We start from the raw sequence: 140086 nt of genomic DNA, 5'->3' as shown, positions 1-140086 counted from the left end.
CCCCAGAGGTGATGCAGAGGATGAAGCACTGAACTCTCAGTGTGCTCTCAAGTTCAGCCACCAGCGTGATATGTGCCAGAATGATACTCTGGTTCTTATTCTATCTCCCTCCCTCCCCTTCTCTCTCTCTCTCTCTTTTATATTTTATTATTATTTTTTAATTACCAGACCTTGCAGAAAACAAGATCTTTAAAAATTATTTTATTATATTTATTTATTTATTTATTTATTGGATAGAGACAGCCAGAAGTTGAGAGCAAAGGGGGAGGTAGAGAGGGGGAGAGACAGAGAGACACCTGCAGCCCTGCTTCACCACTCATAAAGCTTCCCCCCTGCAGGTGGGGACCAAGAGCTCGAGCCTGGGTCCTTGTGTGCTGTAATATGTGCGCTCAACCAGGTGCACCACCACCTACCCCCCTTTCTCTTTTTCATAAATAAATAGATCTTTAGGCAGATAGATAGATAGATAGATAGGTAGGTAGGTAGATAGATAGATAGATAGATAGATAGCGATAAAGAATGAAAAGCTTGGGCCAGAGAGGATGCTCAGTGGAGGTGTCACACATGTATGTGGTCCTGGGTTCATTACATTAGAAAAGAAAAAGAGCTCAGGAGGTGGTGTAGTGGATAAAGCATTAGACTTTCAAGCGCTAGGTCATTAGTTCAGTCTCTGACTGCGCATGAGCCAGAATGATGGTCTCTCTCTCTCTCTCTTTCTCATTAACAAAGAACAAAACCTTTTAAAAATAAATAAGCATGGGGGAGTCGGGCGGTAGCGCAGCGGGTTAAGCACACATGGTGCAAAGTGCAAAGACCAGCGTAAGGATCCGGGTTCAAGCCTCCGGCTCCCCACCTGCAGGGAAGTCGCTTCACAAGCCATGAAACAGGTCCTATCTAACAAAGATGACATCAATAACAATAGCAATAATAAGTACAACAACAATAAAAAATGACAAGGGCAACAAAAGGAAAAAATAAATAAATAAATAAGCATGGGGCCAGGTGGTCATGCAGTGGGTTAAGCACACATGGCACAAAGTGCAAGGACTAACGTAAGGATCCCAGTTTAAGCCCTTGGCACCCCATCTGCAGTGGGGGGTCATTTCATAAGCACTTACGTAGGTCTGCAGGTGTCTATCTTTTTCTCTCCTTCTATGTATTCCTCTCTCAATTTCTCTCTGTCCTATCCAACAACAGACAATAATAACAAAGGCAACAAAATGGGAAAATGGCTTCCAGGAGCAGTGGATTCGTAGTGCAGGCACAGAGCCCCAGAGATAACCCTGGAGACATTTAAATAAATAAATAAATAAATAAATAAATAAGCACATGGTAAATAAATAGAGCTTTGACTGCAAATTATCAAGTAGGCAACCCATGCAGACACAGAATAAAGACACCATCTGGCCACTAGAGCAATGGGCAGGATATTTGGGCCAATGTGGTGGCCCCCCGCTCCTATAAAAGAGAATATGGCTTTGAGCTGGTCCGGTGGGGCTGTAGTCTGTGTGTCCAGGTCTTAGTCTCTGGCAGTGACAGTAACTTTGGAAAGGAAGACAAAGCCATGGCTCCACAGTGACTATCAGGGTAACGAGATGAAGGGAGACACGAGAGGAGATTCCAGGCTTTGAACCAGGATGGGAAACTGAGGAGAGCAGGTTGGAAAGAAAGAAAGAACTCAGTTTGGATTTGATGAGTTTGAGAGCAACACATAGGAAGGGAAAGGCGTGTCCAGGAGATGGTTTAGAAATGGGGACCTTGACTCTGGGAGCCAGCTACAGGGGCAAGAGTTAGAAGCCACAGATTGTCACTCATTGACCTGCCCCTGTCTCCAACGAGTCAGCCTCATGGGCCCAGAACACAATCCCTGTGCCAGGGAAAATTATTGGCACAGACCTGACAGTGAAAAGTGCTGGAACCAACAGAAATGAGAATTTGTGGCTGCTCTTGGAGGTCTGGGGGTTGGCACATGGAGACCTGGCAAGGCACCACCCACCCACAGGAGAACCTGGCTCAGTGTGGCTGCCAGGGGAAGGTCCTGTTCAAGGTGCTGGCCCTGCCCTGGCAGTAAGCCAGCGGAGCTCCCTCCAGACTGCCTTGCGTGTTGCTTCTGGCTTCTTGCTCTGCACCCCCCTTCTCCCTTAAGGGGGCCTCTGGCAACCTGCAATGTAATCCCAGCCATTTTATCACTGCCCAGTTGTCACCATTCCTTCACCTTCCCTCTCACCTTCCTGCCCATTTCAAAATCTATGGGACATTTTAAGTCTGTCAAATCAAAAATGTTGGCTTTGAAATATAATGGTAGTCAGCTGCATTTTGCTGAGTTTGTAATGAGAAGCCAAGACGTGAACATTTGTAAGATCTCAGATCAGTCAGTGCCTTGAGCTTCTGGGGCAAGCAGAGTGGAAATGTATGTGTGTGGGGGGTGGGGGGTGGTAGGTATGCCATCGGTGACACCAAAGTTAGAAAGAAAGCAGAAAGCAGTGGGCCAGTGCTGGCACTGGTATTGGTGGTACTGGTAGGCAGTCACTGATATCCAAAGCACTGGCAAGAGAATGCCCATGACCAAAAAAAAAAAAAAAGGCTAAGTCCCCAGGGTGTTCAGATAAGATCTATTTTTAAAAATAATTTTTCTCTGTGGAGAACAGTCTGGAGAACTCTCAGAAGGCTAGAAATGGACATACCATATGACCCTGCAATTCCCCTCCTGGGGATATATCCTAAGGAACCCAACACATCCATCCAAAAAGATCTGTGTACACATATGTTCTTAGCAGCACAATTTGTAATAGCCAAAACCTGGAAGCAACCCAGGTGTCCAACAACAGATGAGTGGCTGAGCAAGTTGTGGTATATATATACAATGGAATACTACTCAGCTGTAAAAAATGGTGACTTCACCGTTTTCAGCCGATCTTGGATGGACCTTGAAAAAATCATGTTGAGTGAAATAAGTCAGAAACAGAAGGATGAATATGGGATGATCTCACTCTCAGGCCGAAGTTGAAAAACAAGATTAGAAAAGAAAACACAAGTTGAACCTGAAATGGAATTGGAGTATTACACCAAAGTAAAAGACTCTGGGGTGGGTGGGTGGGTGGGGAGAATACAGGTCCATGAAAGATGATGAATGACATAGTGGGGGTTGTATTGTTAAATGGGAATCTGGGGAATGTTATGCATGTACAAACTATTGTATTTACTGTTGAATGTAAAGCATTAATTCCCCAATAAAGAAATAAATTATTTAAAAAAAAAAGTAGAATGCCACATGCTCCCTTTCAAAGGAAATGTTTAGATGCACTGACAGTTTGGGGCAGAGCAAACAAACAAAGATTCACTGAAAAAGAAAGGGGAGAGAGAAGCCCGGTCAGCAGAGAGTAGAGAGAGAGCATATGAGAACTTCTAGAACATCTACAGAGCCTGAGAACACTGCAGGTCCAGGAGACAGTAAAAAAAAAAAAAAAATTATATTTATTTATTTATTTTCCCTTTTGTTGCCCTTGTTTTTTTATTGTTGTTGTGGTTATTATTGTTGTTATTGATGTCGTTTGTTGTTTGATAGGACAGACAGAAGTGGAGAGAGGAGGGGAAGACAGAGAGGGAGAGAGAAAGACAGACTCCTGCAGACCTGCTTCACCACCTATGAAGCGACTCCTGCAGGTGGGGAGCCGGGGCTCGAACCGGGATCCTTAGCCTGGTTCTTGTGCTTTTTGCCACATGTGCTTAACCTGCTGCGCTACTGCCCAGCTCCGAAGATCTATTTTTTAAACACCATGAGACATAACCTCCGTGTACCTGAGGGAGGTCTTGGCAACGCTAAGCAATCAACTCACTTATACCCACACCGCTGACTGCAACGAGCTTGTCCACCTAGGCCGGGCGGTCAGAACACCTGCTGTCATGCCAGATACCTCTGTCTGAGGGTTGGGTAGCTGGGGAGGAAAATTGGAGCAGCAGGAATGAGACTTGGGTCCTGAAACCTGAGTGGCAAGTGAGGTTTCTGCGGACTCTTGAGCAAAACCTGCTCCTGCTCGATGCACACACCTTCCTTTTCCATTGTTAACAACAAAACGACAGGTCCCAAAGGCAGCCAGTGCTGTTAGATTCCCTGACACCAAACTGAGCTTCCCATCATGCTTTTGGCTACTCCCAGAAATGCCTAGTAAAGATTTCTTTTTATTTTTTTAATATTTACTTATTTTCCCTTTTGTTGCCCTTGTTTTTATTGTTGGTGTAGTTATTGTTGTTGTTATTGATGTCATCATTGTTAGGACAGAGAGAAATGGAGAGAGGAGGGGAAGACAGAGAGGGGGAGAGACCTGCAGACCTGCTTCACCGCCTGTGAAGTGACTCCCCTGCAGGTGGGGAGCTGGGGGCTCGAACCAGGATCCTTATACCGGTCCTTGTGCTTTGCACCACGTGAGATTTATTTATTTATTTATTTAGTTAGTTAGTTAGTTAGTTAACCAGAGCACTGTTCAGCTCTGCCTGATGGTGGTGTGGGGGATTGAAGCTGGAACCTCTCAGAACCTTAGGCATGTTTGCATCAGTCTGTTTGCATCACCATTATGTTATTTCCCCCCACCCTTATTTTTAGAAATATTTTTATTTATGTGCTACTTAAGGTGTGTGTGTGAGGGAGAATCAATCAAAGCATTACTCTGGCAGATGTGATAATGGGTATCTAACTCAGGATCTCATACTCAACTCCATCCATTGAATCGCCTCCTGGGCTACAGACTCTCCCACTCCCCCCTTTTAAAATTAATTTGATTTACTTCATATGATCCCCATTTAGGAACCAGTGAGACCTTCGAATACAATGCAGTTGAAATTTTTTTTTTTCATTTTTACTTTATTTTGCCTCCAGGGCTATTGTTGAGGCTCTGTGCCAGCACTATGAATCCACTGCTCCTGGTGGCCACTTTTTCCATTTTTATTGGATAGGGCAGAGAAAAATTGAGAGAGGAGGGGGAGATGGAGAGGAAAATAGACAAACACCTGCAGGCCTGCTTCACTGCCTCTGAAGTGACCCCTGCCAGTGCAGAGCTGGGCATTGGAACTGGGATCCTCGTGTGGTCCTTGCGCTTCCCACTGTGTGTGTTTTTTTTTTTCTCTTTCTTTTCTTTTCTTTTTTCTCTTTTTACCTCTAGGGTTATTGCTGGGGTTCGGTGCCTGCACTATGAATCCACTGCTCCCGGAGGCCACTTTTTCCCACTTTGTTGCCCTTATTATTGCCATTGATGTTGTTGTTGTTGGATAGGACAGAGAGAAAGTGATAGAGAAGGGGAAGACAGAGAGAGGGAGAGAGAGACAGACACCTGCAGACCAGACAGACACCTGCAGACCAGTTTCACGGCTTGTGAAGCGACTCTTCTGAAGGTGGGGAGGCTCGAACTGGGATCCTTACGTCCATCTTAGCACTTTGCTCCATGTGTGCTTAACCTGCTGCACTACCGCCAGACCCCTGTACTATGTGCTCTTAACCTGATGTGCCACCGTCCGCCCCCTCATTTAAATTTTGTTTACAGTTTTTTTGAAAAAATCTTTATTGGGGGATCTAATGGTCTATAGTCAACAGTAGCCCTGCAAGCATCAACCCGGCTTTGACCTAGCACGTTATGATTGGGCCCTCCTCAATCGCTATCGAACAGGCCATGGCCGGCGCGCAGCTATGTTCCATCGCTGGGGAGCCAGAGACGACCTGAACTGCCCCTGCGGCTCCAGACAGACTATGACCCACATAGTCAACGACTGCCACCTCTCCAGATTCAGAGGAGGTCTCGAAACTTTGCATCAGGCTCAACCTGATGCTGTTGACTGGCTACGGAAGAAGGGCAAACGCTAGAAGAAGAAGTCAACAGTAAAATATAATAGTTTGTACATGCATAACATTTCCACATAAGAATACAACCCCCGGGAGTCGGGCGGTAGCACAGCAGGTTAAGCGCATGTGGCACAAAGCACAAGGACCAGGCTAAGGATCCTGGTTCGAGCCCCAGCTCCCCACCTGCAGGGGAGTCACTTCATAGGCAGTGAAGCAGGTCTGCAGGTGTCTTTCTCTCCCCGTCTCTGTCTTCCCCTCCTCTCACCTTTTCTCTCTGTCCTATCCAGCAACAACGGCATCAATAATAGCTACAACAATAAAAAAAAAAACAAGGGCAACAAACGGAATAAATAAATATTTAAAATAGAATACAACCCCCCACTAGGTCCACCTCTGCCATCATGTTTCAGGACCTGAACCCTCCGTCCCACCTGAGTCTTTGACTTTGGTGCAATACACCAACTCCAGTCCAAGTTCTGTTTTCAGTTTTCCCTTCTGGTCTTGTTTTTCAACTTCTGTCTATGAGTGAGATCATCCCATATTCATCCTTTTGTTTCTGACTTTTCTCACTTACATGATTATCTTTAAGCTCTATCCAAGATGGGGTAAAAAAGGTGAATTCAGGAGTTGGGCGGGTAGCACAGTGGGTTAAGCGCAGGTGGCTCAAAGCGCAAGGACCCGTGTAAGAATCCCGGTTCGAGCCCCTGGCTCCCCACCTGCAGGGGAGTCACTTCACAAGCAGATGAAGCAGGTCTGCAGGTGTCTTTATCTCCCCCCTCTCTGTCTTCCCCTCCTCTCTCCAGTTCTCTCTATTGTCCTATCTAACAACAACAATAAAACAAGGGCAACAAAAGGGAATAAATTAATTTTTTTAAAAAAAAAAAGGTGACTTTACCATGAATCTGAGACTTTGGAGCCTCAGCAATAAAAGTCTCTTTGCATAACCATTATGCCATCTACCGTTGTTCACATTTCTCAGTTTTCCACATAATAGTTAAACTCCCCTCTAGATCCTCCTTTGCCATCATGTTCCAGGACCTGAACCCTTCCCCGTACCCCAGAGTCCTCTACTTTGATGCAAGACAACAGACCCAATCCAAGTTCTGCTTTATGTTTATTGTTTAACTTTTTAAAATTTTTGTAATTGGATTCATTTCATTGAAGACGCCTTGAAAAAAAAAAAAAAAGGTCTGCCAATATTCCTCTAAGTATTTGATAGTTTCTGGTCTAACATCCAGGGGGTGTTGAAATCCCCTATTACTGTGTTGTTAATATATTGTTGTAGCCCTTTTAGTAGATGTTTGATGTATTTAGATGGCCTCTCCTTGGGTGCATAGATGTTAATAATCGTTAAGTCCTCTTGATTGACTGATCCTCTGAGCATTAAGTAATGTCCATCCCTATCTTTTTAAATTTTATTTATTTTAAGGTCTATCGTGTCAGACTGAGAATAGCTGCTCCTGCCAAATTTTGTTAATAATTTCTAACCCCTTCCATATGTCTGCTCCTTGAAGACATGAGTGCATCACACTTGTCACAGAGATTATGCTCCAAACTTGTGCTCCCTTCACCAACCTCCATTCCCTGGCTCCCCCAGGAAGAGGTCTGCCTGTCTCATTTCCCACATACTTTCCATCCAGCCTTTTCTCATAAGTTGTTAGCCTTTAGCTAAGTCAAGTTCAGTCCTGGGGACTATTTCTCATTTCAGTTCCTTTCAGGCAATTGGCCAAATGAGCCACCAAGCCTGATAAAGACCCGCTGACCTAGGCACAGGAAGTTCTGGGAGGTGAAAGACATTTCTGGATGGTTCTCGAATGAACTTCTTTCCCTCTCCTCCCTGACCTTAGAACAACCTATGGAGTCTGAAGTCTGACATGAAGCACAGACTTAAAGAACCCCTTGTAGAACTTTGGTCAAATCAATGCCCTTCAGAGCTTGTTTTCCTCTTTATAAGGCAATGTTGGTGGTGGTGGTGGTGGGGAGACCAGCTTGGAGATCAGCTCAGCAAACAGGGCGGGCGAGTGCCTTGTCTGAGCCCAGGTTTGTGCCTCAGCATCACACGGCAATGTCATGACACCAGGGCGATCTTTGGGCTGTGGTGCCCCTCACTCTGAATGAGAAACCGACTCTGGCTCCACACACACCCCAAAGTGACCCCCACAGGTCCCCTTTAGCCCTGAGCGCTTTATAGACAGCCCCAGAACCCTGTGGCACAAGGCCTTCCCTCGTGTTCTCTAGAAGGCCTCCTCTCCAGGGTCTGGTCCTGCTTCAGCTGTAGACCTTTATGTCTGGCTGGACTTGGACCTGCTTCAAATTTCCAGAAGACATGAAGCATAATATAATCCTTTAAGACCTAGACACAGGACACACGAGGGAATACACGTCTGGGTTTCACTGCTGTGTGGAGGAACTTGGGCTCAGGACTCGAAATCGGAAACTTCTGGGAAATGCTGAGTGGGGACTGGGGTTGTCAGTGTGGGGGCGGAGGGGCAGAGACAGGGGAATTACAGGCTGCTGGAGGCGGAGAGTCCCAGGCCGATTCCCCGGCCAGGGTGGCTCTGGGGCGCCGCGGAGCACAGGCAGCCGGTGGTGCCCTGACCCAGCTGTTGCAGGCCCAGAGCAGCTCCTGGAGTTTTCCTTGGCTCTGGGCAGAGGCGTCCCCTGAGCCCTGGCCCCCTCGACCGCAAAGCAACTGGCCCTCATTACCCCTGACAGCTCCAGAGCAACAGCCCAGCCCCCAGCCTAGCTAAGGGCTGTGCCCTTTTATGGTGAAGCAGAGGGACGAGAGGGGGACCGCGGCCGGAGGAGCAGGGCGGCCCCGGGGCGCCTCTCCCTCACCTGAGACTCGGGCCCACAGCGGCCTTCCTCTATCCCCTAGGCGACCCCCGCCTCTGGTCCCAGCCCTTCCTCCCTCCCCCCTCGCATCCGGGGGGTGATTTCTCACTTGGCCCAAAGCCCACGCTCCGGGTTCTGATTCCGGGAGGGTCCGCCCTGTTTCCGACGCCCACCTCCGGGGCGGGGTGGAGGAGGGGAGCATCGGGAGGGGCGGCACTGGAGGGGTCGCGGGCGGGGCGGGCTGGCGCCCAGGAGGGGGCCCCCCAGGGGTCCGCCCAGTCCCGTCCGGGTTCTGCACCGCCTGCCTCCTCGCGGCGGGCCGGGGAAGGGATCCCCCAGGGCAGGGCCCAAAGGAAGCACCTGGCTGGGCCTGACCGGGAAGCGAAGGGTGGACAGCAGCGCGGGGGGCCGAGGCAGGAAGGGGGGTCGGAGTGGAGGGGTCAGGTCGAGTCTCTCACGCCGCGCCCTCGCCCGCTTCTCGGCTCCAGGGAGGCGGACAAAGCGCAGCTAACTGCGTCCTAGGCCGCGCCAGCTGCGGCCAGCTGCGGTGCGCTGGGGTTGGGGGCGTACCCCGCCCCGCCCACGCGAGGACACGCCCCCGAAGCCTCCCGTAGACCACGCCCCCTCGCGGGCACAGTGGGGAGCAGGCGAGACGCCGGGCTAGAGGAGTCGTTGTGGGCCGAGCCGCGGGGCCGGAAGTGACTCGTTTGGGACTGAGCGGACGCACCAGGTTTCCGGCCCCGGCTGTCTCCCTCGAGCTGGTGCTGTGTCGGCGACTGAGCCGAAGCCCTGAGCAGGTGAGGGGCAGGCTGCAGCTGTCCGGCGACGGCGGCTGACCCCGGCTGGGAGAAGGTGCGCGGCCGCGGCTCAGCCCCTGCTCTCCCCGCAGGATGATCACGGATGTGCAGCTCGCCATCTTCGCCAACATGCTGGGCGTGTCGCTCTTCCTGCTCGTCGTGCTCTATCACTACGTGGCGGTCAACAACCCCAAGAAGCAGGAGTGAGAGCGGCGCTTCCCCGCCCCAGGTAACGGGCCGGGCCGGAGAGCCGAGTGGCCAGGCCGCCGAGGCCTCCCGGCCCGGGACCTCCAGTCTGAAGCGGCCAGACCGTCCCCCGGCCCCGCTCGCCCCGAAGCCGGCACGTGAAGCCGCTCCCTGCTGGGGCGGGGGCAGGGGCGGGGGCAGGGGCAGGGGCGGGGGCGGGGGGCGACCCTTCGGCCCCAGATGCCCGGGCCGAGGAGGCTGTCACCGGGGTACAGCCTCTCGAACGTGCGTGTTCTGGGGCCGGCGGGCACAGGCTCAGGGCTCGAGTACCGTGAACACAAGTCTCAGGAGAAAGGTGGGTGGCGGCGGGCCGGGGCCGGGAACCCGTCTCAAGTGGGGATCAGAGCGAGGGAGGCAGGCCGCATGCAGCTGAGCCCCGCAGGGTTTCCTAGGGAGAAAGCCGCAGCCTCTTCCTTACCGCAGCTCTCTCCCCCTCTTTTCTAGGGTTCCAGGACATAGTCTGAGGCAAGATGGAGGGTGTGAGGGGCCCTCACACTTCACTTCATCTCTTCTACCAATCACAGCAAACAAAGCAACTACACCTGGATTTTTCCAAACAACTTTTATTTCCTCAATGTCTTCCTTAAACCTATGGAACAAGAAGCTGCCACTGAGTAGGGCCCACGATAGGGGCTGCTTTCTTTTCTACTCCCCCCAATATAAAAATATAGATATATATTTTTGTGGTCCCAAAGTCTTGTGCTGTGGAGGGAGGGGAGGGGTGGCAGGCCCCAGCTTTGTCCTTTCCCAGGGCGACGCTCTGCGATGCCTCAGAATGGCGTGGCTGGCAGTCCAGGGCGCTCTTGCTGCCACATGGAGTCGCAGGGCGGCTGGGGAGACTAGCACCCTGCTGGCTGTGTTCCCCGGCTTGGGGCTGTTTCTCAGGCATGAAGGTGAAGGTCTCAGACCCGGGGAGAAACAGTAAGTGGAGGAGACAGAGGCACAAAACCAACCTCAGACTGGCCCAGGGGCCCCCCGCTGTAACAAGTCCGAGACTGGGAGTCAGAGAGACTATGGGAGAGAGGAGAGAGGGCAGGGGCAGAACGGGGCCGAGGGGGCCTGGCCTGAGGCAGCCTGCAACAAAGAAGAAAGGGACGAGGTTGGTGAGAGCTGCCCCTCTTCAGGTCTGTTAGCCAGTGGCTGGCAGGTGAGAGGCAAGGAGGGCGAAGTGAGTAGTGCAGGCTGAGTAGTGCGTGTCTGACGCTGGACCCAGCAGCTCTAGGAGTTAGGCCCTAAGTGGAAGCTGTTCTGATGTCTGTTGAAGTGATGACTGAGCCAGGATGGGGGAAAAATGAGTCTCGATTCTCACTGAAAGTACCTTTAGTCTCAAAAGGAGTAGGGAAGGAAGATGATCCTGAATGGCAGAAGTGGGGGTGAAAGGATAGAAATGGGGGGGCTGAGCCCCATGCTCACCCTGCTGCACAGCGGGGTCCCGGCTCCAGCCCACGGCTCTCCTTGATCCTGGGGGCAGGGGATGTGGGGCCTGAAGAGCCTCTCATCCCTCTGCGAGGCGGCGGTGAGCCCCGGCCCAACCTGGGCCTAGCCTGCGGACAGGGAAGGGGCTAAGAGACTGGACTTTTGCTTCTCTAGTGCTTGTGTGCACGAGTATAATAAAGGACTCAACGTGGCTGTGGGGGCCATGAGACTCTGCCTTCCCCTAGCTGGGAGGGGAAGGCGGGACAGGAGCCGGAGAGCCACACTCTCCAGGTCTTGTTAGCAAGGATCCACCTAGTTAAGGCCAAGGCTCCAGCATTCAACCTCCTTGGCCGTATCGGGGCCAAGCTGTGGCTGAGTAGAGTGCCTCCGTGTGGAAGACAGGGTGGCAGACCTCTCAGCCTGTGCCTTGGCCCCTGCCAGAGCAGCTTAGGCCCCCCCGGCCAGCTTCTGCCTATACCCAGCCTCAGCCAGCCTAGCACAGGAGTCTGGACCGAACTGGAGTTGGTGGCGTGGCTGTTCCTAGGAGCAGCAACCAGATTTGTTACCTGGGGAATCCGGGACCCCTCCTGGCGGGAACTCTCCTCGGGCAGGTCTGGGCAGAAAGAGAGGAGACGCTAAGGGTGGGGGGCAGGCAAAGCCAAAGCTAGCAGCTGCGGTTGGGGTATATCTGGCAGGGACATGGGTTAGAAGCAAGCGAGAGGCCTGGCGAAGGGATGGGGGGCACAGGAGATGGCGCTCAGGCAGCAGGGAAGCTCTCTGATGTGGCTGGGGAGCAGTGTGAAGCAGTGTTTGGCATTTTCCCTTCAGTGCCTTGATGGGCTCTGCCCAGCTGTTAGGCTGGTACCAGGGAAGAGCCGAAAAGCTTACCTGCAGTCGGGTCCGGATGCAGGGGATCCGAGGTCCTGTCCCCAGTAGACCTTTCCCAATCACCATGACAGCCTCTGGCTTGTCCCCCGAGGACAGGAATGAGCAGCTGTTCCCTGGAGAAGAAAGGGGACTGGTGGTTATAAGGAGGAGTCTTGGAGAGGAGGCCAGAAGTTCTTTAGTCCAGGGTGTCTCTGGCTTGGCACTACTGTTCTTTGAGCTGGCTGACTTCTGGTTGTGGTCCTGTGCATTGTAGGAAGTTTCTGAGTTAGAACCCTGATTCAGAACCTTGAAGTGTCAAGCTGGAACCGCTCTACAGACAGACAGATCTCAGCTCATCCCAGTTACATGTGTGAGCACTGAAGCAAGGCCAGTGCTGAACCCCAGACTGGACTGGACTGGACTAGACTGAGGGCCAGCCACTGAGAAACCGTCCTTCCAGTCCTTCACATGGTGGGTCTCTTTAACAGGAGAACAGTCAGCCCCAGTCCACATCTTTGGCAGGTGGAGGGCCTGCGCTGCTTTCCACGCTCTGTTATTCTAAGGCCGGCCAGCTCCTGGAGTCAGAGTCGAAGCCAGAACAAGCAGCAGGCAGGGAAGGTCCTCAGGTCCCTCAACTATCAAAGCGAGGCTTAAGCGAGACAGCATGCTCAGCAGTGAGCGCATAGTGCATAGGAAACGCTCAATAAAGGGTAACTGATTTTATTATCCAGAGATGTTCGTTAAATGCCAGCTTCCTATACAGGGTGGGGGTAGGGCTCGGGACAGTCCAGAAGGCTATCTGGTGCCCCTGGTCTGGAGTGGCCTGCGGCATGTCAAGCTAACGAAGAAGTCCAGCTCGGGCAGCACGGTAGCGGCAGGGGTTTCTTCCAACATAGTGGGTGCGCGGTCTAAGGCTCTGGGTGGAAGGGGAGGAAGGAGGCTGGCCAAGCCAGGCACACGCGGCCGTGGGTACAGACCTGATATGTTGAGTGAGCTGGGCAGCAGGCAGGAGCCCACATTGCGTGAGGAAGCTGCACCAGAGTTAGCAGGAGCTGGGGGCGGGGCCAGGCTGCTGGACGTGGGTCGCTGGGTCAGTGGCTGCTGCCGCCTTCTCCGGTCCTGGCTTCGGGGCTCTAAGTGGATGGGACACAAACAGAAACAGGCAAATAAGTGGGACCCGGGCACTCTGCGGGCGCTCCTGGGTCAGAAGACAGACGGTGCCCGTTTGCTAGGACATCATCACATCACGATTCCTCTGCTCAAGAGACTCTAAGATGGTAGGAAGGCTTCAGACTCCGTTTTCTTGATCTAGTTCCCAGCAGCCCTCAGGCCTCACCTGTTGCCAGCCAGCCAGCCCCCCAGGTTTGTTCTAGCAGAGATTACCTGCGCTGAGACAACTTTCCTGAGCTCTCCTGTTTCTCTTCCACTATCCCCTCCCCCTAGTGTCAGTATTCCCCCCTCCCAACTCTATCCTCTGTGCTGTCCTGCTCGACATATTCAACTCCCAAAGTTTCTCCTGTCTGTTTTTCTCTGCTGAACTACTGGACATGTCTACCTGGAAGCCCCCATGGCCCAAACAAAAGTCACTTTTTCTCACTCTTTATTTTCCCAGTCTTGGTGAAGGCCTATCTGCTAGAAGCCTTTGGCTTTGTTGCATTCTATTAGTATTTTTAAAAGTACCGAGAGGAAGGTCAGCCCACCATTCTGGTGCACACAGTGCCGGGGCCTGAGCCAGGGCCCACACGTGCCAAGTGCGCCCTCCACTGATACACCTTCCTAGACCTGAGACGGGTTTAGCCAAGTCTGACAAGTCTGCCGCTGCCTTCACTCGCACCTCTCTTTCATTCTCCCAGGCCACAGCTGGGTGACAGGTTAGCTTTCACCTGGGCCTTTGAAAAACTTGCTCACCGGTCTCTCTAGATTGGATCTCTCCCCCTTCACGAGGTGGCAGGAACTCTAAACCTTAGACCAAAAATTCTCAGCTTAGGCACAGGGCTAATGCTAAGGACCTTCTCAAGGCACGGCCCAAGCTACCTCTGGCTGTGAAATTCCTGTGCGCTGAGGTGGTGGTCCACTGCCTGACCCTGCCTCCTGCCGTTACCTTGTGGCTCCTCTTCCAGTGAAACCCCAGACATCTTACATGACCCTCTCATACGTCACCACCTCACACAGCAAGTTTGGCGTTGCAAACCCTCCCTGGTCCTCTGTTCACTTAGTGGTGTGTATGGTAACAGTACCTGCCAAGTGGGAAATACTCGAGAAATGTTAGTGAGTTTGCAGTTGGCACTTGAGTCTCTTGAGGACAGGGACCTTTCCCTCAATAGTACATATCCCAGTACATATCCAATGCTGCTGGGAAAACCAGTGGCAGTCATCATTCACTGTCCTGACTGGCAGGCACCCACTACAAACTGACCAAGAGCTGGCTCAGTGCCCTCTCTTGGCCTAAGGGTCTCTGGTCAGGGCCCTTCCCTGTGGCTGGAGCTTTTCTGCTCCATGTCCTGAAGATGGGGTTCAGGTGGGGCTGATAGTGAGACTACATGGGGTAGGGAGGCTTTCGGGTGTCAGGTCCTGGTCATAGCAGGTGTTGACTGCTCAGACCAGTGAGCTGCTGTTGGCCTTCAGGGACCTGCATTCCATGGAGCCTCTAGGTGACAGTGTATCTTGTCTGGCTACACAGAGCAGTAGCCAGGGGTAAGAGCAAGGCTACTTTCAGGAGGTCTCTAGCCAGATTTTAAGAACATGATAGTGTTATGAATAAGGATTATCAGGACAGAAATTATGCTAGTTTATAGGAGTTTACTGAGATGCCGGGTACCAACTGCAACCCAGAAAACAGGACAGTGATGGCCCCAAGACAGGAAATGAGAGTTTCATAGCTGCAGTCAAATGACCTGAAACATTACCCATCAATGGTGCAGAGACTGGGGAGCCCAGCTGACAGTCGGGGCAGGCAGAAAGACAATGAGAAGGGAAGCACGGGTTTCCAGACCTGAAACCACGCTCAGAGATGGAGCTTCACCCCACCCCGGGAAAGGCTAAGAGCAAGCAAGAAAACGTATGAGGGCCTGTCTGGTGAGAGCTGACACTTGAAAGGGTGTGAGCACAGTGATCAAATCGTGCAGAAAGGTCAGTGGGAAATGTACAGCTCACAGGAGACACACTGAGGACAGCAAGGAGACGTGGTCTGGTTTAAGAGTCCTGATCTGGAAAATGTGAGGCAGTTAAAGACAGTGTTTCAATCATCACTTAAAGACTGCCCAGGTCTGCCAGTAAACTTGGCATTGTGAACACACACGTTTCTTCTTTACCAGAGCATTGCTCAGCTCTGGTTCATGGCGGTGTAGGGATTGAACCTGGGACTTCAGAGTCTCAGGCTTGAGACTCTGCATAACCCTTATGTTGTCTTCCCCCTGCCCCAGTCTAGTTTCTTGTGTCCTGGCAAACTCCTGGTATTTCTGTCCCTTTTTAGACAAGCAGTAAAGGGAGGAGCCCAACGACTCTCTTGTAGAGGCAGTGGCTAGGGCTAGCAGAAGCACTCATCTGGTGAGGTCCTGCTTTGTGGTGCACAGGAGCCACGTTCGAGCCTGGCCCTGACCATGTGGTGGTAATAGGGGGGCCTTTACTCCTTTGTCGCTAACAAAAGTCAACTCAAAGCAGTGAAGCCCTAGTGATGGCAAAAGAAAGAAGGAAGGGAGACTAAGCTGAATCTAAAAGTGACAGGTGTGGGCAGCACTGCCTCCAGAGGTTGCTTCTCCCCAGAGCACTACTCGGCTCTGGCCTACGGTAGTGTGGGAATTCGGCCTGGGACCCCAGAGACTCAGCGTGGAAAACTCTTCGCATAACCACATGCCCTCTCCCCAGCTCCCACAGAGGTTTTGAGATGACATTTCAGGGGACTGCTGTATGTAGATGTCGTTTTTGTACTGAGAACACTGCTTAGTTCTGGCCTTTGGTGGTGCTGGGGACTGAACCTGGTGCCTCAGGCAGGGAAGTCCTTTTGTATACCCACTGTGCTGTCTCTCCAGCCCCTTGTGTTTTATATCAGTCTTCTGGAGGGCCCAGGATGGGTGAGACTTGACTAGCCCGTGTGGTAGGGTGCAGGTCTGCCTGATGCTGCCAGCACTTCTAGCTGCATGACCCGGGAGTCCCTGTCCTTGCTTAGCTTTCACTGACACACAGCTGACGGAGGGGGCTTCAGAGCTGGCCCTCCTGTGAGTTCTGTATCTTGACTGTCCTCACTCCCTCCTTTGACTACTGTCCCTCTAGAACCCCAGGACCAGACCTCACAAAGATTCTGGGTCTGCAAAGACGTTCTCAGGGCTGATCTACAGCAGCGGGCAAGTAGATGTAGAAGGTCCTGGGTCTTAGGGTGCTGCGATGGTGGCTTCTCAGCTCTCTTAGCCCCGTGTCCCAGGAACATTCCTGGTCATCCAGCATTCGCCACCCTCCTAAAATGCCACTCCAATCACTGAGGACAGAGCCTGTCAGACCAGTTCCCGGAACCACTGCTTAAACTTCTGGTTGGGCTGCTTACATCTTTCCTGAAGCTTTCTGGGGAGCCCCATCTCATCTTTCATTCTGTCCAGCCAGGACAGTCAGTAATTAAATATGCAGTTAGATATGATAGGACTTTACATCTTGGTAGAAGTTTTCTAATAAGTTCGTTAAGTTAAAAAAACAAACTGTCAAATCACAATCCTAGTTCTGGGCTTGGGAAGCACAGCTGTTTTACAGTTAAGATCTATGAGTTCTTCCTCTTAGAAAACAGAATGTAGGGGGCTGGGCGGTAGCACACTGGGTTAAGCGCACATAGTGCAAAGCACAAGGACCAGCTCAAGGATCCCGGTCCAAGCCCCTTTCTCCCCAATTCCAGGGGGGTTGCTTTGCAAGCAGTGAAGCAGGTCTGCAGGTGTCTATCTTTCTCTCCCCCCCCCTCAATATCTCTCTCTCAATTTCTCCTCTCAATTTCTCTCTGTCTTATCCAACAATAGCAGCAGCAACAACAACAGGGAAAAGAAAAAAAAAAAAAAGATGGCTTCCAGGAATAGTGGATTTGTAGTGTTGGCACCAAGCCCTAGCGGTAGCCCTGCAGGCCAAAAAAGAAAATAGAGTGCTCCGGGAGGTGGCACAGTGGTAAAGTTTTGGACTCTCAAGCATGAGGTCCTGAGTTCGATCCCTGGCAGCACATGTAACAGAGTGATGTCTGGCTCTTTCTCTCTCCTCCTTTCTCATTAATAAATAAAATCTTTAAAAGAAGAAAAAGAAAAAGAAAAGAAAAGAGAGTGTACCTAGATCTGGCAGAGACCAAGGACTAGATATGTGGAAACTGGGAAACATTACAAAGCTAAAGCACAGAGAGAAAAAATCAAGGTGGACACAGACATTTTTCCAAGGGTTGGTAGAAGACAGATGCCAAGTCCAAACACCGCAGTCTACATCACCAGCCCATCTCCTGCTCTGAGCCCTAGCAGGGTCTTTAAGAGACACAACAGCACAAGTCAGCACCAACAGACGCCCAGGAAAACAAAGGGGGTCTGGACTCACTTGAGAGTATCCCTGTTTGGTATCTGGCCTCTTGCCTGTAGAGATACTGCTTGTCAGTCCTAGAAGTGTTTGTGCAAGTCCTATTCAAGCCAGTACACTCTTGTATGCTTTTACTTGAGCTCATTCATCTGGGGAACAGAGCTTGTCACTTGGCTCTCACTTCAGCCTGAATGTGGATGACGCCCAGATCACTCCAGTGTCACCTTTTCTACAGTTTGCCCCTTTTCTGCCTGCAGGATGTCTCCATAGAGATAGACCATATCAGGCATGGCCAGACAGAGCAAGCACTTAGCGCCTTCTCTTCCAACAGTGTCTCGATGTCACCATGGACTTTCCTTTAACTTCAACCTCCTAGTCTGTCCCTTCCATCACGGACTCCTGCCACGTCTAATGCTTCTCTCCATCTCTCCTTTGCACATGTCAGTACAGGCACTAGTCATCTCACGAATGATTACTGTCAGGGAGCCTCTTCACCCTTCCCGGCCTGGTAGACACAGCACAGACGGCACTCACACATAAATACTGTGTTCCCGGGACCGGGTGGTGGCGCACCTGGTTGAGCGCACATGTTACAGTGCACAAGGACCCAGGTTTGAGCCCCCGGTCCCCACCCGCAGGGGGAAAGCTTTGCAAGTGGTGAAGCAGGGCTGCAGGTGTCTCTCTGTCTCTCTCCCTCTCCATCCTCCCTCTCGATTTCTGGCTGTCTATCCAGTAAATAAAGATAATAAAAATTTTAAAAATACAATAAATACTGTGTTCCCATCATCACAAAGCTCACAGCTGTTGCCAGGTATATAACCCTAAGAATCCCCCGAGACACTGGTCCTGGGACTCTGGATACCAAAGCGCACAAATGGCTCAAACCCCTTGTTTACATGTACTCTGCTCACGGTCCTACAGATTGCAGCACCGAACACTCTGCTCACGCTCCTACAGATTGCAGCACCGAACACCCACACTAGGCACAGAATGTCTGGACTGGACTGTTAGGGACACCGGCGGGGACTGGTGGTTGTACAGGGGCGACCATAGTACGGGTTTCCCATCCGCAGTTGGTTGAATCTGCAGAGACAGAACCCACAGCTACAGAAGGCTGACTTCAGCACAGCACATCTCTGTTAACTCACTGTATTCTAAACATCCTGGTTTCTAGGGTGAGGGGCTTAGTCCTTTGAGTCTGCATGCTTTCCTCTCTGGCCAGCAGCTCTGATCATGGCTGTCGTTTCACCTCTGAGATCTGTGTGTTGAGCCACAGACCACCAGCCATTCTTCAAAACTACTACTGAAGAGAACCTTCCCCCCCAGTGTGTCTGCTGTGTCTGCTGTCCTGTGTTCCCTGTTAAGTTTCAAGTCATTCAACCAGGAATTACTTAGTACTGAATGTTAGTTATTCCAGGACAACAAAGAAACAGACACGCCCTCACCCATGGAGCTTATACAGCACTCAGCATGGGGGTGGCTTACTCATCAAATGGGGGTTGAAAACTAACTGCCCTGGTCCTCCTGTGAGGAACCAGAAAAGACTATTATAATGTTTTCCTTTTATAGTCAGGCAAGAATTTATGGTGTTTCTTCCTAAGGACCCTGATTTAAGAGAGATGAGTGGTTGGGACCTGGGGGAGGGGGTGTTAGAAAGTAAGTTTAGTAAATTTGAATGACTGTCACTTAATAGCTCAAACTAATCTCAAACCAGTCACCCTTTTTTAAGACAGAGGGAGTCGGGCAGTAGCGCAGTGGGTTAAGTGCAGGTGGTGCAAAGCGCAAGGACCGGCATAAGGATCCCAGTTCGAGCCTCCGGCTCCCCACCTGCAGGGGAGTCATTTCACAAGCAGGCTTGCAGGTGTCTGTCTTTCCCTCTCCCTCTCTGTCTTCCCCTCCTTTCTCCATTTCTCTCTGTCCTATCCAACGACGACGTCAATAACAATAATGACTACAACAATAAAACAAGGGCAACGAAAGGGAATAAATAAATTAAAAAAAAAAAGACAGAGAGTGAAAGGCAGTTCTGTACATGGCAAAGCAGCACACTATTTTGTCAGTCTTCAGTCATCAGAACACTGCAAATACCATCTGCCCACAGGCTCCTCGTTAGGATTACGTGGTCTATATGTGATACTGCTCCCAATTTAAAGGTTACGGCATCAGGATTTTAATGTTCTCAGTCACCACAGTGTGCAAATGTGTTCTCAACTCAAAACCGTGAGGAGAAGCAGAGGTAACAGCAGGGCCAGCCAAGGAGAGGACATCTAGCTGGTCACAGCTGGTGTGAGTGAGCGCTGCCTCTCCCTGAGGCTGCTCCAGCTGGAGCCACGGACTGGGGCAGGCCTGGACCAGGGCTGTGTGGGAAGGTGGGTAGCAGGCAGCACTGACCAGCACAAGTGCAGCTCGCTCAGGACCCAGCACAGCTCCAGCTCAGGAACCTCCCACTCTGGCACGGCAGCATCATCCAGAAGCCACACATGGGCTGCTCTGTGTCTTCCAGCTGCGGCACTGCAGTCACCTGCCACAGGCTGGTTACGCCCGAGAAGCAGCCCGGCAGCCCCTTCCTTGTCTGCTCCCAGCAGACACTTTGGCCCAGAACAGGCATCTGAGCAGGCAGGCTCTCACTGGGCAGAGTCTTAGGGACATGGATGCACAGGTGGACAGTCGTGGTCACTGTGGGTGGGGCTGGACTGTGGCTCTGTAAGCATCCCACAGAGGCTGTCTGCCTTCTTTTGGAAGGGTTAGACTCTTTCTCACACCGCTTTCGGAATAGGCACTGAAGCCAGGACAATCTCAGCCTGCAGAAATCTCGGAGGGAATCCCCCTCACTCTACAGTGCTGTAATGTGGACTGTGGGGACATTCCTTTATACTGTCCCCAACAGTAAGACAGCAGTCCTGTCTTTGATGCCACCACGGAGGAGACTCCCTGCCTGTGCCGCACGCTGGCACTCGAGCACATGCGCAGGGAACACCAAGCTCGCAGGAGAGGCTGCAGGTTCTGCTACAGACTAGTTTTATTGAGCCCCCCTCGGTCCCAGATCAGGTGTTTTGTCTTCAGGCTCTCACTTCCCCCAGCAATGGCCCAGACAACTGAACACCTGCTGCAGGGGCTCCCAGACCAGCTTACCTCTGACAGGGCCCAGCACCCGGTGGCTGACCTTTTGGGTGCTAGAGCCCAGGCCTGGCAGCCCTGTAGGCCGACTGCTGTGAAAAGGGAAGCTGGGGGAGTTCTTCATCTGTGGAGAGTTCTGTTGGCTGCTGCTGCTACCGCCAGTGCTTGTGCCAGTGCTTGTGCCAGTGCTTGTGCCAGTGCTGAAACTTCGCATGCGGCTCAGGGTATTTTCAGAGCAGGAAACGGGCAACCCACTGCAAAGAAGCAGATGCCAGTCAGTGTGGGGCCTGGGAGGATACACCCCAAGGCTGGCTGTTCATGACAGCTTGAGCAATGGGGTGAAAGGGCCTAGGAGCTCCTAAGGGGGAAGGGAGGAGTTCTGGCCATGGGTGAAAGCTCTGACTTGAGGTGCAACCTACTGATCCCAGAATGCCTAGAGGTCCTCATTCACACAGCCAAGCTCCCACAGGAAGTGACTTAAGAGCCCGGGGGCCAGCTCTAAGCAGTCCCCCCCCACACACACACACACACACACACAACCCTGCCCCCGGAGGCACTGGAAATACTTGCTCCAGCCTCACCACAGGACCCGGTTTTGTGCAGAGCTCCGGAGAAGGCAGTCCCATGCCTGGCTTTCCAATCTTGGGAGTATGGAGCTCCAGGCAAAGGAGAAGCGGAGCCCACTTTCCCAGAAGGAACTGCTCTTACACATCTCAGTGTTCCCTGAGAATCCACCTTGTGGTACTTAAAGGTGGGCGTGGAGCGCCCCGTCGCCCTTCCTGCCCACTCCCTTCTCCCTTCTGCTGGCCTTACTTGTTGCTTTTGGGTGGCGTCCGAGAGCCCCTCTTCTTGCAGACACCCACGTTCACAGTGCTGCTCAGGCCTCGGCTGTTGCGCACGTGTCTCAGCATCCAGGCCCGGAGGTTCGTGAGGCTGCTGTGCTCCGACAACACAATTCGGGGCCACGGGTTGCATTCGGCCATGTCCAAGGCTGCAATGGCCATCGCCCGGCCCACCTGCGGGAAGGCCAGCTTGCCTTGGCATCTCGGTCATTCAAGCCAGGCTGCCCAGCAGAGGGATGGGCAGAGACGCACATGTCCATGGGTGCCCGATTCTGTGCCTGGGCTGTTTCTCACAAGTGGGTTTAGATCTCTCCCCTGATCTGTGGCCATCTGGGGGGCCTCGTCTGCTGAGCAGAGGCAGGCTGGCCTTTCGGATGGCACCAGGAGGGAATTCCAGGAGAAGGTGCTCAGAGCCCTTCTACAACCCACAGATCGACCTTTCTTTTCCTCAGAGCATTGCTCAGCTCTGGATACCGATGGTGCTAGGGGTTGAACTTGGGTGCTCTCATGCAAGTCCTGTGTGCTACTCCTGCACAACCCCCCTCAACACTGCAGCTCTTTTTACCCCTCCTGGGCCCCAGGACTCAAATGTGGTCAAGACCAGTGCTGAGGGGGCGCTTTTGAGCTCAAAAGTAAACAAGCTCCCAGGGGGAGGAAGATGAGGTCAGAAGCCGAGAATCTGACTCAGATCAGATGTGCCTGGGGGTCCTAGAGGTGGTCTCAGCAACCCTGGCTGCTCACTTCTCAGCACCTTCACAAGAAGCCTGTGTTTCTTCACTGGGGCAACTGAGCTGGGGAGAAGACTGAGCAGCCTCTTCAGATACCCAAAATCATCTATTTTATTAACACAAACAGAGAGAACTAAAGCATTACTCTGACACATGCAGTGCAGGGGATAGAATTCAGAACCTCACGGTCTCAAATCCAATGCTCTAACCACTGTGCCACCTCTGAGCCGCTCTCCCTCATATTGGTACCTGCTCAAACAGCTCCACTGTGCCACCTCTGAGCCGCTCTCCCTCATATTGGTACCTGCTCAAACAGCTCCACGGTGTATCTGGAGGGGAAGGCAGGTGGAGGCGGAGGGCTGGCACGCCCGTTGTCATGGCAGGCAGCAGGGATGCTGTTCACTGAGCGCCCGGTGTTGTAGTTGCATTCAAGTGTGTAGCTGTGACAGAGACCTTTGTCAGTGTCCTGCCTGGACAGACTTGGGGGCAGCCCCGGCCAGAAAAGTGGACACAAAGTGCTAATCCCTAGCAACTAGCACCTGACTTGCCTTAAATTCCCAAAGGGCAGAGTCCTAGGTGAAGGCCACAAAGCTAACTGCAGAACACCTGGGCTAACCCCCGCTTCTCAAACACCCTTTTTCACCCACCGAATCCCAGCTCCCACCCAACCTGTGGATTATCCCTGAGGCTTTGTGGATTGCAACCCGGCCGCTGCCCTCCTTAGACTGGCCGTCTCGGCGGTCTCGGGCATACATGTTCTTCTCTGAGAAATTGCAGCCCTGGAAGTCGAAGTGGGCTGAGTTTAAGGAGATGAGCTTTGGATACAGCATATTCTCCACCTGTTAGGAGGAGAAAAAGGCAGCTCAGGAGGGACAGAAGGCACAGGCGGGAATGGAGAGCAAGGGTCATGGACTTAGCTTGTGGTAGCTGCCTCCGGCCACCAAGGGCCATAGGCACTTCTTGGAGTCTCACTGCATAGTTAACAATGTTTTTAAGCACTGGGAGGTATAATTCCTTTTGCTTTGCATTATTTTTTTCCCCAACTTCGTTCCACCTTTTTTTTTAAAGCTCTCCAACAGTACAGAATTTTTCTTTCTTTTTTTTTTAATGGCTTTATTGAGGGGTTAATGGCTTACAGTACAGCTGTTGGTATACGGTACAGTTTTTCATCTCCCTGTGATAGGTGTCTGCAGAAAACTCCCAGCACCAACTTAGATCCTTTCCACCATCGTGCATCAGACTCCAACCTCCCTCCTCCTTCCCCATTCCCCAGTCTTTGCTTTGGTATGCAATACAATACAATATGGTTTGGTGGTGTTTTTTTTTACCCATTCCTCAAACTTTATTTGCTTATTTTTACCACAGCACTGCTCGGCTCTAGCTCACAGTGGTGTAGTGGACTGAAGCAGGGACATCAGAGCCTCAGGCAGGAGTCTTTTGCATCTACTATGCCGGCTCCCCAACCCCCCCAAACTCAGAGGAGACTGACGATGACAGTTTGACCCTCTGACCACTGGGCTGAGACATAAAGGGTCACATGCTCTCTCTTCCCAGCCCCTCAGGCTGCTTCAGGGGCCCTGCAGCCACAGGCCTTGCTGCCAGAGGCTCCTTCCACAGGTGGCCTTCATGGCCTGACCTGTACCCCGCCCACCCTCATGCCGTCCTTGGCTTCCTACCTGGGTGCTCTCGTCACTAAAGCTATTTCCGTACATGAAGCAGCCCCGCTTGGAAGCATGTCCATGCAGGTCCACGTAGTAAGCGACGCCGCTCTCTTTGGGGGGGATGGCGTCGGGGGTCGGCTGCTCCGCCTCGGCAGGCTGCTGAGGCATCATCCACACGCTGGCGGCCTTCTGCTCCCCGGGCTCACTCTGGAGCCAAGCGTTGGGGTTGTCCCCTTCAGATGAGTGCTCAAGGTCGGCCTCATTCTGGAGATGGCTGCCTTTCTCAGGGTCCACAGGGGGGGCCTCAGGAGGGAGCTGGGGGCTGTGCCGGTGCTCAGAGGCACTCTGGGAGTTGAGGCGGGAGTGCACGTGGTGGTAGAGTAGCACCGCCTTGGCCCCGTAGATGGCGGGGTGCAGTGCCACGTCGGGCTTCAGGTACTGCCGGTTCAGGTTCACTCCGCGGGAGTCTGTGCTGTGAGAGAAGCAGGGCTGAAGCGGGCTGGAGGGGCTGGCCGGAGGGCTGGGGCAGAGACCGAGGAAACTGGAGGCTGTGTGTATACTGGGGGAGAAGCGGGACGGGCCCTCCCCGAGCTGCTGGCATGGCCTCCACTGGCGCCTCTGCTCAGATGGACCTGCACTTTCAGCCGCTCCTTCCTGGGAGAACCACTAGACGGGGCCATCCTGCTTAGGGTGCAAGAGGACCGGGGACAGGAGTTGGGCAAGAGTGGGCACGAGTGGCAGCTGGGCAAGAATGCCAGGCTTCTTACCGGTAGTGGCCCCGGACCACACCGTCAGGGTTCAACATGGGAATCAGCTTAAACACAAAGAGGCGACGCAGGGTTTGGGCCCGGGGGTCATCAGGTCGAAGGATGAAGTTCAGAAAGCCATTGAAGACAAAGCTTGATGGCGTCTCTCCAGGGTGCACCCTACTGCTTAGGAAGAATATCTGAGGGGAGAAGAGAGTGGTCAGCAGGTCAGTCAGTATGCAGTCCAGTTCACACATGGAGCTAAGCAGGCACCCTCCCCTGTGAGCTATCTTGGCAGTCCTAATAGCATTTGTTGGGGGGTGCATTTAGATGTGTGGGGAGCGGGGCATGGGGGTGACAAGGCAGAAACAGCCACTGAGTTTCTAGGGGGCTGAGTCTATAAATGAGAGCTGTTGCCTGTAGTGGGAGGGGGAGGGGCTGGGGTGCCGGCAGAGAGCAGCCTCACACTCAGCAGTGGCCGGAGCTAAGGAAGGTGACATTCTACCTTTAGGCTGGCTCCACTCACCCTCTTGCCTGTGAAACAGAACGGGCGCGGGGTGCCTATGTCAGGAAACAGCTGCTCTAGCCGGGGCTCTCGGTCTTCCTGAAGCCCATGGCAGGAACTGATGGTCAGCAGATCCACACGAAGTCCATCCAGAGAGTAGCACAGGATCTCCCGGTGGTAATAGATGGCATCCTGGGAGCTGGAGAGAAGATAGCTGTCGGGCCAGAGAAGTCCCTGAGGTCCTAACAAGAGCCCCTCATTTGTAGGACCTGTAGGATCCTGTCCTTCGCCTTAACCTTGGGGCCTCACAGCTTCTCACTATAAATAGAGTTAGGGATGTGGGCAGGTTTGTACTGCCAGAATGCAGGGTACAGGGCAGGATCTGCGCCACACACACACCCCCCCCCCCCCAGTTGCTGGCTCTCTGAAATGGCTGACTTGGTGAGGAGAAGTTGCCATCCACTGGGACAAGAAAGAAAGGTGTGTGAGCAGCAGCTGGCTTGGTTCTGGGTGCTGATAAGAGTTGGGGTATTAAGGGCTTGAGAGGGGCAGGCAGTGTGTGTGGGAGGGTGCTGAGATCAAGGTCACAGAGACATCTGCCAAAAAGGCCCCACTTCCTGACAGGAAAGACCCGGTGAGGCTTTGCTTCAAGGCTGTGAGCTGGCCCCCCAAAGGGCAGAGGTGTTCAGCCCAGGGCAGGGGGGCAGGATGATGGGCTGGCACCTGCTGTGGATAGGGTGGTTCTCCAGAAAGCGCTGGTCTAGCTGGCTTAGCAAATCCTGGCAGTCACTGTAGGAGAAGGGGTAGCAGAAGGCGAAGAAGGTGGTGGCCCCTCGGCCCTCCACGAAACGGTGAACAAAGGACAACACAAACTGTGTCTCTGTCATCTGAGGAGCAGAGGGAAGAGAGCGATTCTACTGGGACCACCAGGGACTGGCCACACCCCTCCTCACATCCACTGTCGCCCCTCACCCCCCAGGGCTCTGCACAAGCCAGCCTACTCCTCCGGCAGGGCTGGGCTGGGCTCCACGCAAGGAAAAGCTGATACCCCGGCCTGCTGTCCTGGCTGCCTGGGACTTGGGACGGAACACACTAAGGTGTGGGTGTGCTACGTAAACACTTCCTTCCCCTCACTTCTCGCACCTTTCCTTCTGCCTCAAGGAGCACTGACCTCAAAGGTGGGCCGGTCTCGAACACGCTCCCAGCGTGGCCGTGTGGGCAGCGTGCGCACGAAAGGGGCCATGCCCTGGGAGTACAGCTTGCTCTGCTTGTTCATGTTCATGATGTTGATCTTGATGAGCTTCCCAGGGATTCCTCCCCGGACACTGAAGTAGAACCATGACCTGAGAACAAAAGTCAGGGAGAAAGGTCAGAACCAGAGCCAGACCATGGAGCTTGCTCAGCAGGTGAGGCCAGCAGCAGATGTAAAATAATGAGTCATTAAAAATAACATAGAGACGTGGTCTGGGAGGTGGCACAGTGGTAAAGTTTTGGACTCCCAAGCATGAGGTCCTGAGTTCAATCCCCGGCAGCACATGTGCCAGAGTGATGTCTGGTTCTTTCTCTCTCCTCCTATCTTTCTTATAAATAAATAAAATCTTTAAAAAAAAAAAGCAATCTTCATTTCTTTAAAAAAAAAATAACACAGAGATACAGATATAGGGCTGGGGAGACTGATAGCATCATGGTTATACAAAAAGACTTTTATGTCAGAGGCACCATAAGTCCCAGGTTCAATCCCCAGCACCACCATAAACCAGAGCTAAGCAGTGCTCTGAAATAAGTAAGCAAAATAAAAATACTTTTTTAGGGAGTTGGGCGGTAGCGTAGCGGGTTAAGCACAGGTGGCGCGAAGAGCAAGGACCGGTGTATGGATCCCGGTTCAAACCCCCGGACTCCCCACCTGCAGGGGAGTCACTTCACAGGCGGTGAAGCAGGTCTGCAGGTGTCTGTCTTTCTCTCCCCCTCTCTGTCTTCCCCTCCTCTCTCCATTTCTCCCTGCCCTATCCAACAATGATGACATCAATAACAACAATAATAACTATAACAATAAAACAATAAGGGCAACAAAAGGGAATAAATATTTTTTTTAAAAAAAAAGGCATCTGGGGCTGGATGGTGGTACACCTGGTTGAGTGCATACTTCTACCATGTGCAAAGACCCAGGTTCAAGCCCCCAGTTGCCACCTTCGGAGTGGGGGCGGGTTCATTAAGGGTGAAGCAGTGCTGCAAATCTCTCTCTCTCCCCCTGTCTCCCCCTTCTCTTTTAATTTGTTTCTACTCAAAATAAAGTATTTTTTTTTTAAATAAGACATGCAGACATACATGTAGGTGTACCAGAGATGGGGGTGGGTGCGTGGGTGGAAGTTAGATGAGGAAAAGGGCTTGTAGGATGGAGGAAGTGCAAATATGGATGGTCAGCCACGAGGGGCAACTGAGGCCTGGACCTGGGGTCGGGTCAGGACACCCTCTCCTTGCTCCCTCCTCCATGGCTTCCCTCTTACCTGTTCCCGTTCTCAAACTCCGTTTCAGCACAATCTGGCCGGGTCCACACGTTGAACTCATAGTCAGGGGAAGAAGCAAGGCTGCTGGAGGGGGCTGCCAACCCTTCCCCATCACTAGCCCCAGATTCCACCTTCTCCACGTGGGCTAGGTTCCCCGAATCAAAGCGAGAACTGAACAGCAATCCCCCACAGCGCAGCTCCATGCTGGGGCTGGGAAAGCATCCTCCTGGCCCGCTCTGGCCCTGAGAGCTGGGGAAGAGGGGCGGGGACACGTGAAAGCAAGCTGGGGGGGTACGGAGTTTAGGGTCCGCCTGGCCTAACAAGCAAAGGGCCTCAAGCTCCGAGGAAAAGGGGGGAGTGGCCTTGCAGCAAGGGCCGGGACAGAGCTGTTCGCCGTGCCCACAGAGGCTCAGAACCGGTCCCCGGGCCCCCCCGACAAACCACAGCTTGGCTATTCCGCAAGCAAAATACTCCAAGGCTTAGCCTGGTTGCGAAACATCAGACCCCAAGCAAAGACCAGAGAACCAGAGGTCAGGTTTCCACGCCTCGCTCGCTCACACGTGGCTGGCCATCCCGGGTGTGTGGCACCTGCTCCCCAGCTGGGAGGCGGGGCACCGCCGAGCCCACCGCGGGGGACAACCGGCACCGGGCGGCCGCCGTCAGGCCCCGGGCAGCGGGCAGAAGCCAGCAGCTCGCCTCAGAGCTGCAGCCCCGCGGTAGCAGGACAAGGATCCATCTTCACGCCCTCCTGCCCTCCTGCGAGCCCTGGAGCTCCTGACCCCGCTACCTGATAACAGTTACTGGCGGGAAATGGGAGTCCTAGGCACCAATGAAAAAGTGGCCGGTTGAGACCCGCCGGGGTGCCGGGCGTGGCTGGCGGACCCCAAGTCTGCAGGGGACCCCGGCCCGCCGAGCTGGGGGGGGGGGGGGAGGTGCGGACACCCCGTGGAGCGCAGGAGGCGGGGCCCGGGGCCGGCGGGGGGGGGGCCGGGGTCCGGAGCCCGCAGGGGGCGGGGTGGGGCGCCGGGCCGGGGTCGGGGCCGGGGCCCGCGGGGCGCGCAGAGCCCCTCACCTCTCTCCGGGCCGCTGGTCCCGCGCCCTCTCCCGGTAGCGAGGCGCCCCCTCGGGCCCCGGCACCCGGGCCCTCCAGCCAGGACCCAAACAAAACCCGAGCGCCGCGGTGCCGGGACCCCGCTCTGCCAGGAGACAAGAAGCCCCTCGCCGATTGGTCGCGGCGGCCACACGCCACCCGTCCAGTAAGGCGCGCCGCCACTGGCCCGCTCGGCGGGGTCCCTCGCGTGTTAGCGGGGACTCGGCCTGCGCCGCCTGGGGGGCTCTGCGCGCCCGCCGCCCCCGGGGTTCCACCCGTGGATCCCGAGGAGACGGTTAACGGCCTGCCCCGCCCTCCCGGGAAGGGAAGTGACAAAAGTGGCCGAAGGGGGACCTGGAAAAGCCTCGCCTGCAGAATAAGCGCGGAGCCAGTGAGAAGAGGGATCCCCGCGGAGCCCCCGTGCGCTCGTCGGCTCCCCTGCACCCGCGGGGGTAGCCCGCCGCGGAGGCAAAAAGCCGAGTGGAGGATGCGGGCATCGATCCCGCTACCTCTCGCATGCTAAGCGAGCGCTCTACCATTTGAGCTAATCCCCCGACTGGGCTGCCTCCCTTCCCTCCGCCTTACAGGCTGCAGCGCCCGGCCGGCGACGCTGGGTGCGGGGAGCGGCGCAGGCGCGGGGCGCGGCCCGGCGGAATTCTGCGCAGGCCGACCGTCCCTGCCCGGAGTGATAGTGACACACCCGGTCCCGAAGCCAGAGCCGGTTTCTGCCCCGCAGCTTTGTCCCCCCACCCCACCCACAAGCCAGCTGCACCCATATCGGGGCCCGGGAAAACCCACCCCATCGGGCGGGTGGTCGCAGAGGAGCGGGAGAAAAAAAAAAAAAAATCGTACGAAGTCCTTCGAGCCGGAATCGAACCAGCGACCTAAGGATTGCCACGGCTGCCCCACTACAGTCCTCCGCTCTACCAACTGAGCTATCGAAGGCCTCGCTGCCACTCGCCGCTGCTGGCAGCCTCCTAAGCCGCGCCCGCGCCGACGCCGCCCGGCCCCATGGTCCCGAGCTGATCGAATGGCTCCCGGACTCGGGAAAGTCGAACCCCGAGCGCTGGGGACTGCAAGGCGCGCCGAGGTGCTGCGGCAGCCCTGCTGGCTCCTGCACCCCCGTCCTGTGAACCCCGCCCGGGGGCGTCTGCAGGATCGAGCGCTCGGTCCGGGGCTGCCTTTGGCTTTTCCTGCTCCCTCTTCCCGAGGCCGAGGTCCCGCGTCGGGCGCCCACACACCCCGGCCCGCCCGTCCGCGCCGCCGGCTTTCTCCGCGGGCTCCCGGGCTATTAAAACAGACACAGCCGAAGCCCCGACTCCTCCGGGGCGTGCGGATGGGGTGAGGGGCTGACCGCCCCCTGGCCGCGCCCCCCGCGAGCGGGCCGCATCCCCGCGCCCACCCACAACGAGCTGCCTCGCTCACGCAGGAGGGTTTCCTGCCTCTTCCCGGGACGGGGTCAAAGAGTGTTACATAGGTGGACTTTTTGGGGGTATATATATATTTGTTAAGGCACAATTCACATAACGTGCAGTTAACCATCTTCAAGCGTGAACACACAAGCCAGTGGCACTGTAATAAAATACATTTACAGTGCCGTGGAAGTATCCCTTCTCTCTTGTTTCAAACTCAAGAAAGATCACCCCAGAAATACCCCATATCCTTTTAAGTCACCACACCTCCGCCCCTGCTCCCCTCACCCCACCACCAATCTATCACTGACCGGCTTCTCTATGGCTTGCTCAGCCACTCATCTGTTGTTGGACACCTGGGTTGCCTCCAGGTTTTAGCTGTTACAAATTGTGCTGCTTTGAACATAGGTATCCGCAAATCTTTCTGGTTGGGTGTGTTTGATTCTTCTACCCATTTTTCAATTGGATTAATTTTCTTTGATATAGAGTTGTATGACTCCTATTAACCTTTTATCAGGCACATAATTAGTAAACACTCCCATACCCATAATTTTCTTGTTATGTCTAATGTCTTTATTGATTCTTAGTTCTTTGACATTTAATGGTGTATTTATGACAGACTTGGTGTAATATTTTTCTATAAGTTTTTGGTTTTTTTTTTAATTATATTTTCCATTTTGTTGCCCTTGTTTTTTATTATTATTGTTACTGATGTCGTCATCGTTAAGACAGAGAGAAATGGAAAGAGGAGGGGAAGACAGAGAAGAGGAGAGAAAGACAGACACCTGCAGACCTGCTTCACCGCTTGTGAAGCGACTCCCCTGCAGGTGGGGAAAGTTTTTGGTTTTTTATTTGATATATATATATATATATATATATATATATATATATATATATATATATATATATTTGTCCCTATTGGTCAACACTGGGATTCACCATAGGGGGACAGCACCACAGCTTCCCTTAGTGAGGTAGGTGGGGGCAGGCTCAAACCTGGGTCATGCATATGATAAAGTAAGTACACTATCCAAGTGAGCCATCTTGCTGGCCATGTATAAACTTTTTCATCTGTTGTAATATCAGGGCACTGCTTAGCTCTGACTTATGGTGGTGCTAGGGAGTGAACCCTGGACCTTTGCTACCTCACGGATGAAAGTCTTTTTGCTTTTTTTTTTGCATAACCATTAGGTTATTGCCCCAGCCCAACATCTTAAAACTTAAATGTATTGACTTTTGTCCCATTTAAAATATATATTTTAATCAGAGAACTACAGAGATAGAGACACCAAAGCACACTGCTCAATGGCCTGTGGTGGTGTAGGGGATTGAAACTGGAGCCTCAGAGCCTTAAGCATGGAAGTCTTTTTTTTTTTTGAATTTATTTATTTATTAATGAGAAAGATAGGAGAGAGAAAGAACCAGACAACACTGGTACATGTGCTACCGGGGATTGAACTTGGGACCTCGTGCTTGAGAATCCATTGGTTTACCACTGCACCGCCTCCCGGACCCCTCGCCTGGAAGTCTTTTGCAGAACCATTCTGCTGTTCTGTTTGCCCAAGCCCCTTTCATTTTATTTAAGGCCTACTCTAAAGTTTAGAAGAATTGAGCTCACAACAGGGAGGCGGCACAGTGGGTAGCTGCTCCAGGATAGCATATGCCAGAGTGATGCTCTGGTTCTGTCTCTCTCTTGCTCATGGGAAAAAGAGAGGAAGGAAGGAAGGGAGGGAGGGAGAAGGGAAAGAAGGAAGGAAGAAAAAAGTAGGGGGAAGATGATACCTAGTCTACCTGCATGATGAATCCACTTCCCCAGTGGCCATTTTGTTTCTCCTTCCTTCCTCCCACCCCGCCCCCACCCACTCCTTTCTTTCATTAAAGACAGAGAAATTGAAAGGGGAGGGGAAGAGAAGGGGGAGACGAGGGAGAGAGAGAGGGAGGGAGAGATCAAGATCTGCAGTAATCCTTCACTACTCATGCAGCTTCACCCTTGTGGATGAGCACCGGGAGCTTGAGCCTGTGTTCTTGCACATGGTAAATGTGCTCTGTTCCTGGCACACCACTGCCCAGCCCCAAATTAAAATTTCTTTCCTTAAACAATTTAATTAATTAATTAATTAATTTGTTTTGTTGCCCTTGTTGTTTTGTTGTTGTAGTTATTACTGATGTCATTGTTGTTGGATAGGACAGAGAGAAATGGAGAGAGGAGGGGAAGACAGAGAGAGGAGAGAAAGATAGACACCTGCAGACCTGCTTCACCCCCTGTGAAGTGACTCCCCTGCAGGTGGGGAGCCGGGGGCTCGAACTGGGATCCTTCCACTGGTCCTTGTGCTTAGCGCCACCTGCGCTTAACCCGCTGCGCTACTGCCCGACTCCCTAAACAATTTTTTAATTATCTTTGTTTATTGGATACAGACAGCCAGAAATCAAGAGGGAAGGGGGCGATAGACAGGAAGAGAGACAGACACCTGCAGCACTGCTTAAGCACTTGTGAAGCTTTCCCCCTGCAGGTGGGGACCAGAGACTCGAACCTGGGTCTTTGCACATTTTAACATGTGCGCTCAACCAGGTGTGCCACCACCTGGCCCCTAACATTTTTATTTTTACTTAAAAAAATAATTGTTTTCATGGTCCAGGAGGTGGCGCAGTGATAAAGCTTTGGGCTCTCAAGCCTGAGGTCCCGAGTTCAATCCCCGGCAGCACATGTACCACAGTGATGTCTGGTTCTTTCTCTCTCCTCCCATCTTTCTCAAAAATAAATAAAATCTTTAAAAAAAAAAAAAAATATATATACAGTTTTCAGGCAGGGGTACATAGCATAACGTTTGTGCAAGGAGAATGTCATGCCTAAGGCTCCAAAGTCTCAGGTTCAATCTCCTGCACCACCATAAACCAGAGCTGAGCAGTGCTCTGGTTAAAAAAAAAATATATATATATATATATCATATTATATTTCCAGATAGAGACATGCAGAGAGAAAGAGATCACAGCACTAAAGTTTCCTTCAATGAGGTAAGGGTAGGGATAAAACTTGGGTCTCACATATGGCAAAAAAAAAGTGCACTATTTCACCTATCATAATTTTTTTTTTTTGGCCTGGCCAAATAGTTCACCTCGATAGTGCGCCTGCATTGCTCTGTACGGGCCCCAGGTTTGAGCCCTGTCCACACTACGTGGGGGGAGCTTTGTGCTTGTGCTCTTTCCCTCTCCCTCTCTTTGAAAAAGTCAGCCCCAAGTAGTGAAACTTTGGTGATGATAAGACAGAAAAAGAAAAAGAAGGAAAAAAAAAAATCTCCATAAGATTAACCCAACCAAAGAAAACTACTGTTTCACAAAACATTTTCCCAATACATTTTTTTTTTTTTTTGCCTCTAGGGTTATTGCTGGAGCTGTGCCTGCACTACGAGTCCACTGTTCCTGGAGCCATTTATTTTCCATTGTTGCTGCTATTGTTGGATAGGACAGAAAGAAATTGAGAGGAGGGGAAGACAGAGAGGTAGAGAGAAAGACAGACACTTGCACACCTGCTTCACCGCTTGTGAAACGCCCCCCTGCAGGTGGGGAGCCGGGGCTCGAACCAGGATCCTTGTGCTTTGTGTGCTTAACCTGGTGTGCCACCACCAGGTCCCCAACACATTCTTTTATAGTTTTATTTATTCATTCCCTTTTGTTGCCCTTGTTGTTTTATTGTTGTAGTTATTATTGTTGTCATCGTTGTTGGACAGGACAGAAATGGAGAGAGGAGGGGAAGACAGAGAGCGGGGGAGAAAGAGAGACACCTGCAGACCTGCTTCACCGCCTGTGAAGAGACTCCCCTGCAGGTGGGGAGCCGGGGGCTCAAACCGGGCGGGATCCTTACGCCGGTTTTTGCGCTTTGTGCCACCTGTGCTTAACCCGCTGCGCTACCGCCCGACTCCCAATACATTTCTTTTTAAGATTAGGTACTTTGGGGCAGGGGAGATAGCATAATGGTTATGCAAAAAAAAAAAAAAAGTCTTTCATGCCTGAGGCCCCAAAGGCCCCAGGTTCAATCCCCAGCTGAGCAGTGTTATGGTAACATACACAGACACCCCAAAACATATACAAACACAGAGTAGGCATTTTAGTCAATTTTTAAAAAAATACATATTTTTTATTTACTCATAAAGAATATAGGCAGAGAGAAAGAACCAGACATCACTCTGGTATATGTATTCCCAGGGATTTAACTCAGGACCTCATGCTTGAGAGTCCAGTGCTTTATCCATTGTGCCACTGTGCCAAGAGGATGGTACTTTTAAGTCTCTTTATCTTAAAAGTGTGTTTATAGTAGAGGAGCAAGAACTAGAGCACCACTCTGCTATATGAAATCCTAGGAATTGAACTCAGGCTTTCATCGTTTACAGGTTCATTGCTCTAACCACTGTACCACCTCCAAGGTGGCTACTCTCCTCTGTCTTCTCCTTTTACCAGAGCACTACTCAGCTCTGGCTTATGATGGTGCAGGGGATTGAACCTATTCTCTTAGTCAGTTTTCTATTCAACGCTAAGCCATTTGAGTTTTTAGTATTTGGTATATGGTGTGAACTAAAGATCAAAATGACTTTTTCCAACATGGCTGCTCACTAGAGTTGCTTGGAATCTCGAACGCTGTTTGCGTTCCAACCCAAGACTTTGATTAAATATTTAAAAATTCAGGAACAGCTTAGTGCACTGCCCAGTAACAGTGGAAAAGGAAGGAAGCAAGAGCCTGCGCTGCCCCCTCACCAAAGGGGAGCTGGGCATAGTTGGCTGAAAACGGATGTCTCATTTTAAATATCCACTGGCCTCTAGGAAGTAAGACAATGAAATCCTTAGCGGTCACCCAACATTTCTGTGTAGCTGACAAACTAGGTCACTCTGGAACGGTACAGGGCAGGCGTGCGTCTCTGTGGGAAGCATTCCACTCAAGGGGGGTGGCACTGCAGAGGCCCGGCAGTGCTGTGGGTCGGCGGGGGCCACCATGTTGCCATGTTTGCCTGGCAAGGCTGAGAGATGTCAAGCTCCTTACCAAACTGTCCTGCTGTGAAGCTGATGCGTGTTCTGAGGACAATGAAGTGCAACAAGAGGCTGCATGAAGGCCTAAGTGTCATAGGACACAACCCGAAGGGCAGGGACCGTGGTTAGAGGGGGCTAGGCTCAAGGTGCCCTTCAGCTGTGCGCTGTTGTCTGTGGTACACCTGCCCTGTGCAAAGGTGGTTACTATATTCAGATGGGAAGATGAGATGTGAGTTGATTTCTGATAACATCAAGCCAGTGATTCCCACTCTCAGTTCTAGAGGGCTTTAGACTGGTCCACACCATTTCAGCTTGGAGTGGGTTCCTGTGCTGAGTTAGGTAAAGGTGGACGGTCTAGATGCCTGCTGTAGCTTTAGCAGACAGCAGGTGCAGTCCTGGACGTCCCTCTGACAGATGACAAAGGCTGGGTAGTTCCAATATGAGGTCCAAGCCACATAGTGTCAACAGCCCCTGTGAGAGGCTGTAGGGACTTTTTACATAATGCTCAGCTCTGGTTTATACTGATGCCAAATCAGGGCCCTCCAAACCTCAGGTGTGAGTCTGCCGTGGGCTTGGGGAAACTGCATGGTGCTTTGCACAATAGTTTCCTTTCCTTTGAACTTATTAAAGAGGGAAAGGAAAAAACAAATAAACAAACCAGAGTATCACCCTGGCACAAGTGATGCTGGAGGCTGAACTCAGGACCTCATGCCCATGAGTCCAACCACTTGCCCACTGTGCCACCTTCCAAGCCACTTAAAAAATTGCCACCAGTATTATAGCTGTGTACCTGCATGAACCTACCACAGGCCCCTCCCCCTTCTATCTTATAGGATATGACAGAAAAATTCAGAGGGGAAAGGGAGATAGAGATGTAGACACCTGCAGACCTGCTTCAATACTCATGAAGCATCCCCCCCAAGGTGAGGAGGGCTCGAACCCAGGTTCTTGCACATGACATGACGTGTGCACCACCACCTAGCAATGCACATGGATTATTTATTTTATTTACTTATTTATGAGAAAGATAGGAGAACCAGACATCACTCTGGTACATGTGCTGCTGAGGATTCTCAGGGCCTCATGCCTGAGAGTCCAGTGCCCTACTACGCCACCTCTCAAACCAATACAAATGGATTTTTAAAATACTTATTTTCCCTTTTGTTGCCCTTGTTTTTCTTTTATTGTTATAGTTGTTGATGACAATGTCGTTAGACAGGACAAGAGAGAAATGGAGAGAGACAGATAGACACCTGCAGACCTGCTTTACTGCCTGTGAAGTGACTCCCCTGCAGGTGGGGAGCCAGGGGCTTGAACCGGGATCCTTATTCTGGTCCTTGTGCTTTGCACCATGTGCGCTTAACCCACTGCGCTACCGCCCGACTCCCCACACATGGATTTTTATGCCTAAAACTAGGAGGGTTCAGGTTTAATCCCTAGCACCAACACAGGCCAGAGTTGAGCATGGCTCTGTCTTAAAATTAAATAAATGAAAAACCTTTGCTCAACAATTTGTTTGGCTTCATATGTTAACTCTCTTTTCAATCATCAGGTTCCAGATGCCACCAGGATGCTGGCCAGGCTTTCCTGGATTGAAGACCCCACAAATGTGTCCTGGAGCTCAGCTTCCCCAGAGACACACCCTACTAGGGAAAGAGAGAGGCAGACTGGGAGTATGGACCGACCAGTCAACGCCCATGTTCAGCAGGGAAGCAATTACAGAAGCCAGACCTTCTATCTTCTGCAACCCTCAATGACCCTGGGTCCATACTCCCAGAGGGATAGAGAATGGGAAAGCTATCAGGGGAGGGGGTGGGTTATGGAGATTGGGTGGTGGGAATTGTATGGAGTTGTACCCCTCCTACCTTATGGTTTTGGGCGGGGGTGGGGGGAGGGACTGTCAACATACCCAGTTGGGCTCATGTTACAATGTGCAAAGACCTGGGTTCAAATCTCTGGCCCCCAGCTACATGGGGAAAGCTCAAACAGTGAAGCTGCAGGTATAGTTCTATCTTTCCCTCCACCTCAATTTCTCTGTATTTAATAAATACGCAAACTAAAAGAAAAAGAGAGTAATCCTGCTGTGCAAACAGCCATGCTATTTCTGTTTCTTTTGGTGCCAGGGATCGGGAACTCACTGGGGCTTTGTGCCTCCATTATTATATACTGGTCCTCATCTCCTCTCTTCCCCGTCCCACTGCTGACAGGTGAGAGGAGACGCCACAAGGCTGTGCCGCTACTCATAAAGTTCCTGCTTTGCGCAGTGCTCCTACGTGGTGGCTGGGGGGTTGAGCAGGGTCCTTGTGCAAGGCAGCTTATGTGTTCTGGGTGAACCGTCTCCTGGCTGCAAAATCACATAGTTGTTAAAGGATCCTGGCGAGGTGAGGACATCCCAGACCAGTGACCAAGAATTCCCCTAGAAAATTCTTGACTGCTTTTCTGAACATAAAATACCCAAAGCTCTCAGTGATTCTTGGGAGTGAGACAATTAGGGGACAAAGAAGAATGCGCAAAGCACCCCCCCCCCCCCCAACGCTGAGCATGATGGTGTGTGACTTCCTGCTCAAAGCTCAGCCAGTCATTGACTGGTCCGGGCTCCAGGAGGCAGGTGCCAATATTTTGTTCTCCTGTTCCATCACTGTGGGAATTGCTCTATGAGGAGGCAGACAGGGAAGCTAGAAATAAAATGTGTCCTTTATTCCACATCGTAGGCATACCCTCCTGCCTCAACAGGCTGCTGGCAGGCCCCTGAGCTGAGATGCACAGTCTCCAGGGCGCTGCTCTCCAGACAGAAGGTGGCAGTGGCAGGAAGCTGAATCCCTAGCACTGCCAGGAGTGGTGGCCAAGGATGATCACAGGTGAAGGGGGCAGGGGGGGCCTGAAAAGGCCTAGCCGGGCATTTTGCTTGTCTAGCCAGACCTTGTATTCACTGTCTTCCCACACCCTGGGAGGCAGTCAGGACACTGCTGTTATCCATGTGGTGTGGTGTGTTGTTCTGGATTTTTCTGGTGTGCTGATGATCTGCTGGGGTGTTGGGGTGGGGAGGGCAGGAGTCAGTCCTCAGAAGAATGCAGAGGCCAGTGGCTGGAGCCCCACGGTTTTGGAGGTGAGCTGTTAGGGGCTTGAGGAATGAGCTGGAAGGAAGTGGAGAGCAGGAGACGAGAGGAAGAGAAAGGGGCTTCCAGTCAAGGACAGAGACTGGGAGCCATGTCTGAGAAGAGTCCAGTGGAGTCGTGGGCAGGAGGTGAGGCACCTCTGGATTGATCCTCACCCAAGATGGAGGAGCCAGGGCAGAGGCAGCCACCCACCTGCCCTGGCTCCTCCATCAGAATTCAGGCACCACGTAGAAAGTGCCCACCGTAGGACGAGGCCTACTGCTGGGAGATGGCGGCCAGCGCCCAGTCCAGGATGGCCACTGTAATGTCCTGCAGGCGGAGCCAGGTCCAGAGTGCAGCCTCGCCCAGTTGTGTCTTCATGCAGTCCCAGGTCACCTCCCCTCTAGGAGGAAAGCAGGGGCTTTGTGGAGGCCGGGGCTGCATGTATGGAGTCCCAGGGCTGCAGCCCAACCCATTCCCCCCCCCCCCCGCCCCACAGTGGCCATGGCCTAAGTAAAGAGCCGAGGGTCTCACCTGCACACCTCGCGGCAGTGCTCCTGGGCAAGGGCCAGGCTGTCCTGCAGGAGGCGCCACAGGGGCAGCAGCACGTTATGGCAGAGAAGCAGGAGCAGCTCCCGCAGAGAATGGAGGAGCTGGCTCAGGGACTCAGGGAGCTGCATCTGTAGCTGGGCCGTGGACAGGGTGGCATCAATGCCAAGGACCTAGTCCACACAGGGTGGCCCCTTCCCAAGCACCCTCTTCTCATCCCTCCATCTGGCTCACCCTCTGGGAGAGGCTGCTGAGGCTGTCACCCACGCTGGCCAAGTGGGAGGCACAGTGGGCAGAGAGGAAGCTGACGGTGGCACTGGTGTGGTTCCAGGCCAACTGCAAGCCGGGTCTCGCCACGGTCAGCAGGTAGGAGCCCCAGGCTGGCAACGTTTCCTCTAACCAGCTGCGGGAGCAGATGGGGGAGGGGAGGGCTCTGTTTGTGGGGGCAGCTCGGCCTGGGCAAGTCTCTACCCACCAGTCCTCTCCCGCCTCAAATGCTCACCTGTAGCCTTGCAGGCTGTACGAGTAGAGTTTGGAGCAGACTTGTTGACCAGCGGGTAAGAAACCCGATGAGTGAAGCAGCCGGCTGGAAAGGGAGGCTGGGTGAAGAGGGCCTGTGGTGAGTGCAGCGGCAGGCAGGGACGGGCGGACAGGACTCACACGCAGGCTGTCGAGCAGGCCCTGCACCTAGTGCCCTGGGTGGACCCTGAATTAGTCTGGAAGCCTTGGGCTTGAGTGTCTGGTCTGCCTTCCTGCTTACTGGCTGTGATCTTAAGCCAATGGCTACATCTCTGACTCTTAAGTTTCCTCAGAAGTTAAAAGGGAGCAGCTGGCTGAAGTCTGTGGGGTGGCACAGCGGGTCAAGGGCCGGGTCCTCCAGCATGAGGTTTGGAGCTCATGCCTGGCAACACACGGGCCAGAGCGATGAGCTGCTTCTTTCTCTCCCAAATAAACCAGTAAATCTAAACAAAGCAGCTCTACCCTGCAACGTCCTAGTCTGACCTACTGCGGCTCTGGCCCCACCTGTGTGTCTGCCAAGCTGTCTTACCCTGGAAAGAGCCATGAGCCCGGAAGTCATGGCACAGGAAACCTATGGCGAAGACCAGTACCAGCAGGAGCAGCCGCGTCCAGGACAGCCGGAGGCACTGAGCCTGCTCTAACAGACCCTGAGGGAGACGGAGAGGGAGAGGGGCAGGATGAGAAGGCAGGCCTCCAGGTGGAGGGAGTGGGGGTCCCAGGACAGGTAGGGCTGGGGAGGGACACAGGCCCAGCCCAGGGTGTGGGCACTGTCACCTTGCAGGCCAGGTCGCAGGTGAGGACATCCCGGCTGTTGCAGCTGTTCTTCCTCAGCAGCTCCTGGTTGGCGAGCTTGAAGGACTGGATGGTTTCTTGCAAACACTTGTGTGTCTACAGGCCGAGGCAGTGCGGGGTGAGCACCTCAAGCCTCTGCCCTGCTCCGTTTCCCAGTCGCACCAGTAGAGCCCAGAGGGCGCTACACCTGCCATGGCCCCCAGAGCCTCACCTTCTTGGGGATCTGTTCCCAGGACCCGAGCAAGTGCTCCAGCAGCAGGCTGTGGGGAGAGCACAGTTCCTTCCACCAGCCCTCCAGTCTCCTAGCCCACTTCTTTAGGAGGAAAGAGCCCCCCATCCCTAGCAATGGGGCACGAGGCTGACAGCGACCCCCCCACCCCACCTGCCTCGACTGTGACAGGTGCTTGGGGTACAGCTGCCTCCAGACGCCGGCACTGAGGGGGTCCACCATCAGGCATTCAGTCAAGCTGCTGAGGAGCTGCGGGGGGGGAGAGGAGGGAAGAGGGATGAGGGGTGAGGGAGAGGCTGCTGGGCTAGAGCAGGGTGAGAAGTGCCCCACCCCCTAGGGCACTTCTCTAAAGGGGAGGAGGAACTGTGCCAGGACCCCAGAAATCCAGATGTGCTAGAGGAGGAGCCTGGGGCTTGAAGCTGGACCCAGCATGGCAAAGGGCATGACGCTGGAGCCCATCCAGACCTGGCCACAGCCTTCCAGCTCAATGCTGGGGGGGGGGGGGAGCTCGGAGGACAGGGGGCTCTGGGGGTGCCCAGATGGGCTGGAAGTCTCCACTGCTCCCTTACCTCTTTTTTCATCTCAGGGGGGCAGCTAGGAGTGGCTCTGGACAGGAAGGAGGGGAAGTAGGTGTGTAGGGTGGACTCAGGCTTCGCCCCAAACGCCAGCACCTTCAGTCGTGGGTAGAGCTGACACAGCCGCTCCTGCAGGCTGGGGCAGGGTGTGTGTGTGGGGAACCAGGCGCGGTGGTGTGCCTTTCACCGCCTCATGCCACACTGCCCCCAAGGCCCTGCACTGGCTCCGAAGGAAGCTTTATTCTCAGAGGCTCCTTTTGTGCATTTGCTGCAAGTCTCACACTTCCCAGGAGAACACAACATGCCAATTACACTCAAGGGTCCATATAGTCTTAGGGGGGTTCACAGTTCATGAATCCCCCCCGAATTCGCTGGCTGAGAAGCTCAGATCTAGGGAGAGGAGCACAGTGCCCACTCCTGACCACCTGTGGGGGGCTGCGCACAGCACAGGTGCCCCCAGAGCCCCACCTGGCTGTCAGGGCGTTGTTGGGCATGTAGGCAAAGTCCAGGAGTGGGAATAGGTCCTTGGGACCGATCATGCCAAAGCCCTTGGTGAGGTTGGGGTGCATCCTGTGGGAGAAGGAGAAACAGGCTTGTTGGAGACTACCCAGGCCGTGGTCCCGGCTAAGAGGCAGTGTGTGTCCTTCCAGCCCTGGGAAGCCCCCTCAGAACCCCCAGCTGAGTGAGGAGCAGCTGATCCCAATTTTCCAGTCTATGGAGACCAGCTTCCCACCTCCCAGAGCCTGGGGCCCCACGCCACTCACAGAAGCAGCCGGTCCAGGTAGGCGATGGCGAAGGGTGACAGAGACTTGATGCCCAGCACGGGGAGCATGACCCCCAGCCACACTGCAGAAATGGGCAGGGAGTAGGCCTCAGGCCAGGCACTGAGGCTGCAGACAGGGACAAGGCCCCCACACCACCCCTCCTGCTTCCATCACCTTTTAGGCCCTCGGGGAGGCTGCTGAAGCCTGCTTGGCCCATGGCCCACATGATGGTCAGGCACTTTGCTGGCCGGCTCTGGTGGGACCGCAGCAGCTCAAGGAACTGAGGAGAACGGTGGGGGGAGACAGGTTGGCAGGTATGGGACAGAGTGGCAGGGGCTGAAGCCAGGCAGGAGATGAGGTGTTAACCAGGTGAGGAGGGGCAGGCCGGGGACAGTGGGGCTCTGACTCTGGCACCAGACAGTGGCCTCCAGCCATACTTGCCACCTGGCTCTAAGTTACTGAGCGCCCCTAGGACTTGTTTCCTGTCTATAAAACGGGACAACAGTGGTGTCTGCCCGCGTACACGCCAAGCAGGTGTGTACACAGCACTCACTGTTGCCTCCTGACATTGAACTCGTGGGGTCTCCTTAACTGTGCCCAAGAGTTCTGTGGGTTCCCCGTGGTGTCCCCACCCCCCTGAACTCACCTTGCCCAGGTTTGAGGTGACAATCTTGGGCTTGTCCTGCAGGATGGCCTGGATACAGATGCGATAGCCGTGGAGGGACTCCCCTGGGTGGAGACTACTGCTCAGACTCACGTGCTGTTTGGCGGCCAGAGCCGCAGTCGCCTCCCTCGGGCAGCTACGTGCCCGCCCAGAAGCTCCCCCTCCTTTCCCAGAAGTGTGGGGTTAGCACATTTCTTGAGCGCTTGTTTGGAGGGTCTAGCAGGGGAGCGCAGCTACTCGTATATACCCTCGACCGAGAACCGGTCCGTCTATTCGGGGAAGGCCGTCCTCTTCGACCGAGTGAACAGCTTCAGGAGGGACGCACATGGATCGGTGAGGGAGGAAGGGGGCACCCGCCTAGCCAGCCAGATCAATGAGGTGATGGATGTCACAGCCAGATTGCCCTCACACCCAGCACATTTCTTTGCTGGAAACAGAACCCCGGCCCCTCTGGAGGCAGGAGGAGGGGAGCAGGCCCTCGAGCTGAGGCAGGGCGGTCGAACCCAGCCCCCTCACCTGGTGTTTTATCCAGCTCTTGCAGCATGGTAAATAGACAGTGGTCAAAAAAGAGCTCCAGAGACCCCGCTGCCTTCGTCAACAGTCCTCGGATGATCCCTCGAGCTCCCGGCTCACCAGGCTGTAGGGATAATCTGGGGCCGAGAGGCCTCCACCTGAGTGCCAAAGCCTCTGCCAGCCCCCCACCCCCCCAATACACACACACACCCCGAAGCCCGGGAACTTTCAGTCCCGCCCCAAGACCAGCTCATGGGTGTCACAACAGTGGAAGGTAGGGTGAGGGGGGAGTCTGTGACTCCTACAGTTGCACACACAGTCCTTTCAGAATTGTCGTGAGCTTCCCCGAGCTTGGGGGCGCCGCCGGAGGGTCTCACCGTGAGTGTGCTGGCTCAGCGTGGGCTCACTCGGAGGCGCCTGGAGCTTGTAGTTGAGATAGCTGGCCAGGTCCTTCAGCCACACGGACGGGTTCCCAGTGAACACACTCTGGCTCTTGTCCAGCTCCCTCTGCAGAGCGGCCACATCCAGCTGCCGGGGACACAGGTGCCCAGTGAGTCGGGAGGGTAGGAAATGGGACAGAGGCAGGGGAGAGGGTGAACTTGGTAGAGAGCGGGAGGGAGAATGGGGGGTGGGATCCCGTTCAAACAGAACTCCGGAATGCCACACTTACTTTTTCTGCATTCAGATTTTTAGAACCTAGAGGACAGCTGAAACTGCTGATCTCAGGACCCCAAAATCTCGGGCCTTTCATTTCCTCAAGTGTGTGTGTGTGTGTGTGGGGGGGGGGGGGGACAGGACAGAGAACGTGATGGAGCCAGGCGAGCTTTCCCTCACTCCCGGATTCCTGGGCCCTGCTCCAGGCTCTCCTCTCGCGAACCTGCGTCGCCCTCTAAACCCCCCACTTTACTTCTCACCCTCGGGGCACACGGCCCAGCATTCTAGGCCTTGGCGCGTCCGTCCATCCTTCCTAAGACGCAGCCTCTCAACCAACAGTGTCCCGACCGCACAGGCCCCGCGGCTGCCCGGCCCGGCCCCTGCTCGCCCACCCCGACTTCGCCTTCTTCCCCCTCGGAGGCCTGGGCACACTCACAGCTTTCATGGCCTCCTCCAGGCTGCGGAAGCGGCCTTGCTTCGGGCTCGGCGGGGCGCCGGCGGCGGCGGCCTTCTTGGGCGGCTTCTTGTTCCCGGGCTTCCTGGGCTCCGCCGCGGCCGGGGGCGGCACCTGCTCCTTGCTCTGCCGCTTCCTGATCCTCTCGAAGCCCTGCTCATAAAGGCTGCTGGTCGTCCGGATGGGCGCTGCGGTGCGGTGTGACGGGGAGGGCGGGGGGTCATCCGGAGCCGCAGGGTCCCGCGGCAACAGCAGCCGCCCCGCCGCGGCCCGGCTCCTCCCCGGGGAGAGGCCGCCTCAAAGCCCCCGGGCTTCCTGGGCCCCCATCTGAAGCGGCGGGGCGGGAGACCCTCGCGGCAGCCGGTCGGTCGCGGTCGCGGTCGCGGGGGCGGCGCAGGCGCACAGGAGCCGCGGCGGCTGGGGGCCGCTCGCCCGGGAGGTGCGCACCGCGGCGCGCAGCTGGCCCCACTCCTCCCCGCCGCTGACCGGACCGGAACCCGGCCCTCGCCGACGCGTGGCCCCGGGCCTCAGGTGAGCGCCGTCTTCACGCCGCTTCCCCCGGGGAGGCTCGCGCGGCCCGCGGGGTGTGTGGACCCTCCGGGCTCGGGGCGCCCCGGCGCGGGGTACTCACGCGTCAGCTCGTACTTCCACGCGCCGTTCGCCTCCCCGAGCGCTTTGCGGTCCCCTCCGCCGCCTTTGCCGCCTCCGGCCCCCGGCCGCCGGCCCTTCTTCACCACCTCCCAGCGCCCCGTCGCCGCCGTCTTGGCCGCCATGCTCAGACCCTCCGCCGCGCCGCCTCTGCCACGTCAGCTCGCGGGCCCCGGGGCGGGTGCCGTGGGCCGCGGGGCAGGCTGGGATTTGTAGTCTCCGCTCGCGCCGGGGCCTCGCCGCGCCGGCGACGGAGCGGGGCCTTGCGGGCAGACCTCTAGCTTCTGGCCCGGCGGGCGGCGGGCGGCGGGCGGCGGGCGAGGAGGGTGGGTGGCAGGCTGTTAAGATCGGCGAACGTTTGTTGAGCACCTACTGTGTGAGGGTCACTGCATCGGATGACTTGGCTGTCATACTGTTTCTCTCCCCTCCCCTCTTCTCTTTCTCATTTAATAATAAAAAAAAAATCTGGGAGTAGCAGCAGGTTAAGCGCAGGCGGTGCAAAGCCAAGGACAGGCATAAGGATCCTGGTTGGAGCCCCCGGCTCCCCACCTGCAGGGGAGTCGCTTCGCTGGAGGTGAAGCAGGTCTGCAGGTGTCTATCTTTCTCTCCCCCTCTCTGTCTTCCCCTCCTCTCTCCATTTCTCTCTGTCCTATCTAACAATGACATCAATAACAACGACAACAATAACTACAACAATAAAGCAACAAGGGCAACAAAAGGGAATAAATAAATATTAAAAAAAGATCTTCATTTACTGTTGGATAGAAATTGAGAGGGGAGAGGGATATATATATATATATATATATATATAGGGAGAGAGAGAGAGAGAGAGAGAGAGAGAGGGAGGAAGAGAGGGAGAGAGACACTTGTAGGCCTGCTTCACCTCTTGTGATCGTGAAGTCTTCCCCTTGCAGTTGGGGACCAGGGGCTTGAGCAAGGGTCCTTGTGCACTGTAATTTGTGCACTTAGCCAGATGGTTATCAGTTTCTAGCAGATGGGATGGGAAGATCTCTTTCTGTGCTTCCTTCCTTCTTAGAAAATGACAGTTTGGGAATCGGCCGGTAGCTCAGCGGGTTAAGCACAGGTGGCACAAAGTTCAAGGACCAGAGTAAGGATCCCGGTTCCCCGGCTCCCCACCTGCGGGGGAGTCACTTTACAAGTGGTGAAGCAGGTCTGCAGGTGTCTATCTTTCTCTCCCCCTGTCTTTCCCTCCACTATTTTTCTCTGTCCTATACAACAACAATAACTACAACAATAAAACAAGGGCAACAAAAGGGAATAAATAAATATTAAACAGAATCTTTAGAGAGTGCTAGCTCACTTTTCTGTCACTGGTGACTACACGCTGGATTTAATAAACTAGAAACATCTATTGTCAGAGAACCAGGAGCTGGGAGAGCTAGTGGGAAGAGAAGTGCTTGGAAGAGCAGTATGCATAGTCCTTGTGACAGGAGGCAGAGAGAAGTCTGGCACAGCCTGAGCTGGGCTTCCCCTTCTTGGATCGGGGAGCCTCCCTCTTGCTTGCTCACACAAAAGTCAGACCCAGTCCCAGAGGTGGCAGGAAAATGATTGAGAGGAACCTCTCCAGTGGGGAACGGCTCTTTCACTGTCCCTGGAGGACCTGTGGGTCAGAGCAAACCTGCAGCATCTTGAATGGGAAGAAGGAAGTTGAAATGAAGGGGCCTCTGTCACAGTTACACTTGCATTGCAGAGTGAGCACCCATTCATTCCTGCCACACTGAGGGACACGGCAGGCTCCCCTTATAACCATAACCCTGTGGAGCCCAAATTCTCATGGAATGAACAGCGGTGGGAGGTGGGGGGAGGGGAGGGGAGAATGATGAATTTCTCAGGATGGAGACAGGAGAAGGCATCTTGGAGCAGGTGGTATTTGAGGTGGGTCCTGATCAAGGGGAGAGCTGTCATTGCTGGAGACTAGAGTGGCATAGAGAACAGGTCAGGCATATGGAGAACATAAGCAGAGAATGAGAGGTAGGGCGGGCCCGGCCCGGCCAGGAAAACTGGAAAACATTCCCTTGACTGGTGCTTAATGGGATTTGGGGCTGATGAGGTTGGACAGGGATATGAAGCCATTGGCACAAGGCCTCCCATTGTCAAAACCAGGCCTTAGCCTCTAAACCTCGGGCAGTGAGTGGGCAAGTGGCATGGTTCACTGCACTGGGGAGACAAAAGGGGCTGTGTGAAGAGTGAGATGGGGGGCCAGAGGTGGACAGGTGCCTTTCCCAAATGCCTGACACCCCCTGCAGACCTCCCAGGGACTGTGTCGGGCAGCGCTGGGCTGGAATGCTTCTGCCAAGGACTGCATCTGAGTTGAGCCCTAGCCAGTTCAGCATCATGTCACTGGCGGAGCTCTCTTCATATGGCTCAGACCCTTCTGGGTCATGTGTGTGCTTCCCTGGTCTGGGAAGAGCAGCAGATTGGGGCTTTTCTGTTGCTCTGTGGTAGAGACACAGAGAAGTTCGGCAAGGGGCCTATATTTCTCTTTGTTTGGACTAGTCTGCCAGGTCACCCTTTGTGACATGACATCTGGGGATAGCAGCATTAAAAATACTTTACTTATTTTAATGAGAGATAATGGATAGACTGACAGACGCCAGAGCACTGCTCAGCTCTGGTTTGTGGTGGTGCTAGGGATTGAACCTGGGACCTTGGAGCTTCAGGAATGCAAGTCTTTTGCAGAACCATGATGCTGTCTCCCCAGCTCAAGAGCAGCATTTGTGAAGCACCTGTTCTCTCTGGGAAACTAGCATTGTGCTAGGCGGAACTGGAGGAGACACACTTGGCTTACCTGTGAGGAAGCCTGTGTGGGAGACAGCTGTGTGAGGAGCACATTCGATTTGGTCATCCCCTAGTACTCCAGAGGAAAGACACCTGTAGGATCTCCCAGGACAGGTCGGGAGGAAGAAGCCGTGGCTTTACACCCTGAGTTCTAGAGCTGGAAGAACAGTGTCAGATGCCAGCTAGGGGGGTGAGTTTGGCCAGATACCCACAGGAGCTTGGAGGTAAGAAGAGGTTGGCTGCAGGAGATTCTAATGTTAGAGCACAGGACTGAGGACTGAACGCCTGAGGCCCCAGAGACCCTAGTCCTCAGCATTGCCACATGCGAGAACTGAGCAGTTGTCTGTCTCATAGAAATAAGTAAATAAAAGATGTTGGCTCAAGGAGCACAGGTGAGTTCCTGGCACTGTGGGTAAGAGGAGTGGTGAGCTCACTAAAGCAAGGTTTGACTCTTAGTTTTCATTTGCCTCTATAGCAAATAATCACAAATATAATGGTTTAAAACAACATAAACTTGGGAGTTGGGCAGTAGTGTAGCAGGTTAAGTACAGGTGGCACGAAGCACAAGGATCGGTGTAAGGATCCTGGTTCGAGCCCCCGGCTCCCCACCTGCAGGGGTAGTTGCTTCACAAGCGGTAAAGCAGGTCTGCAGGTGTCTATTTTTTCTCCCCTACTGTCTTCCCCATCTCTCTCCATTTCTCTCTGTCCTATTCAACAATTGTTGGTATGCTTCTAATTCTGCTCCTAAGACCCCCTTCTGTTTCATTGGTTTAACCCCCCCTGCTTGACACTGTGTTCTATTTACATAACCACTGTTAACGAAGCACTGCCCTGCCTACAGGGCATTGGTTTAATCCCCACTGGCTCACGATGTCTTTTTGCTCCACCCCCTCTCCTAGTACACCCTGATTTGCACCAGTCACTTTTTGCTCCACCCTCTCTACATCACATCCTGTTTCCACCCTACTTGGCAAGTGTATATATATAAGGACAGGATTGTGATTATAGTTTAGTTTAGTTTTAGTTTAGCTTAGCTTGGCTTAGATTGTGCTGTGTTCCGCATGAATAAAGACTGATCTGCATATCACTCAGCCATGAGTCCCTGGTCGTCTGTCTCCCGCCCGCGAAGCTAGCCCGGCAAACAGTGATGACATCAATAACAACAATAGTAGTAGCCACAACAAGGTAACAAAAAGGGAATAAGTAAATAAGTATTTAAAAAAATTAAAAAAAACTTGCAGCTGGGGAAACAGGTCAACTAATAGAGCCCTGGACATGCATGCTTGAGCCCCCGGTTCGATCCCTGGCACATGTGCCACAGTGGTGCTTTGGATGTACTACCCCCCACCTCTTTCTTCTGAAATTCTCTCTACCTCATAAAATAAATTCTATTAAAAAACCCACAAACTTATTGAGGGCTGTGTAAGGTGGGAGTCTGGTGGGGGTCTTACCGGGCTGATATACACTGTCTGCAGGGGACACTGCTCTCTGGATCTCTGAGAGCTGTCATCTTGCCTCTCCTGGCATCCAGAGGACACGCCCTACCCCCCCCCCCCCATCTCATGGCCCTTTCCACCTTCAAAGCCAGGCGGTCAGGTCCCCCTCACACTGCAGCACTGTGGCTTCCTCTTAGTGTGACCCTCAGATGACCTCGGATGCGCCTGCCTATGGGGACCAGCAAATGAGCAGCTGAGTTCCCTCCATAGCCTAATTTCCCTGCTGTCTTGCTGTCTTGCTGCTGTGTGCCTACAGGTCCCAAGGTTGATGCTGTGGACTTCTGTGGGGGACATGGCATTCTATTCACAGCACCCTCCCCTCAGCAGGGTGGATCCCTGGCTGAAGAAGAATTTGGGGTGATGGAGCTAGCTCCCTCCTTATGTAGCTTCCTCCCTGCCTGGCATGATGGTGCAAATGCCTTCCAGAGCTAGGCTTGGGGCTGGGAGAGGGGTCAGCCCTGGCCCCAGGCAGGAGCACCACGGTTGGTGCCGGGTGGGCAGGCATGGCAGGGGTGTGTTTTTGGTAGGTGCCAACAATGAGGGGCTGGTGGTGATGCAACCCTAACCTCTGTGAACTGGGGGTACTGGGGGCAGCACTGAGACCCTGGACATAAACTTTTACCACACACGTTTATTTAAATAAAAGTGACCACGTATGCAGGCTGGGGGCCCGGGGACAGGGCTGGGGTGGATCTACAGGAGGATCAGGCAGAGTCTGTGTGGCATGAACACAGCCGCAGGAGGGTGTGCTGGGGGCCTGGGGTGCTGCGGGAGCGGTGGTCCTTCCCATCCCTCCCTCGAATGCTCCCTTCCCAGTCCCTGACCACCGGGGCCCCGGCACCTCCTGCTCTGCCCCCGTCCCTCTCCTGAATTCAGCGTCCCCCTCCACTGCTGGGAAGTCCGCGGACAAAATAAATAAGATTGGGTATGAGTCCTGTTGAGCCCCAGCCTGGCAGCCCACCGTCAGCCCCAGGGAAGGACAGGTAAAGTGCAAGGAGAACCCAGTAAGTAAAAATATACCAATGACTTTGTCAAATATACAGCTGCTGGCTGTCGGGAGCAGGCTGGGGGTGGTGGCAGCACCCCAGGGTGGGGTGGGGGCGATGGCCCGCACAGCAGAGACAACGGAAATAAATAGGGGTGGGGGGGAGTGGGCAGGGGTCCCGCTCCACCGGGCCTCCACCTGCTCGCCTCCTCTGTGGCCCCCAGTGCTGCGGCACCCACACAAAGCACCCGCCGACCCGACGGCTGTGAGGAAAGGACTGTAATGGGGGTGGGGAGGGCAGGCAGCCCGGTGCCCTCAGTACTCGTCCTGGTCTTCTTGCTGGCGCTCCTCAATCTCGTCATCCTCAGGGGGTGCAAATCCTTCCTGGGGGGGGGGGGACAGGGAGGGCAGGCCTGAGCCGGGCAGGTGGTGTGGGGGGTGCTGGGCTCCCAGCCCTGCCTCCCCCCGCCAGTATCCTGGGGACTCCTTGGCACCCACCTCCGTGGCGTAGAGGATGCCGATGATGCCCGCAATCACTGGGCTGTTTTCACTCTCGTGCTCCTGGCAGATGAGCTCGATGTCGCGCAGTTTGCTGAAGTAGAAGTCTCGCTCCTTCTCCAGCCCATCCACCGTCAGCTTCAAGTCCAACAGCTGTGGGGGGACAGGGGATATTGCAGCCTGGGCCTCCCTTCTGCCTGACACCCCACAGGGGCCCAGGAGCAAGAGGCATTCCAGCCTGGACTCCCCTTCTTGCCGACTCTCCAAGGCCAAGCTGGGGGTGTTCCAGCCTGGCCCCCGCTCACCTGCTGGTTGAGCTCCAGGATCTGGGCATCTGCCTCATGGCCCCCATTCCGGGCAGAGGGGGGGTTCTTCCGGAGGGCTAAGGGCGGCGCCACATTGCTCAGCCGGCCTGGGGCCTGCATGTTTTTCGGGCCCGTGGGGGATGTCCTCTGTGGGACTACCCAGAGAAGAGAGGTCAGCTTGGGGGGAGTCGGTGGTGGGCAGGCCCTTAAGGTGGCTGGCACCCCCCCTCCTGTCCCCCTCCGCAGGGCAGACTGCTAGGCCTCAAGCCATGGCCAGGTGGACACCACAGCAGCTGGCCAAGCCTGGGAGAGCAGGAAGGATGGCAGGGAGAGAGGGGCTTGGAGGAGGGCTTGGGAGGCGCTGGGGGTCCTATTGTACTGACAGCTGGACCCTGAGTCCAATGCCACCCTCCCTGGAGGTGACAGGGGGCTGGGTACTCAAGGAGCCTACCATGCTCTCCCAGGCTCCTACCTTAGGAAGGGCCTGTGACCCCATGGACCTGAAGCAGGGTCCTGGACCCCCTGCCCTTTCACCCCCCGCATGCTAGGCCAGCTCCTGGGACAGAACCAGCTGCTCTAAAGCAAAGCAAGCAGGAGAGTGGGGGCAGGCCTCGGCCGGGCAGCAGTGCAGACGGAGCAGGGGCTCTGCTATGACGGGTTCAGATGCAGGACTGCTCGCCTCCCTTCTTCCCCAGGGGCCCTGCTGCCTCTTCCCTTCTCTCCAGAACCCAGAGCAAGCCTGGTTTCCAAAGTTTCTCTTGAGGACTCAGGCTTATGGAAGGTGGGAGTATGGGCAAGCCTGGCGGACTCCTGCCCCTGGAGGCCAGTGGGCTGAGGGCTGGAATTGGGCACCAGGAGGGGCCTGCATGGAGGTGCATGCCCTGCCCCCTGGGTGCTGCAGAGGGCAGAGTGTCCTGGGCCACCTGTGGCCAGCTGTTCCCAGGGCTGGTGCTGGCTCTCCCTTTATAACACTCAGTGGCTCCCTCTCCTCCCCACCGGGAGCCCTGAGCAGCGGGCAGCGAACGGTGTCATCTGAACTCCGTGATAACAGTCTCCTCTAGGTTGGCGGGCCGGGCCGGGCTGGGTGGCCCAGGGGGCACTCCTGGCTGGAGCCCTCACCGGCCCGGCCCCCCACCTCCCTCCCCTGGCTCGGGCACGTTACCTGCTGTGCCAATGAGTTTCTTGGATTTGTTGAAGATCTGATCACCTGGGTTAGGAGGTGGCGCTGCGTCCTGGCCCTGCCTCGCCAACAGAGGGTTGTAATCCTTTCCGTCATAGTTTGCGTCAAAGAATTTCTTAAACCACTGAATAAACTCAAAATTATCTTGAAATTTTCCTTTCACTAACTTCTCTACGGGAATAATCTGAAACAGACCACAGAAGCAGAGAGCTTTAGCGGGCCACTACCGTGGTGGGCTGCCATTCTCTGAGAGGGGCCGGCCCCCAGCTGTAGCGCCTGCCTTCCCCACTGGACCCCTCCTGGGCACCAGAGTGGGTAGACGGATGGGGTGGATGGGGAGGCTGCAGGGCTTCCATCCGGAGACAACCCTTTCCTCTTGGCTCAGGGTCCTGCGGTGGCTGCCTGTGTGTGGGAGGGGCTGTGGGAACCTGGGTGAGGTGGACATGGGGGGAGGGGAGGGTTGAATGATGTGGGGTGACAGGCATGGGGTGTGTGGGGTCTGCGCCTTGAGCTGAGGGACAGTCCCCCTGGAGAGTCAGAGGAGGACGGGGTGCAGACAACGGTTTGGGAGCAGGAGCGAGCCCGGTGGCGCTGCTGCCCGGTGGTCACATGGAGCTTGAGCAGCCCCGGGCAGGCACCTACTTTGTCAACACCCATCTTCTTGAAGGCTGCTTGCAGCACCTTGAAGTTGTGGATGTACTCGTGCTCCAGCTTCGCCTGGAACTTCACCTTCCTCAAGTGCACGCAGCCGGGGAAGAGCATGTCCATGAACTGGCAGTAAGCTGCGCCTGGTGGTGGGGGAGATGGTCGAGACTCAGGGCCTCCCAAAGTACCCCAGGGGTCAGGACCAGGGCTGGGCCAACTTTCAGGACAGGCAGGGCCTGAGTCCCCCTGAATTTCCAGGAATGAGAGGATATGCTATTTTTGATGAGTTTGTGCCAGCATCGCACCCAGCCCAGCGTAGGGAACTCACTCCCAACAGCAGCCCGTTCGTTAGAAGGCGGGCCTCTGGGGAGTCAGGCAGATGTGCAGCAGGTTAAGCACACGTGGTGCAAAGCACAAGGACCGGAGTGAGGATCCCAGTTGGAGCATCCGTCTCCCCACCTGCAGGGGAGTTGCTTCACAGACGAAGCAGGTCTGTAGATGTCTTTCTTTCTCTCCCCCTCTGTCTTCCCTTCCTCTCTCCATTTCTCTCTGTCCTATCCAATGATGACTACATCAATAATAACTACAATAATAACAACAATAATAACTACAACAATAAAACAACAAGGGCAACAAAAGGGAATAAATAAATACAAATATATATATAGAAGGCGGGGCTCTCTCCAGCTCTGGGATGGGCAACAGAGACAGTGAGGACTCTCGCCCAGGATTGCACTGCAAGAAGCACTGAGATCTGGACCCAGGGTGGCTAGACTGGACCTCTGTCCGCCTGCTTCTCCCTTTCTGTTCTCTGGAGACCCCGTGCCCTTACTTCAATTCCAAGCCCTATAAGCAGGCTGGGACTCCGTAGGACTCTCCTCCTTAGTCTGGAAACTTAGTCTAACCCCAACCCTTTAGGACTGGGACTACATGGGCACTGAAGCCCATGTACACCCTACAGTGTCACAGTGCACACACCCGTGACAGTGTTTACTCAGGCACGAGAGATCAATGAAATAGTCACATCAACATTCCATAATGAAAGTGCTGTGAATGTGGGCTCTCTTTCAAAATACTTTTTGTTGGGAGTCGGGCGGTAGCGCAGTGGGTTAAACGCACGTGGTGCGAAGCGCAGGGACCAGCATAAGGATCCTGGTTTGAGTCCCCGGCTCCCCACCTGCGTGTGGGGGGGTCACTTCACAGGTAGTGAAGCAGGTCTGCAGGTGTCTATCTTTCTCCCCCACTCTCTGTCTTCCCCTCCTCTTTGTCCTAACGACAATATCAATAACAATAACTACAACAACAATAAAAACAAGGGCTACAAAAGGGAAAATAAATAAATTAAAAAAAACCTTTTTGTTGTTTGCTTTCACCAGAGCACTGCTTGACTTTGGCTTCTGGTGGTGCTGGGGATTGAACCTGGGATTTTTGGTGCTTCAGGCATGAAAATCCTTTTGCAGAACCATTATACCATCTCTTCAGTCTACCTTCTTATGTTTTTTTTTTTTTTTTTTTTACCAGAGCACTGCTCAGCTCTGGTTTATGGTGGTGCAGGGGATTGAACCTGGGACTTGGGTGCCTCAGGCATGAGAGTCTCTTTGCATAACCATTATGCTAGTTACCCCTGCTCCTTTACTGTGGCACTAGGGATTGAACCTGGGGACTTTGTGCATGTGCCACATTGCTGTGTGGTCTCCCTGGGCCTACTTTTTAAATTATATATTTTTAGCTTTTTTTTTTTAATCTTTATTTATTTATTGGATAGAGACAGCCAGAAATCGAGAGGGAAGGGGGATGACAGAGAGGGAAGGAGACACAGAAACACCTGAAACACTGCCTCACCACTTGCTAAGCTGTCCCCCTGCAGGTGAAGACCAGGGGCTCAAACTGAGGCCCCTTGTGCCCACGTGCGCTCAACCAGGTGTGCCACCACCCGGCCCTTATCCTTCTTTATATTTGGTGTTGACAACACAATACCACAACATCTATGGAACCCCCCGGTGCTGCTCAAAGCGCCCCACGTGGTGTGAGGGTTTGAACTCATTGGGCATGCTTTCTTCTGGGTGAGCTATTTCTCAGCTCTTCACAATACCTCAGTGCTTCTGTGAGAGCCAGACCATGGCTGACCACAGGTGAGGAGGGACCCGCCCAGCTGGGCTCATCCCCAGGCAGCCCCTCAGCCTGCCCCACTCCGCCCCACCCACCCCTACCTGAGCAGAGCTGCTCTATCTTGGTGTAGTTGAGGTGCAGGGAGTCGTTGACCCATGCAAGCATGTCATGGCGACTCAGGTTCTCACTGGTCACGGATGTGGAGTACACATTCACGGCCATACCCCAGCTGTCGGGAGCAAGGAGGGGAGCAGTCAGTGTCAGGGGGCCCACTGTCACCTCTCAGCTTCCCCCAAGTGTCCACTCTATGCTGGCCGGACACTAAGAACTGGTGATACAAAGCGACGTGACAGGGGTCTCTGCCGTCCAGAAGTGCCGAGACAGAGAGGGCCCTAGGGAGGGAGAGGCCTTGGGCTCTGTTCTCGTTCAGGGCATCAGCTACTCTCAATGGGTCAGTGGAGCTAAGCCCTGAGGGGCATGAACTCCCCCGGCACAGAGAGCACCATGGCCCGGGGCCAGTCAGCAGGAACAAAGGCCTGGCCTGGCCTGGCGGGCAGGTTCCACACTGGGTGTGGCACCGCGGGGCTGGCAAGGACGCACAAAGGGCTTTGCCACTGTGAGGCAGCGGCCTTTCTCTGTAGACAACAGCACCATCAGGGCTCCAGCTGGCCGTTGGTCAACAGATTTGATTCAGGACCTGGGTTCCAGAACCTCCCCAAAATACACCTCTGCTCCAGTCTGATCACCCCAGTGAATGTCACCACCCACCCAAGTTAAAACCCATGGTGTCCTGGACAGCCCCCCCCCCCCCCAGCCTGCTAAGATCTTGACCTTTGGGGCTATGTACACATTCCCTCTGGCCTCAGCCAGCAGAAGCCTCCAGTCCTTCTCCCCTACCACCAGGCCACCTCAACCCGGCCACACTGCTCCCTGCGACAGCTGTGGGCCCAGGGAGCCGAGTGCTCTTAGTGCTAGGATTTGGCACTGTACAGTTGGGATGTTACACACACACACACACACACACACTCACTCATCTGGGATCTCTAGTTTCTTTCTGGAACCCTGAGTTTCTGCTCCTGCATAGCAACTCTTGCTGGCAGTGAGCAGAAACGCCGCCTCCTGGACAGAAGGTCTGCGCGTTCCCCCTCTTTCCCTCCAAGTGGCAGCTGCTGGTCACTCCTGTGATGATGCCTTTATCAGAAATGAACACAGGGCAACCAGGGTGGGGGTGATGACCCTGGTATAACACACACCAAACAGTGCCTAAGGACCTGGGTCTAAGCCCCGCCCCCACCTGCAGGGGAGTGTCCCACAACTGGTGAAGCCCTGCTGCAGGTGTCTCCCTCTTTTTCTACCCCTGCCCCCTCAGTTTCTGTCTCTAACTAAAATGAAATTGAGGGGGGAAGAAGTGGAGAAAGGAGGGGAGGAAGGAAGGGACAAAGACTGGCTCCCTCTTGCCCTCGATCCCAGGGTTCAGCTGGGGCATCACGTCCTCCAGGGAACTCTCCCATGACCAGCACAGGGAGACACGACAGAGCTGTGGTAGTGCGTGGAGCACACGGTCATGGCTTTATCACACTGACTCAAAATCATCTGTGTGTCTGTCCCTCCCACCTCATAGCCAGAGCCCCAATGATTGGCTTTGCTTCCTTTACTTTGAGGCTCCAGATCCATGCTCGGGAAACATATGACAGACGAGGAGAGAGCCCTCAGTATACATGTGTTTCACTTTGATGAGAATTTGTATAGGCTGCCAGGGAGTGGTGCATTGGATAGAGAACACATATTCTCACAAGGACCTGGGTTCAAGTGTCCAGTCCCCACCTGCAGGAGTGGGAGTTTCAAGGGCAGTGAAACAGTGCTGCAGGTGTTTCCTCCCTCTCCCTCTCCCTTTCCCTCTCTCTCTCTCCCATTGCCTCCAGGGTTACAGCTCCTGGAGGTCATTTTTTCCCTTTTGTTGCCCTTATTGTTTATCGTTGTTATTGTTGTTATTGCTGTCATCATTGTTGGATAGGACAGAGAGAAATGGAGAGAGGAGGGGAAGACAGAGAGGAGGAGAGAAAGACAGACACCTGCAGACCTGCTTGTGAAGTGATCCCCCTGCAGGTGGGGAGCCGGGGGCTTGAACCAGGATCCTTATGCCAGTCCTTGTGCTTTGCACCATGTGTGCTTAACTCAATGTGCTACCACCCCACCCCCCAGGTGTTTCCTCTCTTTCCCTCTCTATCTCCCCCTCTCAGTTTCTATCAGTTGTATCCAAAACATAAGTGGGAAAAAAAAGAAGGAAAAATGGCTGCTAGGAGTAATGGAGTCCTCATGCAGGCTTGAGCCGGTAACCCCGATAACCAGCCCTGGTGGCAGAACACTGGGACAGTGATGAGTGGGAAAGAGCTGCCAGCCCCCAGGGAGTTTACGGGAGTCACACAGCAGTGAGCAGATGCTCCCAATTATGTGAATGTAGGAAGTGCCCTAGGAAGTCAGGAGGGAGGGGCAGTTAGTTCAGCGTGAGGGAGAAGGATGTGAGGGCTGAGAGCAGAGGCCTGTGGGGGCCAGGCGCCTGGGGGCTGGCTGCTCTGAGGCTGCCTGGGGCTGTAGGTCTTGGGGCTGGGGGTTCAGGCACACTGTGCTCTGGCTCAGTCTTCTAGGCCCCAGAGCGCCTAGGCTGCTCGAGGTTTGATTTCATAGACACTCAGGGTTTCTATCTTATTTCCAGCGTACAGTGTATGGATTTCAAGGACTGCTTGCTGAAGAAAAGCAGAGGCTTGGGCCCAGTCTGTAGCAGTGATTTAGCTGAAATCCTTTGAGCTCCAGGGCCTCCCAGCCTAAGTCGGCCTTCCTGGGTGGGATGGGGTTGGCAGGCTGGTGGCTCAGGCGTGGCCCGTGCGCTCCAGTGGGGCTTGACCAGGACAGGATGTCAGAGCCTCCTGTAGATGTCTCAGGGTGTTGCAGTGTGTATGTGTCTAGCTATTGTACAAAATGATTTTATGTGTGGTGTTGTACATAGGCATAACTATGTAAACTACTACTGGACACTGACATTTAGTCGTAACTTGTAACACACACACACACACACACACACACACACACACACACACACACACATTTTATGTACATGCACTTGGGAAAAACACTGCCAGGCTGGGGAGATAACACAGTGATTATTCAAAAAGCCTTTCATGCTGGAGGCACCAAGTTTAATCCCCAGCACCACCAGAAGCTGTGAGGGGCTTTGATTTAAAAAAAAATTGTTGGGGGTCGGGCGGTGGAGCAGCGGGTTAAGCGCATGTGGCGCATAGCGCAAGGACTGGCGTAAGGATCCTGGTTTGAGCCCCCGGCTCCCCACCTGCAGGAGAGTCGCTTCACAAGCGGTGAAGCAGGTCTGCAGGTGTCTATCTTTCTCCCCATCTCTGTCTTCCCCTCCTCTCTCCATTTCTCTCTGTCCTATCCAACGACAACGATGACAATAATAACAACTACAACAATGAAACAACAAGGGCAACAAAAGGGAATAAATAAATGTTTAAAAATTAAGAGAAATTACTGCAGGTGGCTGCAGTGCACAAGCAGACACCGAGCTTGGCTGGACTGACAGGCTGGGAGCCTGAAGTGTGTGGCCACTCTGTAGGGGACAGTATGAGCTATATTCCCCCTTAGTATGAAGGCAAACTCTAGTTTCCTTGACAGAAAACACAGAGACTCTGATGCCAGGGGCCACCAAGAACAGCACAGGCCTTGGCAAATGCCTTCCTTCTTATGAGCCACCAGCTCTGTCCAGCTAGGTGATGGAAAGGCATGGCCCTCAGCTCTGCCTGGCCTGGTGAAGGGAGGCACAGCCCCACTGTTCATCAGCCTGAATGAACCTGGGTCCCCAAGTGCAGTGAGAAAGAAGCTGGATTAGGAAGGTGGAGCAGGCCTAAGTGGGCCCTGTCTGCACTGGGGACCAGCACAGGCTCCAGATGATTCATTCATGGTGCCCAGCAGCCTCTGCAGGGTTCTCTGTTCCTGCGCCCTCGCCCTCACCTGTGGGCAGAGCAGGACCCTCTCCAGATTCTCTCAGCCCTGTAACTACAGCTCAGTTATGGCCAGCAGGTGGCACCCAGGTCCTGAGAAGAGGCACCTTTCAATGTTTCCCCATCCCTGAGTCCCCTTCTTTAGCTCAGCTTAAAAAAGGGAGGGCCCCGACTTTGATCTCTGCCCTAGTCCCATCGGTTCAGCCAAAGCCCTGTGGTGCCAGGGCAGAGGCTATGGAGAGCATTTCCTGACCCAGATGTCCTCTGAGTGTTTTTCCTTCCCTGGATGTCATGGAGTCCTGGGCCTGCGCCAAGACTCTGGATGGAACCAAACCAGCTTCCCTGTTCCTGATGCCACCAATCAGACCCCTCGAAGAATCAACTACTGATGGAGTTTTGCAACAGGGCCTGCCTCGGGCCTCCACTCAGTGCAGCCCAGCAACTGGGACGGTGGGACCTGGGAAGCTTCTGCCTGAACATCCGGCCCCAAGTGCACCTGTTGCCTCCCTTCATAGCGGAGACACGGCCCAGGAAACTCTTCCAGAACACTACTGCTACCCGGGGGTGCCTGCTATGGGTACGGGAGCAGGGCTGTGGCCACTGTCAGCTTGGGCATGTGGTGACTTGGGAGCAGGCCCTGGCTGGGTGGTGACTTGTGCCATCTTCCTGGCTGGCAGGATAAGGCTGAACACGTGCCCAGGGAGAAGCATATCCAGTGGGGCCCTGACCTGGGGAGGAGAGTCGAGGAGGGTTAACCTGGTGATCATGCTGGTGCCATTTTGCTGGGACAAGTGGCCACAGCTCAGGGAGGTAGAGCTGCCGGGTGTCCTGTGACCATGATAATGACCATGCTGCCACACCCCAGGAGGAGGAGAGCTCCCAGAGACCCCTGGGCCGACACTTAGACCCTATCTAGAAATAAACCTGCATGGATACTGAACCTTGTCACAGTCTACACCAAATTTTGGCCTTTAGTTTTCAAGTTTTCAGTGGAAATCTGTCTGCCAGATATATCTTAAAGATTAACAGCTGTCCCCAGCCTTCTCTAAGTCTCTGGCTCCCAGTAGCTGGCAGTGACCAGGCATCTGCATTCACCCAGCACAGCTACAGAAGGCACCCCGGTCTCCCAGCCCCCAGCAAGCTCCCCAGAGCTCCCGCGTTAAGAATATAGGATGATGGGAGTCGGGTGGTAGCGTAGCTGGTTAAGTGCACGTGGTGCAAAGCGCAAGGACTGGCCTAAGGGTCGTGATTCAAGTCCCCAGCTCCCCACCTTCAGGGGAATCGCTTCACAGGTCGTGAAGCAGGTCTGCAGGTGTCTATCTTTCTCTCCCCCCTTCTCTGTCTTCCTCTCCTCTCTCCATTTCTCTCTGTCCTATCTAACAATGGCATAAGTAACAACAACAATAATAACTACAACAACAACAAAAAACAACAAAGGCAACAAAAGGGAAAATAAATAAATATAAAAAAGAATATGGGATGATATCCACTCAGAACTCATGGGTTCCAGCTTGAAGCTATTGCTATCCAGCTGACAGACTCTGAGCAGCAGTCTCCTTGTCTGTAAAATGGGGACAACTCTGGTGGTGGGTGAGTTGTGCGAGTACATACTTTCTGGGGGGATGTGAAGTTGTATTCCTGAAACAACTGTCTTGTAGGACGCACAAACAGTAGAGCACACACGTTCCCATGCGAGAGGGCCTGTGTTTAAGACCCCAGTCCCCACTTGCAGGGGGGAACTGCATGAGTGGTGAAGCACTCTCTTTCCTCCTGCCCTGTCTCTATCAGAAAAGGCAGGGGGGAAAGGGAAGGGGGCTGGGCAGTGGCGCACAGGTGAAGAGCACATGGCACAAAGCGCAAGGACCAGTGTAAGGATCCCAGTTCGAGTCCCTGGCTTCCCACCTGTAGGGGAGTCGCTTCACAAGTGGTGAAGCAGGTCTGCAGGTGTCTATTTTTCTCTCCCCCTGTGTTTTCCCCTCCTCACTTTCTCTCTGTCCTGTCCAACAACAACAGTAACAACAATGACAGCAATGACAAAAGAAAGAAAGAAAGAAAGAAAGAAAGAAAGAAAGAAAGAAAAAAAATGGCTGCCAGGAGCAGTGGATTCATATCATAGTACAGTCACTGAGCCACAGTGATAACCCTGGAGGCAAAAAAAAAAAAAGAAAAGAAAGAAAGAAAGAAAGAAAGAAAGAAATGCCCACTGGGAATTGTAGAGCTCTTGTGCAGGCACTGAGTCCCTGTGGAAAAAACAAAACTGAGACTGAATTCCCAGGTTCAGCCCCCAGCACCACCATAAGCCAGAGCTAAGCAAAGTTATAGTATAAAATATAAAATAAATAGGATGCTGGCCAGTGGCACACCTGGCTAAGCACACATAGTACTAAATGTAAGGACCTGCGTGAGGATCCAGGTTCGAGACCCCAATTCCCCACCTGCAGTGGGGGGATGCTTCCCAAGTGGTGAAGCAGGTCTGCAGGTGTCTATCATTCTCTCTCCATCTCTCTCTCTCTCTCTTTTTAAAAAAATATTTTTATTTATATTTATTTATTATTGGATAGAGACAGAGAGAAACTGAGAGGGGAGGGGGAGACAGGGAGAGAGACAGAGAGACACTTGCAGCCCTGCTTCAACACTTCTGAAGTTTTCCCCTTGCAGGTGGGGACCAGGGACTTGACCTGGGTCCTCGCACTCTGTGATGTAAGCACTAACTAGGTGTGCCACTGCCTGGCTCGTCTTTCTCTCTCCTTCTCTGTCTCCCCCATCTCAATTTCCGTCTTATAAAAAATAAACATGAAACAAGCACCATTTCTGCCAGGTACTACTCTCAGCAGACTTTCCCCCTTTTAATCTCAGAGACGAAACAAGAAAGGAGAGACACCACAGCATGGCCCCCTTCACAGAGCTTCCCCTTGACGCCATAAATAGTGTTACCAGGTTCTGTGAGGGTCCGAACCAGGTCCCTGCACATTGGTGAAGTCTGTGCTCTACCTCCTCCCTCACAACAAAAGTCACTGAAAAAGCAAGATGGGGGGGGGGTTTAGGAGAGGCAGGTATGCAGCCACCTCAGGAAATGGTTATGCCCAGCGGATCTGGGGCAGTGAGAACACAAGGGCGCTGGCTGGAGCAACAGGCTCCCAACCGACACCCCTCCGTGGCTCAGAGACCATGGGACGCCAGGCAGGGAGGAAGCCAGCTATAGTCAGTGCGTCTCCCTACCCTCTGCTGGCGGCCAGCCCTCTGGACTTCTGGGCCTCCCAGCCCAACCCCTCCCCAATTTCAGACCCCCAGGTATGGCCTACTCTGTGAGTGCCAACCTACCGGCCTGGAGAACTGGAACAGGTGCTCTGGGATGGGAGAGGGAACTCTTTGGTACCTGCCAAAATGTTTTTGCTCCCAGTGTGGGGCTATGCCCATTGTCACTGGGCCAACCCTTCCTGCCCAGGACCCAGGAGGCTGAAGTCACCTGCTGGGAAAATCTGCAAAGTCTCTACCCCTCGCCACCTTGGGTCGCACATGCAGGTTATCCTGGGGTGCGGGGAGGTGCAGTGTGAGGGCAGGGTGAGCGGTCTGAGGCCTAGAGGAGCTGGCTGTTGGGTCACAAAGGCCCGGCTGAGCTAGCCAATCCTGCTCCTCAGCTGAGCAAGCCTGCTCCCCAGAGCTGCACTGAGGCGGCCCACCCAGAGGCGGGCGAAGGAGGGACTCTGCGACCAGAGTGGGGGAGTAGATCTGGGATGGGGTGTGGATGCAGGGGAGAGGGGGGGTTCTGCTCACACAGCATTGCTCAGTCCTGCCTCTCAGAACGTTAGCTCTGCCGAATCCCTGATACTGTTGCTTGGATGTGTCCAGCTGAACAGGGGAGGATCTCAACTCCTCCCAGACCTACCCTGATCTTTGTGGGTCCAGGGCAGACAGGCAGACAGACAGAGTGGAGCTCTGGGAGTTATGCTATTGGTTTCTTTCTTCAAACAGCACCAGCCCAGGCCCTAGGTGCAACATCGGTTCAAATACACATTTGCAGAATGAATGTATGAATGAATGAATGAATGAAATGAATGAGAGAGGTTAAACCAGAGTGGGGGGTTGAGGCCACATGGGCTGGCGGTCTCAACAAGGATGGATTTCTGGCCTTATGTTTGCTTTATTTGCACTGAGGAGCAGGGAGGTAAGGAGCACGCTAGCAGACCCTCTGGCTCCACAGGAGACGAAGCTCTCTGGGGGCGGCTTTAGAAGGGTGATACCCCTGGTGGGCCTGTTGCCTCTTCACCGGCCCTTCATATTTAGGGTATGGCTGTGCCTGGGCACACAAGTCATGTCACTTTATTGTCCTTTAAAAGGCCACTTCTGGGGCAGTGGTGCACCTGGCTGAGTGCGCATGTTATAATGCACAAGGACCCGAGTTCAAGCCCCCAGCCCCCACTTGCAGAGGGGAAGCTTCATAATTGAAGTGGTGCTGCAGCTCTCTCTCTCTCTCTCTCTCTCCCTCCCCTATACTCTATCTCCCCCTTTCTGTCTCAGTTGAAATTAATTTAAAATTTTAAAAAGTATATTTAAAAAAACATGCTCCTCTCTTTGACTCTGACTGACAGCTGGCAGGGCTGAGTGTAGTTCTCCCCTCTTTCACTGGTCTCAGCTTGGCTTGCTCTGTGCTCACAGCTCCCCCACCCAGCCCAGATCTCTCAGAGCCCTCTGCTTTTATCTTATTGCCATTTTGGCAGGAGGGAAGCTGGTCAGATTAATTTGTTTTATGAGAAGAGAGAGAAAGAGAGAAGCCAGAACACATTCAGGCAAGGGTGGTGCTGGGGATTGAACCTCCGATCTCCCATGAGTGAGCCTCACATGAGGAATGCTTCCTGGCCTCTTACACAGATCCTTTAAAAAAATTCTTTATTGGGGGATTAATGCTTTACATTCGACAGTAAATACAATAATCTTTACACGTATAACAGTCCTCAGTTTCCCATATAACAATACAACCCCTACTAGGTCCTCTGTCATCCTTCTTGGACCTGTATTCTTCCACCCACCCACCCCAGAATCTTTACTTTGGTGCAATACGCCAATTCCTGTTTAGGTTCTACTTGTGTTTTCTCTTCTGATCTTGTTTTTCAACCTCTGCCTGAGAGTGAGATCATCCCATATTCATCCTTCCGTTTCTGACTTACTTTACTTAACATTAATTTTTCAAGGTCCATCCAAGATCGGCTGAAAATGGCGAAGTCACTGTTTTTAATAGCTGAGTAGTATTCCAGTGTGTATAATATATCACAACTTGCTCAGCCACTCATCTGTTGTTGGGACACCTGGGTTGCTTCCAGGTTTTGGCTATTACAAATTGTGCTGCCAAGAACATATGTGTACACAGATCTTTTTGGATGGATGTGTTGGGTTCCTTAGGATATATCCCCAGGAGAGGAATTGCAGGATCATAGGGTAGGTCCACTTCTAGCCTTCTGAGAGTTCTTCAGACTGTTCTCCACAGAGGTTGGACCAATTGACATTCCCACCAGCAGTGCAGGAGGGTTCCTTTGACCTCAGACCCTCTCCAGCATTTGTCATTGCTACCTTTTCTGATGTATGACATTCTCACAGGAGTGAAGTGGTGTCGTTAAAGTTCAGGGCCGCCAGCTGGCCAGGCTAGCTTCGCAGCGGTAGAGACAGAGACTCGAGGACACACGGCTGGGCCGAGAAGCTGCAGTTTAATCTTTATTCAGGAGCAGGCAAATCACCACACCATGTGCTTCCCCATCATTCTCCCTCAGCAGCTGTTGCTGGGACCCTGGCCCTCCTTAGCATAGGGGGCGGGTAGAAAGAGGGGCGCGAAACTAGCAGGGGCCAAACCAAATCTCTCAGAGGTAGGGGGGAGGGGACCAAACTAACACGAAGAATACCAACAAATTGGTATCTCCTTGTTGTCTTTATTTGCATTTCTCTGACAATCAGAGACTTGGAACATTTTTTCATGTGTTTTCAGCCTTTTGGATCTCTTCTGTGGTGAATATTCTGTCCATGTCCTTCTCCCATTTTTGGATGGGGTTATTTGTTGTCTTGTTAAGATTTGCAAGTTCTTTATATATTTTGGTTATTAGCCTCTTGTCTGATGTATAGCATGTAAAGATCTTCTCCCATTCTGTGAGGGGTTTCTTGGTTTGTGTATTGGTTTCTTTTGCTATGCAGAAGCTTTTTAATTTGATCTAGTCCTATAGCTTTATGCTTTGCTTGCCTTAGTTTTCTTTGTAATTGGATTCGTTTCATTGAAGATGCCTTTAAAATTTATGCGGAAAAGAGTTCTGCCAATATTTTCCTCTAAGTATCTGAGTTTCTGGTCTAACATCCAAGTCCTTGATCCACTTGGAATTTACTTTTGTATTTGGTGAAATATAGTGGTTCAGTTTCATTCTTCTGCATGTTTCAATCCATTTTTTCTGACACATTTGTTGAAGAGACTCTCCTGTCCCCATTTAATAGTCTGGGCACCTTTGTCAAAGATTAGATGTCCATAGGTGTGGGGGGCTTACTTCTGGGCTCTCAATTCTATTCCACTGGTCAGTGTGTCTATTCATGTTCCAGTACCAAGCAGTTTTGATGACAACGGCCCTGTGATATAATTTGAGATCTGGGAGTATGATGCCTCCAGTTCTGTTCTTTTTTTTTTCAAGATTGTTTTGGCAATTCTAGGTCTTTTCTGGTTCCAGATACACATTTGAAGCATTTGTTCTATTCTCCTAAAAATGTGGTTGGTATCTTGATGGGGATAGCATTAAATTTGTATATGGCTCTGTGTAGTATATTCATTTTGATGATGTTAGTTCTTCCAACCCATGAAATGAACATGGAATATCTTTCCACTTTTTTGTGTCTTTTTCAAGTCTCTCACTTCTTTGGTTAGGTTTATTACTAGATATTTTATTGTTTTTGTTGCTATAGTAAAAGGAATTGATTTCTGGATTTCATCTTCTTCTAACTTAGTGTTTGCACAGAGGAATGCCACTGACTTTTGAATGTTAATTTTGTAGCCTGACACCTTACTGTATTACCTGATGATTTCCAAAAGCTTCTTGTTGGATTCCTTAGGTTTTTCTATGTATACTATCATGTCATCTGCAAATAGGGAGAGTTTGACTTCTTCTCTTCCAATCTGTATCCCTTGAATTCCTTGCTCCTACCTGATTGCTATGGCAAGAACTTCCAACACTATGTTGCATAATAATGGTGATAGTGGGCAACCCTGTCTAGTACCTGATCTGAGTGGAAATGCTTCCAGTTTTTCACCATTGAGTATGATGTTGGCTGTAGGTTTGCTATATATAGACTCCACTATCTTCAGCAATTTCCTATCTATTCCATTTTTTTGTAGTGTTTTGATCATAAAGGGATGTTGTATTTTGTCAAAGGCTTTCTCTGCATCTATTGATATGACCATGTGGTTTTTGGTCTTGCTTTTATTGATGTGGTGGATGACATTGATTGATTTATGTATATTAAACCAACCTTGCATCCCTGGGATAAACCCCACTTGGTCATAATGAACAACCTTTTAAATATACTGCTGTATCTGGTTGGCTAGAGTTTTGTTCAATATTTTCGCATCTATGTTCATCAGAGATATTGGTCTATAGTTTTCTTTTTTGGTTGTGTCCCTGTCTGCTTTTGGTATCAAGTGACGCTGGCTTCATGGAAGCTGGCAGGGAGTGTTCCCACGTCTCCAGTCTCACACAGACCCTCTGCTAGTCCTCTGTGCTTCTACCAGACGCTCTGTAGCAGTCCTTCATAGTTCTGAGTTGGCAGCTCAGAACACACCTGACCAGATGCAGGGACTGTCCTCACTGCTGTGCACAGGCCTGTCACCCTTCACAGAGTCTCTCCAGGGCCACTCTTGGGACTGGTGAGGAATCACAGGGCTCATTCTGAGCATGTGGTTTTGAGCATGAGGAAGTCTCTGGGTTCAAATGACTTGTTCAAGTTCAAGATCAACCACTGACAGTTTGGGATGTGGACCCAGGTTGTCTGAAGCCAAGCCCCAAGCTCTATCCACACTGTCCAACTGAGTGGCCACACAACGTGTCTTGCTCATACAGGCTCCCGTGAACACAGAAGAGGTGCAGAATGGTGCTGGCTTTGTGGGGAGGTGGGGCCCAGCTTAGGCCTTCAGATGACTGGATCTCAGACTATGGGACATCAGGATGTGCCTATATTTTTCTTTTAATTTTTTTATATCTATTTATTTTCCCTTTTATTGCCCTTGTTTTTCTTTATTGTTGTGGTAGTTATTGTTGTTGTTAATGTCATCATTGTTGGATAGGACAGAGAGAAATGGAGAGAGGAGGGGAAGACAGAGGGGGAGAGAAAGACAGACACCTGCAGACCTGCTTCACTACTTGTGAAGCGACTCCCCTGCAGGTGGGAGCCCGGGGCTCGAACCGGATCCTTTCGCTAGTCCTTGCGCTTTGCACTATGTGTGCTTAACCTGCTGCACTACCGCCCGACTCCCTATCATTTCCTTCCTTCCTTCCTTCCTTCCTTCCTTCCTTCCTTCCTTCCCTCCTTCCTTCCTTTTCTTTCTTCTTCTTCTTCTTTTTTTTTTGTGTGCCTCCAGGGTTATTGCTGGGGCTTGGTGCCTGAACTACGAATCCACTGCTCCTGGAAGCCATTTTTCTCCCCTTTTGTTGCCCTTGTTTTATCTTTGTTATTATTATTGTGGTATTGATGTTGTAGTTGTTAGAGAGGACAGAGAGAAAATGGAGAGAGGAGGGGAAGACAGAGGGGGCAGAGAAAGAAAGACACCTGCAGACCTGCTCTGCCGCCCAAGAAGCGACCCCCTTGCAGGTGGGGAGCCAGGGCTGGAACAGTGATCCTTACACTGGTCCCTGTGCTTTGGGCCATGTAAGCCTAACCCACTATGCTACTGCCCATGTCTAACCCACTGAGCTACCGCCCGACTCCCTCATTTTCTTTTAAAAGAGCAATGAACTTGGGAGTTGGGCGGTAGCACAGCGGGTTAAGCGCATGTGGCACAAAGCACAAGGACTGGCGGAAGGATCCCAGTTCGAGCCCCCGGCTCCCCACGTGCAGGGGAGTCGCTTCACAAGCGGTGAAGCAGGTCTGCAGGTGTCTATCTTTCTCTCCCCCTCGCTGTCTTCCCCTCCTCTCTCCATTTCTCTCTGTCCTATCCAACAACGACGATATCAATAACAACAATAACTACAACAATAAAAAAGGGCAACAAAAGGAAATAAATATAAAAAAATTAAGAAAAAAAAGGGCAATAAACTTTTTGAGGGGCCTTAGGTGGTGTGATGAAGAGGGGGGTGGAGCTTGGGGCTCAGAGATTAGCTGCTTGTCTGGTGAAGCTTCCAGACCTGAAGTGGGGAGATGGTCATTAGCTTGTGAGAGAAAAAACTGACTAAGCTCTGAGTCATCTCATTGGAGTGTGGGGACAGAGCCAGACATGCAGACAATTACGGAGTCCTCTGCTCACGAGGCTGCCGAGACAGGGAGGGCTGGCAGTCTCTGTGCAGATGGACACTGGGCAGATGGTGACTGTGGGTCCAGAACAGAGCACCCTGATTTTTTAATGCTTTGCCAAGAAATGAACCCAGTGTCTCAAGCATGTCTGATATCACTGAACCACCTTCCTGGCCCAAGTTTATTCTACATTAAAAAAATTATTTATTTTTGCCTCCAGGGTTACAGTTGGGGGTTGGTGCCTGCACTATGAATCCACTGCTCTTGGAGGCCATCATTTTTCCATTGTTGTTGCTGTTATTGCTGTCGTTGTTGTTGGATAGGACAGAGAGAAATTGAGAGAGGAGGGGAAGACAAGGGGAGAGAAAGACACCTGCAGATCTGCTTTACCGCTTGTGAAGGGGACTCCAACCGGGATCTTTATACCAGTCATTTCACTTTGCACTGTGTGCGTTTAACACAGTGCACTACCACCCCAGCCCTTATTCTACATTTTTAAGAGAAGTGGAAGAGCAGGGGGAGGTGGCATAATAGTTTTGCAAAGAGACTCTCATGCCTGAGGCTTCAAGGTGCCAGGTTCAATCCCCACACCACCATAAGGCAGAGGTGAGCTGCGCTTTGGTTTAAAAAAAAAAACAACAAAAAAGAGCACAGACAGCTCATGGAGCTCTTGTATGGGGTAGGAATTGAACCCAGGGCTTCACATGTAATAAGGTACGTGCTCTACTGAGCCATCATCTCCGAGCCCTGCACCTTGCTTGTTTAGTAAAACATTGGAACAAAATTCAGAGTCAACATAGGCCTCTCTGTGTAGCCATCCTGCCCATTCTTGGGCAGAATCCTGTCAGCTCTTATCTGCTCAGGGAGGCTCTGCATGCCACCTCTCGGTCTTTCTAATGCTTCTTAGAGCCCCGTGTCATAGGGAGAAAGCTGGGAAAACACTGAAACCTAATAAATCTTAGCGAAGTTGAAGCTTGCAAAGTGCTTTGGGCATTCATTTCCTGGTCTGTTTCACTGTAGTTTTCAGTTTTGGTAAAAAAATTTGGAAAAAAAATTTTTTTTGGTTGAAAATGCCCCTGTGGGAACAGGCTGAGTGAGGGAAGTCGATGGCTAAGGCCTCAGTGACCATGGCGGACAGAATGTGCGTTCCAGGCCCTGAGCTGGGCTCGAGGCCTTTGGGAAGGAGGGGGGTGGGCCCTGGAGTTGCGGGGGTGGCAGATGACAGAAGCAGGGCAGCACATGCAGGAGCAGCAGGCAGCTGGGCAACTCTGCTCCAGGCTGGGTGTGCGTGTGGTTCACCGAGGAGGCTCAGTGAGTTCAGAGGGACGCTTGTAGAGTAAGAGTCAGGCAGACTCAAGAGGGGACTGGGAGGGTCACAACAGGCCGAGCAAGGAGGAGCGAAGGCTAAAGGCAGCCAGGAAGCTCCAGAAGCTCTGGTTAAAGAAAGCTTCCCTCAGGGGAAACTTACCAAGGCCTTTATTTATTTATTTATTTCTTAAACCCATGTCCTTGCACACGGGAGCATGTGTGCCCAATCAAGTGCGCCCCCACCCAGCCCCTACGTTATATTTGTAGTGACCTAAAGTGTTAGTGGTTGTGACCACACTACAGTTAAAGTGGTGACTGGGCACCCTTTCCAGGTGGAAATGACAGCAAAGGAAACTGCAGTGCTTTGGAGCTGTGCCTCGCTGACACTTCTTTCGAGGCTCACTCTACTTTCTCTCCTCTCGTCAAGACTGGAGAGTCCCAAGTGCCACTGGTGGAAACCAGTGCCCCTCCAGGGTTTGGTAAAGTTCTTATTGTGGGATAATTTTAGAATTGCAATGGTGAAGTGGGACAAAGGATTTCCAAGTAGCTGTATCCAACTTTCTTCCAAACATCTTACATCACACTTGCTAAAGTCAGGAACTTGACATTGGCGAAGATTGACCAAGGTTCAGACTTCATTTGGACTCATTTTCAACTACGACTTTTATTTATTTATTTTACCACCATGGTTATCGCTGGCACTTGGTGCCCACTTGACAACTGCTCCCAACAGCCATTTGCTTTTCCTTTTTTTATTCCTTTTTGGAGAGTGACAGAGAGAAGTAGAACGGGGCAGAGAGATAGAGAGAGATAGAGAGGGGGAGAGAGAGAGAGAACAGGAGTGAAAGAGAGCCCCTGCAGCACTGCTTCACTGTTTGCCAAGCCTCCCTTCTGCAGGGGGGGAATGGGGGTTCGAACCCAGGTCCTTGTGCATGGCTGCACCACCACCAGGCCTCTCTGACTCTATGTAAGTCTTCACATTCCACCCTCTCTTTTTAAGTTTCTCTTAAAGAATTTATAAGAAATATGGGAGGAAAGAACCAGACATGAATCTGACATATGTGCTGCTGGGGATTGAACTCGGGACCTCATGTTTGAGAGCCCAATGCTTTATCTACTGCTCCACCTCCCAGACCACTCTCCCCTTTCTTATACAGAGGTTCGTGTAATCACCACCCTGCTAGGACACAGGACTGCTCCGTAGCCTCAAGGAAGCCACCTTGTACCATCCGTAAAAGCCAGGCCCTCCCGCCTCTCACCTCCTACCCCCGGCGGCTACAGATGTATTTTCCATCACTATAATTGTGCAGTTTGAAGACTATTATATAATGGAATTATACAGTCAGTAATCTTTTGAGATTGCCCCCCCAGCACAATGCCTTTAAGTTCCATCCAAATTGTTGTCTGGGTTGAGCTTTTTTGGTGCTGAATAATATTCCAAACAATGGCACAATTATAGTGTACATATAAGTCAGTTTATCTATTCTGTCCTTTAAGGTCATTTTTTTTTAACATTTATTATTTTAAAATACTTATTTATTTAACTTATTTGAGAGAAGGAAGGAGATAAAGAACCAAAGCATCACTCCAGCACATGCAGTTTGGGTGGGTTTGAACTTGGGACCTAGGCTAGGGGCTCAACACTGTATCCATTGTGCACCCCCCCCCCTCCCCGGGCCACTGCTCTTGGCTTTTCCTTGAGAGTTGGCTCTGGAAAAGCTCCTACTTTCCTGTCCTCTGGGGACACAAACCTGGTTGGGGTCTGTGGCCGTAAGACCCAGGTACCAGGCTAGTACAGAGGAGCAAGCACCACTCTGACCAACTGTTCCCAGAGCTGTGGGTGTGTCTCAGTGTAAAGTGTCCGCAGCCTAGACTTCTGCTCCTTACACCCATCTCTACTCCCCCCGAATGTGTGGACTACTGGATGGCACGCCTCCCCCATGCCTGATCTAGAATCACGGCGGTCAGAGCAGGGAAGCTGCCACTAGGACAGAGTGCAAGGCACTTTAGCAAAAAGAGTGAGTAAAGTGTTGGCCCTCCAACCGTCTGCAGATTACTGGAGCTAAATCCATGTGCTTCAGAACGGCCTGTTTTCATTTCTACCTAAGCTTGCACAGCATTATTGAAAAAGAGAAAGTAAAAGGAGAGTTAGAGTCATCGAAAGAGTAGTAGGGAAAGAACTCCGGCCTTCGGCAAGTCCTTGCAATGCCTTGTGTTCCCCGTAAAAACCTCAGTGAGGTAGGGGAGACAGCATCATGGTTCTGCAAAAGCCTCTCATGCTCTGAGACTCTCAAGGCTCTGAGGTCCCAGGTTCAATCCTCAGCACTCTCACAGTCAGAGCTGAGTAGTGCTCTGGTCTCTCTCTTTCTCTCTCCCTATCTCTACTCCCCTCTTGATTTCTCTGTCTCTATAAAATAAATGAATTAGAAATAAACATAAATATATAAATAAATAAAATGAACAAAGAAGTTAGTGGCCTGGGCTGTGGTGCAGTGGCTAGAGTGATAGACTTAAAAGCTTGAGGTCCAGGGGGCTGGGCGCAGCAGGTTAAGCGCACATGGCACAAAGCACAAGGACCGGCGTAAGGATCCCAGTTTGAGCCCCCGGCTCCCCACCTGCAGGGGGTCACTTCGCAAGCGGTGAAGCAGGTCTGCAGGTGTCTATCTTCCTCTCCTCCTCTCTGTATTTCCCCTTCTCTCTTGATTTCTCCCCTTCTCTCTTGATTTCTCTCTGTCCTATCCAACAACAACGACATCTATGACAACAATAACAATAATAACTACAACAAGGGCAACAAAAATGGGGAAAATGGCCTCCAGGAGCAGTGGATTCGTAGTGCAGGCACCGAGCCCCAGCAATAACCCTGAAGGCAAAAAAAAAAAACAACAAAAAACCATGAGGTCCTAAATTCAATCCATGACATCTCACATGCCAGAGTAGTGCTCTGGTTCTCTATTTCTCTCTTGTTAATTAAATAAATCTTTAAAGAAAGAAAGAAAAACCTTCTCTCTGGTAACCCCAGAGGTTGCAAATTTTTGTTTTCTCTTTTCCTTTCTTCCTCCTCTCTCTGGCTCTCTTTTTCTTTTAAAGATTTTATTCACTAATGAGAAAGATAGGAGAGAGAGAGAGAGGGAGAGAGAGAGAGAGAGGGAGAGAGAGAGAGAGAGGGAGAGAGAACGAGAACCTGACACTGCTCTGGTATAAGTAATACTGGGGACTGAACTCAGGACCTCATATTTGAGAGTAGTCCAGTGCTTTATCCACTGTGCCACCTCTCAGACCACTCTCTTTTTTGGAGCTGGGGCCTTGTGTATTTTTGACTTCACTGCTCCAAGGCCACTTTTTTATTCAGATAGAAAGATGGGAAGGTTGCGCCTGGCTAAGTGTACATGTTACCACATGCAAGGACCAAAGTTTAAGTCCTTGGGCCATACCAGCAAGGGAGAAGTTTCACAAATGGTGGAACAGTGCTGCAGGTCTCTCTCTCGTCCTCTCCCTTCTCTCTCAGTTTCTCTATTTCTATCCAAAATAAATAAATAAATAAATAAAATTTATAAAAGAGAGGAAGGGAGATGCACCACAACACCAGAGCCTCCTCCAGTGCCCGACATCACCTGGGATGCCAGGGCTTGAACCTGGCCGTGCACAGGGCGCGCTCCCTGGTGAGCTCTCTCTCTGGCCCTGTCTATTTTTCAGCTGCAGAGCTAACAGTTGCTGTTTGCCTTCTCCTAGGAAAATCAGCCTGATGCCTGAACTGTCAGAGATTCACTGCTGCCCCTCCTACTTGTCACAGATCCTCCACTGTCCCCTCAAGGGCCTCGCCTCTCCCTCCACAGCTTTCACCCACCTGGGTCCTCACACATAACATATGCACTCTACTGGGTAAGCCACCTGCTGGCTCCAAATTAACATCTCTGAACATTCAATTTTTGTCTAGAGAGGACACTCTAAGTACTCTGTCAAAGGGTAGGGCATGCTTTTGAAAGCCTAACAAATTCCAGATTTTATTTTTCTCTCCCAAGTTGGACAGCTTATTTCAATACCCTCTCAACACTATGTCCCCCTCTCCTTTTGTTTGTATTCCAGCCAGCACTGTGACCTTACACAAGGCTATTTCACCACTTGTGGGCTGACTTATTCCTCTTTTTTTCTTTCAGAGACAGAGAAAAAGGGAGAGACAACACAGTGATGAAGCTTCCCCAGCTGCTAGGGCACACCTGCCTGGTGCTGGGGTTTGAACCCAAGCCACCCATGGCAAAGCACACACTCGGCTCCTGGGTGGGGTATCTCCTGACCCTGAGGTAACACTACTATGATCATGACTATGCTACCAGAGCACTGCTCAGCTCTGTTGTGCTGGGGATTGAACCTGGGACCTCTGAGCCCAGGCATGGAAGTCTGTTGCACAAGCCACTGTGCTGTTTTTCTTGGTCTGTGGTTGTGATTATTTTTCTGACGTACAGCCTGAGAGGTGGGCTCTCAAATACGAGGCCCCGAGCTCTATGCCCAACACCACATGTGCCGGACTGATGCTCAGCCTGGCTTTCCTCCCTTTTGCTCCTGTTAATACACAGAGATTTAAAAATATATTTATTCCCTTCTGTTGCCCTTGTTGTTTTATTGTAGTTATTGATGGATAGGACAGAGAGGAATGGAGAGAGGAGACAGACACCTGCTGACCTGCTTCACCGCCTGTGAAGCGACTCCCCTACAGGTGGGGAGCCGGGGGCTCAAACTGGGATCCTTACGCCGGTCCTTGTGCTTTGCACCACTTGCGCTTAACCTGCTGCGCTACCGCCCGACTCCCTATGTAATTTATTATTTTTTTGTATTTTATTTATTTTCCCTTTTGTTGCCCTTGTTTTTTATTGTTGTTAAAGTTATTATTGTTGTTGTTATAGATGTCATTGTTGGATAGGACAGAGAGAAATGGAGAGAGGAGGGGATAACAGAGGGGGAGAGAAAGACAGACACCTGCAGACCTGCTTCACCGCCTGTGAAGCGACCCCCCTGCAGGTGGGGAGCCGGGGGCTCGAACTGGGATCCTTATGCCGGTCCTTGTGCTTTACGCCACGTGCGCTTAGCCCACTGCACTACTGCCCGACTCCCTATGTAATTTATTCTAAGCATGAGGTACTAGAAAAGCATTCTCACATGAAGGCTTTTTTTTTTTTTAAACCTAAAGTGACTATAAAAAGAAAGCAAAGTGCTGCAACTCCACTCTAGTTGTTCTGCAATTTATTTTCAGGTAGAAAGAGTGGAAGCGGGCAACAGCAGAGGAACATCCACTAGCAGAGAACCAAGGCAGAGCTGTGTATCCAAGGCGCGACTTCCCCCATTGCTAGAAAATGGGGCAGAGGGGGCAGAAAGGGGAGCCATCTCGAGGGTCCTCCCAAACGCTGTTGGACACAGGAAACTGAGAGCTGAAGAGAGACGGCTCCCAGAGCGCTCTCAAGATGAGGGGCCTGAGGTGTGCTTGCTCGGGGACACATGGCGAGTCAGACCCCAACTCCTGCTTCTCCTCGCATCATCCTCTGGGCCCCGGGGGAGCCAGGCCTCAGTTTCTCCTGGAGAGAGAAAGGCTTTGGGATGTCATAGTGCACCTGCTCAGGGGCCCATACAGGTGCAGGGAACCCTCTAGGGAGGAGAGGAGTGTAGGGACAGCTCAGCTCTCCTGTGGGCAGTGTCACAGCTGACCCGAGGCCCCCCAGAATCCCTGGGGGGGCAATGTGCTCAGCGGAGGCTACTGGTTGGGGACTGGTCAATTTCTTTCCTTTTTAAAATTTTTTAAAAAGGGAGTCGGGCAGTAGTGCAGCAGGTTAAGCGCAGGTGGCACAAAGCACAAGGACTGGAGTAAAGATCCCGGTTTGAGCCCCCGGCTCCCCACCTGCAGGGGAGTCACTTCACAAGCGGTGAAGCAGGTCTGCAGGTGTCTATCTTTCTCTTCCCATATCTGTCTTCCCCTCCTCTCTCCATTTCTCTCTGTCCTATCCAACATCGATGACAACAATAAAAACAACAAGGGCAACAAAAGGGTATACATAAATAAATATTTTTTAAAAAGTTTAAATTTTTTAAAAAATTTTAAGCCAGGGGCCAGGCCATGGCTCACTGTTGAGAGCACAGGTTACAGTGCACAATGACCTAGGTTCAAGCCCCCCATTCTCCACCTGCAGGGGGACTGCCTTGCAAGTGGTGAAGCAGGGCTGCAGGTGTCTCTCTGTCTCTCTTCCTCTCTATCTCCTCCTCCCTCTCAATTTCTCTCTGTCTCTATCCAATAAATAAATAAATATAAAATTAAAAAATGTAAGCCCTTTTTAATTAGTTTTTTTAAAAAAATAACTCTAGGGTTATTGCTGGGGCTTGATGCCTACATGATGAATCCACTACTCCTGGTGGCCTTTTTCTTTTCTCTTTTCTTCTTCCTATTTTATTTGATGGGACAGAGAGAAGTTAAGAGTGGAGAGGGAGATAGAGAGGGAGAAAGACAGAGAGAGACACCTATAGCACTTGTTTTTGCTGCTTGTAAAACTTCCCTCCTGTGGGGGTGGGGATCAGGAGCTTGAACCCAAGCCCTCACATGTGGTAACGTTGTGTGCTCAACTGGATGTGCCACTGCCTGGCCCAGTGGCATTTTGGAGAGCAGAGATGTGTTAATAAGATGCGTACTCCCTGTCCACGGGGGCAGAGCCAGCAAGACTGAGTTCCTGTGCACCACCTTTAGCCAGCTCAGTGAGCAGAGGACTATGGGAGAAGGAGGGAGAGCTGGGTGGGAAGGCCACTCAGAAGGACAGGTGGCCCAAAGGTCTGCAGCTCTATTGCCCTTAGGAACAAGAAAGGCAGTTTCCACAGGGAATTTTTTGAAAATCTCTGACATGGGGCCCAGGACAGTGTGGGTTAGGGTTGGGGGAGGCACTAGACTGGGCCGTGGTCAGCTGGCCAGGGGCTGAGTCAGCCCAAGGTGGCATGCTCTGGGGGGAGGATCAAGGGGTCTGGACATTTGTCAGCAGTGACTGGCCTGGGCATGGTGATCCTGCACTGAACTGGACCTGCAAGGTATCCCTCACCCCTCCCCCAAAGCAGCTTCAAGTTGTACCTCACAAGGCAAGCTCCCAGGGAGCCCAGTTTCCCTAAGATAGTGCTTCTCACACTTAGGGTGTCCCTTCTCCCGAGCCCGGGGACCACTGAAATGGAATGCTTATCGCTTCCGCTCTGGAGTCTTCTCTTCCTGTCCTGGCAGGGTGGTGGTGAGCTCCTGTGTCATGGCTCACATGTCTGCGGGCAGCACGAGTCTAGCTTGAATTTCTCACTCACTCACTCACTCACTCACTCACTTGTTCATAACAAATATCTGCTCTTCCCCTGCCCCTCCCCATAATTAAGCACCTACTATGCACAGGGAGATGGTCTAGCTAGAAGTAACCTCTCATCACCATATAGAGGGGCTGACTAGTTAATTAGCAGGCCTTCCCCCAAAGCATGTCACAGAGAAGCTTAATGTGATGAAAACACCCTTCTGAGGGGCCAGGAGAGAGCCCACCCAGGACATAGGCCTTCATGTGTGTGTGTGGCCCTGGGTTCAAGAGTCCTGGCAGCACAGCGGAGCACCATAGTGCTATGAGGTCTCTCCCTCCCTCCGTTTCACCTTCAAATAAAGCATGAAGAAGCAGGCCTGAGGAGGCAGCCCAGCAGTATCACGCAGGCACGAGGCCCTGGGTTCATCCCCAGCGATCACAGAAAGAGAGAAGACACAGCCTTCTCCTTGCTGAGGTCAGGTGGCCTCACTACAACAGCTGGGTGTAATGGGCTCCTTGCCAAAGAGGCTTTCCACACCACAGGCACCCCTTCACCCATCCTGGGTGAGCCGGGACCAAGGTGGGGCAAGTGCCAACTCCACCAGCAGGACTTCTACAACAAGGCTAGTGGAGGTCTAGGAGGTAGCCTATTGGACTCTCAAACATGAAACATGAGTTCGATCCCCAGTGTTGCATCTGCTCTGGTTCTCTCTCCAGCATGAACAAACAAGTGAGTGTGTCACAAAGGCACAGAGGCAGTGTCCCATGGTGTAAGCTGGGCACAGGCTGTCCAGACACCCTCATCCCACCAGCAGCAGCTGGGGACGGTATGTCTCCTGAGCGTGAGTGTGGGTCCCCAAAGGTGACAAGATGACAACTTCAAGACCCATGCAAACAAACCCTGCTGTTGGGGGCCACGGAAGCCTGCTCTTTTTTACACCCCCGTCCCCCAAAAGCTTGTACGTTCTCTGTTCAGCCTCCATCGGAAAGGCACCCCCAGGGGGCCGGGCAGTGGCACACAGTTAAGCACATAGGTTACCATGCACAAGGACCAAGGTTCCAGCGCTACTCCCTACCTGCAGGGGGAAAGCTTCATGAATGGTGAAGCAATTACTGCAGGTGTCTCTCCTTTTCTATCTTCCCCTCTCCTCTCAATTTCTCTCTGTCTTATCAAAGAAGAAAAAAAAAGGGGGGGCTGGCTTAGTTATTCATTGTGCAGGCACTGAGCCCCAATGATAACCCTGGGGGCAAAAATAATAGTTGAAAAAAAAAAAGAAAAACACACCCAGCCTCACCCTGCCTGGAAGCTCTTGTAGACACAGCTGGTGACGTGTAAGAGAAGCCTCTCTTCAGAGGGCCATTTTGCTGCTGGTGCCTCATGTCTGTGATTCTACTGCTCAGAACAGACTTTTCTTTCTTGGATAGAGAGAAACAGAGAGACAGAGAGGGAGAGGGAGACAGAGAGGGAGAGGGAGGGACAGCACAGCCCCACTCCACCACTCATGAGGCATCCCCTGCTCAAGGTGCTCTGATGTGGTCGGTGCCCAGGTTTTGAACCTGGATCCTCAGAGTTCCCACTTGTAGGAACTTTGTGCCGAAGCAACAATTATGGGGATGCATGCCACTTTAGCTAGAAGCACATTTACTGCCACACCAGGCCAGGAACCATGAGGTAATCAGCAACGATGAACGAGCTGCTGACTAAGCCATGAGCCACTGGCCCACAAAGCAGCTCAGGAGAACGGCAGTCTAGCAGCCTGAGGACTAGGACCCACCAGCTCACTCAGCACCACTACCAGCTCCCTTGTCTCTGTGAGATGGGCCCAAAGTGAAGACTCATTCTACGGCCTCTCTCACAGGTAACAGCCACAGAATGGCACCCAGCAGGCTGGGGAGCTTGTCCATGGTGAGGAGACCCGCCTGAACTCTCCCTCCTCCCAGACTCCCCAAGAGAGGGGCTCCTGTTTGCTCAGGTCTCTCAGTCTAGGGTCGGGTTTGCTGTTATCTGTATGGAGACAGCCTCAAGTGACAAACATGGAAGATGTCGCCAATATGGTGAGTGTGTGTGTTATCAAGCAACAGAGACCTACTAAAAGGCCTAGGAGAATGTCAGGGTGTGTTCTTTTCTTTTTCTGTCTTTCTTTCTTTCTTTCTTTCATTTTATTTTGCAGAGTTGGAGCCTTGTGCATGTGTGACTCCACTACTCACATGACTCACTTTCACTCAGAGAGAGAGCGAGCGAGAGAGAGAGGAGAAACATGGGGAAAGACACCACTGCCCCACAGCTGTCTCCACACATGTGGTGCTCCCATGTGGTGCCTGGACTCAAACCTAGGCCCTGCGAATGACAAGGCAAATGCTCTGCTCACATCTAAGTTCTGTGACAGAGAAACTAACAAGATGTATGTTTTAAAAGAATAAAATGGGCCAGAGAACTAGAGGGAGAAAGCTGTGATCTGGCAGCCTGGGTTTCTGACAGCAGCTGCTGACATGGGCAGGTGGAGGCTTCTGGGGCTTTCTGTCGGGGCCTGCTGCTTCCCTGAATGGAGCCTCCTGCCCGCCTGCACCAGCTCCTCTGGCAGTGAAAGGTGCCCACAAGCTCTTGGTCCAGGCAAGGCCTGTGCTACCCTCTGGGATGGCAGGAGGCCCACGGACTCGGGGATCTCCCTGGCACCTCTCTCTCCCTCCTCCCTGGGTGACTCACCTCACATCTCCTCCCCTCAGTCCTGGCTCTCATTTCTGGCTACTCAGTTTCTGGGCAGAACCTGATGAGATAAGCTATCAGCAGGCAAGCATTCCACATTCCACAGTGTAACAAAGAAAAGCTATTCTTCCAGTGCTTTCCTCTGTCCTTCCTTGCTGCCCCTTCTCCTTGCTCCCCTTCACACACCCTCCTGCCTCCTCTGGCCGGGATATGAAAGGACAGGACAGGTCTCATAGCCAGGGACAGCTATCCCTCTGTCACTTTGCTCAGGCCCCTGCACTGCATGTACCTGTTCAAAGTGTGTTGCCTGGTTCTGAACAACCACAGACCTCCTCTAACACCGTCTCCTGGAAAAATGGCCAGAGCTGCTGTGACAGAGCTGAGCAGCGCTCTGGTTTAAAAAAGTAATGGTGTTGTGGACCCACTTCGCAAGTGGTGAAGCAGGTCTGCAGGTGTTCTCTCCCCCTCTCTGTCTTCTCCTCCTCTCTCCATTTCTCTCTATCCTATTCAACAACAACAGCTATGACAACAATAACAATAACAACTACAACAAGGGCAACAAAATGGGAAAAATAGCCTCCAGGTGCAGTGGATTTGCCTCAGCGATAACCCTGGAGGCAAGAAATAGAAAAGAAAAAGTTAAAGTCTAGCAAAAATTTTATTTTTGAGAACTAATAACTGAGAATTGGTAGCTAGATGAGTAGGTTGCTCCGACAGGCTGCGCAAGAGGCTCGAGCACTGGAAGAAAGTGGCCTTGGATCTTACAAGCTGCATGGGGGAAAGTCATGAGGCAGAGGATGGGTCTTCGCAGAGCATGCAGCCCACAACGGCTTGGGCCCGCCAGGCCGGTGGTCATGGTGTCGCCTGAGACAGACTTGCAGCCATCTACACTGATGGTGGCTGGTGGGGAAGGGCCCCCGGCTGAGCCCTGGGTCCATCCCTGGTCTCATCAACCTGTCCAAGCACAGGGAGGCCCCGCTGTGCTGACGACATACCTGGTCCACTTTACAGGCCTCGGAGGCCCTTCCTTGCCAGCCACCAGGAACCCCCCTGGCCCATGTCATCCAGGCTGAGCGCTGACCAGGTGCGGAAAACACAGCATGGATTTGGGGTGCTGAACCAAGTGTTTCTGGCAGCACAGCCAGGAAGGGGTGTAGCCCCACTGGAGAGTCCCTGAGCTAGGTGACTTCCCTGGGGATGTCCTCGTGGGGTCGCAAGCCAGAATGAAGACTGGGCTAGGTGCACTTTTACTTTATTATTTCATAAAAGATCGTATTTATTTATTCATTTATTGGATAGACAGAGAAGCTGAGAGGGAGGACAGAGGTGGAGCCTGCTACAGTAGTCACCCTTTCCTGTGTCATCTGCTTTTCTCCAATGTCTTTCCAAGCAGACAAGTGCCTTCAAGTCAAGGACCACGGGTCCTCTGTTACATAACTACTCTTGTTCCAAGTAGAATAAACATGTTTTCACTGTTTACCGCAAGGCTTCACTTCCATCTGCAGGTTAACGGGCTTCTCATATTTGGAAATCCCCTGCAGAGTGAGGCCCCACTCTCCACAATGCTCTCCTCCCAGGCAGCTGTCTGCCCCTCAGTGACTGGCTTAATGGAGGACATTGCAGGGGTGGGTTCTGAGAAACGCCCGTGTCCTGATATGGCATCTCCTCCCCTGGCACTGTGCATGCTGTAGCACTGCTCTGATAACTCTCCCTGTCACTCATGAAATAATTCAATCTGAAGAAAAAGCACAACTTTTAAAAAGTGAGTAACACCAGGGATGAAAGGGCCAAGCAGGTAGAAGACACTTCCATCTGCTGTCTCCCAGTGTTGTCAGAGACTCCCAAGCAGGGAAGGCCAGCTGGGCCTGCTGGACACTATGTGCACGAACGTGCGCGCGCACACACACACACACACACACCTGGCAAAGAGGCTCAGGTATGTGGAAACACTCCCAGGCAATTCTGATTTGTTGTCCAAAGTGTATAAGAACTATTTTCCCAGCAGTCCCATCAAGAAAGAGCTTTCCAGGGGTCTGGGCAGTAGCACAGTGGATTAAGTGCACATGGCGTGAAGGGCAAGAACCAACATAAGGATCCGGGTTCGAGCCCCCAGCTCTCCACCTGTGTGTGGGGGGTTGCTTCACAAGTGGCTCACCCCCTGTCTTCCCCTCCTCACTCAATTTCTCTCTGTCCTATCCAACAACAGCAACAACAATAACAATAACAACAAGGGCAACAAAAATGGAAAAAATGGCCACCAGGAGCAGTGGATTCATAGTGAAGGCACCAGGCCCCAGCAATAACCCTGGAGGCATAAAATAAAATTAAAAAGAAAAAAATTAAAAAGAAAGAAAGAAAGAGCTTTTTTTTCCTTCTCCATTTGTCTTTTTCCATTTATCCCTCTTTTCTGTGCTGGGGCCTTGCATATGTGATTCCAAACGTTTTTACTGCAGAGAGAGAGAGACAGAGACACACAGAGAGAGACAGAGACACAGAGAGAGACAGAGACACACAGAGAGAGACAGAGACACAGAGAGAGACAGACACAGAAAGAGACAGAGACACAGAGAGAGAGACAGAGACACACAGAGAGAGGAGAGACACATGGAGAGAGAGACAGAGACACACAGAGAGGCACAGAGAGAGAGACAGAGACACAGAGAGACAGAGACACAGAGAGAGACAGAGACACAAGGAGAGAGGAGAGACACAGAGAGAGAGGAGAGACACAGAGAGAGACAGAGACACAGAGAGAGACAGAGACACAGAGAGACAGAGACACAGAGACAAAGAGAGAGAGACAGAGACACACAGAGAGACAGACACAGAGAGAGACAGAGACACAGAGAGAGACAGAGACACACACACAGAGAGAGGAGAGACACAGAGAGAGACAGAGACACAGAGAGAGAGGAGAGACATCATGGCAGTGGAGCTTGCCAGGAGGTCTTGGTGCTCCCCTGCTGTCCTGGGGCTGGAACCCTGGCCCCGTGCCCACAACATGTGTGCTCCAATGTGACCTGCCCCCTTCATCTCTCTCATAATCTCTCCATACATGCCTCTATAGCCCTTAGATGAGTATGCACTCGTGTTTTGCTTCAGTGTGCTAACATGAATGCCTGTCATCTACTTTGATGCTGAGAATGTCCCTGCCTGGCCAGTGGAGTCCTATCCCTCATCTTTTGCCCACTCGGTGCTTCTCACAGGACAAGGAGGTGTCCCCTCTGTGGCGGTGACCAGTAGACAGGTGTCAGCAGCAGCAGATGGGCCAGAGCCCCTTTTCTCTGGGGAGCAAAGTATTACTGGGACACAGCCCTGTTTGCTCAGCTGCTGTAACTGCCTGCTGGTGTCACATACTGCACAGACCCACTCCCTGCCCCGAAGGACAGAGTCTGATGATCCCTGCTCTCGAGGATCACTCAGTATGACTAGGAGGACTCCCTAGGCATCACAGGCAATGTCCCCAACAATGCAGTGAGCCACCCACTTGGAAAAGCTCTTCCACAGCGTGATGCAGAATCCATCACTTCACTGGCATTCTGGCCATGAGGACAGGGTCTCTTTTAGTGCAGAGAGGGGAACTCATCAAGCCTGGCCACAGTGCAGATACTAATCCTGCTTCTAAGACCCCTTCTGTTGCATTGCTTAACTCTGTGGTCTATTTACATAATCATTGTTTTCTTTGGTTTAATCCCCACTTTTTCCTTCTCCCCACCTCCTATCCTACGTACATCCTCTTTCTGACACTTCTGCCTCAGGAGATATATAAGGAAAGGATTGTGATTAGAGATAGCTAGATCACACTGCATTCCCACTCAATAAAGATTGAACTGCATCCCACTCAGCCATGAGTCCATGGTCGTCTCTCTCTCACACCTGCAAAGCTAGCCCGGCATCTGGCACCCAAACAGGGACTGGCACCAATGTGGGGCGTGAACCTCAGCTCCATACACAAGCAGCAGACCTAAGAAGACCAGATAAGTAAAGTCGCTTGGCTACCCATTCGTCATGGCCTGCATTTCTACTTATGAAGAGGTTTCCCAAAGCTTCTACTCTTTCTTCATGAGACAGTTTCTCTGTATCTGGAACATTTTGCTCCGGGCCGCACTTTGGTTCCTATGACCGTAATCATAGAGCTTGGGAGATGCACGGAGATTTCTCCTTGGACTTTCTGGACTCCCTCTCACATGTTTCCTGCAGAGAAGGACTACTCTAACTTGAAGAGCATTCTCCAGTACCCTGGCAGTCCCCAAGAATGGAGACATGTGGTTAGTTCTACTCTCCTGATTCGATTCTTTCTTCTATGGGAAAGACGTTCTTCGGAATGGATGCCTGCAATCTCAGAGGAACCGTCAGAAGCACCCTAAATGGAATTTTGAGGAGCTTTTTGGACTAGGATGCCCTCCAGGGGACTCATGATACGACATAATGGAATCTAATAATCTGGTTCAAGTTGCGTTTCGTAAGAAAGTGATTTGAATGACTGAATTTTTGTATGAGCCATTTTGCTGTATTCTGAAATTTAATTGACTTAAAAAAATGCTGGATGCAGCCATGTTTTCTAGAGACATCCAGAAACAGTCCAAAAAATTGTTTTTTTCTCTTTTGATTTTTTCACGTCTTGAAACGTTTAATCCTGAAAACTGTATGAGTATGGGCGGGGTAGATAAAGCAATGGTTATGTTAATGATTCTCATGCCTGAGGCTTCTAACCATGGTTCTTTTATTAAGTTTTAACAACCTTAAAACCATACTAGAAAGGACTTCCAATTATAATGGAGTTATAAATTATAGTAAACTTCTAATCTGCTACAAGTTTTGTTTGACAAGTAAGTGAATTACAGCTGTCAAGTCTTCACATGAAAAAGCATCTGCTCAAATGGAATCCCTGAAAATCCATTTGGACCCCTGTTCTCTGACATCACCCACAAGATGGCACGACTACAGCAGCCCCCCCGCCCCCGAAACCAATGATGTGACCTGACACGACCTGAAGAAACAGATTCACAGACTCCAAAGCTCACTCTCTACAGAAAAGCAGAATTCTGGTGGCTGACCTTACCCATCGAGACAGACGTGCAGCATTTCATCCCCTGGCATTTCTTCTGTGGTCATCTGCTTTGGACTGATATTTCTGTTGGACTTACTGGTACACCTCTTGGACACTTTACACAACTTTATAGCAGTTTCCCTTTACGCTGCTGGGTTTCTCAAAGATTGACCACAGCAGTCCATGGACTTTGTAGCCAGCAGCTTTGGGACTCTATAGGAAACGCCCTCTTGCCTGCAGGCCCTGTCCCCAGAGACAGGAAACCCCTTCTCCTTACTAGGTCCTGCTCCCAGAGACAGGAAATGTCCTTTGAGGCATGAAATGCCCCCAGAGGCAAGAGATGCCCACAGAGGCAGGAAACACCCTTTGAGGCATGAAACCCCCCCAGAGGCAAGAAATGCTCTTTCGCCTGCTAGGCACTGCCCTTTGAGGTAGGAAACGCCCCTTCAGGCCTCCCCTTGGCATTACACTGGTTCTTGCTGCTCTCCTACTTGTTCCTCCCTGTCTTGTGCCAGTTCTTTTGAAAATGCCTGTACGATATAGGTTTCTGTTCACCCCACACTCCTGATACTATGGCCATTAGTTAAAAATAAAGGGGGAAATGTTGGTCTGCTTCTAAGACCCCTTCTGTTGCATTGCTTAACTCTGTGGTCTGCTGGTCCCAGTTCGGGGCACCAGTTGCTGGTCTAGCTTTGCGGGCAGGAGACAGACGACCAGGGACTCATGACTGAGCTGGGAAGCAGTATCTCGTTTATTAATCAGATACATCGCCTTTTATGCATCTCTTCACCAGAAGTGGCAAGCAAAAGGAAATGACTAGGAGAGGGGGCAGAGCAAAAAAAGAGTGTGAACAGATCATAGAAATCTTCCATCTAACCAGTGGGGATTAAACCAATACCCTGCAGGCAGGGCGGGACCCAGGTAAAACAGTGATTATGTAAATAAACCACATCTACAAGTGAACCTAATGTGATGATCAAAACAGAAGGTCTTATAAGAAGAATTTAGAAGCAGACCAACAGTGGTCTATTTACATAATCATTGTTTTCTTTGGTTTAATCCCCACTGCTTCACACACTTTTTCCTTCTCCCCACCCCCTATCCTATGTACTTCCTCTTTCTGACACTTCCACCTCAGGAGATATATATAGGACAGGATTGTGATTAGAGATAGCTAGATCACACTGCATTCCTGCTCAATAAAGACTGAACTGCGTCCCACTCAGCCATGAGTCCATGGTCGTCTCTCTCTCACGCCCGTGAAGCTAGCCCGGCACTACATCTCTTATTTTCATCTTCCAACTCTATCTGCTCTGACATCGTCCTCACAAGGCAAGCTCTGAGCGCCTTTCTCATTTCCCAGATGCCGCCAGACAGGGAAGGCATACTCTTCTTCTTATAGCACATTTCCTTTCTAACACATATGGGCCTGAATGAATACACTCAAGGCTTCCCAGGACTCAGTGACCTTAAGGAGAGTGGATGACTGAAGTAACAGAGCCAAGAACTGGAGACCTGGAACTGTGACACACAGTGAACACAGGGCACAACATACAGCGTAACAGCCATCCAGTGAGATCTTTGTGATGTTGCTCTCAAACCAGGCAGGTGCAAAAGAAGCAAAAAGGGGTAGTATAGTGGGTTAAGCACACACAGTATGAAGTGTAAGGACCTGAGCAAGGATCCTGGTTTGAGCCCCTGGCTCCCCACCTGCAGTGGAGTTGCTTTGCAAATGGTGAAGCAGGTCTGCAGGTGTCTATATTTCTCTCCCTCCTCTGTCTTCCCCTCCTCTCTCAGTATCTTTCTGTCCTAGCCAACGAAAACAACAAGATGGGAAAAAAGGCTGCCAGGAGTAGTGGATTCCTAGTACAGGCGCTGAGCCCTAGCAATATGTTGGACTACTTCCACCCACAAAGATGAGGCTCTGGTCAAATCCCGGGGTCTCTGTGGCATCGTTTCCTATTTTTTAATTTATTTAGTTGATTAATTTATTGAACAGAGACAGAAATTGAGAGGGGATGGGGAGATAGAGGGAGAAAAGAGAGGGACAGAGAGGGACAGAGAGAGCTTTACCACTTATGAAGCTTTCCCCCTGCAGGTGAGGAACAGGAACTTGAACCCAAGTTCTTGAGCATGGTAACAGGTGTGCTCTACCAGGGGGATCCTGTGCCATTCTGTAGTGACTATTATAGGGTCTCTGTCTTGTGGGGGAAGCCCACCCCCTATTCCACAGAAACTGATTCACAGATGTTTCTTACAGTTTGAGGTCTAGGAGTTCGTCCAGCAGTCAGATCTGTGCTGGGCATACAGTGATAAAGCAAAGGACCCAAACCAGCCCATCTCCCATGCTGGTAAACATCAGAATTTGCGGAGGGGACTGAGGGCTCACCAGCTGGTTCTCAGCCGGCTGACCAGCTCTCTGGGCGGGGCACCACACCCCCATGATTACCGCAGAGACTATCAAAGCTGTAACAAGGACTCAGGCTGGGGCAGTGCCTCAGCTTTGTATTTTTTATTTCCAAGCAAGGCCCAAAGTAGGCGCCTGGTGTTTCCTGGTAACTTTTCTCCCACCCCCAACTCCTAGAATAGGTTTGTAGTAAAACAAAGGATCTGAGAACATTACTCAATGAGAGTGAGTGTCCTATTTACCCTAAAACAGAATTTTCAAACCATGTTTTTGATGGAAGTATAATTATAGCTTTTAGAAGAAAACAGAAGACATGTGAACATGTCTCGTTAATTCTCTCCCTCAGTTATAGGAGGCGCAGCAGGTGCCCCTCCCCCCACAAGTATGAGATAAAACAATTATTCACATGGCCTGGGAGGTGGTGCAGTGGGTGGAGTATTGGACTCTCAGGCATGAGGTCCGATGTTTGATCCTTGGCATTCCATGTGCCAGAGTGATGCTCTGGTTCTCTCTCTCCCTCGTAAATAAATAAATAAATAAATAAATAAATAAATCTTAAAAGAAATTCTCTTCTACATTCCCCAGGGAAGTTGGTACAAAGTAAGCACATGTGTGGGCTGTTGGAGGTGAGGGACTGGGCTGAGGTCAAGGTGAAAGGTCTGGTGTAGTCTATGGGAGAGGGAATGAGAGGAGGAAGGCCACTACTAGTCAGAGGAATAGAGACAGCAGACTGCTGTTACCTGTTTACTGGTGCCCTAACTTAGAGTCGGAGTCTGATCTAGATGTAGGGCTGGGAGTAGATGCCCACAAGCTTCCTGAGCCTTCTGGAGAGTTCACGTAGGCAATTTCACCACAGCAGGTTTAGCAGAGAAAGATGCCAAGGCAACTGCAGACCAACCCATCTCCTGTCCCACTCTGTGGAACTGTGAAGGTGGGAGAACTCAATTCTGCCAAGTTAGGAGCAGGCAAATGTGGGTCACAACTGTGCAGAGGTGACTTCTAACTTCGTGAGTAACTGAGACCCACCTACTTCCAGTCACAATTGCAGAGTCCTCCTGTCCCTCCCCAACACGGTCAAGGCTTGGAAGTAGCACTGGGCCAGTACTTCAGTCATTTCCTTCCTGCTGTTGTCCTTCTCCAAGATGGCCTGGCCCTGATGGAGAGGCTGGACCTTGGTGGCAGGCCTCTGTCCCCAGGGCTGGTGAGTCAAGCTGCCTGGACTTGGCGGGAGGCCTCCTGTATTCTGGAAACAAACACTGTGCACCCCAAGACAGACATGGGTAGTGCTGGGAACTGATGACAGACAGATGGCCAGGTTGAGGCCCTGACATCAAGATCAAAGCCAAATGGCCTGAGAGTCACACAGTGATAACATCACATGTGTGGCCAGAGCCTCAACCCACCCTTCCCAGTAGCTATTTGAGCAGTTTTACTCCTGGTAATTAGTTGTGACTGAGTTTGAGAAGATTACACTGTGGTATTAAGACTTCAATAATATAGATACATAAAACACAGCAATTAAGTTTGCTTTGGGGCAGGGAAGATAGCATAAAGGTTCTACAAAACACATGCCTGAGGCTTCCAAGTCCCAGGTTCAGTCCCCAGCATAAACATAAGCTAGAGCTGAGCAACGTTCTGGTAAAAGAGAGAAAGGAAGAGAGAAAGAAAGAGATAGGGAGCTGGGCGGTGGCGCAGTGGTTTAAGCGCACATGGCGGAAAGCACACGGACCGGCATCAGGATCCCAGTTCGAGCCCCTGGCTCCCCACTTGCAGGGGGTTCACTTCACAGGTGGTGAAAGCAGGTCTGTAGGTGTCTATCTTTCTCTTCCCTTCTCTGTCTTATTCTCCTCTCTCCATTTCTCTCTGTCCTATTCAACAATGATGACATCAGTAACAACAACAATAATAGCTACAACAATAAAACAACAAGGGCAGCAAAAGGGAATAAATAAATAAATAGAAAGAAAGAAAGAGAAAGAGAGAAAGGAAAAAAAGAAAGAGAGAAGTAAAAGAGAGATTAAGTTTGATGGTAAAAAGTCTGTTTTCACCTGAAATGGAATTGGCGTATTGCACCCAAGTAAAAGACTCTGGGGTGGGTGGGTGGGGAGAATACAGGTCCATGAAGGATGATAAATGACATAGTGGGGGTTGTATTGTTAAATGGAAAACTGGGGAATGTTATGCATGTATAAACTATTGTATTTACTGTTGAATGTAAAACATTAATTCCCCAATAAAGAAATAAATTTTAAAAAAGTCTGTTTTCTTCAGACCTTTGAACACACATATTAGACTAGAAACACATATACATTCAGTGGAGTCACCACTGAAACATATACAACTTTCTTCCATCTGAGCCCCTTGAAGGAAGAGCCAGACTTCCCTGAGTAGAGTGTGCATGGGGACAGGCTGTATGACAGTGGTGTGGGCACACAATCCCTCCGGGGACCATCAGTGGTCTGGTGAGGCCATGTTATCCCTCACAATGTAGTCACCCAGAATCACCCTGAGAATTTCTTAAAGCTGCAGTTGTCCAGCCCTTCCTTTGCGATTCCAGTTCAGTCAGCTGCTGACCTCAAAGTCCTTGCTCTTAAAGAAATATTCTGGGAGTTGGGCGGTAGCGCAGCGGGTTAAGCGCACATGGCGCAAAGCGCAAGGACTGTGGAAGGATCCAGGTTTGAGCCCCCGGCTCCCTACCTGCAGGGGAGTTGCTTCACAGGCGGTGAAGCAGGTCTGCAGGTGTCTGTCTGTCTTTCCCCCTCTCTGTCTTCCCCTCCTCTCTCCATTTCTCTCTGTCCTATTCAATAATGACGACATCAATAACAACAATAATAACTACAACAATAAAACAAGGGCAACAAAAGAGAATAAATAAATATATAAAAATAATTTTAAAATATTCTATTTATTGGGGAGAGAGAGAAATTGATAGGGAAGGGAGTAGAGAGGGAGAGAGGGGGGCTAGGTGGTGGTGCACCAGGTTAAGCGCACATAGTACTAAGCAGAAGGACCTCTGCAAGGATCCCAGTTCGAGCCCTGACTCCCCACCTGCAGGGGGGCTCACTTCACAGGTGTTAAAGCAGGTGTGCAAATGTCTATCTTCTCTCCTTCTCTCTGTCTTCTCCTCCCCTCTCAATTTCTCTGTCCTATCCAATAAAATGGGAAAAAATGGCCACCAGGAGCAGCGGATTCCTAATGCAGGCACCAAGCCCCAGAGATAATCCTGGAGGCGAGAGAGAGAGAGAGAGCTGCAGCATAGCTTCACCGCTTGTGAAGCTCCCCCCATGGACGGGGGCTGGGGGGCTGGGTCCTTGTGCATAGAAACATATGTGCTCTACCAGGTATACCAACACCCAGTTCTTCCCTTAATGAGGACAGAGGACTCCACCTCCATGGGACTGTGGGTTCACACTGGCCTTTTTAAGACAGGCAAGGCCGATGGGGCCCAGGAGGAGGAGAGCACCCCGCTGCTTAGCGCTGCTCCCCCACCCCACCCGCCGTCTTGTCCCCAGCCCCCAGCGCCCGCTCTGACACCAGCTCTTCCCTTTGTAGTTTTATGTCACCTTTCACCTGAGAGGCTCAAAGCACGCCCAGCAGTAGCCTCATGACTGCGCAATGGACAGGCAGCTGCTCACTTCACAGAGGGAGAGGCGGAAGCACCGGGCAGCTCAGTGCCCACCTGCTGGGTCATCTCTGCCACGGAGCAGAGGCCCTTCTGTGCCCAGACAGTATCCAGGGCTTCAGCCGGTGTTTCCCAGCTGACTCTCCCCCGAAACACCCAACCCAGGGCTGCCTGTCTTCCTTCCTTTATTCATCTCTCTCTTCCTTTCCTTCCTCCCCACCTCTTCAAATATTAATATGAGAAAGAGAAGGAGAGGGGAGAACAAGGCCATCACTAGCCCAGATGAGACCTCATGCGCTAGACACTGCACCACCTCCCAGGCTGTATGGATGGAGCACCCTGAATGGCCCAGCTCACACAGACCACATCTACCCACACAGGGGCTGCCCAGCACCCTGAGCTTAGCAGATAGTCCCCGATGTTCTACACACCCCTCAAAACTCCACAAAGCCTTTCCCTCTCAGGGAGAGAACAACTTGACAGTGTCATCAAACAATAAAAGATGTGGGCCAGGAAGGTGGCACAGCACTGGAGTGCACGCCTCCCATGCATGAGGCCCTGGCTCCCTCTTGGTGCCACGTGGAAAATGCAGAGAAGCTGCTGGGCTTTGCGGCCGGGGAGGCGGCTCAATGGTAACGGGCAGGACTTACATGTGTGACTCCTGGCTTTGTATTATGTCAGGTATTCTGATCTCTCTGTGAAACAAACGGGGCCAGGCGATGGTGCGCCTAGATAAGCAAACATGTCATCATGTGCAAGGACCCAGGTCCAAGCCCCCGGTCCCTTACCTGCAGGGGGGAAGCTTCATGACTGGTGAAGTAGTACTCCAGCGCTTGCTTTCTCTCTCTCTCTCTCTCTCTCTCTCTCTCTCTCTCTCTCACACACACACACACACACACACACACACACACACACACACACACACACACACACACACACCTCTCACCCCTTCCCTCTCAATTTCTCTGTCTCTATCCAAAGTGAACAAATAAGAAATCAGCAGCAAGGAGAGGTACATTTCAATGCTTCAATTCCAGGTCAGCACAGGAGTTAGCAGCTATCTGGGGAGGTAAGGTGTGGAAGCCTCACACCTGGTAGGCAGCAGGAATAGATGAATGGGGTACCCCCATAACTTGGAGTTGGAGTAGCATCCTGCCCACCTTCACTCCTAGGGGCTACATGGGGGGAGCCAGGATGCTTTTCTGTTAAGTCCTGGTGAGCAAGTGGGGGTCATTCTTGGAAGAAGTCTTTCAAGCAGAGAATGATCCCACACACTTCCAGAAGGAACATTCTGCAGCAGAGGCCCTCAAAACGTGGGGTGTGGAAGATAATCACAGTCCTAGTTCCTTCAAGTTAAACCTGGGCTTCCCTGCAAGAAGTCAGGGCCTAAGTCCTGTATGGCAGCCCCTCCAGTCCTCCCAAGTAGCAGCAGTGGGACACAAGCCCCGCCATGAACACGCCTTCCAGTGTGCATGTGGTAAGCCTTGGTCTACCTCCAGGCGGTGGGTCGCCAACACTTCTAAGAGGGGGTCCTGCTGTCCATACTTGTGGTTTGCACTGCATGGTGGGAGGGAGCTGTGCTGACTGGAGGCTCTGAGCGCCCCACTGCCTGGGGCCCCCTTTATTCATGTCCTGCCCCTTAGTAATTTACTGTGGGTCCCCTCTCATCCTGAGACCACCCATGGTCCTGCTGCCCTGACCTGGCACCCCGACATTCAAATACAGGCCCCAGTAAAACCTTGTCAGGGAGTGAGCTGACCTCCTGTCCGTTTTCACAGCACCAGCACCTGAGGCCCCTAGGCTGGGGACAGCCGACCCCACCAGGACCACAACACTGATAAAAAGGACACGAGCAAAGTGTCCCCGTTTCCAGGCTAGAGAGGTGGCTCAGAACGAAGGGATTGCAGACGTGAGGCCCCGCATACAATCCTGGGAACCATGTATGGCTGAGCTGTGCTCTACTCTCCCCACACTTTCTCTCTCTCTCTCTCTCTCAAAAGCTAAGTTGAACAAAAACAAAACACAACCAAACAGAGCCTTCGGGCCTCCCAGCTGTGAGGCACCACTGCCCTGTCACTGTGAATCGGACCTGGGGCCTGCATCTCACCTGCAGCCTCCTACTCCCCAAACCTTGTTTGGGGCTGGATTCCAGAACACCGATGGGGCAGTCTGGGGCACAGAGGCAGAAGCAGGCTGACTTTACACATGGATGCTGGACTCAGCTTCTGGAGCAGCTATTCATTCACGGAGTGGACAGTGTCTTCTGCCAGCACTTAAAAGCAGCTAAACATGTGCGGTGTTCCTTAACGCTAACACATGAAGACTCCAGGGAGAAATGGGAAGAGGACAGATGGGACACGCCAGTGTATGGGGACACTGAGCAACCTTGTGCTGACAGCTAGCAAGGAGGAGCCCACTCCACCCAGCCAGCATGGTGGAGGGGCTGGCTGTTTGAACCCAGCCTCCAGCAACCCGGCAGGTGGTGTGGAGCTGGTTGTTACCAGGGGGCCCAGGATGTGGGGGGTTTTCTCCCAGACATTGGGCCTCTTGCTCCAAACTCTGTGCCCCACCAGGCTGCTGCTCTTACGGCAAGAGTCACACTTGGCATCTCAGCCTGCTGCATGAGGCAAAGACCAGCTGGGGCAGAGTGAAGCCACTGACTGCCTGGCAGGGTGTAGGGTACTCATGGAGCGGGACTTCTCACAGTCACAAGTGCATGAGACCCTTTCTGAGGCCTTGGCCTAGAAGTGAGTGAGCGTGGAGAGGGGGCACAGGTTTTTCTGTCCTGATCGATTTTTTTTTTTGTATTGTATTTTTTTTTGTATTTTTTGTATTTTTTTTTTTGTATTGTATTATTTGTATCAAAGTTCTTGTTAAAATGCAAAGAGCCTTTCATGCCTGAGGCATCAAAGGTCCCAGGTTCAATCTCTAGCACCACTGTAAACCCGAGCTGAGCAGTGGTCTGAGGGGGGAAAAGGAAAAAATTCTCCAACTTTGCCAAGTGCATCACCCAGGTTCGAGCCCAGCCCCCACAACACGGAAGGGAGCTTCAGTGCTGTGGTTTCCCTCTCTTCCTTTATCTAAGTGGGGGGGGGGGGTCTGACTGACTATTTTTATTGAATGAGACAGAGTGAAATTGAGAGTGAAGGGGAAGCTAGAGAAGGAGGAGACAGATGCCTGCAGACCTGCTTCAATGCTCATGAAGTGTCTCTCCTGCAGGTGGGGTATGGGGGCTTGAACCGGCCAGTTTTATACTGAGTCAAGACAACATTTTCCCCAAACAGCCACGAGTGTTTTCTCCAAAGCTGAGAAGCCCCTCTCCCCCCAGCACCGGCCCAGCCACTTTGAAGCCAGCCAGCCCTTCATCTGCACATGTGGAAGTAAGCGTCAATAATGGATGCCTTCTCTGCCGCCCTGGCAGGGCGCAGGCAGAACTCTCCCCTCTGCATGTTGCCACCTCCATGCCTGCTGCTATTCAACCCTGAGCACGGCAGAGCGCCTGCACACACTGGCCTCCCATGCACCTGTCAGATGAGTTAACGCTCCCCGCCATCAGCTTCACCTCCACCAGGCACCTCCAGCTTCTGTGTAAGCTGACCTGCGCGTGTGGTCTAGCTTCAGACTTGGGAACTGTACCTTTTTCTGATGACCCTTTCACAGTACGTGACCACAGTTCTAAGTTTTCAAAAATAAAACAAAACAAACAAACCTCACCAATGACTATTTTTTTTAATTGATAGGAAACAGAGAAGGGAGAGGGAGCGAGGGAGCGAGAAAATAGACACCTTCAGATCTGCTTCACCGCTCTCAAAGGCTCTGCACAGGCGGGGAATGGGTGCTAGAACCCAGGTCCTTGTGCATGCTAATGCACAATTGGGTGCACCACTACCCTGGTCCCCCTTTTGTTTGTTAAGGTTTATTTTTGATCAATTATTTATTTATAAGAAAGATAGGAGAAAAGAGAAAGAACCAGACATCACTCTGGTACATGTGCTGCTGGGGATTGAACTCGGGACCTCATGCTTGAGAGTCCAAGGTTTTATCCACTCTGCCAACTCCCAGACCACTTGTTTCATTTATTATCACTAATATATTCTTTCTAGAGCACTACTTAGCTCTGGCTTTTGGTGGTGTGGGGGATTGAACCTGGGACTTTAAAGCCTCGGGCATGAGAGTCCTTTGCATAACCACTCTGCTGTCTCCCCCTTTAGGATATATTTATGAGAGACCCAAGGCACTCAGCTCTGGCACAAGCAGCACCAGGGACTGGACTTGGGCTTCACACAGGAAAGTGCTTGTGCTCTATCACAGAGCTCCCTCCATGGCCCAGTTTCCAGGTGATTTTATAGGAGTGAGTCACCTAGTCTTGGTCCATGATTCATGGAGCTTGTTTGGTGGTGAAATGCATAATCGGTAATAAAATAATCATAAGGAATAACCATCATTATCACTGTGTTACAGGCTATGGGAGAAAAGGGCAGGGCTGGTGTGTTTGGAAAGCAGCCTTTTGGGCTGGCAAGATAGCTCACTAGACAGTGTGCCTGCCCTGTCATGTGAGTGAGCCAGGCTCCAGCCCAGCTCCCACCTCACCGAAGGAAGCTTCAGTGCTGTGGCTGTCTCTCTCTCTCTCTCTCTCTCTCTCTCTGAAAGTCAGTCCAGAGTGGGGAAGCTCTGGCAATGACAAAAAATAAAGAAAAAGCTAACACTTTACGTTATAATATCTGTATACCTGTATATGGAAAGACACATGTAATAAAATGTAAGTTCTGGTGCCAGGTGATGGTGCATGTGTTAGAATTTGCAAGGACCCAGGTTCAAGCCCCACTCCACACCTGCAGGGGCAAGCGTCACACGTGGGAGAGCAGTGCTCCAAGTGTCTCTGTCTCTTCTCTTTTTCCCTTTCCTCTCAATTTCTATCGGCCTCTATGGAAAAAAAAGTTAAATTAAATACTATGAAAGTACATACACTGGGAGTCGCGCAGTAGCGCAGTGGGTTAAGTGCGAAGTGCAAGGACCGGCGGAAGGATCCCGGTTCAAGGCCCCGGCTCCCCACTTGCAAGGGAATCGCTTTACAGGTGGTGAAGCAGGTCTGCAGGTGTCTGTCTTTCTCTCCCCGTCTTCCCCTCCTCTCTCCATTTCTCTCTGTCCTATCCAACAACACCACCACCAATAATAACTACAACAATAAAACAAGGGCGACAAAAGGGAACAGCTCTTACTACAAATGATGTACTCTTACCTTTCTGGCCTAGTGACATGAACATTGCCCAGTCACCACCCGTTAGAATGATCTCACAACCAAGCAATGGCCACCCTTCCTAATCTGAACAATCCTCTCGTGGGGCCTGCAGTTGGGGTAGGGGTCCCAGTTACACTTCCCCAAGGGTGAGACACTGTGGTCAAGGCACTCGAGGTGAAGAGGTGACAAGGTAACCTCAAAAAGACAGCAAGAGAATGTCCCAGGCAGAAGGGAGAGCCCCTGTGACGGAAAGCTAAGTGGGGGTTCAGGAGGAGGTGTGGTTTGATGACCTGTTCACAGTCACAGAGGGGCTGAACCACCCAATTCAAGGCAGTTTTATTCCACCTGCTCCCCTAGCTGTGGGCCTGGATGGATTATGCTCACTTCACCTCGCTAAGAGGGAGAGACAGACAGGGGGAGTGGGGGGGGCACGCCAGGCTGTTTACAGGGCCCTTTCACCCCACCCCCAGGGGAGCCCCCTCCCTACCGCCCCTCCCTGGGGGCTGGCCCTGCACCTCACTCCTGCTCTACTGCAGCATTCCCAAAACAGGGCAGGGGCCCCAGGAGGAATGCAGAGCCCAGGCCCTGGCTTTCACCTTGAATGCCCAGCCAGCACCTGCTGTTCCCAGCCCCCCTCACTAGCCCCTCTGTCAGCCCTATGTGATGTCATGTGGCTCAGGCAGGTGGGGTAAAGGTCATGTGAGGCGGTCAAAGCCAGGGTCAAGGCCGATAGTCTAGGAGGACAAGAGGGGTGGGGCAGGGTGAGGCCAGCCAGAGGAGGGGGCTCTCAGGCCAGAGGGCAGGGGGCTGACACACTGCTGTGCAGTTTGCACACTACACAGAGCCCCCAGAGAGGGGATGAGCGAGGCTCAGATGAAAACCATGACCCACACTCCACTCCCCAAGGGCTGCAAATAACCGGTAGGGATGATGAGACCAATCAAAGGTGACTTCCCTGGTTTAAACCCCAGCACCACAGTGAAGCACCACAGCGCCAGGGAAAGCTCCACAGATAGTGGAGCAGTACTGTGGTGCCTCTCCTTGTTTTCTCTCCTTTATCTAAAGTTGTGAAACAAAACATAATGATGTTTCTTCCAGCATCTGCCTGGAGGAAGACCCTCCGCTCACAGAGGCCAGAGAGGAGTGCTTCTGCAGGGCACCTGGCCAGAGCGGGGAATGGCAGGACCCACAAAGCACCTTGAGAAATAAGGCTGTTGTGGCCCAGGAGGTGGCATGGTGGATGAAGTGCTGGGTCCAGAGACACGAGGTCCTGAGTTTGATCTCCAGCATCGCATGTGTCAGAGTCACACTCTGTGTCCTCTCCTTCTCCCTCTCCCTCTCCGTCCATCTATCTTTCTCTCTCTCCCTCCTTCTCACTCATAAATACTTTTGTCTGTTTTTTGTTGCCAGCAGGATTTTTGCTAGGGCTCAGTGCTGGCAGTATGAAAGCACTGCTCCCAGGGGCCAATTTTTCCTTTTCCTTTCCTTTTCTTTTCTCTTCTTCCTCCTTTTCCTTCTTTTCAAAAATACTATGTTGTTTATTTTATTTTCAGGAGAGGGAGAGATACAGAGAGAAAGACACAGAGAGAAAGAGTAGAGCACTGCCCAGCTCTGGCTTCTGGTATTGCTGGAGACTGAACCTGGGGCCTCAGTGCCTCAGGCATTAAAGTCCCTTTCTATCTGATTTGACAGGACAGAGAGAAATTGGTAGTGGGGTGGGGGGAGAGAAGGAGAGAGCGAGAGAGAGAGAGAGACAGAGAGAGAAAGAGACTTGCAGAACTACTTCACTACTCGTGAAGCTTCCCCCCTGCAGGTGGGGAGTGGGGGCTTGAACCTGGGTCCTTGCACATAGTAATGTGTGCACTCAACTGGGTGTGCCACTGCCTGGCCCCCCAGTAAATACATCCATTACAGAAAAGAAGGCTGCCCCAAGGGGAAGGCCGACCTCCTTGGGCTCTAGACTCCACTGGGGAGAGATGGGTGAGGGCTGTGTGTGGGGACCACCCCAGGACAAGGTGGGGCCCCTGCCTCTCGCTCCCAGTTTCCCTGCTCAGTGCTGAGTGCAGCCACAAGCTGGGTGCACTGCTCTCCTCGAATTTATTGTCCGCTGCAATAAGAGCCTACCAGAAGGGGCCCTCAGTCTGAGCCCTGGCACCACCTGGGAGCACTGTGGTAGGCTCCAAGGATCCAAGGATGGTAGGGTGGTGCAGTGGTGGCTCTCTGGCTCTCTCTCAAAGGCATAAAGAATGAACAAACTGGTCTGGGGAGCCTGTTCAGTCAGGGCCCTGGGTTTATTTCCTGTGTCCACACAGGAGAAGCACTACTAGAAAGTTCCCATGTGAAAAAAATCCAAATGGTACAAATGATACATGATTCAAAATTCAGACACCCCCTCTGCCCACAGCTCCATGAGGCTCCCTCCAGGCCTTGTGGAGCCAGCGGGGCCGGTGGGCACTCCCCTTCTTGGAGGCCTCACCCTGAGCATGCCAAGCACTGCCCCCCCCCCCCACTCCCAGCTGCTCCTCCAGGCAGAGGAGGTCAGAGGACAGCCCAGAGTGAATTCCAGGGTCCGGCTCCACCCCACCCTGGGCAACAAGCATTTCATTCACGGCCTGCCCAGGATTTCTCACAGTGGTTCATTCAGGCTTACCTCTCCCACCAGCCCCTTGCGAGTGGGCCAAGCTGTTTACTGAGGAGAAGGCTTACTTTAAGGGGGAGCCCAACCATCTCTCCCCAAACTCAGTTTTTTAAAAAGCCCAACACTTTGCCTCTGCAATTCCATTTTTCCAGGTTACACACTGGAGAAATGGTTCCCTCAAAAGAGATATAGTCATTTCCACAGTGAAGCCCAGAGCAGAACCAACTGGCCTTAAAGTATCAGGATACCCCATCACCCGCAAGGGACTGAGGTAAGAACAGTCTGTGGGAGTCGGGCGGTAGCGTAGCAGGTTAAGTGCACACGGCACGAAGCGCAAGGACCAGCGTAAGGATCCCGGTTCGAGCCCCCGGCTCCCCACCTGCAGGGAAGTTGCTTCACAGGTGGTGAAGCAGGTCTGCAGGTGTCTGTCTTCCTCTCCCCCTCTCAGTCTTCCCCTCCTCTCTCCATTTCTCTCTGTCCTAACAATGATGACATCAATAGCAACAACAATAATAACTACAACAACAATAAAAAACAAGGGCAACAAAAGGGAAAATAAATAAATATTAAAAAGTTAAAAAAAAAAAAAAAAGAACACAGTCTTCTGCGGACATGTGGAATGGACTGGAAGAAGCGACCACCCCATGGGTTATGCTGGTGCAGAGAAGCTGGCAGAGGAAGTGCGCACTAATACACAAACATCACGCAAGGACTTGGGCTAGTCCCCCACTCCCCACCTGCAGGGGCGCTTCATGAGCGGTGAGGCAGGTCTGCAGGTGTCTCTTTGTCTCTTTGTCTCTCTCATTCTCCCCCTCCTCTCTCAATTTCTCACTGTCCTGTCATATATAGAAAAAAAAGGTGTGTGTGTGTGGGGGGGAATGGCCACTGGGAGTGGTGGATTTGTAGTGCTGTAGCTGGCCCCAAGCCCCAGTGATAACCCTGGTGGCACAGAGCGAAACAAAACAAAGCAAATACAAACATCACACAAAATACCTGCTTATTATGACTTAGCTATTTTGTTTGTTTTTTGGTCGCTGGGACTTTCCCACTTTGGGCCAACTTTTTTCACATAGAAAGGGAGAGGCAGAGACAGAGAGAGGGAGAGACAAGACAGCACCCAAGCTGCCTCTAGGGCAACTCAGGCCTGAGCGGCGTATGTGGCAAAGCAGACACCCTCCCAGATGAGCTATTTGGCCGGCTGTGCAAAGCTTCAGAACAATACAGAGTGAGATCCCAGGATCCCACGTGCCTCCTGCAAGCACCCCTGGCCCGTGGGCCCCTCTCTGAAGCGTTCCCTGCCCTGCATTGGCTCGGGGTCTCTCTCCCTGCAAGTCCCCTGGTGTTGGAATGACTCCATAGTCATGCTTCCGACACTCTGGCCAGGTGTTTGCCAAGCTTCTGAAGGGCAAAGACTACATAAGACACCCATGGGTGACACAAGGAAGCATCACACACACAACCCGCACCTGACACTGACACACACTGCCATACAGACCCCGCCATACACGTTGTCACACACACACACACACACACACACACACACACACACACACCCATCTACACGCACACTGTAGTGTACACACAGTCCCATTCTGTTACACACATGAACCCCTCTACACCTCCACTTTCTCTCCCACACCAGACTGCAACCCCCCACCCTCTGTCAGGAGTGGGCTTCCACTTTTTCTCTTCTGAAATCTCTTTTCTCTTTCAGCCGCAGTGACTACACACACAGAGGGGGAAGGACCTGGAGGCTGCTCAGCGAGGCGCTCTTTGTGCAGATGTGTGTGAAAACTCACTGACTGGGAGATATGGGTCCTGGGGGGCCCCAGACTCAAGCACCACACCCCAATATTTCAGGCCCACAGAACCCACCCGGGTGCTGGCAGTGGCCCTGTCACTTCAAAGAGTGAACAGGCATTGAAAATATGGCAGCTTTCAGCTGTGAGCTGAGCCCAGCTCAAATCAGAGACTAAATCACAGTCCCCAGTAAGTGGCGACAACCTGCATGGGGTGTGGCAGCCTGCGAGGAGCCTGGTGTGGACAGAGCCTGGCGGCTGGCACACATCACAGCCCAGGACCCACAGAAGCCATGGCTATGCCATCCACCCTGGGCGTAACATAGCAAACCGTTCAGACCTGAAGGTGCTGACTCAGAGTGGCTGAGAATGCATTTCTTCCCAGGGAGGAAACCCTTTATACAACAAGGTGACCAGGACAACAATGGCCCCAGGGGAGCAGGACTCTGTGGGGGAGCTCCCCAGCTCCCAGTCGCAGGGCAACAGAGGCCTTCCCACACTGACACTAAGTCAGGGTATCAGAACAGCTGGGAGAAGATGCATCCTGGGTGGCCAGTCCATATGGCATATCCTGCCCCCCAACTATATGCCCTGGGCCCCTGTGCTCAGAGGCAGGTGGGCTCCACCACTAGTGTCAGGCTGCCATCGGCCTGCCTGACAGGATGGGGAGAGACAGCTCGTGTGGGGACAGGAAAGTGGTGAGGGACAGCTGCTGAGCCAACCCCCACTGTCACAGCCTGCAGCTATAGAGAGCTGTGCAGTGCACGGGGAACTAACTGCCAGGGCACTTCTGCCCATCAGGTGGCCCACGGCAGGCACCCAAGCTTTGCCTCCCTTGGGAGGGGCAGGGCCTTTCAGTTGATGGTGGCAGGAGGCTACAGTGGGCCTGGGAGAGCCTCTCAAAACTGAGTTCACACAGGTGCATGTCCCCCCCAGGCCTGAGAGGCAGGCAGGGTGAGCCAGGAAATCTGAGAAGGGACAAGACAGCCCCCCCCAAACCTCCCTGTGGTGCCTGGGCACCACTGAGACCTTCTGGGGTTACTTGTCTTTGCTACCAGGGTTTTTCTGGGCTTCCACCACTCCCATGGGACTCTCTATTTCCAGAGATAATATGAGGGACAGAGACAGAGAGATAGCACTGCTCCATGGCGTGCAAAGCTGGGTCCTCTCACATAGTAAAACTGTGCACTTCACCAGGTGAGCTATCTTCCAGTCCATGCCCCACCCCTGCAATACTTTCTATAAATGTAAGCAGCAAAACTAGGTGCTGGGAGACAGCTCAGGGAACTGAGCACAGGACTTTCAAGCATGAAGCCCCAGATCTCTTGAACCACATATGTCAGAGCTGAGTAGGGCCATGGTGTGTGTGTGTGTGTGTGTGTGTGTGTGTGTGTGTGTCCTCTTCTTTAATTTTCTGGCACTTAAAAAAATTTATTTATTCCCTTTTGTTGCCCTAGTTGTTTTATTGTTGTAGTTATTATTGATGTCATCATTGTTGGATAGGACAGAGAGAAATGGAGAGAGGAGGGGAAGACAGAGAGGGGGAGACCTGCAGACCTGCTTCACCACTTGTGAAGAGACCCCCCCCCTGCAGGTGGGGAGCCGGAAGCTCAAACCGGGATCCTTATGCCAGTCCTTGTGCTTTGCGCCATGTGCACTTAACCCGCTGCGTTACTGCCCCACTTCCCCTCTTCTTTAATTTTTTTTTGACTGAACATTGGCTTAGAATAGTATAAGATTTTAGAGGAGCATTCTCTCTCTCTCACTCTCTCTCTCTCTCTCACACACACACACTCCCCACACCCACCACTGAAGTCCCAGAGCCATCACACCAGAGACCCCTCCCATCTTCCCACTTTCCCCTTTCCATCTCCCTTCCTCCTGATAAGCACCATACTTTCCACAGAGTCTGAAAATCAATTTGAATATTATGTCTTCTTTAAGTTCATCTACTTTATTTCTTTTCCACAAATGAGTAAAAGCATCCAGCAGTTACCCAAAGCCTCTTTTCCTCTCTCACAAAGATTTTCTTTTTGCCACTGGGGTCATCATGGGGGCTTGGTGCTTCTGTAACCAATGCACCACTCCAGGTGGTCTTCTCTCTTTCCTCCTTCCTTTTTTATTGCCACAGGGTTATCGCTGGGGTTCGGTGCCTGCGTGATGAAACCAACTCTCCCTATGGCTACCCTTTTTTTTTTTTTTTTCCCTTACATTTTACTTGACAGGACGGAGAAAAATTGAGGGGGGGGGGGAGACAGAGTGAGAGAAAGATAGACACTTGCAGACCTCCATAACAGCTTGTGAAGCATCCCCCCCACCCCCCGCAAATGAGGGCCAGGGGCTTAAACCCAGGTCTTTGTGTTTGGTAATGTGCACTCAAGCAGGTGTGCCACCACTCGGTCCCAAAAAGATAGATTTTAAAATATACACTTGTGTGTGTGTGTGTGTGTGTGTGTGTGTGTGTGTCCTAGAGAGTCACTCTGGAACATGGAATGCTGGGGGTCGTACTCAAAAGCTCACACATGAAAGTCCAACGTCTTATCAAATCATTTGAGGAGTCAAAACATTTGGGGGAAGATGCATACTTCACCTGGTAAATTCACCATGCATAGTCATCCTGAGTCCCAAGATAAGTACATGTTAAAAAATAGTACAGGGGCTGGGCAGTGGCACACCTGGTTGAGCACATGTTATCATCATGTATGAGGACCAAGGGTCTAGCCCCCGCATCCTGCCTGCATGGGATACTTCCTGAGTAGTGAAGCAGGTCTGCAGGTCTCTCTCTCTCTTTCCCTCTCTTTAGCCCCCTCCCCTCTCAATTTCTCTGTGTTATCTAATAAAAAAATAGGAAAACAGAGAGAAAAGATGGTTGCAGGGAGCAACGGATTTGTGATTCTCAGTTCTGGCATTCAAGCCTCACTGACAACCCTGGTACCAAACAAACAACACATTTCAACGCGCAGCTGGAGAAATGGCTCAACTACGGACCACTGACTCCGTGGCTGAGGTTCCCAGCTCAGTCACCAGCATGTTCTGGAGTGGTGTTCTAGCTTCTCTCCCTCTCTCCTTCTGCTGCATGTAAATCTCTCCTCTCTCATAGGTAACCAATGAAAAGTAAGTCTTTTAAAAAATTAAGATGCTGGAGTTGGGCGGTAGCACAGTGGGTTAAGCACACCTGGCGCAAAGCACAAGGACCGGTGTGAGGATCCCAGTTCGAGCCCCCAGCTCCACACCTGCAGGGGTGATGCTTCACAGGCGGTGAAGCAGGTCTGCAGGTATCTGTCTTTCTCTCCCCCTCTCTGTCTTCCCCTCCTCTCTCCATTTCTCTCTGTCCTATCCAACAATAACGACATCAACAACAATAATAACTACAACAATAAAAACAACAAGGGCAACAAGGAAATCAGTAAATAAATATTTTTAAAAATTTAAGATGCGGGGGCCGGACAGTAGAGCACTGGGTTGGTTAAGTGCACATAGTGAGAAGCCCAAGGACTGGCTCAAGGATCCTGGTTTGAGCCCCCAGTTACCCACCTGTGGGGGGTGGGGGGGCGGCGCTTCGCAAGTAGTGAAGCAGGTCTGCAAGTGTTTTTCTCTCCCCCTCTGTCTTCCCCTCCTCTCTCAATTTCTCTCTGTCCTATCCAACAACAACAGCAACAACAATGGGGGGAAAAAAAGATGGATGTCAGTAGCATTGGATTCGTAATGTAGGCACTGAGCCCCAGCAATACCCTGGAGATAATAATAAAAAAAAATTGGGAGTCAGGTGGTAGCACAGTGGGTTAAGTGCAGGTGGTGCAAAGTGCAAGGACCTGTAAGGATCCCAGTTCGAGCCTCTGGCTCCCCACCTGCAGGGGAGTCGCTTCACAGGCGGTGAAGCAGGTCTGCAGGTGTCTATCTTTCTCTCCCCATCTCTGTCTTCCCCTCCTCTCTCCATTTCTCTCTGTCCTATCCAACAACAACGACATCAACAATAACAATAATAACTACAACAATAAAATAACAAGGGCAACAAAAGGGAATAAATAAATAATTAAAAAAATAATAAATTAAGATGCAAAAATGACTATCTTAAAGACACCTTTTTTTTCCCCACAAAGTTCCTGCATCTATTAAAGTCAATTTGGATTCTCAGCAATTTTTACCCACATAGTAATGGTCCAGCCAGACTTTCTCTCAGAGAAGAGATGAAGTAAGTAGAATCCAAAGAAACACCTTTGAAGGGGCTTGGGTGGTGGTACAACCAGCTGAGGGTCACGCTGCCATGTGCAAAGATCCAAGTTCAAGCTCCTGGCCCCCACTTGCAGTGGGAAGTTTCACAAGTGGTGAAGCAGTGCTGTGGGTGTCTATGTCTCTCTCCCTCTCTATCTTCCCCTCCCCTCTCAATTTCTCTCTGTCCTATCAAGTTTAAAAAAATAGAAAGAATAATAAAGAAATACCTCTGAGTTTATCATTAGTCATGACAACAGTAAAACAAAATGATCATAAACCTTGTGACTTGGGAATCAGGTGGTAGCACCGCGGGTTAAGTGCACATGGCACAAAGCACAAGGACCGGCTTAAGGATCCCAGTTCCAGCCCCCGGCTCCCCACCTGCAGGGGAGTCGCTTCACAGGCAGTAAAGCAGGTCTGCAGGTGTTTCTCTTTCTCTCCCCCTCTCTGTCTTCCCCTCCTCTCTCCATTTCTCTCTGTCTTATTCAACAACGACAACATCAATAACAACAATAATAACTACAACAATAAAACAACAAGGGCAACACAAGGGAATAAATAAATAAATATTTTTTTAAAACCTTGTGACTTTCTGATATTGTTCTACTAGATGACACCTATGGATCGCCGGTTAAGAAATTCTCTAACAGGAGATTCTGAGGCATCTCATCCACTAGAGCAGATGCTGCCATGCACGAGGACCTGGGTTCTAGCCCCCAGCCAGCACATGGGCCCAAACTCTGGAGGGAAAGCTCCCATAAAGGTGAGCTGTATGATGCTGTCTCTCTTTCTCTTTCTCTTTCTCTCCCTCTATTTCTGGAAAACAAAACCATGAGAGAGTCTGCTGGAGCAGTGGAATAGAGCAGGCACGAAGTTGCAGTGAGATTCCGGTGGCAAAAACCAAACCAAATTTTTTGTAACAGAAGGCATAGTTGCTTAACATAGAAAATTAAAGGGAGTCAGGCGGTAGTGCAGCGGGTTAAGCGCACATGGCTGCAAAGAGCAAGCACTGGTGTAAGGATCCCGGTTCGAGCTCCTAGCTCCCCACCTGCAGGGGAGTCGCTTCAACAAGCAGTGAAGCAGATCTGCAGGTGTCTTTCTCTCCCCATCTCTGTCTTCCCCTCCTCTCTCCATTTCTCTCTGTCCTATCCAACAACGATGACATCAAGAACAACAATAATAACTACAACAATAAAACAACAAGGGCAACAAAAAAGGAAAATAAATATTTAAAAAAAGAAAATTAAAAATGCTGAAAGGCACTAAGAGGAAAAAAAAAGCCATAGGTTTAATGCCATTACGTAAAGATAGTTATTTATGGCTAGGCATAAGTGCTCTAGTGCCTCTTGCTGTTTTCTTGAGACAGGCACGGTAACTCTTCCAGTAGAAGACACACACTGTCCTGCAGGAGGGCCTGGATTCAAGGCCCTGGCAAGCCCTGGGAGCACCATGCTCCGTACAGGGCATGCTTCATGGATAGTGTAGGCCTGCTTGCTGCCTCTCCTCTCTCTATCTCCTCCTCCCTCTCTGCCTCTATCTGGAACCTTGAAAAGAAGACAAAAAACAGTCCCTGAGAAGGTGGAAGGTGCGAGTGTACAGGCAAGAAGCCTCAGTGACTGCACCTCTCAAATTAACGGTCTCACCCTCATCTTTCATAGGCTGTTTTGCATCAAATATTTCTGATATCAGTAAGTATTCTTTTGTGAGATTTTTTCTTTTTTTTTTTCTTTCTTTATTATTGGATAGAGACAGAGCAATTGAGAGGGGAGGAGGAGATAGAGAGACAGACAGACACCTGCAGCCCTGCCTCACCACTCGCAAAGCTTTCCCCGGCAGGTGGGGACCAGGGGCTTGAACCCGGGTCCTTGTGCACTGTAACATGTGCGCTTAACCAGGTGCACCACCGCCTGGCCCCTCTATTGTGAGATTTTAATATCTGTGCAGTTTGCTTGTTTTTACCACTGCTCAGCTTATGGTGGTGCTGGGGAATGAACCTGGGGCCTTATCTGCCTCAAGCATGAAAATCTTTTTACACAACCATGATGCTATCTCCCCAGCCCTACCTGTGCAGTATTTTATTAAGAAGAACCTGACCAGTTTCTTATTGAATCCTTTGATAGTTTCATATTTGATAGAATTGATATGGTCAAATTAATAAAAAAAAAAAAACCCTTGCACAGGTATTTCATTATACCTCTCACTTGTTAAGTATTGCTAGAGTCACAGTTCCTGATATGCTCATGTGTGTCCTTTCACAGCTTTTGATAGCTGCTGCCGGAGACACCAGGCTGATCTGAAGCCTTGCTTCTCACTTGGCTATTTTGAACAGGGTGGCATCTCTCCCTACACAGGAAGCAGAGTTTACATGAAGTTGGAACATTTCAGATGAACTATGTCCTGTCTGCTCCAGAGAGGGAAGCAACTGGAACTGGAGCACCATGGTCACAATGCAAAGTCAAATGTTACACCTGGCCAGGTGATCAAAGCTGGTGGGCACAGTGCCTAGAGTTGAAAGCCAGGGTACAGGCCAGTGCTAGCAAACGCAGCCCAACTTCAGCCAGCTATGGCACATGTGTCCTCTCAGCCAGAGGAAAGAGACGAGCAGAGGGAGAGTGACCCATCTGAACTGGAGTCCAAAGGGCAGGTGTGTCACCTTTTTAACAACTGGGAGAGTAGCTAGGAAGCACTGCTGGCAACTTCTTAAGGAACCCAAAGCCAGTAATGCCTGACCACCTGTTGAGGCTTACCTGGAACCCCAAAAGCAGTTAGTGAGGCACCATGAGAAGGGGTGCATGGTGTCTAAGCCTGACCCTGACTCAGACAGGACCACTGGACCACCAGACCAGAAAAGCACAGCTGGGAGTCCCTGACTTCAATCCCCCTGGCCTGAGCCACTGTGTCCTGCCTCACCGCCCCTTCCTAGCCATTTATCCCCCCAGCTTGGGGACAGTTCCCTCCTCTTGACCAGTTGAAATCATCATTACTATTGTTGAAACTAATTTAATTTTTTTATTAACAAGAGAGAGAGACAGAGAGAGACACTAGAGGACTACACAGTTCTTTTCTCATATTTATTTATTTTTCCCTTTTGTTGCCCTTTTTATTGTTACTGTAGTTATTAATGTCGTTGTTGTTGGATAGGACAGAGAGAAGTCAAGAGAGGAGAGAAAGATAGACACCTGCAGACCTTCTTCAGGTCTCATTCTTTCATTATTCGAGAAGGAGAGCGAGACCACAACAGGGAAGTACCACTCCAGCACGCACAGCTGTAGGTCAGGCAGTGCTCTGCCGGGCTAGTGTGAGGGTGTTTCTTCCCAGGCACGTGCTCTCTGGGTTGGAGAGAACTCCACTGGAGCCAACCTGGGCTGCTGCTTACTCAGCAACGTGGGAGAGAGACCAGGAACTCGTGGCGGAGAGGGAACACAATACAATGCGTCTTTATTGATCAGAGACAACACATATATATGTGTGTGTGTGTGTGTGTGTGTGTGTGTGTGTGTGTGTATGTATCTTTAACCGGAAGTGGCAAGTGGAAAAAGGAAATGGCTAGGAGAGGGGGTGAAGAAAAGAGTGTGAAGGTAGAAAGCTTCCATAGCAGCGGTTGCGAAGGTTCTAAGCAGTGGGATTAACCAATACCCTCAGGCAGGGAGGGTCTCAGGCAAAACAGTGATTATGTAAATAGACCACAGCATCAGCGATGGAGCAGAGCAGGGGGGCTGCCCAACAGTGCTCCTTCTGAGCAGGACATATTTACCAAAAAGCAACCACTGTTTCACTAAATACCAAAGGCACATGTGCTTTCTGTGATCATTCATCTAGAAAAAGCACATCAAGTCAAAAGTTCCTCTCTGATCAGCCTGGGAGGTGGTGCAGTGGATAAAGTTCTGGGCCTTCAAGCATGGGGTCATGAGTTTGATCCCCAGCAGCATATGTGCCAGAGTGATGTGCTGGCTCCATATTTTCCTCTCATTAATAGTTCAGCTCTTGAGTCTCTTTCTCCCTCTTCCACCCCCGCCCCCCAGACACTTCCCAGAGGTAAGCACTGCACTGATGTTCTCCGTCTTCCCGTGCCCTTGGTGGGGAGTTTCTTCCCAAGTGAGCTCTGTAGGAATTAATTGGTGAGGTTCCAGCTCTCTGGCCCAGGTGGCACAGCCTGGCTCCCAAATTACCTGTATTCTTGGTCCTGGACCTGTCTGGGGCTGTCAGCCTCTGGGCAGCCTCCCTCAGCCTGTCCCCACTGGGGAGGGGGCTACTTTCTCACAGTGGGCAGACAGTGCCACCCCCTGGCCTCCGGGCCCCCCATGAGCAGTCCACCTGGGCATGGACATCCAAGGATGTCCATCCAAGGATGTCCATCTCACGGCTGGCCGGAGAGGAAGTGAGTAAGGCCACATGAGTGTTACTAACCAGAGAGTGCCCAACAGTGTTTTCATTCAAACAGAGATCATTCTGGAGAATGGCTTACAGAACTGGGACCCAGCACCCCCAACACACACACACACACACACACACACACACACACACACACACACACACACACACACAGCCGTGCCTGCCTAGTCACCCACTCTGCCCCATGGTCCACTGGGAAGCAGGTCAGCTGAACACAAAGGGGCAGTTCACACCCTCCCCTCTGTGCAGTTGAGAAAACAATGTAAGTGCCAGGGGTTGGTAGGACGGATCTCCTTTCTGGCCTGCAGGACAGATGCCCGGGGGAAGGTCATCGGGAGGAGTGGGCTGCTAAGTAAGGCTCCAAGAAGGGGCTGGAAGGCCTTGGCATTGGGAAAGCGTTTTCCATTTAGTACTTCAAGGAGATAAAAGATGCCACTCGATGAAGCTGCTCCCCTGACCTGTGCTCAGGTGGGTGAGGTGATACAATGGCACAAAATCACACAGCCAGAAAGTGGTGGGACAGGGATTCAAACTCAGGTCTGTGATCTTCCAGCGACTGATTTGTTAGGGTTGGTGAACAGCAGTCCCTAAGTCTTCCGGTAAGGACAGGAAGCTACGCTCTGGGGAGCACGGCCAGGACAGCTCTCCATCTTGCTTCTGGAAGGCCAGTGGCCTCACCGCCGAGAAGTGGAGAGGACTCATTATCCACCTTTACATCTGCTTTGTGTGGGGTGATGCCAACTTTAAAGAGAAGGCCCTTTCTGGAGTCAGAATATGTGAAGAGGAATTATTATTTTGAAGGTAGCGAGAATAAAAATTTAATTAGGCAGGGAGACACGGACTTTTGCCTGACTCTGCAATATCCCAGAGAATGTAGCCAGCCCTCCTCAACACGGCTAATTACAGACTATGAGATGGTTTTTTTTTTTTTGTTAGAACCCTCTGGAATATTAAACATGAGCAATGGGGCAGTGCCAGCTTGAGTATGCGAATCCAGGTTCTAATCTGGACTCAGCTAGTCATGGTGATCAGCACTCACCAGCTCCGTGGAAGTGCTCTCACACACTTTCTAGATGAGTCGTGGTGCCTGGGACAAGTCAAAATACGGAAATGAGGACACTGCCCCCAGCCCCCAGCATCTTAGATCCTCCTCCCCTGACTTCTAATATCCTGGAACGGGAGGGGAGGAAGAGGGTTAGATCTTGACAAATATCTATAGACATATCGGGGCAGGTGTGTAAAGGCTGCTCTGCGTCTGAAAGCTGCCTGTTGGCTAAATGCAGGTGACAGCTCAGCTCCGACAGGACAGAAGCCCTCACATGCTGGATTCCCACACAGAACTTTCCCCTACTCAAGAGTCAGCCAACAGGGCTCACTCCACCCAAGCCTCTTACAAACATCATCCCACACAGCAGGCCTGCTAAGCGAGTGGGGACTGTCCCCAGCAATGTAGGTGCTCAGGATGGCAGGGCAGCAAAGCCACCTCAAGGATATTAGAAACAGCGTATCAACCCTGTATTGTATTACACATAGACTAAATATCAAGCACATTATTACGACGTATTACATTATCATCCTCTCTCCATTCTAATTCACACAACCCCCCCCCCGACCCCCGGACCCCTTCTTCAAGCCTTGCCCCTTCCTGGCTCTTTCAAAGTTCCTGCAGTGAGGATGCATCTTAGAATCCACACACATTTTGGGGGAACCAATCGTGTTAAGTCATTTGACTTTGACACCGGTGGGGAAACTGCTGGAGTGTGGTTCTGAATCCAAGACACAAGGCACCACCAAACCACAAGGCAGACTCTGTACATCTAAGACTTGGTTCAGCTCACATCCTTCTCCCTGACCTCAGCAAACGTGTCCAGTCACAGCTGGACAGACAGTGCCTAAGACAAGGGTATGAGACCTGCTTGTCTCCAGCAGCAGTTTGCAAAGCAGTCCCTCACCAGCTCATAAACACGGCTGCAGATTTCAAAGGCAGGCGGCCCACATAAAAGCCGCTGTGATGCTCAGAGCAGCGATCCCACAGCAGAGGCAAGGGCGCGTTTCACTCACACCCTCCTCACCCGGCGGCCCTGACACATTTTCCTGCTTCTCTATTCACAGCCCTCCACCCTGGCGAGAGGGCAGATTCCCAAAATACCCTCTGCCCCAGAGGAGCAGGAGCAGCTCCAGGCCAGCTGTCTGCTCCTACCCCGCTCGGGTATGTGGGGGGAGCTATGCGACACACAGGGCCAACCGCACCGCAGGAATGTGGGTGCCAGGCCCCACGTGGCCCACCGCCCCAGGGCAGGCGCACCCGCCAAACCCCACAGTGGCATCCGGGACAGAAGAACCAGAGCCGGCACTGGTTCTGGGGACTGTCTTCTCCAGAGCCCCCTCTCTATGTTTAAAACTGGGGCGACAGCCGCCTTAGCTCCCATAAACTAATCTGCTGGGCACAGGGCGGGGAGTGGCCCAGCCGGTGCCAGAGGGCCATGACTGAGCCCGATGCCCGGCGAGCTGCGGGTTCCCACGGCTGGCAGCCAACTCTAAGTTTCCCCTTCAGCAGGATTTTCACAAGTGAACTGGCCGTTCCTTTCGCAGTTTGGAGTGGGAAAAGAAAAATCAAAAATCAAAGAACCCCCCCCCCCCAAGCCTTGTGTATCTCTGACCTGGCTGGCACATCTACAGCACACTGAAATCTGGAGGGGGGATGCAAGGAAGCTGGCGAGGGGGCACACAGGGCACTCAGGAGCCCTCGAGGTGGGGCGGGGGCGGGGGCGTCTATTAGGAGCCGGCTCTGGCCGCGGGCACTGGCTCAGGAAAAGGCCCAGTCCCTGCTCCCCCTGATCCCAAGCAAGACCTGGGAATGCGCGGCCGGCAGGTGGAGGGCGGGAGGAGAAGGCAGCCCTATCGGGTGACAGTCCCACAGACGCGGGGCCAGGCCTCGCAGCCGGGGCTCTGCACCCTCCCGGATCCCCGAGATCGAGGCCTGGCGGCCCCCCTCCCAGTGCTGGGCCGCAGATGCTCCCAGAGCCCAAGCTGCGGGTGGGGGTGGGGGTGTCAGAGTCCCGCAAGGTGCTTCTCGCCGCCGGCAACTCCAGCGCCCAGCGCTCCCTCCTCCGCTCGCACTGCCTCCACCCCGGCCCCGCGGACCCTGCACCCATGGGTGCTCCCCGGCCGGCGCGTCCCCGCGGGCTGCGTCCTCGGCCACACCGATCGGGGAAGCGGGTGTGAGCGGGCACCCCGCGTCCCGCGTCCCCGCAGGCTGCTCGCTGTCACCGCGCCGGCCTGTAGCCGGGAGAGGCGGCGGGGACCCGGGAGCCGGCGGGGGGGGGGCGGGGCGCGGGCCGGGATCTGCGCCTCTGCGGGGAGCGCCCCCAACCCGGGGGTCTCTGCGGGGAGGGGGAGTGGCCGGGCAGCTTGGGGGCCCCGGACCCCGGGGGGCGGCGGGCGGGCCGTGGGGCGCGGGGCCCGGCTCCCCTCCCCCCGCGGCCCGGCCTCCCGCTGACTCAGCCCCGTGGCGACAGTCACCCGGGCGGGCGGGACTCACAGTGCGCGCGGCGGCTCCGGCGGGCGGCGGGCGGGGGCGACCGGGGCTGCGGCGGCGCGGGGCTGCCGGAGGCTGGGCGGAGGGTCCTGGCAGAGGCCGCCGCGGCTCCGGCTCCAACGCACCGAGACTGCGGGGGAGGAGCGCACTGCGCAGGCGCGCTGCGGCCGCTGCTGTCAGGCCGAGGGGGCGGGGCCAGGCGCCCGCCGTCCCTATGGCAACGTGGCGGCGAAGGAGGGCCGTCACCGGGTGGTGGTGATGGCGGTGGGGACGCGGGAGACAGTGTCTCTGGGGTTGCCATGACAACCAGCAACCGGAACCGCCGCAGGTGTGTCAGGCGGTACCGGGGGACGCGCTCCCTGTGTCTCCATGGCTACCGGGAACAGCCCCTGCCTTTCCCCTTAGCAACAGGATGACAGTTCCTGCAGCCGGTCGCGCCGATGCGGGAGGGACCCGCCACTCCCGACTCCCGCGCAGCCTGATGACGGTCCCTGGCGGCCCCGGCGCTACCGTGAAGGGAAAAGTAGATTTCTTCTAGACGTTATGTTATTATTATTATTATTGCTATTATTTCTCCTCTGTCGGCAGCGCAGAAGCGCTACGGCTAGGTTTTATCTGCTCTCGCGGCTTAAGGTTTTCAACCGCAGCTACTCTGGCCACTTCCGTCTCCCTGTGCGTCTCGTCCCCTGGCCGAACTCTGTACCTTTGTCCCCAAGTCGAGCTGACAGCATCACCCACCTTTGTCCACGCCATTCTCTCGCCCAGGGCCCCGGCAACAGTTCTTGTTTATTCATCCTGCCCACTGGCCAGCTTGGACTCATAACTAGTTACTCCTAAGTCCCTATTCCAATTCTTTTTTTTAAAAATCTGCATTGGAGGATTAATCGTTTGCAGTCGACAGTAAAATACAATAGTCTGTACATGTATAGCATTTCCACATAGCAATACAACCCCCACTAGGTCCTCCTCTGCCAACATGTCTTCCTATTCCGATTCTGCTGGTAGAGGTCTCCCCAGTTTTCTAGACCTTTCTCCTGCCTGTCCGTGGCCACCGTCCTGTGCTCCAGTGCTCTGTCCAGGCCTCCACCATGCCCATCCCTTCTTGCCATCCCACCCGCCTTGGAGCAGGTGACCACTGACTGCCCAGCCTCCACCCTGCCAGCCCACAAGCCCAGAGCTCTCCTCTGCACCAGGCGTGCACACAGCTCCTTCATGACATGCACCTTCTGTGACACAAGCTCAGTAGTGACAGCACCCGGGTCTCACCCGGGTCTTAACCTAGGTCCCAGTATGGACATGGTGCCACAGATGAGCAGCTGGATGTTAACTCCTTGAACTCTGGTCCTCTTGCTCTGAAGACACACCAGGTTGAGAGGCGTGGGAGCTGCTATCACACACCAGCATACACTGAAGGCTCAGCCCAGGGGGGCCGCTGTGGACACTCTCATTTCCAAAGGCAGAGAAACAGTGGTGGGGGAAAGAGCCTCACTGCCAGAGATCAGAACTTGTATGTCTATACCCAACATTACATGTACCAGAGTGAATGAAATAAATCTTGAAAGAAAGAAAGAAAGAAAGAAAGAAAGAAAGAAAGAAAAGGAGGGGGAGGCTGGGTAGTGGCACATCCAGTAGAGAGCACATATTACCATGCAAAGGACCCAGGTTCAAGCCTCCATCCCCTATCTGCAGGGGGGACATTTCATGAGTTGTCAAACAGGTGTCTTTTTTTTTTTTTTTATCTCTCCCTGTCTTCCCTCTTAATTTCTCTGTCATGCCTATTCTGTTTTTAAATTTTTTATTTATAAAAAGGAAACATTGACTAAACTATAGGGTAAGAGGGGTACAACCACACAATTCCCACCACCAAAAATCTGTATCCCATCCCCTCCCCTGATAGCTTTCCTATTCTTTATCCTTCTGGGAGTATGGATCCATGGTCATTGTAGGATGCAGAAGGTGGAAGGTCTGGCTTCTGTAATTGCTCCCTGCTGAATATGGGCATTGACAGGCTGATCCATACTCCCAGCCTGCCTTTCTCTTTCCCTAGTGAGGAAGGGCTCTGGGGAAGCTGAGCTCCAACATTGGTGGGGTTGTCTGTCCAGGGAAGTCTGGTCGGCTAGCATCTGGAACCTGGTGGTTTAAAAGAGAGTTAACATACAAAGCCAAACAAATTGTTGACCAATCATGGACCTAAAGGCTGGAATAGTACAGATGAAGAGTTGGGTTGGTCTTTGTTTTGTAGATAGCTAGTAGGCATATTTTAGTTATATTCCAAAGGGCCCATGACTATACTAGTTTTTTTTTTCTTTTTCTTTCTTTTCCTGAACCTGAAATCTGATATGCAGGTAGATCCAAGTTATTGTCTGGGGAGATTATGTCATGGCTGAAAGAAGAACCAGAAAGCTGGATCAGGGAAGAGAGTAGGTCCTAAATATGGGAAATGTGTATAAATATTGTTCACTGTGAACCCCATCAATTTGATGTGACCTGGTCTGGGGCCCATATTCAGCTCAGGAGCCTATGTGATCTCTGCATCCCTGTAGATCTGAGCTCACATTCTGTGGTCATAAGTAGGAATGTTCCAAGCTGCCCCAATATCAGGACCTGCCTGGCTAGCATGGGGGTGCCTCTTCCTGGGCGCATACTCTCTGGGTTGGAGAGAACTCAACCAGAGCCAGCCTGGGCTGCTACTCACTCGGTGACACAAAGGAGATGACTCAGGAACCAAACACGTGGCAGCAAGGCAATGCAATATCTTTATTGATCAGAGATCCAAGGCTTTTAAAGGGCAGACCCGGAAGTGGCAAGTCGGAAACAGAAATGGCTAGGAAAGGAGTGGAGAAAGGCAAAAAGGAGGCTGGAAAAATAGGAACTTCCTTAGCAACTGTTGCGAGGGTTATAACTGGTAGGATTAATAATACCCTGCAGGCAGGGAGGGTCTTGAGGGTAGAAAGAAGATAGATCAAAGGAATGGGGATCTTTAAGGTAAAACAATGATTATGTAGATAGGCCATAATATCAGGAATGCAGGGTGGAGCAGGGGGAGTTGGCTTAATGTTTTAAGGAATGCCAGGCTCCTGGAGGCAGAAAAATGTAGGGTGCTTTGTGAGGATCCTCACAATTTTCCGACATCTCCCCCCTTCTTTTTATTTAATGGCCATAGTATCAGGAATGCAGGGTGCTTTGTTAGGCAGGGAGTCTGATAAGACAGGGCAAACCAGGAGTTGGGTGGTAGTGCAGTGGGTTTAGCGCACGTGGTGCAAAGTGCAAGGACCAGAGTAAGGATCCCGGTTTGAGTCCCCGGCTCCCCACCTGCAGGGGAGTCGCTTCACAAGCAGTGAAGCAGGTCTGCAGGTGTCTGTCTTTCTCTCCCCCTCTCTGTCTTCCCCTCCTCTCTCCATTTCTTTCTGTCCTATCCAACAACAATGGCATCAATAACAACAACAATAAGACAAAAAAGACAACAAAAGGGAATAAATCAATCAATAAATATTTTTTTAAAAAAAGACAGGACAAACCTTTGGGGTTACTCCTGTCCCTTCTTGCTCAACCTCTCGGTAGAGAGAGAGAGAGAGACTGACAAGCTAGATGCACTCCTCAGGTCAAGCCCTGCCAGGCTCTACCACATCCTCACTATTTCCTGACAAGAACCCATCTTCCTCAGGTGTAGCATAGAGTATATTGTCCAGCCTTCCTTCGGAGGATGGAACATTCTCTACCATTGTTGATCCAAGTTGAGGGCAAGGTTCTATGGGGGCCCACAAAGGGGTCTATTGTGTTGTTCCTGATAGAAATGACTGGTAACAATGGAGAGATGGCTTTATTCGAGGTCTAGGCCCATCATGTCTGTTTGGGAATCTCAGGACTCCCTGATTAGGGCCCCAGCTGATGGGGTGGCCTGATAGTGACTAAAGAGTCATCGTTAAAGTATGCCCTAATCTTTTTTAAGTCTTTTGCCTTTATTCAGCTTTTGCAGTCCTTGCTTTGATGAGGTTAGCTTTGGAGTGAGTGAGAGAACTGTAATAGGAAGTAGGTGAGGAGGGCATCTAAGTCTAAGTAGACACTATTTAATTATGAACTTTATACTGACTCACTACAGATTACTGTGTATTTTTGCTTTCAGGTATATATTTTGCCCTAATTTATGGATACATGTGAACATATGCTCTATCTTATGGGACCTGGTCAATATCTAGATTTTGGGACTTTGTTAGGAAGTGAACCTTCTGGAAAGTAATTAGAGAATACTATGAAAGGAAAGGTCTCACCTGAGTAATGGGGGTGAAGGGTTGACATTCCATGCCTGACGTCTCTGGACACAGTCTGAAGTGAAGCATCCTGAGGTGGTACTAATTGCATTGATTAGGTTGGGACTGGCAGATGCAATATCATTTGGTGTGAGTTGAGAGAAGCATGCAGGAAAGTGAGCCCCACCCTAAAGGTTCCAGGACTGGGGGAAATATAGGCTCTATAGAGGAAGCGGGAGGTTCCTGCTGTCTTGGGGTTTAAGAAGACAATAGATAGTTATTGCTATAATCACATTATTTGTCAATTGGGTTAACTTTGAAATATCCCTTTGTTCGTATTTGCTGTATCATACACATCACCACCATAATTTATGTCCTTTGACATTATTTGTATATAGCTGTGCCACCGCTTGCTTCTGTTCCCCCTGGTCTAGGCTTTTAAGAGAATCAACATACCAAAGACTCAGCTTATGTATTAAAAAGACTCTGTGACTTAAAAAGTTTGAGGTATTCAATCAATTTTTCCCCCTCATATTTTTTAATTTTTTATATTTATTTATTTATTTCCTTTTATTGTCCTTGTTGTTTTATTTTTGTAGTTATTATTGATGTTGTTGTTGTTGGATAGGATAGAGAGAAATGGAGAGAGGAGGGGAAGACAGAGAGGGGGAGAGAAAGATAGACACCTGCAGACCTGCTTCACCACCTGTGAAGCGACTCCCCTGCAGGTGGGGATCCGGGGGCTTGGACCAGGATCCTTATGCCGGTCCTTGTGCTTTGCGCCACCTGCGCTTAACCCGCTGAGCTACCGCCCAACTCCCTTCCCCTCTCATATTAAATAGTGATTTATATGACTACAAGTTAATAGGAGTATACATAAACACCATTCCCACCACCAAAAGACTGTGTCCCATCCCATCCCCCCTCCACTTCTCCCCTGCCCCTGCTCCGTGAAGCTGAACATTCCCCCTCACCCTCAACCCAGGGTTTTTACTTTGGTGCCCTACTCCAAATTTTGTCAAATCTTGCTTTGAGTTTCCCTTTCTGTTATTCTTTCTCAACTTCTGTTTATGAGTGGGATCATCCCATACTTATCTTTATCTTTCTGACTTAGCTCACTAAACATAATTCCTTCTAGCTCCATCTAAGGTGGGTCAGAGAAGGTGGGCTCATTGTTCTTAATAGCTGTGTAGTATTCCATTATGTATATATACCACAACTTTCTCAGTCACTCATCTGTTGTTGGGAACCTGAGTTGTTACCAGGTTTTAGCTATTATGAATTGTGCTGCTATGAACATAGGTGTATTCATTTATTTTTTCTTGGGTATTATGGAGTCCTTGGGGTATATCCCTAGGAGAGAAATTACTGGGTAATGTGGAAGGTCCATGTCTAGCCCTGTGAGAGTACTCCAGACTGCTCTCCACAGAGGCTGGACCAATTTACATTCCCACCAGCAGTGCAGAAGGCTTCCTCGGTCCCCACAGCCTCTCCAGGATTTGTTGCTGCTGTCCTTTTTGATTTATGCCATTCCAATAGGGGTGAGGTGGTATCTCAATGTTGTCTTTATTTGCATTTCTCTGACAGTCAGTGACCTGCAACAACTTTTCATATGTTTGTTAGCCTTTTGGCTCTTCTGTAGTGAATGTTCTGTTCATATCCTCTGCCCATTTTTGGATGGACTCATTTGCTTTTTTGTTGCTAAGTTTGCTGGGCTCTTTGTATATTTTGGCTATTAGTCTCTTGTCTGATGTATGGCATGTGAAGATCTTCTCCCATTCTGTGAGGGGTTTCTTTCTTTGTTTAATAGTTTCTTTGGCTGTGCAGAAACTTTTCAATTTGATGTAGTCCCATTGTTTTGTTTCTGCTTTAGTCTTCTTTGCAATTTGGTTTGTATCATCAAAGATGTCCTTGAGGTTTAGGTGGGAAAGTGTTCCACCAATGTTTTCCTCTAAGTATTTGATAGTTTCTGGTCTAACATCCATGTCCTTGATCCACTTGGAGTTTATTTTTGTTTCTGGTGAGATAAGGAGGTTCAGTTTCATTCTTCTGCATGTTTCAACCCAGTTTTCCCAGCGCCATTTATTGAAGAAAGCCTCCTTCCTCTATTTAATACTTTGGGCCCTCTTATCAAGGGTTAGATGTCTATAGTTGTGGGTGTTGTTATACCTATTTTGGTATATTTATTTATTTATTTTCCCTTTTGTTGCTTTATTTTTGTTGTTGTTATTGATGTCATTGTTGGATAGGACAGAGAGAAGTGGAGAGAGGAGGGAAAGACAGAGAGGGGGAGAGAAAGATACCTGCAGACCTGCTTCACTGCTTGTGAATCCACCACCACCACCAACAACCCCTGCGCAGGTGGGGAGCCGGGGGCTCCAACCGGGATCCTTATGCTGGTCCTAGCGCTTTGTGCCACCTGCGCTTAACCCGCTGCACTACCGCCTGACTCCCTGTCATACCTATTTTAAAGAAAGGAGAGAGGGAGTCAGGTGGTAGTGCAGCGGATTAAGCGCACTTGGCATGAAGCGCAAGGACTGGCTTAAGGATCCCAGTTCGAGCCCCTGGCTCCCCACCTGCAGGGGAGTCACTTCACAAGTGGTGAAGCAGGTCTGCAGATGTCTATATTTCTCTTCCCCTTTCTGTCTTCCCCTCCTCTCTCCATTTCTCTCTGTTCTATCTAACAATGGTGACATCAACAACAATAATAACTATGACAACAATAAAAAAGGCAACCAAAAGGGAAATAAATAAATATAAATTTTTTTAAATGAAAGGAGAGAAAAAGAAAAAGAAAAAAGAAAAGGGATCCAAGAGGAGGGGATTTGTAGTATAGGCACCCAGCCCTAGGGATAACACTGGTAGTGATAAAAAATGATAACTAAAAAGATCAAGGAGGGAAGCAGTAGGCTGGCAGCAGCTACTGTCACTTCATCACAGCTCTGAGGCTGTGGGCTCCAAGGCCTGGTCCTCGAGTTGGGCAGGGTCCCTGTCCCATTTACTTAGATCCGTGTGGACAGATTTCTCTCCCAGTGGCTTCAAACCTTTCCTGTGTGCATTTGCTGTCATGCTCAGTATGCCAAGATTTGCCCAGGAAAAGACCCTTCACACTGGTGCCCATGTCCCTTCGACTTGCCCCACCCCCCTCTGATCATGTCCTTGCTCCATGCCACTGTATGCCCAGGCTCACCTTGTGCCCCCCTGCTCACAGTTTATTTAGAATCACAGAAGAATAACATTTAAACGTATTTAAACAGGGGCCAGGGAGATGGCTCAGCAGGATGGGTGCATCGCTTGTTGGGTCCCAGTCCTGGTAACGCAGGGGATGTGCTATGGCGTGGGAGAAAGTTCAGGTGCTATGGAATTGTTCCCCCTCTGTCTGCATCTCTCCATCAGAGTGAAAAAGCAGTCCAGCAGCAGTGGGATCACACATGACAACAGCCCAGCTCTGCCGACATAAAATAAAACAGACGTATGATGAAGTTGAATGCAAGAATTATGTAGTTTTTAAAATTTATTGATTGGTTGGAAATAAAAGAGAAAGAGAAATAAAGAGGGAAGAGGGAGATGGAGAGAAAGACAGAGACAGAGAGACAGAAAACACCTGCAGCACTGCTTCACAGCTCATGAAGTTCTCCCCATCCTGCAGGTGGAGAATGGGGGCTTGAACCCAGGTCCCAGCACATTGTAATTCGCATGCTCTACCAGGTGCACCACCACCTGACCCCAAATCACGTAGTTTTTTTTTAAAAAAATTATTTCTTTATTGGGGAATTAATGTTTTACATTCAACAGTAAATACAATAGTTTTTACATGCATAACATTCCCCAGTTTCCCATTTAACAATACAACCCCCACTATGTCATTCATCATCCTTCATGGACCTGTATTCTCCCCACCCACCCACCCCAGAGTCTTTTACTTTGGTGCAATATGCCAATTCCATTTCAGGTTCTACTTGTGTTTTCTTTTCTGATCTTGTTTTTCAACTTCTGCCTGAGAGTGAGATCATCCCATATTCATCCTTCTGTTTCTGACTTATTTCACTCAACATGATTTTTTCAAGGTCCATCCAAGATCGGCTGAAAACGGTGAAGTCACCATTTTTTTTTACAGCTGAGTAGTATTCCATTGTGTATATAGACCACAACTTGCTCAGCCACTCATCTGTTGTTGGACACCTGGGTTGGCTATTACAAATTGTGCTATTTTGGTTTTGGCTATTACAAATTGTGCTACTAAGAACATATGTGTACACAGATCTTTTTCGATGGATGTGTTGGCTTCCTTAGGATATATCCCCAAGAGAGGAATTGCAGGGTCATAGGGTAGGTCCATTTCTAGCCTTCTGAGAGTTCTCCAGACTGTTCTCCACAGAGGTTGGACCAATTGACATTCCCACCAGCAGTGCAGGAGGGTTCCTTTGACCCCACACCCTCTCCAGCATTTGCTGCTGTTACCTTTTCTGATGTATGACATTCTCACAGGAGTGAAGTGATATCTCATTGTTGTCTTTATTTGCATTTCTCTGACAATCAGAGATTTGGAGCATTTTTTCATGTGTTTCTTGGCCTTTTGGATCTCTTCTGTGGTGAATATTCTGTCCAAGTCCTCCCCCCATTTTTGGATGGGGTTATTTGTTTTCTTGTGGTTGAGTTTGGCAAGCTCTTTATATATGTTGGTTACTAAACTCTTATCTGATGTATGGCATGTAAAGATCTTCTCCCATTCTGTGAGGGGTCTCTTGGTTTGGGTAGTGGTTTCTTTTGCTGTGAAGAAGCTTTTTAATTTGATGTAGTCCCATAGGTTTATACTTGCCTTAGTCTTCCTTGTAATTGGATTCGTTTCATTGAAAATGTCTTTAAAATTTATGCGGAAAAGAGTTCTGCCAATATTTTCCTCTAAGTATTTGATAGTTTGTGGTCTAACATCCAAGTTCTTGATCCACTTGGAATTTACTTTTGTATTTGGTGAAATACAGTGATTCAGTTTCATTCTTCTGCATGTTTCAACCCATTGTTTCCAACACCATTTGCTGAAGAGACTCTGCTTTCCCCATGTAATAGTCTGGGCCCCTTTGTCAAAGATTAGATGTCCATAGGTGTGGGGCCTCATTTCTGGGCTCTCAATTCTATTCCACTGGTCAGTGTGTCTGTTCATGTTCCAGTACCAAGCAGTTTTGATGACAATGGCCCTATAATACAGTTTGAGATCTGGGAGTCTGATGCCTCCAGTTCTGTTCTTTTTTCTCAAGATTGTTTTGGCAATTCTAGGTCTTTTCTGGTTCCAGATCAACATTTGTAGCATTTTATCTATTCTCCTAAAAATGGTGCTTGGGATCTTGATGGGGATAGCATTAAATTTGTAGATGGCTCTGGGTAATATATTCATTTTGATGATGTTAATTCTTCCAACCCATGAACATGGAATATCTTTCCACTTCTTTTTGTCTTTTTCAATTTCTTTGAGTAGGGACTCATAATTTTCAGTATACAAGTCTTTCACTTCTTTGGTTAGGTTTACTCCTAGATATTTTATTGTTTTTGTTGCTATAGTAAAAGGAACTGATTTCTGGATTTCAATTTCTTCTAACTTAGTGTTTGCATAGAGGAATGCCACTGACTTTTGAATATTAATTTTATAGCCTGACACCTTACTGTATTGCCTGATGATTTCCAAAAGCTTCTTGCTGGATTCCTTAGGTTTTTCCATGTATACTATCATGTCATCTGCAAATAAGGAGAGTTTGACTTCTTCTCTTCCAATCTGTATCCCTTGAATTCCTTGCTCCTGCCTGGTTGCTATGGCAAGAACTTCCAACACTATGTTGAATAGTAATGGTGATAGTGGGCAGCCCTATCTAGTACCTGATCTGAGTGGAAATGCTTCCAGTTTTTCACCATTGAGTATGATGTTGGCTGTAGGTTTGCTATATATAGACTTCACTATCTTGAGGAATTTTCCATCTATTCCCATTTTTTGTAGTGTTTTGATCATAAAGGGATGCTGTATTTTGTCAAAGGCTTTCTCTGCATCTATTGATATGACCATGTGGTTTTTGGTCTTGCTTTTATTGATGTGGTGGATGACATTGATTGATTTACGTATATTAAACCAACCTTGCATGCCTGGGATAAACCCCACTTGGTCATGATGAACAATCTTTTTGAAATACTGTTGTATCCGGTTGGCTAGAATTTTGTTCAATATTTTCGCATCTATGTTCATCAGAGATATTGGTCTGTAGTTTTCTTTTTTGGTTGTGTCCCTGTCTGCTTTTGGTATCAGGGTGATGTTGGCTTCATAGAAGCTGGCAGGGAGTATTCCAGTGTCTTCAATCTTCTGGAAGACTTTTAAAAGTAGAGGTATTAGTTCTTCTTTGAAGGTTTTGTAGAATTCATTTGTAAAACCATCTGGTCCAGGACTTTTATTTTTGGGGAGATTTTTGATAACTGTTTCAATTTCATTAGCTGTGATGGGCCTGTTCATGTTATCCACTTCCTCTTGACTTAGTTTTGGAAGTTGGTAGGTATCTAGGAAATCGTCCATTTCTTCCAGGTTCTCTAGCTTGGTGGCATATAGTTGTTCATAGAAGCCTCGCATGATATGTTGAATTTCTGCGGTGTCTGTTGTGATATCTCCTCTTTCATTTACTATCTGATTTATTTGGGTCTTCTCCCTTTTTTGTTTTGTGAGTCTGGCTAAAGGTCGATTTTGTTGATTTTGTTTACTCTTTCGAAGAACCAACATTTACTTTCGTTGATCTTTTGTATGGTTTCCTATTCTCAAAGTTATTTATTTCTGCCCTAACTTTAGTGATTTCTGTCCTTCTGGTTGCTTTAGAGTTCCTTTGTTGTTCTTCTTCTAGGTCTTTAAGATGTGCAATCAGGCTGTTTATTTGTGCTTTTTCTTGTTTCCTAATGTGTGCTTGTATAGCTATGAACTTCCCTCTTAGGACTGCTTTAGCTGTGTCCCAAATATTTTGATAGCTTGTGTCTTCATTTTCACTGAACTCTCGAGACATTTTGATTTCTTTCTTGATTTCCTCTTTGACCCAGAAGTTGTTAAGAAGTGTACTGTTGAGCTCCCACATTTTGGCACTGTTACTAATCTTTTGTTGATTGTTAAGTGTTAGTTTAATTCCACTGTGGTCTGAGAAGATTCTTGGGATGATTTCAATGCTCTTGAATTGGCTGATGCTGTCTTTGTGGCCTAACATATGGTCTATCCTTGAGAATGACCCATATGGATTTGAGTAAAATGTGTATTCCAGTTTCTTGGGATGAATGACTCTGAAAATGTCCAATAGTTCTAGTTTATCTATCTCTTCATTTAGCTCCCTTATGTCTTTATTGATTTTCTGCCTGGATGATCTGTCAAGTTGAGAAAGTGGGGTGTTGAAGTCCCCTACTATGATTGTGTTACTGTTAATATATTGCTGTAGCTCTTTCAGTAGAAGTTTGATGTATTTAGATGGCTTCTCATTGGGTGCATAGATGTTAATAATTGTTAAGTCCTCTTGATTGACTGATGCTCTGAGCATTAAGTAGTGTCCATTCCTATCTTTTTTAATCTTATCTATTTTAAAGTCTATCATGTCAGATATGAGAACAGCTGCCCTTTTTTGTGGGCCATTGGCTTGTATGATAGTTTTCCATCCTTTCACTTTAAGTCTGTGTTTGTCTTGTTGAGTTAGGTGAGTTTCCTGTAGACAACATATTGTTGGGTTGTGTTTTCTGATCCATCTTCCTACTCTGTGTCTTTTAATAGGTGAATTCAGGCCATTGACATTTATTGATATCAAAGACTGAAGATATTTTAATGCCATTCTTGTAGAGTTTTAGAGTGTTTTGATGTATGTCCTATTTGTGGTGGTCTGGTTGTTTATAGGAGACCTTTCAGACCTTCTTTCAGGGCAGGCTTGGTGATAGTTGATTCCTTCAACTGTTGCTTGTCTGAGAAGGTTTTGTTGCCTCCATCTAGTCTGAATGGCAGTCTAGCAGGATATAGTATTCTTGGCTGAAAGCCTTTCTCATTGAGCACTCGATAGATATCTTGCCATTCTCTTCTGGCCTGTAGTGTTTGTATGGAGAAGTCTGCTGCTAATCTTTGTTTTCCTTTGTAGGTGACTCTTTGTTTTTCTCTTTCAGCCTTCAGGATCCTTTCTTTATCCTTATTCCTTTCCATTCTAAGTATGACATGTCTTGATGTCTTTAGGTCTGGGTTAATTCTGTTTGGGACCCTCTGGGCTTCTTGAATCTTTATGTCTTTGATGTTGTCTAGACTAGAGAAATTTTCAGCTATTATGCACTGGAAAATGCTTTCTTCCTCTCCTTCTCTTTCTTCCTCTGGTATGCCAATAATGCATATTTTGTTTCTTTTGAAGTCATCCCATAGGACTCTGTTGTTGTTTTCAGCATCTCTTAATCTCTTTTTGAGATCTCTTACTTCTTTTTTAGTTGTCTCTAATTCATCCTCAATCTTGCTAATTCTGTCTTCAGCCTCATAGATTCTATTCTCTCTGCCCTCTACTGCTTTCTGGAGTTCATCTATTTTGTTGCCCTGCTCTGATACTGTTTTAGCTTGTTCAGCTAGTTGTATTCTTAGCTCAGTGATTTCAGCTTTCAGCTCTCTAATAACCATGAGATAATTAGAATTTTCTTCCATATTCTCATTTGTTGTTCCTGCATTTCTGATTATAATTTTTCAAATTCTTTACTCACTCCTGTTATTATTTCCTTAGCTAATGTTTGGATGTTGAACTCGTTGTTTTGTGCTTCACCCTCTGGAGGACTTTTAGCTGGACTCTTGTCCTGGTTCGAGTCTCCAATATTTTTTCTTGTTGTTTTAACCATTTTATATATTATGTTATGAGTTCCCTTTATCAGTACTTTTCAAATTATTGATCACTATTGCCTGGATTGACTTGTGTCTAAGTAAGTTAATTAAAGGGTTTATAGTGGTGGAAGTTAACAGTTGTTTCAATCCCTCAGTGGTGTAAAAGCCTCTTTTTTTTTTTTTTCTTCCCTGTGGGCTATGGGAGCCTGAAGGCTTTTAAATTACCAATAGGCTTCTTAGCTTAATCACTGACTCCTGACCAAGAGATAAAGCAGGGTGTGGCAGAGATAATCCAGTGGTTATGCAAAGAGACTTTCACAGCCCCTCAGCTATGCCACTGAGGTATAGGTCTTCTCCTGAGTTTCCCGGTTAGATCTCTGTCCCCTGGTTTCCCTCCCTGCCAGTGCTCCAGATTCTGAGGGTAGTAGCAATGGAGACTCAGAGTTGCACTTGGTGAGTTTCTGGGGAGTCCTCTCCTCCCTTAAGCTGTCCCCTTGTTGGTGTAGCAGACTGGAGGTGGTGTCTCAACTGATAAACTGCTGAACTGTTAGCAGTCACTTAATCTCTCCTTAGGCCCCTCTCTCGTCTCTGTCACCAGCCACACGAGTTTGTACTCACCGGTGATTTACTGGGTTCCTGTGGTCATTCTAGTCCTGTCTTGTTTTGGGCCCAGGTGGTCTCCTTTGGTATTCCTAGTTGATCTGGGAGAGGAGAGGAGAGAAAGTGATCTGCTCAAGTCAGCTGGGTTTTTATAGACTGTTGATTATAGTGAGTTGGAGAGATAGCATAATGGTTATGTAAAAAGACTTTTATGCCTACAGGGTCCGGCTGGAGTAGTGGCTCTGCCTGTGGACTCAGAGACAGACAGACAGAGTTCTCAGGTTCAAAACCTGTCCTTCCCAGAAGCTGGTGGTTCATAAACCACAGCCATCAAGTTGCAGACGCTACCATCAAATCACGTAGTTTTAAAGATAAGCTATTTAAAGAGAGAGTTTGAACTCAAGATATCCCCTTGCTTGTAGTATCCATTACCTTGGTGGAGGGGGTGGTACTTTAGCAGACAGTCTGAGAAACACTGACTCCAAGGATAAAAGTCTGAACTCCTTCACATGGAGAACAAGCTCTGTACAGTCTGACCCCACCAACCATTTCCAACTACTTTCTTTTTGTTGTCACTGTCATCATCAAGGCTTCAACCCTTTGGGCCCATTTTTTTCAGATAGAGAGAAGAAGACATCACATGGCACTCAAGTTTCCTCCAGTTTGGTGCAGGCTGGACTCGAACCTGGGTGGAGTACATGGTGAAGTAACATGCTATCCAAGTAAACTATTTTGCCAGCCTAATTTTCACTGCACCTCCATGCCCCACAACCTCACTACCTTTCTCTACACGACACCCACAAAAAGCAAGCAGTTGTCAAGAATGCAATTCTGTTTGGGGGGTTCACTCTGCTTGGAGTCCCTCTTCTCCTTTGTTAGGACAGCTCCTCCTCGTCCTCCAAGACCAGCGTTAGTGCCACGTTGACTGTGACAGGGTCATGGTCATTCCCCAGATGGATGACATATTCTCTTTGGCCCCAGATAGGGTAAGTGTGTATGTGTGTATGAGAGACAGAGAGAGAGAGAGAGAGAGAGAGAGAGATCACAGCAATGAAGCTTCCTTCAGTGCAGTAAAGACAATGCTTGAACCTGGACTGTGCACATGGCAAAGCAGAGCACTATGCAGGGAGCTATTCCAATGCCCCTCCACTAGCTCATCACCGTTTTGGACTGTTCGTGAGTCCGGTTGCTTCAGATTGCACCCAGAGGTGAAATCATCCAATATTTGTCTTTTCCCTTCTAACTTATTTTGCCTCACACCCCCCCCTGGAGTCCCCTCGAGTCCCTTCCAGTTTGCTCAGTAAATTCTCATCTCTCTTTTTAGTTGCTGAAGAGTATTTGGCTTCCATACCTCTCTAGTCTTCTGTATCCATTTGCCAGCAGATGATACTTTGGCTTGTTTCCATAGCTCAGCTGTTGTGGCTGACACTGTGATCAGCATTGGGGTGGTTCTAAGTCTTGCGAGTTAGTGATTTTGTGCTCTTGGTCCCCTGAAATGGGATTGCTGTATCAGATGTTGGGTCTATTTTTAGCTTCTTGGGGGAGCTCCCTGGCTGTTTCCCTGGCCCATTCTTTATCTCAGTCCCCCATGACCCTGCGCTGCCTTGCTGCTCAAGCTCTCTCCAGCTTTCCGACCTCCCACTCTGAGCTCACATCTCTTACCTTCATGTTCTCAGCACCTTGCATGGGGCTAAAAATAGCCAAGCGCAGTAAGGACAGCCAGAGCTCTCTGAGTTTCATCAGCCGTCTGGGATGGTAGGCTGGTGAGGCCTCGGCTCTGGTGGGAACTGTGCAGGGCTTCCCTGTCTGTCTGTCAGGGATGGAGGCCGGGAGGAATTTCAAGGCCAGCAACTGTCCCTAGCTGCCTCCATTATTCATCTGGAGCAGCAGACAGTGGAGCAGGGCAGTCACGTGGCCAGGCCACAGGCAAGCTACCTTGGCATGACCTGGAAACAAGTGTTCCCTCTAAGCTCTGTGTCATTGCTCTGGGATAGGGTATTTATTTATTTAATTTATTTTTAAAAATATTTTTATTTATTTATTAATTCATAGAGACAGAGAGAAGTTGAGAGGGGAGAGGGAGAGATAGTGAGAGACACAGAGAGACACCTGTAGCGGTTTCACCGCCTGTGAAGCTTTCCCCCTGCAGGTGGGGACCAGGGGCTTGAATCTGGTTCTTTGTATTTTATTTTTATTTATAAAATGGAAACACTGACCATAGGATAAGAGGGGTACAATTCCCACCACCAGAACTCCGTATCCCATCACCTCCCTGATAGCTTCTGGGAGGTATGGACCCAGCGTCATTATGGGGTGCAGAAGGTGGAAGCTCTGGCCTCTGTAATTGCTTCCCTGCTGAACATGGGTGTTGACAGGTCAATCCATACTCCCAGCCTCTCTCTCTCTCTTCCTAGTGGGGCAGGGCTCTGGGGAAGTGTCGTTCCAGTACATATTGGTGGGGTCTGCCCAGGGAGGTCCGGTTGGCATCATGGTAGCATCTGGAACCTGGTGGCTGAAAAAAAATAGTTAACATATAAAGTCATACAAATTTCTGACTTATCATGAACCTGAAGGCTGGAAGATTGAAGATGAAGATTTGGGGTCTTCGTCTTGGAAATAACTAACAGGTCTATTTCAGGTATATTCCAAAGGGCCCATGACTTTATTAATTTTTGCTTGAGCCTGATATCTGAAATGCAGTTGGACCCAAATTATTGTCTGGGGGGATGATGTCATGGCTGGAAAAAGGGCTAGAAAGCTGGATCAGGGATGAGAGTAGCTCCCAAATAGGGGAAAAGTGTATCAAGATTGTTGGCTGTAAATTACCCCGTCGATGTGATCTGGGGCCCATATTCAGCTTAGGAGCCTATGTGACCTCTACATCCCTGTAGGTCTGAATTTGCATTCTGTGGTCATGAGTAGGAACATTCCTAGTTGCACTAATATCGGGACCCATATTCCTCTGGTGGTAGATAGAGTATGTTATCCAACCCCCTTCAGAGGATGGAACATTCTCTACCATTGTTGATCCAAGTTGAGGTCCTATGGGGCCCCCCAAAGGGGTCCATTATGTTTTTCCTGATGGAGATGAGCAGTAATAATGGAGAGAGGGATCTATTCGAGGTCTAGGCCCATCATGTCTGTGTGGGAATCCCAGGACTCCCCGACTAGGACCCCAGCTGATGGGGTGGCTTGATAGTGACTAAAGAGTCAGCACTAAAGTATGCCAGTCTCTTGCCCTTATTCAGCTTTTGTAGTCCTTACTTTGATAAGGTTAGCTTTGGAGTGACTGAGGGAAGTATAATAGGAAGTAGGTGAGGAGGCTATCTATGTCTAAGTAGAAACCATTTCATTAAGTACTTCATGGCGTCTTTTTAGGTCTTTCTATTTGCTTGCTTCATTTATTAGTCACTGCAGACTACTGCGCACTTTTGCTTTCAGGTATATATTTTGCCCTAATTTATGGATACATGTGTACATCTGCCCTATCAAATGGGACCTGGTCAATATCCAGGTTTTGAGGCTTTGTTAGGAAGTGAACCACCCAAAATAGAATTAAGGAGTCCTATGAGAAAGGAAAGGTCTCACCCGAGTAAAGAGGGTGAAGGGCTGACATTCCATGCCTGACGTCTCTGGATACATTCCGAAGTGAAGCATGCTGAGGTGGTACTCATTGCATTGAATAGGTGGGATCAGCAGATGCAGTATCATTCGGTATGAATTGAGAGAAGCATACAGGAAAGTGAGCCCCACCCTAGAGGTTCCAGGACTAGAGGAAATATGGGCTTTATAGAGGAAGCGGGAGGTTCCTGCTGTCTTAGTGTTTAAGAAGGCAATAGATAGTTATTGCTATAATCACATTATTTGGCAACTGGGTTAATTTTGAAAAACCCATTGTTAGGATTTGCTGTATCATACACAACCTCACCATAATATATGTCCTTTGATGTTATTTTTATATATGTCTGTATCTTATAAAGTAATGCCACTGGTTGCTTCTGTTTTCCTGGTCTAAGCTTTTAGGAGAGTCAACATTTCAATGACTCAGCCTATGGTCTTTGCATTAAAAAGTTTGAGACAAGCAGTCAATTTTTTCCCCTCTCATATTAATTAAATAGTGATTTATAAGACTACAAGTTAACAGGAGTGTACATAAACACCATTCCCACCACCAAAAGACTGTCCTGTCCCTCCTCCACCCGAGTGAAACTGAACAACCACCCTCACCCTCCACTCAGAGATTTTTCCTTTGGTGCCCTAGGGGTAGGAGTTTTTATCACAGTCCTTGAGCTGAACAGTCCTAGAGAGGCTGAAGGCCTCCTCTTGGTCTGTGACCTCTGGCCATGGCGTTTCTCCCCTGCTCTTGCGGTGCTTGTGTGCGGCGACTTGCCCAGGGAATATCTAACAGAGGGTAGCGACCAGTACCAAGCCGGACTCTCCCAGTTGCCAGAGCCCCCTGGACTTCCCCTTCTGTTAGCCCTTGTGACACTATATGGCCAAAGTCAGAGAGTCACCTCTAAGGGCACTCATGACACACGGTATCCAGAATGATTGGTGGCTCTGATGGCGAGATTGCTGTGTGCTTTGTGCAAAGAACCCACCTGAAGATCAGGCAGGTGCCATGGGCCCCACCTGCTGTGCCTGCCCCTCCCAACTCTCCCTACAAGCCAGTAGGCTCGGTTTCTCCATCTGTGTGGTGGGGACAGTAACAGCAAGTTTATATACAGAGGGCCACAAGGCTGGGACTGACCAGGTGCCAGGCCCACGCTTGGCAGGTTGTGGGCAGTTGGGAAACAGCACCAGCCGCTGTTTTTATTTAAAAAGGCAAGTGTTACATTCTTCTCGTTCCAATTTCTGAGGCTAGGAATTATGTTTTGTTTTCACAACATTAGCTTTCCCATCTCTCAGCACCATCTTCTGAGATAAATTGGATAATCCTGGGGTTAGATGAGAGAGGAGGCGGTGGAGAGGGCTGTCTAGTCCCTGCCAGTCTACAGCACACAGAACAGACACAGTCCATGAATGTGAGGGAGGGAATTGCATTGTGGATGTCGTAGGAGTGCTTTTCACTCCTCTTCAGAGGAAGTCATCCTCAGAAGGAGAAAGAGAAACACTGATGCCCTCACTCATACTGGGATATAGAGAATCAAAGCCAGGGCCAAGCAGTGGCACACCTGGTTAAGCACACAAATTTCAGGTTCGAGCCCCCAGTCTCCACCTGCATGGAGGATAGCTTCACAAGTGGTGAAGCAGGGCTGCAGGTGTCTCTCTATCTCTCTCCTACTCTCTCTCACCCTACCCTCTTCACTTTTGACTGTATCTATCCAATAAATTAATAAAGACAATAAAAAATTAAAAAGAGTGGTCCGGGAGGTGGCGCAGTGGATAAATCGTTTGATTCTCAAGTGTGAGGTCCTGAGTTCAAGCCCTGGTAGCACATGTACCAGAGTGATATCTGGTTCCTTCTCTCTCTCCTCCTAGCTTTCTCATAAATAAATAAATAAAATATATAAAAAAGAAGAATTTGTATTAACCTAATGAGTTTAAAAAAAAATTAAAAAGAGTGGTCCGGGAGGTGGCACAGTGATAAAGCTTTGGTCTCTCAAGCATGAGGTCCTGAGTTCGATCCTCGGCAGCACATGTGCCAGAGTGATGTCTGGTTCTTTCTCTCTCCTCCTATCTTTCTCATAAATAAATAAAACCTTTAAAAAATTAGAGAGAGAGAGAGAGAGAGAGGGAGAGGGAGAAAGAGGGAGAGAGAGAGAATCAAAGCCAGGAGCATGTAGTATAGAAGGAAGTGAGCCCTTGACTTCACAGAACTGAGATTCCCAAAGGGGACAGGGGAGAAGAATGGCTGGGGAGAGGGTCCCATAGACACTGGGGGAGGATTATTGGGACTTTGATAAGGGGGTGGGGTGTTGTAACGCATATCAGGAAGAGGTAGGAATTGTTCTCTAGAGCATACAGTCTTGTAAACAAAAAATTACCCCAATTTCTAAAAAAAAAAAAGGTAAGTTGTCATATCATACCCACCATTTGTGGCATTCTTTGAAGTGTGACCTTCCCAAAACACGTCAAGTAGGCAATTGCCACCCATGGCACTTTCTATTGTCTCTTTCATAGAATTTCTACTTTATAAAGAGGAGCCAACCTCTCCTCAGCCCCAGCTACAGCCAGGCCTGGAAAGCTTTCCCTTTCCTACACCCTACACCCCCCTTGTCCATGTCTGTCTTGATAGATGCTTTTTCTGTGTTACATATGAGAGAGTCTCACATGAGGCAGCAAGAGGAGGAGGAGAGACAAACCAGAGCACTGCTCTGGCACACGGGATGCCGGGGACTGACCTGGCCTCCTCAGGCAGGCAAGTCAGACGCTCTGCCAGTTGAACTGTGTCCACCACCCCAACCTGGTCAGCTCCTGAGACTGATATCATTCCCATTTTCACAGCAGACATCAGAGGCCCAGAGAGGTTAACTACCTTGCTTGATCACACAGCGAGTGCACATCAGGAGTGAGGACTGAACTGAAAGCCAGCAGCAGAATCCAGCTTCCTCCCACTGTCCTGTGCTTCCTGAATTCACTCTTGAGCTATTCTGGGTCAGTCAGTCTTTTCCAAAACTGCACTCCAACTGCAGGTGCTATGGTGGGTTAATCTGTGTAGTACTGGGGGTCAGGCGGTAGCACAGTGGGTTAAGTACACATGGCAAAAATTCAAGGACTGGCACAGGGATCCTGGTTTGAGCCCTGCCCCCCACCTGTAGGGGGGGGGTCATTTCACAAGCAGTGAAGCAGGTCTGCAGATGTCTTTCTCTCCCCTTCTCTGTCTTCCCCTCTTCTCTAGATTTCTTTCTGTCCTATCCAACAACAATGATAACAATAACAACAACAACAATAATAACAAGGACGACAATAAACAAGGGCAACAAAGGGGAAAAAATAGCCTCCAGGAGAAGTGGATTCGTAGTGCAGGTAGGGAGCCCCAGCAATAAATAACCCTGGGGGCAAAAAAAAATCTGTGTAGTACCTGGCACTTACCTGGCAGTATCCCACAGTGGGAGGGAGGTGGAAACACACCTAAAGAAACGAGCTGCCCAGTACATACAGACACCTAGTTAAACTAGGGGTCAGATAACCAGTAGGTATATGTACTAGTGTATGCCACAGATTAGTGTATTTGAGATAAATCTACACTAAAAAAAAATTAAGAGGATATGTTACCTGGAATTAGGATTTAACTGGGTATGCTAGTTTCACTTCAGACAGACTCAGAGAGAAAGACACCACAGCCTCAGAGCTTCCCTGGTGCTGGGGCACTTTGGCACTTGCATGTGGTGTCAGGGTTCAAAGCCCAGTCTCCTGCATGCCAAAGCATGCACCTACTGGGTGAGCTGTCCCTTGGCCCTGGTATTCTGCACACTTATTTCCTGAATCTTAAATCCTCAACTTGGGCTTGGAAGGGGCAGCTTCCCAAGGAGGGTCTGGGGGAGAAGGGCTGCTCCTGTTCCTGTCTCACATGCATGGTTGATCTGGTTCCCAGCTCTGTAGGGGCTGGGACCCAGGCCAAGGTAAACTGGACGCGTTGTTTTTCTGGGTCTTAACCTGTGCAGCAATCTCTGCTAAATTAAAGGTTTTGGCGCCTGAAGCAAGTGATCAGATACATGTGAGCTTAGAGCGCCATCTGGAGGCGCTTATGGGGAATGCTGTGTTCGGGACTCAGAGTTTCCAAACCAGGGCTGGGAGGCCAGCCTGGAAGTGGAGGACCAGCGAGATCCACCCTTCTGGCACTGAGAGGTGCTGCTCCTCTACCTGAATGCTGAAGGCGCTCACTCTCCAAAGCAGGTCCCTGCCTGGGGCTGACCTTTTCCGCTGTTCTTGGCTGTTCCCAGACTGAATGAGTCTATCACTGTAGGAGGCAGAGGTCAGGAAGCCGGCTTAGCTGACTTGGCTCACCTGTGGGCTTTTAAAATTTTACCCCACCTTCTCAGAAGAACACTTTTTTTTTTTTTGCCTGCCCCTCTGGGATTTTTTCCCCAGTTGGATTCCACTGCTTCTGGAAGACTTTTATTTATTTATTTATTTTTCTAATACTGGGGAGAGAGAGAGAGAGATGTGCACCAGACATGACACAACTTCTGCATGTGGTGCTCCCCTGTGCGCCCTTGCAGAGGATAAGGTGTGTGTGCTTCACTGGGTGAGCTATCTACTGTCCCCAAGATCAAAACCTTTATTAATTCCAGGGGTGAACAAGACTTTTTATCACAGGGAGCAGCCAAGAAAGAGGACCTCATGACTGAGTGTCTGAATACATGTCAGAAAGGTCTGCATGTAGGAACCTTCATCATAAAGCCCCTTTTTGGACCCAGAGCTCCCCTTTGGTGGACACAAGTCCTTCCGTTGGGTGACTTGAAACAAAAATGTCCTCTCCCCCCTAGTCTCCTAATGCCATGAGAGGTCAGGGTGCTGATGAACGGTGACACCACCGCAAGGGATGGGAAGAACTCACTCAAAGCAAAGAGTCCTAGTGATACAGATTAATCCAGAACAGTCACCAAGGGAGCTGATAGGTCTTAACGAGACCTATCAGCTTCTGAGTTAGCAGGAAATCCAGTTGTTTTCAGGGTCACGTTCCATACAGTTTCTCAAGAGTCCATTGGCGTCTGTCTGACCCATGTTTTCTATCAAGGTGAGCTGCTATCAGAGTCACAAGCCATCATAGGATGTTTTGGGGGAAGTGACTCTGTTGCAGGGGAGATGGAGGGAGTAGGGCAAAGGGTATAGAGGTCCCTTCTATACCCTCCGTCAGGTTCTAGACGAATATTCACATGGAAAAAACCACAAGAGATTCCATCAGTTTCAGGAAGATGAATGTTTATTGAAGCAAAGTGGAGCTAGGAAGAGAGAGAGGAAATACACACACAGACATGTGCTGGTGGGCAGGGGAGAGATTGATTCCCTGTCTTCCAACTTTTTTTTTTTAAAGATTATTTTATTGTGAATTAAGATGTATTTTTTAAAACTTATTTTATTTTATATATTTATTTATTCCCTTTTGTTGCCCTTGTTGTTTTATTGTTGTAGTTATTGTTGATGTTGTTCTTTGTTGGATAGGACAGAGAGAAATGGAGAGAGAAGGGGAAGACAGAGAGGGGGAGAGAAAGTTAGACACCTGCAGACCTGTTTCACTGCTTGTGAAGCGACTCCTCTGCAGGTGGAGAGCCGGGGCTCGAGCAGGGATCCTTACGCTGGTCCTTGTGCTTTGCGCCACCTGCGCTTAAATCGCTGCGACTCTTCTCTTCCAAATTTCAGTGTGCTCAGGGGACCCTGAGGGGCTTAACTTCAGCCATTGCCTCCAGGTGTGCACATCTGGATTTATCAGCATTTTATGGCCTTAGGTAGGTGGAAGGGGAGATACCAGTGCATCTGGCTCCTCTTCCAGGTCACCTGCAGGGTGCAGGGGAAGGGATTGCTTGCTAATGACCTTCCAGCACTCTCCAGGAGTCTCTCCCCAGGCTGTCCCCTGACAAGTCTCTGTGACCAGTCTCTGACTCATATCTGCAATTCTCAGGCAAGGCAGTCAGTCAAGCAAAGAGCTATTTGATCATCAATTTTATTTAGTTTTTTAAAGATACCTTTGAGATGGATACTACTCGATCCCCTTTTAAATATCTTTTTAAATTAATTTTGGATAAAGACAGTGAGAGATTGAAAGAGGAGGAGGTAGAAGAGAGACCCCCGCAGCACTGCTCCACTCATGTGGTTTCCCCCTTGCAGGTGGGGACAGGGGCTTGAACCCAGGTCCTTGCACACTGTGCTCTACCAGTGTCACTGCCTGACCCCTGATTATCGATTTTATATCACGGCACAGGGTGCCCCAAGAGACCTGGTCCCCTCACAGCTTCGCCAACAACCAGAAAAGGATCAAAGGTGGCCCCAGGCAACGCCCAGCCTACTGAGGCAAACACTGGCAGGTCTTGAAACCAGGCGTCATTGAGAACTGACCAGACGAGAACCATGCAAGTAAACCAGGCCGTGAAATTTCAGAGGACCCTTTAGAACCAAGAGTTCTAAGAAGGAAAGAGGCAGAGTGGATGATGAAGACAGGGGAGACGATAAAGTTGAAATATGCAGAACCAGTGGTGTTGTGTAGGCACTGAGCGCCAGCCATAACTTTGATGGCAATAAATAAATAAATAAATAAAATTAAAAAAAAAGAAATATGCAGAACTGGATGCCTCTGGTCTTTAGCACCAGCCCGCCTTTGATTGACAGTGGAAGACTCCTCCCTTGGGGGCTGGAATGGCCAGGGGCCTGTCACTCACCTCTTTTGATGCCACTGTGTCAAGAGGGAAATTGTCGGGCTAGCTTCGCGAGCAGAGACAGACGACCAGGGATTCATGGCCGGGTTGTACACAGTATCTCTTTATTCATGCAGGACGCAGCACAATCTAAACCAAGCTAAGCTAAAACCAAACTAAAAACTAAACTAAACTAAAAACACAATCCTATATATACTTGCCAAGTAGGGCGGAAACAGGATGTGACGCAGAGAGGGTGGAGTGAAAAGTGACTGGTGCAAATAGGGGTGTACTATAAGAGGGGGCAGAGCAAAAAGACGTCATGAACCAGCGGGGATTAAACCAATGCCATGCAGGCATGCTGGTGCTTAGTTATGTAAATAGAATAGTGTAAAGCAGGGGGGATTAAACCAAATGAAACAGAAGGGGTTTTTAGAAGCATACCAACAGAAAATAGTATTTGGAAACTTCAGGGTCCCAAGGGTGATCATTTACTCTTATTGTTTACTTTTAATAGTAAAATTTGAAGAATTTACATTTCAAGGAAACTGATCAACACTTCTAAGCTACTCTTGTCAGAAAGAAAATATGGTAGCAGACCTGCATGAAGCTAGAGTCTGTCAACGCTAAGACATCTTTAAACCAACATTTAAGCTGTGTCTTACATTCAAAAAGAAAGATTCCTGATAGGACCAGGCCCCAAAGCAAAAGATAAATAAAAGGAAAAGATCTTTTAAGAATTATCTCCACTCCCCTTCCGTGATGAACACCATCTGTGGCCTCGTTGTGAAATGCTTCAAATTTGAGGATTCAGTCTTAACTGCCTCTCACCACCAAAGGTGATCAAGCCCTACAGTACAGCTAAGCTGGGGGAGTTAACAACTTTCAAAAATGTAAGTTTTGCTTTTTTTCTTCCCAAGGCAGTCGATTCATGAAAGTGTGAAAGGAGGACTTCCGAAAAGGGCATAATTAATCTCAAGAATTGGAAGTCCAGTAACCAGAATGTTAACACAGAACATTGGATTTCAATAGTAGAGAGGGGTGTGTTGTGACTGAAATGTGTCACAGCTGGGAAAATGTCTCTCTTCAATATATCCACTAAAATGTGTATATTCCAAAATCATATACATCCTCAGGAAACGCTGCAGACTCCCTCCCCGGGCCTGTTAGAGGAATCATACATGGCATCATGCTTTTCCTCTGTTTGCTCCTTAACTTCATCTGCTCAGTCTGTTGGCTTCCCTAGAATTTCAAATTGGATTTTGGAGACTTGAATTCACAAAACATTAAGATTATGAATATTTTTGTTTATCCAAAGATCTCAGGAAGATGGTGCTTTGTAGTGAGATTAAAAAATACCCTATATGTGTGCCGGTACAAATGGCTCAAAATTTAGCTCTCGAGTATGATGAAGCTGTTTGGGAGCTCAAGAGACTGTGTCAACACTTCCTGCCAGTCACAGGGAATTCTGAGGTACTGGTACCAATTTTCTGTTGTCAAATGAATAGTTATTACAACTGATAACTAAATTTAAAAAAATCAGACTTGGGAGAGTCATTAAGGAAACAGCGACACAACAGAGTATAAAAAGTGAGTCCATGGCGTATGTGCACGGTTGCTGCACTGTGTGGAAAGGGGGTGATGTGGGGCAGGACCTGTGTCCCACTCGGGTGAGGGGTGCTTTGGTCCCTGACTTCCACCTCCCCCCTCCTGGTGACCCCAGTCTACCCTCTGGTCTGAGAAGAGCAGCAAATGCCAACAGAGAGCAGGCTATAAACACCCGACCAGCACATCTCAAAATGGGGAGATAACCGAGCAGTGTCCCCACAAGCGGGTGCCCAAGGAGCCTTGGCGATGAGTGTACTGTGGTGCCTGTAAGGTGTGGGTTCTCAGCACCAGCAGGGCTCAGTCACGGTGGCGTGTGTAAGATGGTGACGGGGAGCTGGCTCCAAGGTGCACGGGGAGCCACTATGGCTTCAAGTTTTCTGGAAAGCAGCACAGCTCTATGAAAATTAAATTAATTTCTTTTTGAAGAACTGAGGCTTCAGGGGCCAGGCGGTGGTGCACCTGGTTAAGCACACACATTGCAATGTGAGAGGTTGCAGGATCCAGCCCTTGGTCCCCACCTGCAGGGGGAAAGCTTTGCAAGCAGTGGAGCAGGGTACAGGCGTCTCTCTCCCTGTCTCCTCCTTTACTCTCAATTCCTCTCTATCCAATAAATAAATAAACATTAAAAATTACAAATAAAGGGGCTTCACGCATACCCTTCTTTTTAAATATTTATTTATTCTCTTTTGTTGCCCTTGTTTTATTGTTGTTGTAGTTATTACTGCTGTTGTTAATTGATGTCATCGTTGTTGGATAGGACAGAGAGAAATGGAGAGAGGAGGGTCAGACAGAGAGGGGGAGAGAAAGACAGACACCTGCAGACCTGCTTCACCGCTTGTGAAGCGACTCCCCTGCAGGTGGGGAGCGGGGGGCTGGAACCGGGATCCTTACACCGGTCCTTGCGCTTTGCGCCACCTGAGCTTAACCTGCTGCGCTACAGCCTGACTCCCCACACATACTCTTCTTACCTGACTCCTGGGACATTTTTTCATCAGCTAGAGAGACACCAAAAGAGGGAGATATCATAACATCAGAGCTTCCTCCACTGCCATGGCACTTCCCATGTGGTGCTGGGGTTTAAGCCTCAGTCGTATATATGGCCAGGCAAGCACCCTAGCTGGTGAGCTGTCTCTCCAGCACTAAAGTTGTTTTCATTTTTAAAAATATTTTATTTACTTATTAGTGAGGAGAGAGAGAGAAAGAACCAGACATCACTCTGGTACATGTGCTGCCAGGGATTGAACTGGGACTTCATGCTTGAGAGTCCAGTGCTTTATCCACTACGCCACTTCCTGGACCACTTTTTTATTTGTTATAAATAATTTTCTATTTTTTAATTTTATTATTTAAAATTTTTTAATATTTATTTTCCCTTTTGTTGTCCTCGTTTTTTTGTTGTTGTTGTATTTATTATTATTGTTGTTATTGATGTCATCGTTGTTGGACAGGACAGAGAGAAATGGAGAGAGGAGGGGAAGACAGAGGGGGGGGAGAGAAAGACAGACACCTGCAGACCTGCTTCACCGCCTGTGAAGTGAATCCCCTGCAGGTGGGGAACCGGGGGCTCGAACCGGGATCCTTATGCCGGTCCTTTCACTTCGTGCCACATGTGCTTAACCTGCTACACTACCACCCGACTCCCTATTTTTTTATTATAAGAAATTAACTAAATAGTTTATTTTGGACAGAGATAGAGCTCACACCTGGATTGTATGCGTGACAAGCCAGCACCTCAGCACCTTCCCAGGAAGGCCATCTTGCCAGCTCAAGACTTAGGATTTAAGAAAAAAATTATTATCTTTATTTATTTGTTGGATAGAGTCAGTCAGAAATCGAGAGGGAAGGGAGGGGTAGAGAGGGTGAGAGACAGAGAGACACCTGCAGCACTGCTTCACCACTTGTGAAGCTTCCCCCTTGCAGGTGGGGACTGGGGGCTCAAACCTGGGTCCTTGTGCACTGTAACATGTGCACTCAACCAGGTGCACCACCACCCAGCCCCAAGACTTAGGATTTTAAATTGAAATCTTACTAAGTTTGCGTTCAACAACACAACATCTGATGAGCCCCTAAACTCCTTAAAAACTTAATCTAACTGATTTGGTAATAGTCAGCACTTAGAAAAGGCATTTCAGGGGAAGTAGAAATTTATGGTAGCTTAGGATGTTATAAAGTATACTTATAAAGTCAGGTTTACAAATATAGAAACA

General features: G+C 50.7%; 5 protein-coding genes, 1 long non-coding RNA gene and 2 other non-coding genes across 13 annotated transcripts; 2 read left to right on the top strand and 6 right to left on the bottom strand.

Annotated features, from left to right (window-relative positions):
* Positions 1 to 9468: 9468 nt before the first annotated feature.
* On the top strand, positions 9469 to 10386 carry OST4 (oligosaccharyltransferase complex subunit 4, non-catalytic). Its single transcript, XM_007532581.3, has 2 exons — positions 9469 to 9691; positions 10153 to 10386. The coding sequence occupies exon 1, from the start codon at positions 9556 to 9558 to the stop codon at positions 9667 to 9669; it is 114 nt and encodes a 37-aa protein (XP_007532643.1). The 5' UTR covers positions 9469 to 9555; the 3' UTR covers positions 9670 to 9691; positions 10153 to 10386.
* Positions 10167 to 28840, bottom strand: AGBL5 (AGBL carboxypeptidase 5). Of its 2 annotated transcripts, XR_009548875.1 has the most exons (16): positions 28693 to 28840; positions 27621 to 27869; positions 26288 to 26459; positions 25840 to 26003; positions 25138 to 25315; positions 24633 to 24811; positions 23881 to 24337; positions 22874 to 23043; positions 22509 to 22644; positions 21448 to 21650; positions 20650 to 20888; positions 12969 to 13124; positions 12013 to 12125; positions 11691 to 11737; positions 11122 to 11252; positions 10644 to 10782 (listed from the first exon to the last, which is right to left on the bottom strand). XR_009548875.1 is itself a non-coding variant. In XM_060186710.1 (15 exons), exons 2-15 carry the CDS (start codon positions 27821 to 27823, stop codon positions 10611 to 10613), a joined length of 2673 nt encoding a protein of 890 aa, XP_060042693.1. In that variant the 5' UTR covers positions 27824 to 27869; positions 28693 to 28840; the 3' UTR covers positions 10167 to 10610. The 2 variants fall into 2 exon arrangements, 1 of the variants encoding a protein (XP_060042693.1); XM_060186710.1 differs by lacking the exon at positions 11691 to 11737 and having other exon boundaries at positions 10167 to 10782.
* Positions 28841 to 29004: 164 nt separating this feature from the next.
* LOC132537578 (uncharacterized) lies at positions 29005 to 30252 on the bottom strand. Its single transcript, XM_060188417.1, has one exon. The coding sequence runs from the start codon at positions 30250 to 30252 to the stop codon at positions 29230 to 29232; it is 1023 nt and encodes a 340-aa protein (XP_060044400.1). The 3' UTR covers positions 29005 to 29229.
* On the bottom strand, positions 29192 to 29264 carry TRNAA-AGC (transfer RNA alanine (anticodon AGC)). The gene has a single exon. It is a non-coding gene; the product is annotated as a tRNA-Ala (tRNA).
* On the bottom strand, positions 29567 to 29655 carry TRNAY-GUA (transfer RNA tyrosine (anticodon GUA)). Its single transcript is given in 2 exon segments — positions 29567 to 29602; positions 29619 to 29655. It is a non-coding gene; the product is annotated as a tRNA-Tyr (tRNA).
* A 7562-nt stretch (positions 30253 to 37814) lies between the features above and the next one.
* TMEM214 (transmembrane protein 214) lies at positions 37815 to 44748 on the bottom strand. Its single transcript, XM_007532584.3, is given in 18 exon segments — positions 37815 to 38636; positions 38768 to 38919; positions 39017 to 39185; positions 39285 to 39381; positions 39831 to 39948; positions 40076 to 40189; positions 40305 to 40353; positions 40480 to 40571; positions 40892 to 41033; positions 41366 to 41467; positions 41662 to 41743; positions 41836 to 41941; positions 42308 to 42390; positions 42842 to 42946; positions 42949 to 42975; positions 43216 to 43366; positions 43929 to 44134; positions 44578 to 44748. Coding segments are annotated over 18 exon segments (2064 nt in total). The 5' UTR covers positions 44720 to 44748; the 3' UTR covers positions 37815 to 38509.
* A 4752-nt stretch (positions 44749 to 49500) lies between these two features.
* Positions 49501 to 112606, bottom strand: MAPRE3 (microtubule associated protein RP/EB family member 3). Of its 5 annotated transcripts, none has more exons than XM_060186715.1 (7): positions 112294 to 112449; positions 54713 to 54840; positions 52500 to 52645; positions 51840 to 52041; positions 50678 to 50832; positions 50373 to 50525; positions 49501 to 50258 (listed from the first exon to the last, which is right to left on the bottom strand). In XM_060186715.1, exons 2-7 carry the CDS (start codon positions 54831 to 54833, stop codon positions 50190 to 50192), a joined length of 846 nt encoding a protein of 281 aa, XP_060042698.1. In that variant the 5' UTR covers positions 54834 to 54840; positions 112294 to 112449; the 3' UTR covers positions 49501 to 50189. The 5 variants fall into 5 exon arrangements, with proteins under 5 accessions (XP_060042698.1, XP_060042697.1, XP_060042696.1 ...); XM_060186714.1 differs by having other exon boundaries at positions 51885 to 52041; positions 112294 to 112424; XM_060186713.1 differs by lacking the exon at positions 112294 to 112449 and adding an exon at positions 61943 to 62070.
* Positions 78602 to 94893, top strand: LOC132537441 (uncharacterized). The gene is made up of 3 exons (XR_009548876.1): positions 78602 to 78744; positions 93692 to 93852; positions 94684 to 94893. It is a non-coding gene; the product is annotated as an uncharacterized LOC132537441 (long non-coding RNA).
* Positions 112607 to 140086: the final 27480 nt, after the last annotated feature.

Source organism: Erinaceus europaeus, chromosome 3, assembly GCF_950295315.1.
Source record: "Erinaceus europaeus chromosome 3, mEriEur2.1, whole genome shotgun sequence".
Taxonomy (NCBI): Eukaryota; Metazoa; Chordata; class Mammalia; order Eulipotyphla; family Erinaceidae; genus Erinaceus; species Erinaceus europaeus.
The sequence above is the reverse complement of the archived record's forward strand: the minus strand, read 5'-3'. Positions and strand labels throughout refer to the sequence as shown.

Excerpts from the sequence above, each read along its gene's own strand:
- AGBL5 (XM_060186710.1), bottom strand. The coding sequence starts at position 27,823 with ATGGAGCTGCGCTGTGGGGGATTGCTGTTCAGTTCTCGCTTTGATTCG. Across the intron at positions 26,004-26,287 it reads GAGACCGGCCCACCTTTGAG|ATGACAGAGACACAGTTTGT; the intron begins GTCAGTGCTCCT and ends TCTGCTCCTCAG. Across the intron at positions 24,338-24,632 it reads GTGGTCCGGGGCCACTACCG|CACAGACTCCCGCGGAGTGA; the intron begins GTAAGAAGCCTG and ends CTTCTCTCACAG.
- OST4 (XM_007532581.3), top strand. The coding sequence starts at position 9,556 with ATGATCACGGATGTGCAGCTCGCCATCTTCGCCAACATGCTGGGCGTG.
- MAPRE3 (XM_060186711.1), bottom strand. The coding sequence starts at position 112,591 with ATGGCAACCCCAGAGACACTGTCTCCCGCGTCCCCACCGCCATCACCA. Across the intron at positions 50,833-51,839 it reads GAAACTCATTGGCACAGCAG|TCCCACAGAGGACATCCCCC; the intron begins GTAACGTGCCCG and ends TTCTCTGGGTAG. Across the intron at positions 50,259-50,372 it reads GCATCCTCTACGCCACGGAG|GAAGGATTTGCACCCCCTGA; the intron begins GTGGGTGCCAAG and ends CCCCCCCCCCAG.
- LOC132537578 (XM_060188417.1), bottom strand. The coding sequence starts at position 30,252 with ATGGTTAACTGCACGTTATGTGAATTGTGCCTTAACAAATATATATAT.